Consider the following 126,343-nt stretch of genomic DNA (forward strand, 5'->3'; position numbering starts at 1 on the left):
ATCCTGATGATATGCATCCAAGGGTTCTGAAGGAAATGGCAGAAGTTATACTTGATGCATTGGTGGTCATATACCAAAATTCCTTGGATTCTGGGCAGGTCCTGGCAGACTGGAAGACAGCAAATGTCACGCCACTTTTTAAGAGGGGATGTAGGCAGAAGACTGGAAATGATCAGCCAATTAGCCTTGACGTCTGTAGTTGGAAAAATGCTTGAAGCCGTCATTAAAGATGAAATAGTGAAACTTTTGGAACGTAAGGGTTCAATCAGGCAGATGCAGCATGGTTTTAGAAAGGGAAGATCTTGTTTGACAAACTTGTTAGGATTCTTTGAGGATATAATGGGTGTGGTGGATAGAGGGGAACAGGTTGATGTATATTTGGATTTCCAGAAAGCGTTTGATAAGGGGCTGCACAAGAGGCTTATCAGTAAGTTACAGGAATGTGCAGTTCAGGGAAGTATATTGGCCTGGATTGAAAATTGGTTGTCTGACACGAGGCAGAGAGTCGGGATAAATGGGAGTTTTTCAGGTTGGCAGAGAGTGGTAAGTGGGGTGCCACAGGGGTCGGTGCTAGGCCCACAACTGTTCATCATTTACATTGATGACTTGGAGGAGGGGACCAAATGTGGTGTAGCCAAGTTTGCGGATGACACCAAATTGAGTGGAAGAGCAAATTGTAATGAGGATGTGGAGAGTCTGCAGAGGGATATAGTTAAGCTGGATGAGTGGGCAAAGGTCTGGCAGATGGAGTACAATGTTAGTAAGTGTGAGGTTATCCACTTTGGCAAGAAAAATAAAAGAGCTGAATATTATTTAAAGGATGAAAAACTACAGCATGCTGTTGTGCAGAGGGACTTGGGAGTGCTTGTGCATGAATCGCAAAAAGTTAGGTTGCAGGTGCAGCAGGTTATTAAGAAGGCAAATGGAATGTTGGCCTTCATCGCTAGAGGAATTGAATTCAGGAGTAGGGAGGTAATGTTGCAACTGTATAAGGTACTGGTGAGACCGCACCTGGAGTACTGTGTCCAGTTCTGGTCTCCATATTTGAGGAAGGATATACTGGCTTTGGAGACGGTCCAGAGGAGGTTTACTAGGTTGATCCCTGGGATGAAGGGGTTGACTTATGATGAAAGATTAAATCATCTAGGATTGTATTCGCTTGAGTTCAGAAGAATGAGAGGAGATCTTATAGAAGCATATAGGATTATAAAGGGTATGGATAGGATAGATGTAGGAAGGTTTTTTGAGCTGGCCAGGGAAAATAAAACAAGAGGACACAGTCTCAAGATTCGGGGGAGTAGATTTAGGACAGAGATGAGGAAAAATAGTTTTTCCCAGAGATTAGTGAATGTTTGGAATTCTCTAACCAGGGAAGTGGTTGAGGCTGCCTCATTAAACATATTTAAAATTCAGATAGATAAATTTTTACATGATAGAGAAATTAGGGGATATGGGGAGAAGGCAGGTAGGTGGAGTTAGGTCATAAATTAGATCAGCCACGATCATATTGAATGGTGGAGCAGGCTCGATGGGCCACTTTTGGCCTATTCCTGTTCCTACTTCCTATGTTCCTATGTTCCTAAAACCCATAGAGTGTACAACAGGCTTTAATTAGCTTGAACTTCTACACACCAATACCTTTGCTGGCACAATGTGTCTGGCTCTCTGAAGGGGCCGGCTCGAGTCTTTATATGGGCCAGTGATTGACAGCTGGTAGGAGGGGCCAACCTCCCAGGTTGCTACATGCAGGTACAGTGGTTTGCCCCTGCAGTCAGCTGGTAGGAGTGCGGCCAGTGCAGTGGTTGTAGCACCTCAATCAATTGATTAATCGGGTTGCAGATGGCAAAGTGAATAGAACACTGCCTCACAGGGCTGGTGACCCAGGTTCAATCCTCACCCCAGGCCTGTTTGTTAGTTCTCTTTCTGACTATATGGGTTTCCCTTGGGTATTTCTCGCATCTCCAGGTGGTGCATTTTGTATCATTTCCTGACAATGATGAGGCAAAGACCAACATGTCAGTGTGGGAATGGTGAAAGAAGCAAATTAGTTGGCTACAGGAAGTTCAAGCTTAGACCCACAGAGAGAGTTTTGTGAGGGAGTCACGCGATCTGCATTTCATGAAACCGATGTAGAGGAGAGCACACTGAGTCTACCAAATACCATAGATTAGGTTGGGCGATCTGCGTGTAAAGCTTTGCTTCACCTAGAAAGGTGAGGAAGAATGTGCAGGGACATGTTTTACAGTTTCTACGGTTACAGCAAGTGCCTGAGGGGATGGAAGGATGGGTGGCGGCAAGAAGAGCAGACCAGGGTGGTGCTCTGCTCCCACCCACCCCATTCACTCTTCACAGGGATCAGCCTCCCTGAGACTCTGGTATAAAGTTCATTTGCGGAATTGATCTACATCAGTACGTGGAGTGAGTATGGTAATAATGTTACATCTGACTTACTATTCGAAACTTCTCATTGAAAGAAGTAAAAATCTGAGGAAATAAGATTGATCTAAATTTATGTGGTGTTTGTATTATAAATAATCAGTTAATTCCATCATTTCATAGCATACTTTATATAACAGACATAATGAATGTATCATATAGACACATAATAATTAATACCATTTAAAGTTGACCACCCCCCCCCCATTTTTGTCCCCGGCTTCCTGCTCACCTATAGTCTTGATGCTCTGCCGTGGACGTTTGCAAAGGCCCTGGCTGCCCACCTATCCCAGGTCCCAACGCCCCCTACTTCCCACGATCAAAGGTAGAATGTTTGTAATAGTTGACCACCTAAATTTTACCCTAAAAATTGGTCCACAAAATTTGACTATTATGCAAGTATATATGGTACATAGATTTGTGATAATTTGCATAGATTAAATACATTTAAGGAAAATCAGTAAATAAGAGTGAGTAATCTCATCTGGGTAGCACTAAACGGCCAACTGCAGGAAGCGGACCAGTCAGGTGGCATGATGACATCACAGATGGGCTTCTGAGCCCTTTATTAGCAGAGTTGCTGGCACAATAAAGCAGTGTTGAATTCACTCCCATAGAGTGTGTCTCTTCTTTGAGCGTAACCTCTCCAGCAGTAACAGTCACTACAGTGGTGACCCCTGAATGGTCCAACTGGCATCATGGACCTGAAGAATGAGTGACCAGCCTGAAATCAACATGGTCTCATTGAAGCTGCCCAGCTCCTGGACATCACATCCACAGGTGTGGTTCCAACGAGCCGAGGCACAGTTTGCCGTACAGAACATTACACTCGGCGCCCTTGAGCAGGACATGGCAGCATGCATTACCGACTTCCTCCAGAAACCTCCGGAACAAGGGACTAACCCAAGCTTTTGGGTTTTCACGGCACGAGCATGCTGCCCATCTGCTACACATGGATGGTTTGGGGGACAGGGCCCCATCCGCCCTCATGAGCGACATGCTCGCCTTAAATGATGGCGGTACTCCTTGTGCTTTATTTGAGCAAATTTTCCTGGAGAGGTTACCCGAGGACATCAGGCTACTCGTAGCCGAAGAGGACTTCGCTCTGGGCAGCAAAAAGGGATGCCTGCATTTTGTTAGATCACGTGGCCTCTTCTCGTCAACATCAGCCGAGCAGGAGACCGCTCAACACACCAACCAGCAAGTCTTCCTCCAAGCCTGCAAACCCCGGTGATCCAAATTGCTTCTACTGTCAGCGATGGGGTGCTGAGGCCTGCTGTTGCCAATCACCCTGCTGTTCCTGGGAAACCCCAACGCCGGCCATCATTAGTGGCTGCGATGGCTGGCCTACGCAACATCCTTCTCCATATCTGAGATTTTTTTTGTATACCAGAAGGATTTTCTTAATTGTAATTGGTACATGAAATTACATGACCAACAACAAATCATTTCCCTGTCTTTAGGAAGAGGATATTCAAAATGTAAAACATAAGTTGTAGCAATACCTTCCAAGAAATGTTATTCAATTTGTATGCAGGAAAATGCTTTAAATATTGAACCTTGTGACTGAGACCAATGCGACCAAACCATCTTAATGAGGTGAACTTGTCTACCCAACACTACAGACTGCTCATTCCTGCTAGTGTTATTCAAAATAAAGTCTGTTTGAATTGTACTGCGTGGCTTGGTTGTATTTTTTGTATCTTGACAGGAGCTCGACTTTAACATTGGCATAGTTGGCAATCTCTCACTGGGAAGATGGCCACAAGGACATCGGAAGGAGCAGCAGTGTACCTTTGGGTCCCTTGAGCCCAAACTCCTTCACCGACCCAGGGTAACTTTGTGATCCCTCATACAAGATTGATCTGGTTCCCTGCCGAGAGAAAAAAGAACCACACATGTAGCCAAAGACACAGTGGTGAGTTAAGAAGAATTTTGATTTTGTGAGCAAACTGTTCTGTCGGATGCGAGTATATGTACAAGGCTATCACCCACACTCGGGCATCGTTTCTAAGCAATCAGTTGTAGCATCAACCGGTCTATTTAACCTATTTGAACTGGTTGAACAGGAGAGGTTCCTAAATTATGATACATGACCATTAACTACGGGGTTGACTACAGGGATAATCTAAAATCCTGTCCTGTAACTGCAAATGTCAGTACACAAATGAAAAAGATAAACCCACACAATACTGCAGGAGAAAGTTTGGGTCTTGTGAAACAAGTTGTATGATACTCAACCAAAGCATATACGCTCTTTAAATCCTTAGTCTGAAGCCTGCAAATTAAGGGGGACTGTTCGACCAGTTGAGGGTATAGTAAGAGAATCACCCAGACTTAGGTATCGGATTTAAGCAATTGGTGGTAGCATCAACTGGTCTATTTAACCTAGTTGAATTAGTTGAACATGAGAGGTTCCTAAATTACGATACCTGGCCATTGACTATGGGGTTGACTACAGGGATAGTCTATAATCTTGTCCTGCCAACTGCAAATGTCAGTATGCAGATGAAAAAAAACTTTTGCAAGGAAATAACGCTGGGGAAGATTTGGCCCTCAGAGGCTGGTAGTGGAAGATTATATTCTGACACAAGTATCATTTTGGGCAGCTGGTTGCCTAACCAACCTGGTCTATTTAACCTATTCAGAAATGGTGTTTCACCCCATTCAATTACGATACTTGTCAATAAATTTTTCCTGCCAAGTGAAAGGGTCAATTGACAGATGCTTTAGTCAGAACAATATACTTTGCCACAAGGAAATACTGTCTGGAATGGAAATAGATCAGGCTATCAATAAAAACTAGGATGGGTACCCAGGGCAAACAATGTGTCACATCAATCCTAACCATGGTAAACAATACTGTATCCTGTCAGCGGTATTAACTAAAAGACTAGGAAATGAAACATGGCCAGCAGGAGGGATGTGGAATACTGTTATAATTGCCAACGCTGAACAACTACTGTGGCAAAAAGATGCCTCTAAGAAATGAAAAACAGAATTAGAGAATAGAAGGAGGAGGCTCACAAAAAGTGGGATGAGGAAAGGAATAAGAATTGGAGGGATAACGCAAGTAGTAGAGGCAAAACAGTTAGTGCTCAAAATGGACAACAAAAAAGGTGGCCAGAATTGCAGTCAGAGAGCGACTGGCATGATCAACAACAGAAGAGGGAGAAGGAAAATAAACAAAAGCACTAATGATTAATAAAGTAATGAGAAAACAAGATGATGTATAGAAGAAAAAGAGGAGGGTGAGGTGGGGTACGGGGCAACAGCAAAAATAGTAAAATCTCGTCCAAAAAGACACACATTGAATTTTTCTCCAGCATATCAAGCTAGAAGATAGTAAGTGGAGGCTTCCAAGTGTCAAAACAGAAGCTCTGTAGCAGTCATTACACTAAATGGATATTTAAAGGCCACAGATTATCATTTCAGATTAAAAACCTAGTAGTTACGATAAAAATATTAACAAGCCTGAGCAAAAAAGCCCACAATTTATAGCGTGGGAAAATACAGACGTGAATGATTTATAAAAAAAAGAACGGGAGCAGATTGCAACAGTTAAAATATATAAAGTTTTGTCCACTTTTACTCAAACCAAGACCCCACCTTCGAGAGAAAGAGAGAGAGAGAGAGAGAGAGAGAGAGAGAGAGAGAGAGAGAGAAAGAGAGAGACATACACTTTTGTTGTCCCCCCAGACTAATTTCTCCTTTGTAGTTCTGCTAATGTATATGTACATACTTTTCTTCTTCTTTCTTTTCTTTGGCTTGGCTTCGCGGACGAATATTTATGGAGGGGGTAAAAGTCCATGTCAGCTGCAGGCTCGTTTGTGGCTGACAAGTCCGATGCGGGACAGGCAGACACGGTTGCAGCGGCTGCAGGGGAAAATTGGTTGGTTGGGGTTGGGTGTTGGGTTTTTCCTCCTTTGCCTTTTGTCAGTGAGGTGGGCTCTGCGGTCTTCTTCAAAGGAGGTTGCTGCCCGCCAAACTGTGAGGCGCCAAGATGCACAGTTTGAGGCGATATCAGCCCACTGGCGGTGGTCAATGTGGCAGGCACCAAGAGATTTCTTTAGGCAGTCCTTGTACCTTTTCTTTGGTGCACCTCTGTCACGGTGGCCAGTGGAGAGCTCGCCATATAACACGATCTTGGGAAGGCGATGGTCCTCCATTCTGGAGACGTGACCCATCCAGCGTAGCTGGATCTTCAGCAGCGTGGACTCGATGCTGTCGACCTTTGCCATGTCGAGTACTTCGACGTTAGGGATGAAAGCGCTCCAATGGATGTTGAGGATGGAGCGGAGACAACACTGGTGGAAGCGTTCTAGGAGCCGTAGGTGATGCCGGTAGAGGACCCATGATTCGGAGCCGAACAGGAGTGTGGGTATGACAACGGCTCTGTATACGCTTATCTTTGTCAGGTTGCTGTTTCAAGGAGCCCAGGTAAATTTTCTACTGACACTATTTGAAGATGAAGCATGTTATCAACAAAAGCAGGTTTGTAATTAGCAGTTCTTAAAATACATGGAGAAAAGTTAGGCATTAAAAATAAGTCATTTATCAGTGCACATTGTTCATATATCACTTCATGTTCGCAGGAAAGCACCATTGCTGATCATTTTTTTACCATTTACATAAGTCATTTATTTCTTTCAGAAGGTTGACCACTTTAGAACTCTTATCTCAGGAGGTTAAACTAATGCAGTACGTGGCCATGGTCAATAAATAATGTGTATGGAAAACAAACAAAATGGAAGACATTTTAAAGTAGACATAAGAAACAAATGATCATGAGTAAGAAATTCACTAAACCCATTTTCTGGATAAAGAGTTAAAATATGAAGTTGAGATGAGTTGCCAGATTGACATTTAAAGAGGTTGAAACAAATACAATAACTGTGGTGGTACACCACTGGCCTACTGCAGGGGTCAACCTCTGAACCTGCAGGAGTGTAAGGGGTACAGGACAAGGACAACACCTGGCCGGGTGTCAATCAGTCAACCTGAATGGATCAAGCCCCACCCGGTTGGGTGTCAATCACCCTCCAGGATATAAGCCTGCACCAGCCTCCCGAGTTGCTGCAGCCACAGCCAGCCTGGCTCTGTGGAAGCCTGTTGTACAGTCTTTATCTTTGTGTGTGTCTGATTCTGGCTAACAGTGCCCCACAATTTAATCCCCAAAATTTTCCCACAGCGGCTATGGAAAAACTCCTGTGAGCAGGGAGCCTCGAGGTCAACCCACGCCACCTGGAAGCACAGACATGCTTCGAGATCTGGCAGCACGTGGTTGAGACAATCATCAAGGCATACGAGAGCGACATCCTGGACTCCAATCGGAAGAGGTTGGTCCTACTCCGGTCAAAGCTGGGTCCCCGCGCCTTCCAGGTAACCAAAGGCTGCTCCACGTACAAGAGCGCAATGGACACTCTTGAAGACTTGTACAAGCCCCCCATCAATGCGATCTGTGCTAAGTACCTCCTCAACACCCGAGCCGAGCAACCCGGGGATACTGCTGAGTCTAACTTGGGACACTTGTGAGAGTTGCTCCGACCGAGTCTGGCCGAACCCGGGGTAGGTGCAAAGGAGGTTGAGAGGCTGATCCAGGATGCCTTCATCCGAGGGCTACGCTTGAAGGCCATCCAGCAGAAGCTGCTGGAAGTTAACATCTATTCCCTAACCAGGACTATGGAAGTGGTACAGCAGCCCTGCACGTCGAAGCCTTCGATTTCAGGTTCCCCCAGGCTCCCTCATGGCCATCTCACACGCCAGCTGCAGCCCCAGGCCGAGCTGGGAAGGAGAACGTCACTGTGGTAGGCGCCTGGTGCCCCTGTAAGTACTTTAAGCCCTGGTGTGGGTCTGATAGACGATTGCACCAAAACTGCCCAGCTATGAACCAGTATTCTTCCCGATGAGGCAAGAAAGGCCACTTTGCAAAAGTGTGCCTCTCTAAACCTGCTAGCAGCTCAGCGGCCCTCTATGACCTGCCCACCTCCCCCACGGACCCCCCACGTGCCTTTGTCCCAACAATGACTTCTGCCTTCCCCGAATTCGACCATGTAACATCCGGCCCTGCCAGCGACCATTGCAGCACGTGCGCCGAGCATTTGCACCAGCCTCCGCCCTCGCTGGCGCCGCTCGCTGAGAACTACAGTGACATCACCTCCAGCTGATGGTGTGACATCACTTCCGGCTGATGTAATGACGTCACTGCCGATGGCCGTGATGACGTCACTTCCCACGGCGCAGTGGACACAGCTGGGGAAGGACGCCAACCATGCAGCGGCCCCCCATGTGCCGCCACCATCTTGGGCCAGGCAGCACCTGACACAGAGGGCCCCCGACGACGTTGAGAACGACGTGGTCAACACGGGGAATGACCAGGCCGCCCTACCGACACTCCCCATGCCTCCAGGTGCCATCAGCTGCCGCACACCGCACCCAGCGACCGACGGCAACGTGGACAACATGAGTGATGACCAGGCCGCCCTACCGACGCTCCCCACAACCTCCAGAGGTCATCTCCGCACGTTGCACCTCACAACCGATGTCAACGTTGTCAACATGGGCGATAACCAGGCCACCCTATCAATGCTCCCCATCCCTCCACATAGCGACGACTCTGACTCCAAGACAGTCCTGGCTGCCACCACGTTGACCAGGGACATCCCCCATGACCTCGGGCACTTGATGATGGACGTGCGAGTCAACAGGCAGGTAACAAAGTGCCTGTTGGACAGTGGCAGCACCGAGAGCTTCATTCACCCGAGCATGGCCCACTCCCAAAGGTTAAAGGTCCACCCCACCACCTGCTTGATCGCCCTCACCGCCAAGGTTAAGACTGTTGGTACATCTGGCGCTGTTCAGTCGATATTAGGGTGGGAGGGGAGACTTACACAGGATTCAGGCTCCTGGTCATGCCCAAACTGCACACCAACTCCTCCTGGGCTTGGATTTCCAGTGCCACCTGCAGTGCGTCACCCTTGCCTTCGGGAGGCCCCAACCTCCACTCACTTTGCACAGCACACCAACCTACCAGCCCCGGCCAACCTGCGGCCTCTCCACACTATGCATCATCCCACCGGCGCTCTTCCCACATCTTGCACTAGGCTGCAAGCTGATCGCCGCCAGAAGTAGGCGCTATTGTGCCGCAGACAGGGACTTCATCAAAGCGGAGGTGCGGTGACTCCTGGCAGAAGGTGTTATAGAGCCCAGTAATGGCCCATGGAGAGCCCAAGTCCTGGTGGTCAAAGGGGGAAGTAAGCCGAGGATGGTCGTGGATTACAGCCAGACCATTAATTGGTACACCCAGCTGGATGCCTACCCCCTGCCAAGGATCGATGACATGGTCAATGAGATAGCCCGCTACTGGGTTTTCTCCATGATTGACCTGAAGTCAACGTATCACCAAATCCCTATCCACCCGGAGGACAAGCTCTACACCGCCTTTGGGCGTCTGTACCAGTTCCGCTGGGTTCATTTTGGGGTCACGAGCGGGATCTCCGTCTTCCAGCAGGAGATGGATTGCATGGTAGACCGGCACAAGCTGAAGGCAACGTTCCCATATATGAATAACGTCACTATCTGCGGCCATGACCAGCAGGACCACGATGCTAACCAGGAAAAATTCCTCCAGACGGCTGCAGAGCTGAACCTCACTTACAACAAGGTGAAGTGTGTGTTCAGCACCACCCACCTCGCCATCCTGGGGTACATCGTGCCCCATGGAGTCGTCAGCCCAGATCCAGAAAATTTAACCCCATTAAAGGAGTTACCCCTCCCCTCCATATTAAAGGCCCTCACAGGTGCCTGGGCCCGTTCTCTTTATTACTCGCAGTGGGTCCCTCGCTTCTCGGACAAGGACGGCCACTGGCCCAAGCGACAACTTTTCCCCTCCTACCTGAGACACAGGCAGCCTTCACCCGCATCAGGCAAGACATCACGGACACCATGATGCAGGCTGTGGATGAGGACTCCCCCTTCCAGGTAGAGAGCGATGCCTCCGTGGTGGCCCTCACTGCTACCCTCAACAAAGGGGGGCGCTCCTTCGACTTCTTTTCCAGGACCCTCCACGACTCCAAGCTAGGGCACTCCGCCATTGAAAAGGAGGCCCAGGCGATTCTGGAAGTGGTCCGCCACTGGCGCGACTACCTGGCCGGCAGGAGATTCATGCTCCTCACAGATCAGCGGGCCGTGGCATTCACGTTTAACCCTATTCTCAAGAGCAAGATCAAGAACGACAAGATCCTGCGCTGGAGAGTCGAGCTGGCAACCTACAGCTACGACATCCAGTATCGCCCCGGGAAGTTTAACGACTCCCCCGATGCCCTCTCTCACACCTGCGCATCTATGCATGACGACAGGTTGCAGGCATTGCATGAGTCCCTCTGCCATCTGGGCGTCACCCGGTTGTACCATTTTGTTAAGTCCCAAAATCTGGCATACACCATCAGGGACGTCAGGGACATGACCGAGGCTTGTCGGGTCTGTGCGGTGTGTAAACCCCGCTTCCACGACCCCCCCCCCCACCCCAGGCCCACGTTGTAAAGGCTACTCGCCTTTCGAGCGTCTCGGCATGGACTTCAAAGGGCCCCTGCCTTCCACAAACTGAAACGTCTACTTACTCATGGTAGTGGACGAGTACTCACGCTTCCCTTTCGCCATCCCTTGTCCAGACACCTCCACGGCCACTGTCATCAGGACTTTGGGGCAGATTTTCACCATGTTTGGCTACCCCGTCTTCATCCACAGCAACTGGGGAGTCTAGTTTCATGAGTGACGAGCTGCACCAGTACCTGACAGCGAAGGGGAATCACGACCAGTCGCACGACAAGCTATAACCTGATAGGCGATGGGCAAGTGGAATGCGAGAGTGGGGTGGTCTGGAAGGCAGTCCTCGTGGCTCCTCAGGTCAAAAGTGTGGGCCGTTGAATACTGGCAGGATGCCCTGCTCGAGGCGCTCCATGCCATTCGGTCACTGCTGTGCACAAGCTACCAATGGGACCCCTCACGAACATCTGTTCTCATTCCCTAGGAGGTCGGTGACCAGTGCTTCTGCGTAAGCATGTATGGACACACAAGGTCAAAGCCCTGGTGGAGAAGGTTTTCCTCCTTCATGCAAACCATAACTATGCTTACGTTAGGTTTGGTAGTGGCAGGGAGGACACCTTCTCAACCAGGGACCTGGCACCAGCAGGAGCACCCACCACACCACGCCACCATCCAACCCAGGATGAGGCTGTCCAGGCATACATCCCCATCCCCATGCAGCTATGGGGCACGCCGGTCCTCCTTGACCACCAGCGGCCCGCTTCAGCCTTAGTAGACGAACCCGCACCCCCCCCACCCGTCCAATATGACCCACATACGTCGACCCCGGCCACCCCTCTGCATGGCACCACACCAGCCACACACACCCCTGCCACCAGCCCCCCCACTTCCCTTTTGACCAGTGACCAGGAGCCAATCCTACAACCCCGGCGGCTGGCGGATCATCTCAACCTGTAAATATTGTATGTACATAGTGGGTGCGATTCCTTGTTACTGCCCCCCCTCCCCCCCATCGGGACAATTTTAAAGAAGGGAGTGAATGTGGTGGTACACCGCCGGGCTACTGCAGGGGGCAACCGCTGTTCCTGCAGGAGTGTAAGGGGACAGGACAACACCTGGCCAGTTGTCAATCAGTTGGCCTTAAGGGATCAAGCCCCACCCAGTCGGGTGTCAAACACCCTCTGGGACATAAGCCTGCGCCGGCCTCCCTGAGGCCTCACTCAGGGTTGCTGTAGCCACAGCGAGCTTGGCTCTGTGGAAGTCTTTGTGGATTAAAGCCTGTTGTACGGTTTTATCTTTGTGTGTCTGATTCTGGCTAACAGTGCTCCACAATAACAGCATTTAAGAGGCTTCCAGATTGCCAAAGGCATATGAAGAGGATGGAAGGATGTTTAAATGACAACTTTAGTTTGATTTCCACCTTGGGACTGGCACAGACATGTGGAGTTGGACTGTTCCTGGGCAGTTTTATTCCATGAATGATTTTAAGGCGGAGTGAGCTAAGCAGCAAAACTAGAAGGATGTGTAATGTGAAAACAAGCGTGATTGGAGGCTGCTCTAATGGACTATAAACAGCAGCATGGAGTAAATAACAACTTTGTGTCTTAAATTCTCTCTTTTTAAATGATTTTCAGAAGCTGAAAAAAGTCACCTGCAAATCAGAAAAACAACACCCCATCTTCCGACTGGCCACCACTGAGGACAACTTAAACTTGGTTCTTTTTTTCATTTCAGATCTAACTGAATGCTATGGCATTTGATGGTTCAAAAGCCTTGCAGGAAATACCTTAGAGGCAAATTACACCCCAAATAAGGACGTTAAGAAGTGGTTTAGAGTGAGTCTTTTATGTGTGACAACATTTGTTGAGAAAACAGGGCTTCAAAATGCTCTCTGCAGTGTCCATTTTTACAGCTACCTTTTTCACTCAGAATTTTTTTTTGTTTTTGGTAAAAAACACTCCAATTTTCTTTAAGGACTCTTTAATCTGAATCATAAATTAACCCAGTGGTCCTGCAAAGTGAAAGGAATGTCAATCAATTATTGGTTAAATAGAAAATTAATGGAGAATGCCTAAAAAATTCCATTCCATTGAAATGCAGCAACTCACTAACTGAGACACCCAAGTGAGCAGGCAGACAGCAAGTTTCTGAACACTGGAGCAGCGAGAACATTAAAAGCTGTTTTTTTTAACAGTAGAGGGATGCCTCTACCACTGGGACCCAACCATGGGAATAGGGGCAGCGCCCCCACATCCTGATACTCAGTTATAAATTATGCCGGCCAGCCAGACATGTGTACAGTTCCTGATATTTTTGTTACTTGCTTATGTGAACAATTACACCCACAATGGCAAGGAGGGAATTATAAATATTACTGTAAGTACCTCCCTACAGACATGGTGGCATCCACAATTTTAGTGAAGCAGACGGAAAAAAAGAATAACAAAAAATGCTGCATGCCAATAAAACAATGTGGGTAAAAGGACACTGTGCCTCTTTCCATGAGGCCATTTTTTCATGTTTATAATCTGTTTACTGAATTATTGCGAGTACATTGCTGTAAATATTACTGATTTAATTGTTAAAATGATAGTGCTTTCACAATTAGTTTAAAATTTATCAAAGGAAATAATTTCTTGTTATGGTCTACCTGAGGTACTGAACTCAGATAATGATCCTCACTTTGTAACTGGGACAAAAAAAGAATTGAATAAGGAATTGGGGAACCTGCAATATTTCTACTACTCCCATCAAACCCAGACAGCAGGAATAGTGGAATGTGCGAATGGATAATTAAAAAATTAAACTGGCAAAATTGACTAGAAAACAGGGCTAAAATTAGCTAAAAGTGCTACCCCCGACATTATTTAAAATGCGAGTGACACCTGTTACGAGCCCAAAGGACCCCAAAACCCAGCAGCAATAGACATTCGCCAAGACAAGTGGTTTTTAAAACAAAAGTTATTTTTAATCAACTTTAAACATGAAAATAGAATCAAACTTTAACTTAACTCTATACTTAACTAACCCAAATAATCTCCTTTTAATTCTCAATGCACGTGTATGTAATGTGTGTGTGTGGATTTAAGAAAAAGTTCTTTGGTTCACAGTTCAATCTCACTTCTCCTTCCAAGTTCACTGGTTGCAGGCAATCACCATACTGTGCACAGAATTTAACATGTATAAAGTTCACCAGGCTTGGTGCTTGAAAGGTAAATGTTTACTGCTCAGGAAGGTTCTTGTAGGGTTTGCAGAGAGAGATGTTTATTTCTCCAGGATTTCCACAACTGAGGTACCACCACTAGTCACCTCAGGGTCTCGCTGATGAAACGTGCCCCATCAGGGACTTCGAGATGGTAACCTCTTTCTTCAAGCTACCACAGAGTTCCATTCCTTCCTCTATTTCAAGAGAAACATCAGACAGATAGTACTTCCAGCCATCTACTGCTCTTGGAAAACCCCCACCTTCTCCAGCAAAACAACAAGAGTTCTTTCTTCTTCTCAAGTTGTTATCTTAAGGCACTTTCAGGTGGCCAATTGCCCCGCTTGTAAAGCTGCATATTTTGGCAATATGCAGCTGTCGGGAGGCCATGTGAATGCGCAGGATGCATCTGCAAGGCGAACTTTGTAACCCTCCTCCGAGAGGGATAATCGCCGCAGCACAGTGGCCTCCCCAGCCATCTGAATGCAGCCGTCTAAAAGTGGGGTCTCTGTGACAGGTCCTCTCCCAGCTGCCCCTTCCCCCGGCGCAGGACGTCGGAGCAGGGGCAGCTGGCTGGGCTGTCAGCGCAGGGACTGCAATGCTAGAGCGGCCGGTAGGGGAGAAGGAGGCTGGAGCAGCCGGCGGGGGAAAAGAGGCCTGGCTGAAACAATGCCGGTACCCGACTCGAATGCCTTACTCACTCCCCGGCCGCTCCAGCCTCCTTCTCCCCCGTCAGCTGCTCCAGCCCCATTCTCCCCCTCTGGCCGCTCCAGCCCCCCTTCTCCCTTGCCGGCCGCTCCAGCCCCCCTTCTCCCCCGCAGGGGTGGGGGGGTGAGTGCAGAGCAATCAGTGTGGGGACATTCCATGGGGGATGTCCCAACTGACAGCCAGCCAGCCATCCTAACTTGACAGCTCAAGGGACAGGAGCCGGAGTGCGCTCAGGTGCGCATCCCGGTGCAGCTGTCCCTTCAGGTGGTCACCGCTGTGCTTTTAGCGCTGCCACCTGAATGGCAAATCAAAGGGCCGCTTTCTCTTCTTCAGGCACATTCTTAGGAGAATCCACCGGAAGAAACTTTTAGGTAAACAATCCAGGATTGACCTTTCTGTAAGCACTTTGCAGAAAGGGTACTGATCAACAGCATGACTCCAGTAAGACAATGGCCAAGCAGTTTATGACTCAGTTCAATTAACACCTACTTGTGAAAGGTGCTTAAATTCTCCAGAGATCTTGCATTGTGAATTCTTCAGTCTTTCAAATAAGATCTGTTTTAAAATGTGTGTATGCATGTGACTTATAAGAAAACCAACAAGGTCGGGTCAGATACAGCAATGAGCTCTCTGAACCCTTCTCCATTAACAATGGCGTGAAGCAAGGCTGTGTTCTCGCACCAACCCTCTTTTCAATCTTCTTCAGCATGATGCTGAACCAAGCCATGAAAGACCCCAACAATGAAGACGCTGTTTACATCCGGTACCGCACGGATGGCAGTCTCTTCAATCTGAGGCGCCTGCAAGCTCACACCAAGACACAAGAGAAACTTGTCCGTGAACTACTCTTTGCAGATGATGCCGCTTTAGTTGCCCATTCAGAGCCAGCTCTTCAGCGCTTGACGTCCTGCTTTGCGGAAACTGCCAAAATGTTTGGCCTGGAAGTCAGCCTGAAGAAAACTGAGGTCCTCCATCAGCCAGCTCCCCACCATGACTACCAGCCCCCCCACATCTCCATCGGGCACACAAAACTCAAAACGGTCAACCAGTTTACCTATCTCGGCTGCACCATTTCATCAGATGCAAGGATCGACAATGAGATAGACAACAGACTCGCCAAGGCAAATAGCGCCTTTGGAAGACTACACAAAAGAGTCTGGAAAAACAACCAACTGAAAAACCTCACAAAGATAAGCGTATACAGAGCCGTTGTCATACCCACACTCCTGTTCGGCTCCGAATCATAGGTCCTCTACCGGCACCACCTACGGCTCCTAGAACGCTTCCACCAGCGTTGTCTCCGCTCCATCCTCAACATCCATTGGAGCGCTTTCATCCCTAACGTCGAAGTACTCGAGATGGCAGAGGTCGACAGCATCGAGTCCACGCTGCTGAAGATCCAGCTGCGCTGGGTGGGTCACGTCTCCAGAATGGAGGACCATCGCCTTCCCAAGATCGTGTTATATGGCGAGCTCTCCACTGGCCACCGTGACAGAGGTGCACCAAAGAAAAGGTACAAGGACTGCCTAAAGAAATCTCTTGGTGCCTGCCACATTGACCACCGCCAGTGGGCTGATAACGCCTCAAACCGTGCATCTTGGCGCCTCACAGTTTGGCGGGCAGCAACCTCCTTTGAAGAAGACCGCAGAGCCCACCTCACTGACAAAAGGCAAAGGAGGAAAAACCCAACACCCAACCCCAACCAACCAATTTTCCCTTGCAACCGCTGCAATCGTGTCTGCCTGTCCCGCATCGGACTTGTCAGCCACAAACGAGCCTGCAGCTGACGCAGACTTTTTACCCCCTCCATAAATCTTCGTCCGCGAAGCCAAGCCAAAGAAAAAGATAAGATTTAGAGTAGGTCACATACATACAAATTCTCCCCAAATATTAATATTGTTACACACCACAGGTTAAGTTGGGGCTATCTGCTGCAGGAGATGGTCCACGGACAGCCAATTTGGACACCTTGGGGAGCAAAGCCCGCACGACCAGTGGGGATGAAATTATTATCATGAGAAAAGATTTGAGTAATCTAACTTAGACTTCTTCAAGTGGTGCATTCACAGGTACTTCCAAATCCACCTAAAGGAGGGTAATCCAACAGAATCAAAGTGGTGAACATCCTAACATAGAATCTGAAAATTACATCCTCGTGAAGAAATGGGATCAGAGGAAATTGAGAACTCTGAAAAACGGCCATTCCAGGTGCTGTTAAACAACACTGACTGCAGTAAAGCTTGACGGACACTCTCAGGAACAGACAAGGAAAAAGGCCCCCCTAAAACCTAAAAACTTTTTATTCTAACATCTTGAAATATAAACTGAATACCAGAGTCGAGACTGAAAAGATGAATTTTGGATGACAGGTTAATATCTTACAGGGAGTGATAATGGATGTTTAAGACTAAACAGATCACAGACAAGTGGAGGACAGCAGGGTAACAGAACATTTTTTGAGACCCACAGATACATAACCATACCAAAGCTGGGAGAACCAGTTGATGTAAAATTTCACTGTATACAATGTTTTTTAACAGAGGAATATTCACGGCTGACGACCAATTTGACATGGTCCTGTTAATTGGGATATGTGGTTCCCCCTATGGGTCATACCCTGATTGGCCAGAGGTAACTGGGTTCAGGACGAAGAGAGTTATCTCTAGGATGGAACAGGTCTGTAATGGTATGGATTGTATATGCTAATTAGCTCAGGCTGGCCCACCCCCTGATGACACTCTTACTTGGACTCCTCCCCTGGGACCCAGGCCATAAAGGTCGGGCCACCTTTCCCTTCCCTACACTTCCCTAGTTTGGATCCGGGCCAGCTCAAGTCTTCTGTGCAATAAAGCCTATCGCTCCCCTCAAGTCTATTTCATTGCAATTATTGGGGCAACTGATAGTGCCCAAAAATTTATTGCACAGAACTTTTAACGTCTCTGGTAATGGAGAAATTGCTGTGCCCCAATCGGCTAGAAGTGGATCCCCAAGTCCTGCATGCATCAGAGCTCTTTGAGCAGTGGGTCATCTGCTTTAATAACTTCCTGGAGGCCGCTGCTGGAGTGGTCGATTTGGACGAAAAGAGGTTAAAGGTCCTACAGGCAAAAGTTGGCCAGTGGGCTTTCCAGGCTATCAGAAGCTGCACGACCTACACAGAGGCAATGGCTGAATTACAGGCGCTATATAAGCACAAGATCAATGAGGTCTTCTCCCATTACATCCTGGTGTCCAGAAAGGAGCAGCCTGGTGAGTTGGTGGAAGAGTTCGTTCGAGCCCTGATCACACTGGAAAAAGACTGTTTGGGGAACCCCATAATGTCAGTGCTGGGAGTGCAGTGCATAGAAGACCTGATCCGAGACGCTTGCATGTTAGGGTTGAGGTTGGACTGACAGCGTCTCCTTGAGGAGGATCAACTCCCACTGAAACGGGCGATCCAACTGCCCAGAAACTTAGACTCAGCCCAGCGCCACGCGGAGTCGATCACGGGCAGAAGCGGGCCTCCCCAATACACGCCACCATGAGGGCCGCCATCCTGGGAGTTGGCATCGGGGACAGCAGACCAGACTGTGGCTGCAGTAGCACCGGAATCGTCGAGGTGCAACTTCTGCGGGCAGGCAAGACATCCGCGACGTCTCTGTCCTGCGAAAGGAGCTACCTGCTCGGTCTGTGGGGAAAAAGGGCCACTGTCAACGTGCCTGCAGGTCCAGAGCCCCATCTCAGAGCAGTGTATGGCTGAGGAGCTTCCAGTGCCGGACGCGTGCACGGCAAGGCGAGCGCCATTTTACCTGCTCCAACCGCCATCCTCTGCGCAGCAGCAACCCTCACCAGCGACATCACTCCCGCCCCAATGACGTCACTTCAGCCTTCACCGGTGTTGACAGCGTGGTCAACATGGAGGCCACCATCTTGGGCAACAGGCCTCCCCACCGACAATGGAGACGATGCACCTATCCTGGCATTGATCACCTTGGACCAAGACAGCCCTCACCCGATCACGAACTCCATGATGCAGATCAAGGTGAATGCATACAAATCGAACTGCCTCTTTGATAGTGGCAGTACTGAAAGCTTTTTTCACCCCAAGATGGTCTGTAGATTCTTGATCCCCATTTGGCCGATGACCGGGTCCGTGTTGATGGCAGAGAAAGACTAGCGGACTTTTATCCGGGGGTACTGTGTGGCATCTCTGATGGTGTTGTGGGGGGGAGTGTTATAAGGACTTCTTATTGTTGGTCATTCCCCAGCTCTGTGCTCCGGTCCTCCTGGGCCTCGACTTCCAGAGTCAGTTCAGGAGTGTGACAATGGCGTTTGGGGGCCCCAACCTCTGCTCACCGTTTATAACCTGCAACTTAAGGACCCCCCCCACAAATTGAGCACCCAGCCTTCGGAACCGACCTGCAGCCTCACCACCCTGCAGGTGGCCCCTCTGTCACTATTCGCGAACCACACGCCCGACTGTAAACTGATCGCCACCAAGAGTAGGCACAACAGCACTGAGGATATGGCATTCATCCGGGGCGAGGTTCAGCAACTCTTAGGCAGAGAGGATCATAGCCCCTAGCTCCAGCCCCTGGAGGGCGCAGGTCCTCGTGGTCAGAGGGGTGGGCAAGCCCTGGCTGGTGATTGACTATAGCCAAATCATCAACCGCTTCACCCAGTTGGATGCATACCCCCTACCCCGGATAGCCGGCTTGGTCAATAAGGTCGCACAACACAGAGTCTTCTCGACCATTGACCTCAAGCTGGATTATCATCAACTCCCCCTTCACCTGAGCGACCAGCTCTACACGAGTTTTGAAGCCGATGGCAGACTTTTTCATTTCCTGTGGGTGCTTTTCGATGTTACTAACGGTCTCTGCTTTTCGAGGGTCATGGATCACAAGCTGACGGTGGCATTCCCATATCTCGACAATGTCACCATCTGCGACCACGACCAATGGGACCACAACGTGAATCTCGCTAAGTTCTTGTATACGGCCAAGTCTCTCAACTTGACATACAATAAGGACAAGTGCGTGTTCAACACAAACCATCTGGCCTTTCTCGGTTGTGTCGTGGCACATGGTGTCAAAGCCCTGGACTCTGACCGCATGCGACCTCTTATGGAGCTCCCTGTCCCAAACACCCTAAAGGCGCTGAAAAGATGCCTGGGGCTGTTTCCCTATTATTACTTTCCCATTATCGGTGGAAGCCCAAGCTGCATTCTTCCAGATCCAAGGAGACAACACAAAGGCCACGATGCATGCCGTCGACGAGTCCCTGCCATTTCAGGTGGAGAGCGATACCTCTGATTTCGCTCTGGCCGCCACACTTAACCAGGCAGGCAGGCCAGTAGCTTTTTTCTCCCGCACCCTGCATGGTCCTGAGGTACGGCACTCCTCAGTTGTGAAGGAGGCCCAAGTAATTGTTGAGGCGGTGCACCACTGGCGCCATTACCTGGCCAGTAAACATTTTACCTTGCTGACAGACCAGAGGGCTGTGGCCTTCATGTTTAATACTAAACAGTGAGGTAAAATCAAGAATGACAAGATTCTTAGGTGGAGGATCGAGCTCTCCACCTATAATTATGACATCTTGTACCGACCAGGTAAACTCAACAATCCCCCAGACACCCTATCCCGGGGAACATGCACCAGCGCGTATCTTGACCGTCTCCAGACCCTCCACAATAGTTTGTGCCACCTCAAATTCACAAGGTTGTACCACTTCATCAAGACTCGGAACCTTCCGTCCTGCATTGAGGACGTCCGGTTCACGACCAGACGCTGCCATATCTGCGCTGAATGTAAGCCCGAGAAGGCACACTTCATCAAGGCCACACGCCCTTTTGAACGGTTCAGTGTCGATTTCAAGGGCCCCCTACCCACTACAAATAGGAATGCCTACTTCCTGATGGTGGTGGACGAGTTCTCCAGGTTCCCTTTTGCTATTCCCTGCCCGGATATGACCTCGGCGACGGTCATCAAGGTGCTGCACAGTATCTTCACCCAGTTCAGGTATCCTGAGTACATCCACAACGATCGGGGGTCCTTGTTCATGAGTGAGGAGCTGCGGCAGCTCTTCCTGGCCAGAGGTATAGCCAACAGCAGGACCACCAGTTATAACCCCAGGGGTAATGGCCAGGTGGAAAGGGAGAATGCCACCGTCTGGAAGGCGGTGCTCCTAGCCCTTAGGTCCAAAAACATGCTGGTGTCCCGCTGGCATGACATTTTGCCCAAAGTGCTTCATGCCATCTGATCACTCCTGTGTACCGCGACTGACATCACACCGCATGACTGTTTGTTTGCTTTCCCGAATGGTGCCTCCATTCCTCCTTGTTTGGCAACCCCGGGGCAGGTCCTGCTAAGGAGACACATGAAGGGCCATAAGACGGATCCACCAGTGGAAGTGGTACATCTCATACATGCCAACCCACAATACATGTTTGTGAGGTTCCCCAATGGCCATGAGGAAACTGTGCCTATCCGAGATCTGGTGAGGACCAGGGATCCCGAAACCGCGCTGCCTGCCACAGCCCATCCCATGGAGCAGACCATCCCACATGGGAGCGCAATACTGGAGGCCAAGCCATCCAGCTCTCCTCTCCAGGAGTTGGTCCTCCAGGAGGCATCAGATCCCCCTTCCTCCCAGGACCCCTCAAGCATTACCCTGACCCAGACTGCTCCCTCCCCTGCCCTCCCCTGGGATCGCTTCCCGCAGAGCTCAGACACGACTGCCCTCCGGCAGTCCTGCAGAAGGATGAAGTTGCCGGTGTGGCTAAACCTCTAGCAATTTTTTTTCTCTCTCCTCCATCCCTCTCGTTGTGTAAAAAGGGGGGGGGGGGTAGATTCTGTTTAAAAAGAGGGGGTGAATGTAATGGTATGGATTGTGTATGCTAATTGGCTCGGGATGGCCCGCCTCCGATGACACTTTTACCTGGACGCCTCCCCTGGGACCCAGGCCATAAAGGTCGGGCCACCTTTCCCTTCCCTACACTTCCCTAGTTTGGATCCGTACCAGCTCAAGTCTTCTGTGCAATAAAACCTATTGTTCCCCTCAAGTCTTTGTCATTGCAATTATTGGGGCAACTGATAGTGCCCAACAAGATCTTTATGAATCTGTTCCCCTGGGACGGTACGAGAAAGGCATCGTAAGAGCTGATTCAGCGACTCATTGTTGGGGGGCTATTGGTTAATGAAATAGCTAAGGGACTCCCAAGTAGCGGGGAAGGTGGTTTCTCAGCTATGAGCGGAGATGATTGCCATCCATACTGTGACAATGGACGATTTTATTCCAGCTGGTCGTGGAGAGACCTGCTAAATTATAGGTCAATGCTGTTGTACATAGAGCTCTGACAACATCACTAAATGGATGAACAACATGCAAAAAGAGAGATACAGGACTTGCATAAAGTTGGTGTGAAATGCCTGACCGCTGCAAATATCCTTTTGCACAAAGCTTTGACACTGGATTTAAAAATAACTTCTTATGCTCCCAGCTCCCCTTGTAGATTTACTGTTTTAATGCTGTCCAAGTTTTCTCCACAGATTTTTTTTGTTATCATAGACATGATAAAAAGGAGGGAATGTAGAATATTAGCTATAGAATATCTAGTTATGGGAATTATGATGAAGAAACCATCACACAGACTTTGCCAGTAAGGTGGGAGAGAGAGGGATGGAGAGTAACAGACTGGAATCAATTCTCACCCCTTCTACTGGAGCCATATCCTAATGCCCACCTGATCTGTTAGATGTGATCTGAAGGCTGCAATACGCATCCAGCACCACTCAAGTCCCTGAATGGCATTGTTTCAGTGCTGAAGTTTTGACCACCATTCTCAACTTCAAGAATCTACGATTATACATAAACTAGTTATTTATATGTGTAAATTGAAATCCAGAAATCAGGCAGGGAGAGAATAGATACTGATGTGTACTGGGAGCAACCCTTCCAGACTTCCGTTGATTTTTTTGTATACCAGAAGAAAGTTCTTAATTATAACTGGTACATGAGATTAAATGACCAATAACAAATCTTTAGGAAGAGGATATTCAAAATGTAAAACATAAGCTGTAGCAATACCATCAAAGAAATGTTATCCAATTTGTATGCAGGAAAATGCCTTAAATATTGTACCTTGTGACTGTGTTCTTTTCATGAGACCTAACAGTCTTAGTGAGGTGACCTTGTCTACCCAACACTACAGACTGCTCATTCCCGCTAACGTTATTCGAATAAAATCTGTCTTAATTGTACTGTGTGGCTTGGTTGTACTTTTTGTATCTTGACAGGAGCTCAAATTTAACAATGACCCACATTACAGGCGGTTCACACCTCAACATCTAGTATTGACGATATGGCTCTGGCTAAAGCACAGGCAGCGGACAAGAGCATTAGAGCACTGTGATTACCAGCCTCTAGTTGGAGGACGAACAGCTTGGCCCTGGGAGCAGACTGTCCTGTGCAACATGTCTACAAGTCCATACCTCATCCCAACATTCCCCCTACCTGGAGGATGCACATTTTTGAGGCCATACACAACCTGTCACATCCCGCCATCAAAACAACCGTCAAAATGGTAGCTAGTCGATTAGTCTGGCATGGCTTCCGCAAAGAGGTCAGCCAATGGGCTAGGAATTGTACACGGTGCCAGACCTCGAAAATCCATACCCATAGTAAAGCCCCCCCCCCCCCCCCCACAGTCATTTCAACTGCCATGGTGCCGTTTCAGCTACATCCATGTGGATCTGGTGGGCCCCTATCAATATCCAGAGGTGCACACTACTTACTGACCCTAAAACCTAAAACCCTAAAACCTGATGGCTGAAAGCTATCCCTTTGCCAGAGATCTCTACAGAAACATACCATGGCCCTCCTGCAAAACTGGGTGGCTAGGTTCGGGGTTCCAGAGCATATAACCTCAGACAGGGGCACCCAATTTACCTGCGGCCACTGGTCTAATCTCACTAAAGCCCTGCATACTCAGCTCCACCATACCACTGCTTACCACCCTCATGCCAATGGTTTGGTGAACTGATGCCATCGACACCTTAAAACAGCTCTCATGGCCAGATTCAATGGCCCTAACTGGGTGGATGAGCTCCCATGGTTACTTCTGGGGGTCTGAGCCACTCCTAAAGAGGACCTAGAGGTTTTTTGCAGCTGAAATTGTGTATGGTGCACCATCAGTGATTCTGGGGGAATTCCTGACTGCCAAAGACACAGGGGAAGATCTCCCTGCAGCCACCTTGTCCCACCTTCGGGACTGCTTGGGCACACTCGCCCCAACACAGCCAAAGCAGCAGAGCTCATGGACAACATTCATACCTAAAGAACTTGAAACTTGTAAATATGTATTTGTCAGATGCAGGGCACACAGACCCCAATACAGAGACTTTACAAAGGCCAATACAGTGTTATATGACACAATGGGTCAACATGTCTTTTGGATATTGGGGGATGAAATTAGACTTTTACCCTTGACTGGCTTAAGCCAGCATTCCTTGACTGACCACTCAATCCATGACCCACTCCCATGCTGAAGGGACAGACCTCCCAAGCACAAGGCCCCGCCGAGCACCGATTCCAGGGCAGGGGGTTTGTGTAGCGGGCAGCTGAAAGCATCATGTCCAAAGTGGCGACCACACAGCTAGAGCTTATGGCCTACATAGCTGGCTGAGATGGGCTATGCGCTTCGAGGACGGTGCTCAACTCAGCAGTGCATGCTGCAATGCCCCACTCTGATGGTCTGGCCAGCAGCAGTCAATCGGGTGGAGCTAGAGAAACAGGCACAGGGGGGGGGGGTTGAGAGAGGCTAACTGATTGGCCACTCCCTGAGAAGCACTAAATGATCAATACCAGGGAGTGGATCATGATGCTACCAGTCGGGGGGGGGGGGGCATAATGACATCAGAGATGGGCTTCTGAGCCCTTTATAAGCAGAGCTTCCAGCACAATTAACCAGTGTTGAATTCACTCCTGTAGTGTGTGTCTCTTCCTTGAGCGTAACTGCTCCAGCAGTAGCAGCCACTACACTATTACTAAAATCTGTCTTTTACAAGAAACAAAAAGTTTTGATTTCTAATTTTATATTTATCATATTTACTTTTGTATCTGTAATAGTAATTATTATCTATTAGTCATTCATGTCTATTATAATAATTAGGGGCTGGAATGTAAAGGTTAAAACGTTGTGTTTTTGCTTCTTTGTAATTTTGTGCCTGTCTCTTTAAGGATTAAGCATATTGTTTGTAGTATTTCCATAGTTACTATGATGTCATACGTCATAATATCTGTGCAGACTTGGAACTTGCTTTATCATTCTTTGGAGAATCATGACAGAAATGTAAGTTCTTGAAATACTTTTTTTTAAATTCATCTTAACCATTCCTTATCATCTTAATCATCTCTTATTATTGTTTTATATCATTATGTTTTTTAATATAACCAAATGCTTTGTTTATTCATGTTACAAAAATCTTGATGTGAAGTTTTGCAAAATTTTTATCCATTTATGTCAAAGAATTAAAGCTATATAAGACTGCATCTACAATGTTTGGTTTATTGGAGTGATAAGATATTAATTTGGAATACTGTCCTTACATTTCTCTGAAGATGACATGACTTGAAATTGGAATATAATAGAACATGGAAAGTGTCGTCTATATTATTATTCAAAGAAATGTAAAATTGTGAACGCTGTTTGGAAGAAAAAAAAATCGCAGAAATTTGTCTAAGAGAATCTACAACCCGATTTAAAATCAAGAAGCATTCAAGCTTTAATGAGAAGTCCAGTTTCTGTGAGAATACATCAACCAGCCACGAATGACTGATTGCGTAGTTTAAAATTCAAACCAAGAATGTCTGATTGAAAGACACCTGTAACCTTGGAAAGTAGATAGAGCTCAGGTTCGCAGAACTGGCAGGAATGTTTTGAAAAGTTGTAAAAACAACCGATAAGCAAAGCTTATGTGAAGAAACACAGAGATAGAGCCAGCCAGAGAAATCCTCTTAAAGGGACCAAGCAAGATACAAATTTGTTTACAGTTCCCAGGAACCAGAAGAAGCGAGGAGAAGACAGGCTACAGTGTAAAGAATCCAAGATGGAGAAGAAAAAGTCTCATCAAGCTAGAGACTGTGAACATAAAATCACAAGGGTCCATATAGACAAGATTCTTTCTTGGCCAACAATAAAAGTATATGCACTTTTTCATTCAGGATATTGTAATGCAATGGGAAGTAGTGTATATTTGCAAATTTGCTTGCTAATTTGTTGATTATTGTCAACAAATTTCCTTATAAGCTGAAGGATTTATGGAGAACCAAAGTTGCAGAGCTTAAAATGATCCTTGGAAGGGACACTACCTTGAAGATGTTGTACAATTTTTGGAATGGAATGTGCATGTTAACACTGTACCAGTATTTGGAAATATTAAGGATACTTCAATAGTTCCTAAAGATGTAAAGAAGTCTAAATCATCGTTTCAACAGAAACCAAAGGGAAGTACTTTTGTAACTGCTGTGTCTGATACAAGCACAAGTAAGAACAAAGAAAATTCAAAAGAAGATCAGACTGTTTAGGAAAGCTGTTTATATTGCAAAGATAAGCATGCTTTAAAAAATGTTCATGATTGGAGAAAAAGTTGTATGAGGAGAAATTAACCTTTTTAATGAAGAATGGAATATGTTTCTGTTGCTTGTGTAAAGGACACATCAAAAAAATTTGTAACAAGCGACTCAGTTTATTCAGTTTAAAGCATCACAAGTTACTGCATACTCAATGAAGTAAAGTTGAGAAGGATGTTAAACAATCTGTATCCAAGTCTAAAGACACAGTCAAAGAGTTCAGTTCATAAAACAGTCTTACTGGGGCTGGTGACAAAGCCCTCTCAATAGTTTCTCTACAGGTTAAAGCTAAAAAAGGAAGCTTCATACTGAAGACCTACGAATTTCTTGATCCAGGAAGTACCATATCATTTTGTACTGTTGAGTTAATGAATAAACTTAATCTTCGTGATAAAAGATCACAGATTTTGTTGAAAATTATGAATGATGAAAAGAACATAGATAATATAGTTTCAGGTTTACAGATCGCTGGAATGAATAGCAATGAATATTGCAATCTCCCAAGTTTATATACTCAGAAGACTATGCCTGTGAAAGGGAATACTCTCCATCAGGATGATATCAAACTGTGGGATCATTTAAATGATGTTTGTTTACCCAAGATTGATGCCAAAAGAGAGATGTTAATTCGATTTGATGTACCAAAGGCTCTCGAACCTCTAGAAGTAATAAGGAGTCATAATGATGGACCTTATGCTGTGAGAATGTTGCTTGGATAGACTAGAATGGATCGCAAGGAGGAACAATGAATAATGATCAGGAGCTGTCGAAAGTAAATGTCAACAGAATTTCAGTTGTCAAACTTAATGATCTATGGGAACAACAGTTTAAAATTGATTTTCCTGAATGTCTCACAGATATTCAAGAACTTTTAAAGGTGCAAAAGCAGTTTCTGGATTTAGTTTCAAATTCTGTTAAACAAGTTGATGGTCATTAAGGTATAACATTAACTTTTAAGACAACAAAATAATTGCAGAACAGTGTATACTGAATTTGAAAAGAAAATTCAAGAGAAACTCTTCCTTTCATTTGGAATATACTAATGTCATGTTGGACATGATAACCAAGGGTTATGTGGAAAAGGTATCAGAAAATATCTTGGAACATAAAGAAGGTAAAAAATGGTATTTACCTCATCATGGAGTTGTATATCCACAAAAGGAGAAACTACATGATTTGATTTTATTTGATTGTGGACCATCATTTCAAGGAGTTTCATTGAATTCTCAACTTTTACAAGATCCAGACTTAACCAACACTTTAATATGTGTTTTGATCAGATTTTGTAAAGAGCCTATTGTAATTGCTGCAGATATTGAAGCGATGCTTCATCAAGTGAAAGTACCACCAGAAGATCATGATTTTCTATGATTATTATGGCGGCCTAATGGCGATTATAGTAAAGATATGACTGAATACAGAATGACAGTTCATCTATTTGGAGCAACTTCCTCACCGAGTTGAGCAAATTTTGCTCTCAGGAAATGTGCTGAAAATAATAAAGAGCAATTTAGTTCTCAAACTTTCAACATCATCAGAAATAATTTCTATGTTGATGATTGTCTTACTTCAGTGGTTTCAGAAAAAGAAGCGATGGATCTTTATCATGAGTTAAAAGAGATCTGTAATAAAGGAGGTTTCTTCCTTATGTAATGTATTATCAACAGTCGAGATGTGTTGGCTGTAATTCCTGAAGCAGAAAGAGCAAAGGAGATAAAAGATCTTGACTTGGATTGTCGAAAGATTTCTGGGAGTGCAATGGTGTGTTCAACCTGATTTTTTCAAATTTAAATTGTTTTGAAAGAATGGCCTTTAACAAGAAGAGTTATTCTTTTGATTGTAAACTCAATATACAATCCTATGGGCATTAATATCCAAGAAAATTCTGCAAGAATTGTGCAGAAGAAAATTTGGATGGGATGAAGCTATACCAGATTCCATCACACAAGATTGGATAAATTGGAATGAGAGTCTGAAAATGTTAGAAAGTTTTGAAGTCGACAGATGTTTTAAACCAACAGACTTTGGTATCGCCACATTGGCTCAGTTACACTATTATCCTGACGCAAGCGGAGGTGGTTTTGGTACTGTCAGTTATTTAGTATTGCAAACTAACCAAGAGTAAGTATATTGTGGATTTGTAATGGGAAAAGCCAGAGTAGCTCCATTAAAGCCAGTCACCAATCCTTGAATGGAATTGACTGCTGCTTCTATGGGGAGCAAAATGGACACTGTGTTAAGAAAAGAACTACAGAAAGAATTAGCAGATTCTAGGTTTGGTCTGACAGTACATCAGTGCTTAAATACATTAATAACAAAACCATGGGGTTTCATACCTTTGTGATTAACAGAATCACAAATAGAATAAATAGAATAATTACTAAATAGAATAATACCTAGTGTCGCCGAGAATATTCTCCCAGAATCACAGTGCGGCTTTCGCGCAAACAGAGGAACCACTGACATGGTCTTTGCCCTCAGACAGCTCCAAGAAAAGTGCAGAGAACAAAACAAAGGACTCTACATCACCTTTGTTGACCTCACCAAAGCCTTCGACACCGTGAGCAGGAAAGGGCTTTGGCAAATACTAGAGCGCATCGGATGTCCCCCAAAGTTCCTCAACATGATTATCCAACTGCACGAAAACCAACAAGGTCGGGTCAGATACAGCAATGAGCTCTCTGAACCCTTCTCCATTAACAATGGCGTGAAGCAAGGCTGTGTTCTCGCACCAACCCTCTTTTCAATCTTCTTCAGCATGATGCTGAACCAAGCCATGAAAGACCCCAACAATGAAGACGCTGTTTACATCCGGTACCGCACGGATGGCAGTCTCTTCAATCTGAGGCGCCTGCAAGCTCACACCAAGACACAAGAGAAACTTGTCCGTGAACTACTCTTTGCAGATGATGCCGCTTTAGTTGCCCATTCAGAGCCAGCTCTTCAGTGCTTGACGTCCTGCTTTGCGGAAACTGCCAAAATGTTTGACCTGGAAGTCAGCCTGAAGAAAACTGAGGTCCTCCATCAGCCAGCTCCCCACCATGACTACCAGCACCCCCACATCTCCATCGGGCACACAAAACTCAAAACGGTCAACCAGTTTACCTATCTCGGCTGCACCATTTCATCAGATGCAAGGATCGACAATGAGATAGACAACAGACTCGCCAAGGCAAATAGCGCCTTTGGAAGACTACACAAAAGAGTCTGGAAAAACAACCAACTGAAAAACCTCACAAAGATAAGCGTATACAGAGCCGTTGTCATACCCACACTCCTGTTCGGCTCCGAATCATGGGTCCTCTACCGGCACCACCTACGGCTCCTAGAACGCTTCCACCAGCGTTGTCTCCGCTCCATCCTCAACATCCATTGGAGCGCTCACACCCCTAACGTCGAGGTACTCGAGATGGCAGAGGTCGACAGCATCGAGGCCACGCTGCTGAAGATCCAGCTGCGCTGGATGGGTCACGTCTCCAGAATGGAGGACCATCGCCTTCCCAAGATCGTATTATATGGCGAGCTCTCCACTGGCCACCGTGACAGAGGTGCACCAAAGAAAAGGTACAAGGACTGCCTAAAGAAATCTCTTGGTGCCTGCCACATTGACCACCGCCAGTGGGCTGATAACGCCTCAAACCGTGCATCTTGGCGCCTCACAGTTTGGCGGGCAGCAGCCTCCTTTGAAGAAGACCGCAGAGCCCACCTCACTGACAAAAGGCAAAGGAGGAAAAACCCAACACCCAACCCCAACCAACCAATTTTCCCTTGCAACCGCTGCAATCGTGTCTGCCTGTCCCGCATCGGACTGGTCAGCCACAAACGAGCCTGCAGCTGACGTGGACTTTTTACCCCCTCCATAAATCTTCGTCCGCGAAGCCAAGCCAAAGTTAAGAAGATTAACAGAATTAATGAGATCGTAAAGGTATTGCTTGTTAATCGATGGAGACAAATGCAGTTTATTGCAGATTTATTTTGGAAAAGATGGATTAAAGAATATCTTTCATTATTACAAGAAACACAAAAATGGTCTAAAACTAAACACAATTTTGTATGCAGAGACATTGTAATTATCATGGACGATTCTGCACCAAGAAATTCTTGGTTACTGGGGAGAATCGTGGATACAGTTCCAGACAAAAAAGGTTTCATTCGGTAACTGCGGATTAAAACCAAAACTGATTACCGAAATCGATCTATTACTAAAATCTGTCTTTTACAAGAGCAGAAAGTTTTGATTTCTAATTTTAAACTTACCATGTTTACTTTTGATTCTGTAATAGTAATTATTATATATTAGTCATTAATGTCTATTATAATTAGGGGCTGGAATGTAAAGGTTAAAACCTTATGTTTTTGCTTCTTATTAATTTTGTGCCTGTCTCTTTAAGGATTAAGCATATTGTTTGTAGTGTTTCCATAGTTACTATGATGTCATACGTCATACGTTTGATGTCTGTGGTAGGTAAATTAATGGAGAAAATTCTTAGAGATAGTACTTATAAACATCTGGATAGACAGGGTCTGATCAGGAGCACTCAACATGGATTTGTGGGAGGAAGGTCATGTTTGACCAATCCGATTGAATTTTTTGAAGAGGTGACTAGGAATGTGGATGAGGGTAGCGCAATGGATGTTGTCTATATGGACTTCAGTAAGGCCTTCGATAAGGTACCACATGGAAGGTTAGTTAGGAAGGTGCAGTCTTTAGGTATAAATTTTAAGATAGTCAAATGGATTGAACATTGGCTGAGAGGGAGAGGCCAGAGAGTGGTAGTGGATAATTGTCTGTCAGTTTGGAGGCCGGTGACCAGTGTTGTGCCTCAAGGATCTGTATTGGGTCCATTGTTGTTCGTTATATACATTAATGATCTAGATGATGGGGTGGTGAATTGGATTAGTAAATATGCAGACGATACTAAGATAGGTGGAATAGTGGATAATGAAGAAGGTTTTCAAGGATTGCAGAGGGATTTGGGCTGCTTAGAAAAGTGGGCTGAAAAATGGCAGATGAATTTAATGCTGATAAGTGTGAGGTGCTTCATTTTGGTAAGAAGAATTCAGAATAGGACATACGTGGTAAATGGGAGAGCATTGAGGAATACAGAAGAGCAGAAAGATTTAGGAGTAACGGTACATCGTTCCCTGAAGGTAGAAACTCACGTGAATAGGGTGGTGAAGAAGGCTTTTAGTATGCTGGCCTTTATCAATCATTGCATGGAATATAGGAGTTGGGAGGTGATGTTGAGATTGTCTAAGACGTTGGTGCGGCCTAATTTGGAGTTCTGTGTGCAGTTCTGGTCGCCTAATTATAGGAAGGATATAAACAGAGTGGAGAGAGTGCAGAGAAGGTTTACCAGAATGTTACCTGGGTTTAAGCATCTAGAGTATAGGGAGAGATTGGACAGATTAGGTCTTTATTCTTTGGAGCGTAGAAGGTTGAGAGGGGATTTGATAGAAGCATTTAAGATTATGAAAGGGATAGACAGAGTGGATGTGGATAGACTATTTCCGTTAAGAGGAGGAAAGATTAAAACAAGAGGACATGAGTTAAGAATTAAGGGGCAGAGGTTTAGAGGTAACATGAGGGGGAACTTCTTTACTCAGAGAGTGGTAGCCGTGATCTTCCGGGAGAAATAGTGGCGGCAGAGTCAATTGTATTATTTAAGAAAAGGTTGGACAGGTATATGGATGAGAAGAAGATGGAGGGTTATGGGCATTGTGCAGGGAGGTGGGACTAGAAAGGGGTGTTTGGTTCGGTGCGGACTAGAAGGGCCTAATGGCCTGTTTCCGTGCTGTAATTGTTATATATTATATATGTTATATGTTATAATATCCATGCAGACTTGGAACTTGCTTTATCATTCTTTGGAGAATCATGACAGAAATGTAAGTTCTTGAAATACTTTTCTTTGAATTCATCTTAATCATTTCTTATGATCATGTTTTTGTAATATAGCCAAATGCTTTGTTCATTCATGTTACAAAAATCTTGATGCAAAGTTTTGCAAAATGCTTATCCATTTATATCAACAAATTAAAGCTACATATAACTGCATCTATAAAGTTCAGTTTTATTGGAGTGATAAGATATTAATTTTGAATATTGTCCTTATGTTTCTGTGAAGGTGACGTGCCTTGAAATCAGAAAATAATAGAACATGGAAAGTGTCGTCTATACTCAATACCCAGAAGACAAAAGAGATCATTATGGATTTTAGACGTGCGTGAAGCCACACATGCACATCCCGATTTTCATCGATGGAGCTCCACCATCTCATGAAGTCTTTCAATTCATCAATGTTGATTTAAAAGCAATAAAAGCGTCTTTATTTTTTGAGATTTTATTGTGCTTTTTTTTGATGTCCAAAATGAGTGGAGAATTCTTCAGAAAAGTTAAACCTTTATTTGCATGGGCTCTGAGATGTCTGTGGCTACGGGACACTGCCCTTTTTTTTATATTATAGTCCTGACTTAATCACATTTCTGCACCCAATCATTCATCACTTCATATCGTAACAGATGTCATCTCTTGGCTCACCACAATTTTTATTATTCTCCACCCATTAATCTAATGTTTAGAAACACGCATTTCATATATCCAGCTATCTTCTGTCTTCTATTCATTACTGTGTAGTAAATACTTTTGTGACATAGTGTGTGTAAATTGTTACCTAGTCATGGATTAATGGATGGTAGTTCATGTAATTTATTTTCCATAATGTATGAGGCAGTTACACCTCAGCCCCAGATTGCTGATGGATTTCTATAGGTGTACTATTGAGAGCGTGCTGACATACAGCCTTTTGGCGCAGTACAGGAATTGTTCTGCACGAGATAGGAAGGCACTCCAGTAGAGAACAAAAATTGCCCAGCGGATCGTTGGAACGCAATTGCCTACCCTTGAATCTATCTAAAGGGGATGATGTTTGGGCAGGGTGAGGAATATCATTAAAGACGCAACCCACCCTAACCATGAAATATTTACTATCCTGCCCTCAGGCAGATGCTATAGGAGCCTTCGCTCGAGAACTACCAGACTTAAAAAGATTTAAAAGCAATAACAACGTCTTTATTTTTTGAGATTTTATTGTGCTATATGTGACAATGTTAAATACCAATTTTAACAATTTATTTTAGATTATTGCCGTCTTATTGTACATGGTTTATTGTGTGTGTGGTGTTTATTGTATTGTATTTTATATTTTGGTCGATGCTAACCATGTTTCATTGGCTGCTAAACCAGCATTATGACACATAAAGACCATCATCATAAACCTTTGTGTAAGGTTGAACCACCAGTACTACTCACATCCACTCTGTCTATACTTCTCATAATCTTGTAAACCTCAATCAAATCTCCCGTCATTCTTCTTCGCTCCAAGGAATAAAGTCCTAACCTGCTTAATCTTCACAGTTTCCTTGTATCCACAATACATTTTTTTTTAAAAAGAGAACTTAAACAGTATTACTGAGAGAGATGGCATGTTCAGGGCTTTTCCTAGAATTGAAAAGCAGATCAAATTACATTTCTTGGAATTTAAGCATTTGTTAGGAAACTGAAAGTTTTTAAAATTGCTTATTCCAGACAATAGTTGGAGTAATCATAATGCCAATGGGTCAGAGAAATTTTGTGCTAAACAGTTTGAAAGATGACTCTTTGAAAGATTTTGGTTTATAATCATGGGCACGAAAGGCTAAGTCATCTAATTTATGTCATAAAGATATTTATTTCCACTTTTGACAGGTCTTCCTTTTCTGATTTATGACTAGCTAATGATTAATCATGGCAACTTCAGGATCATCAAAAGTTTGCACCATTAAGGCCATTCAGCCCATTTAATCTACGCTGGCTTTATGTAAGAATAATTTTACTCCCTGCACCTTCTCTTCATTGCTCTGCAAATTTTCTTCTCTTCATGTACTTATCCAGCACCCTTTTGAAGACTCAGATTAAACGTGCCCCCACAACCACGCCATCCAACCTGAATTAGTTACCTGAAAAAAATATTCAGACAAAGTGCATCGAACAGTTGATGACAATGATCGGGACTGAGTGATCCCGCACTATCTGTAAGGAATTGTTTAAGACAATGCTGAGGCCACATTTGGAGTAATTGTGTGCAGTTCTGGGAGCCTAAGGACATCAATAAGAATGAAAGAGCGTAGAGAAAATTTACTAGGATGTTTCCGGGTCTTCAGGACTTAAGTTACAGGGTAAGATTAAACAGGTAAGGACTTTATTCCTTGGAGCAAGGAAGAATGAGGGGAGATTTGATAGAGATTTAGAGAGGTATAGACAGAGTGGATGCGTGTAGGCTTTTTCTACTTAGATTGGGGTAAATAAATACCAGAAGTCATAGTTTAAAGCTGAAAGGGGAAACATTGGGGGAAAATTAGGGAGTTTAGGGGTAACATTAGGGGGAAATAGTTCTTCCCTCAGAGAGTGGTGGTAGTGTGGAATGAGCTACCATTTGATGTGGTGAATACGGCCTCGATCTTGTGTTTTAAGAATAAATTGGATAGGTTCATGGATGGGAGAGATCTGGAGGGTTATGGGAGCAGGTCAGTGAGACTAGCGAGATGATGGTAAGTACAGCCTATAGGGGCCAAATGGCCTGTTCTCTGTGCTGTAGTGTTCTATGGTTCTAGATGGTACAATCTTGCAGTGTCTGTGTGAGTTTCCCTGGGAGCTGCAGTTTCCTCTCACCGTTCAAAACGTACTGCGGCTTGCAATTAGGTGGCACAGGCTCATGGGCCAAATAGTGTCCTTCATTGCTGTAACCTTCCTCTGATCAAGTGATTCAGCTTATGAGTCTGTATTGAACAATGATCAGTTCATGCCTGATTTCGGACCCAACTCTCAGGAGTCCTTGTGACACAGTAAGTACACATTAATGATGCTCAAAGAGGGATGACAAGGTATACATGGCAGGAACTAAAGTTAAAGGAAAACATAACATTTAAAAGTAATTATGGTTACTTGATTGTTATCAGTGTTTAAATTGCAAACAAGTTTGATGAAATTTTTAAAGATTAAAGAACTTTGTCTTCTAGTCAACCAACTTTCTCTCCTTTGAGTTCCTAATGTTATTTTATGATTTAAATTTAGACATATAGCACAGTAATAGGCTTTTCTGGTCCACAAGCCTGTGCCTCTCAAATACACCAATTAACCTACAATTCCCCGAATATTTTTGAAAGGCGGAGAAAACCAGTGCGCCCAGAGCAAACCCATGAAGACACATGGAGGTTGTATGAGTTCCTTAAAGATGGCAGCAGATTCAAATCCATGTCACTGTCGCTGTAATAGCATTGTTTCAATGAGAGTATGAACTCTTGCCTTAAATCTTTTGCAGTTCCCACTCTGAAGTCTCAAGCATAATAATTTACTGTTATACTGAGCGTGTGATCAATTGTTGGAGGTACAAATCCAGAAATTCATCTGTTTGCATTAGTTGATTTAACCTGTGTTGCACAGGGGATGGAATACAATATTCAATCAGAAAAACAGAGCATGTGAACTTTGAGCCACTGAATACTTCATCGAATAAATAGTGCTAAACCATCCCTCAGTTGGCTATTCATTGCTCATTGGCATCAGGGCTTCTGGACTTAAAGGCATACATCCACCAAACTACACTCCTGCTGGAAGTATCTAAGGTGTTTGAAGACTAATGGATGCATGGGGTCAAAGTGTGATGCTGCAGTTTGATCATGGGGTCAAAGTGTGATGCTGCTGTTTGATCATGGGGTCAAAGTGTGATGCTGCAGTTTGATCATGGGGTCAAAGTGTGATGCTGCTGTTTGATCATGGGGTCAAAGTGTGATGCTGCTGTTTGATCATGGGGTCAAAGTGTGATGCTGCTGTTTGATCATGGGGTCAAAGTGTGATGCTGCTGTTTGATCATGGGGTCAAAGTGTGATGCTGCTGTTTGATCATGGGGTCAAAGTGTGATGCTGCTGTTTGATCATGGGGTCAAAGTGTGATGCTGCAGTTTGATCATGGGGTCAAAGTGTGATGCTGCTGTTTGATCATGGGGTCAAAGTGTGATGCTGCTGTTTGATCATGGGGTCAAAGTGTGATGCTGCTGTTTGATCATGGGGTCAAAGTGTGATGCTGCTGTTTGATCATGGGGTCAAAGCGTGATGGTGCTGTATGATCACGTTGTGCTCAAACATGTCAAAGTATCGTCTGAAAAGAGCTTCATCAGCATATGAGAAACCGTGAAGAAAAACCAAAACAACCAGATCTTGATTAAGGGTTTGGACTCAAAACCGGCTTTTTCTCCCACTGATGCAGCTTGGCCCATTGAGTTCTTCCAGCATATCGTGTTTGGCTTGAAGTTTCCTGAGCCTACATAACACTGGTATTTACCAGTATCAACCACCATGACGAGAGCACTGCACCAATTAGTCACAAGAAATCAGAAACTAATGGAAATATCAAAGCTGCCTGAAGTTAGGTTGACAGATGCATTCAGTTTATTAAAAAGTCAGTGAAAACTTGAGTGTTCGGAATCAGGTTTCAACTTGAATTCAGGAGGAATTAAAAGCATGGCTTGAAATTGCAGAGAGTAAAGTAAATATGGGATGTCAGAGCAATCCAGGCCCATCAGATATCATGTGGATTATTGATCAGTGACCATCAAAAAATATATTATAATTGGGCAGGCAGGATAATATGATGAAATTAGGTAGGATAATAGAATAGTTGGGTTAATTGTATTAGTGATCCTCTGGTTTATAAATCCTGTTGTCTTGATTTACAATGAACTGCATAGTCACAAGGTTCTGGTTAGCAACTGCTCCACAGAAAGGTTCCTGCAGTATACTAATAATGCTATTCCAAAGTTCAACATTCAGATTTATTTTCAGAGTTCATACATGACATCACATACAATTCTGAGACACTTTTAACTGCATTTCGGGCAGAATTTACGCATCGGTAACTGAAACTGTACTCAAGAAGAATGACGTGAATACAAAAGAGAGAAATGTAAGTAAAGTAAGAAATGTAAACAAATTGACTGAGCAAATATTGGGAACAAAAGAATATTCAGTAATAAATAATGTGTAAAGCAAGAGTCATAAAATGAGTCACTGATTGAGTCTGATGGTGGAGGGGTAGCAGCTGTTCCTGAATCTGGTGGTACAAATCTTGTGGCACCAACACCTCTTTCCTGATGGTAGCACCGAGAACAGAGCGTACGCTGGGTGGTGTGGGTCTTTGATGATCGCTGCAACTCCCTGACAGCAGCAATCATCTATATATTTAATATATTTAACATTCAGAAAGCATGCTAAGTTCCCTAACAGTTTCTTTGGCTTGGCTTCGTGGACAAAGATTTATGGAGGGGGTAAAAGTCCACGTCAGCTGCAGGCTCGATTGTGGCTGACAAGTCCGATGCAGGACAGGCAGACACAGTTGCAGCGGTTGCAGGGGAAAATTGGTTGGTTGGGGTTGGGTGTTGGGTTTTTCCTCCTTTGCCTTTTGTCAGTGAGGTGGGCTCTGCGGTCTTCTTCAAAGGAGGTTGCTGCCCGCCGAACTGTGAGGCGCCAAGACGCACGGTTTGAGGCGATATCAGCCCACTGGCGGTGGTCAATGTGGCAGGCACAAAGAGATTTCTTTAGGCAGTCCTTGTACCTCTTCTTTGGTGCACCTCTGTCACGGTGGCCAGTGGAGAGCTTGCCATATAACACGATCTTGGGGAGGCGATGGTCCTCTATTCTGGAGATGTGACCCACCCAGCGCAGCTGGATCTTCAGCAGCGTGGACTCGATGCTGTCGGCCTCTGCCATCTCGAGTACTTCGATGTTAGGGATGAAGTCGCTCCAATGAATGTTGAGGATGGAGCGGAGACAACGCTGGTGGAAGCGTTCTAGGAGCCGTAGGTGATGCCGGTAGAGGACCCATGATTCGGAGCCGAACAGGAGTGTGGGTATGACAACGGCTCTGTATACGCTTATCTTTGTGAGGTTTTTCAGTTGGTTGTTTTTCCAGACTCTTTTGTGTAGTCTTCCAAAGGCGCTATTTGCCTTGGCGAGTCTGTTATCTATCTCATTGTCGATCCTTGCATCTGATGAAATGGTGCAGCCGAGGTAGGTAAACTGGTTGACCGTTTTGAATTTTGTGTGCCCGATGGAGATGTGGGGGGGCTGGTAGTCATGGTGGGGAGCTGGCTGATGGAGGACCTCACTTTTCTTCAGGCTGACTTCCAGGCCAAACATTTTGGCAGTTTCCGCAAAACAGGACGTCAAGCACTGAAGAGCTGGCTCTGAATGGGCAACTAAAGCGGCATCATCTGCAAAGAGTAGTTCACGGACAAGTTTCTCTTGTGTCTTGGTGTGAGCTTGCAGGCGCCTCAGATTGAAGAGACTGCCATCTGTGCGGTACCGGATGTAAACAGCGTCTTCATTGTTGAGGTCTTTCATGGCTTGGTTCAGCATCATGCTGAAGAAGATTGAAAAGAGGGTTGGTGCGAGAACACAGCCTTGCCTCACGCCATTGTTAATGGAGAAGGGTTCAGAGAGCTCATTGCTGTATCTGACCCGACCTTGTTGGTTTTCGTGCAGTTGGATAACCATGTTGAGGAACTTTGGGGGGCATCCGATGCGCTCTAGTATTTGGCAAAGCCCTTTCCTGCTCACGGTGTCGAAGGCTTTGGTGAGGTCAACAAAGGTGATGTAGAGTCCTTTGTTTTGTTCTCTGCACTTTTCTTGGAGCTGTCTGAGGGCAAAGACCATGTCAGTAGTTCCTCTGTTTGCGCGAAAGCCGCACTGTGATTCTGGGAGAATATTCTCGGCGACACTAGGTATTATTCTATTTAGGAGAATCCTAGTGAAGATTTTGCCTGCAACGGAGAGCAGCGTGATTCCTCTGTAGTTTGAGCAGTCTGATTTCTCACCTTTGTTTTTGTACAGGGTGATGATGATGGCATCACGAAGGTCCTGAGGCAGTTTTCCTTGGTCCCAACAAAGCTTGAAAAACTCATGCAGTTTGACATGCAGAATTTTGCCGCCAGCCTTCCAGACCTCTGGGGGGGATTCCATCCATACCTGCTGCTTTGCCACTTTTCAGTTGTTCAATTGCCTTATATGTCTCATCCTGGGTGAGGACCTCATCCAGCTCTAGCCTTAGGGGCTGTTGAGGGAGCTGGAGCAGGGCGGAATCTTGGACTGAGTGGTTGGCACTGAAAAGAGATTGGAAATGTTCTGACCATCGGTTAAGGATGGAGATCTTGTCGCTGAGGAGGACTTTGCCGTCTGAGCTGTGCAGCGGACTTTGGACTTGGGGTGAGGGGCCGTACACAGCCTTTAGAGCCTCGTAGAAACCCCTGAAGTCGCCAATGTCCGCGCTGAGCCGGGTTCGCTTGGCGAGGCTAGTCCACCACTCATTTTGGATCTCCCGGAGTTTGCGCTGAAGATGGCTGCACGCGACGGAAGGCTTGTTTCTTCTCTGGACAGGACAGCTTTGTAAGGTGAGCCTGGTGGGTAGCTTGCTTCTTTGCCAGCAGCTCCTGGATTTCCTGGCTGTTATCGTCGAACCAGTCCTTGTTTTTCCTGGAAGAGAAGCCCAGTACCTCTTCAGTGGATTGCAGTATGGTAGTCTTCAGCTGATCCCAGAGGGTTTCAGGGGACGAGTCTGTGAGGTGGATTGCATCCTCAATCTTTGCTTTGAGGTTTGCCTGGAAGTTTCCTCTCACTTCGTCTGACTGTAGGTTTCCAACATTGAACCTCTTTCTGGGGGCTTTACTGTTCCTGGACTTTGGCTTGAAGTGAAGGTTGAGCTTGCAGCGAACCAGCCGGTGGTCAGTGTGGCATTCCGCGCTAGGCATGACCCTGGTGTGGAGCACATCTCGTTTGTCTCTTTCTCGCACCTGGACGTAGTCCAGGAGGTGCCAGTGTTTGGATCGGGGATGCATCTAGGTAGTCTTCAGGCTGTCCCTCTGCTGAAAAAGGGTGTTTGTAATGACAAGCCACTGTTCTGCGCAGAGCTCCAACAGGAGGCGCCCATTGTCATTGCACTTGCCGACACCATGCTTGCCCAGGATTCCTGGCCAGGTTTCTGAGTCTTTGCCGACGCGAGCGTGTTTAGAGATCTCATTCACCTGGTTCCAGTTTTATGTTCTTGGAGGAATGGGAATTCTTTTCTCCACTCCAGACCCAGACTTGTTGACCCTCTGCCAACTGCTCATTAATCGTGCATCCAAAGCTGGTGATACGTGGGGCTCGGAATGTGGCCTAATGCTGGAAATATGTGATTTGCCTTGCATGAACAGTTGACTTTTTAAAAAAAAGTTTCATATTATTTTGAAAAATTGAGCATTCCCAGGATTTAATCCAGGAAATTGCTGTTGCAGTGCCAATGACTGGGATTAGAATCCATTGTTGTCTTTAAGGAGGCGGCGGCCCCGGCCTCGGCGAGTGAGGCAGGCGGAGGCCCCGGTCCGGGCAGAAAGTTGGAGGCGGCGGCCCCGGTCCGGGCACAGGGAGAGCAGCGGCGGCCCCGGCCCCGGTCCGGGCAGAGGGTAGGCGGCGGCGACCCCGATCCAGGCAGGAGCAAGGGGGAGGCGGCGGCCCCGGCCTCGGTCGAGTGAGGCAGGCGGAGGCCCCGGTCCGGGCAGAAAGTTGGAGGTGGCGGCCCCGGTCCGGGCACAGGGAGAGCAGCGGCGGCCCCGGCCCCGGTCCGGGTAGAGGGTAGGCGGCGGCGGCCCCAATCCAGGCAGGAGCAAGGGGGAGGCGGCGGCCCCGGCCTCGGTCGAGTGAGGCAGGCGGGGGCCCCGATCCGGTCCCTAACAGTAATGTTTATAATATCCACAACTCTGTCAAGCAGAGCAAACCAAAAACATTCTGCAAAGGCAGAACTGACAAACTTTCCGGAGCTCTTTGAGCATATAACAAGTGAGGTAGATAGAGGGGAGCAGATGGATGTTTACCTGGATTTCCAGAAGGCGTTTGATAAGGTGCTGCATAAAGATGTACATAAGATAAAGATGCATGGAGATGGAGGTGATTAGCATGGATAGAGGATTGATTAACCAATAAAAAGCAGAGAGTTCTGATACAGGGGAGTCTTTCTGGTTGGCAATTGGTGGTGAGTGGGGTGCTGCAAGGGTCAGTGATGGCCCACAAGTGTTCACGATACACATAAGCGATTTGGAAGGGATAGAGTGTTGTGTATCTAAGTTTGGCGATGACACTAAATTGAGTGGAAAAATAACTTGTGAAGAGTATACGGAAAGCCTTCAAAGAGAGATATAGACAGGTTAAGTGAGTGGGCAAGGATATGGCAGATGGAGTACAATGTGGGTAAATGTGAGGTTATTCACTTTGGAAGGAAAAATGGAAGATCAGATTATTATTTAAATGACAAGCGATTGCAACTCGCTGTTGTGCAGAAGGACTTGGGAGGGCTTGTGCATGAATCACAGAAGGTTGGTTTGCTGGTGCAGTAGGTGACCAAGAAGGCAAATGGAATGCTGGCCCTCATTGCTAGAGGAAATGGATTTAGGAGCAGGGAGGTGATACTGCAACTGCACAGGTTACTGGTGAGGCTGCCTATGGAGTACTGCGTACAGTTCTCATCTCCTTACTTGAGCTTTGGAGACAGTGCAGAGGAGGTTCACCTGGTTAATTCGAGAGATGAGTGGATTAGCCTATGAGGAGAGATTGAGTCGTCTGGGACTGAACTCGCTGGAATTTAGAAAAATAAAAGGCGATCGATCTTATGGAAATGTAAGGTATTATGAAAGGCACAGATAAGATAAAGAGAGATAAGTTGTTTCCATTGGTGGGGGAGATTAGAACAAGGGGACATGGTCTCAAAATCCAGGGTAGCAGATTTAGGACGGAGATGAGGAGGAACTGCTTTTCCCAGAGGGTGGTGAATGTGTGGAATTCGTTCCTCATTGAAGCAGTGGAGGCGACCTCAATAAATATAAGCCAGAGTTGGATAGATTTTTACATAGATGGAGAATCAATGGATATGGGGAAAAGATAGGTAGGTGGATATGGGGAAAAGATAGGTAGCCGTGATCTCATTGAATGATGGAGCAGGCTCGATGAGCCGGTTGGCTGACTCCTGCTCCTATGTTCTTCTATTGTGGTCAAAAAGAGCTTAGAGCTTAAGGAATCTGATACTGGCCATGACAAGAGGTAGACATGTCTGCATAACAGTACTGAACGAGGTCTGGGGAGCCATGGTGAAGGGTTGTAATTGATCTGGGAAATCCACCAATGAACTGAAATTTATCTTGCGTAGGTTCGCTGACTGGAATTGCAGGCATTGTGAAGTAAGGCCAAACGGAGGTTAACAATGATTCTACGGACACTGAGGAGCAGGCCCAGGACACCAAAGTGCTCAGCAAGGCCTTGGATGCTGCGTAACCTGCTGAGTTCCTCCAGCATTTCTGTGTACTGTAAGATAAAGGCCACTGAGAATAAGAAGCCAGAAGAGACGAGTGGAATAACTTGCGAACTGAACCATAAATTAATTTAGGAATTGGTTGAAAGGGGACGCGATCTGGATGGTGCTACTACTGAGCAGAAAGCTTGATGGAAGGCAGACAAAAATAAATATGAGAGTGGGGTTGTTGTTCTAAATGTGTAACTGTCACAGAGTAGTGATCTCCCAGAGTAAGAGGCTCATGCCACGGGCAAGAGGCGAGCAGCATAAAGCCCAAGCACACCTTCGGTTAGGGCAACTTTGTTGCAAAAGCCTCTGAGAATGAAACCCTGAAGTTCTACAACCTCCACTCTATTGGGAGACAGCCAGCACCTCTTCCAATTGTCCAGAAAACCAAAGGGAATAAAACAATGCATATTTGGAATTGCTGGCTATATCATCATGTCATCCGCACCGTCCATAAGGAGTTTGTACGTTCTCCCCGTATCTGTGCAGGTTTTCTCTGTGGGCTCCAGTTTCCTCCCACCCTTCAATACCATAGCAAGGTGTAGGTTAATAGGGTGTAGTTTGGGGGGCACGGACTTGTAGGGCCAAATTGACCTGTTACAGCGCTTAATTTTTTTTAATTATTTTTTTTTAAAAAAGGTGCTGGTCAAACATTGCACCTTTGTCCAGAATGTATTATGATGGCAGTGGACGAATGCGTGGAATGAAGATGCAGGGAGACTGCTGTATATTCCAATAAATGTCATGGGTCACCTGGAGTACATGCTCCCCATCCTGATTCAGGAGAGGCATAGCATGTCCAAGGCAACCCTAACATGGTCCGGTACCGCAGGCGGTCTACATGTGAACCTTGGAGTCCACACGGCGATAGCATTACAGTAACACCCATTGCTTGTTGCTAATAGGGTGAGCTCAAGATCCCCATCACCTTGCTGATGGCACAGGCATGTGGCCAAGCAGATAAACCATTGGTTGTCACCTCAACACAACGGTACACATAAACAACCACTCCAACACCTGTTACCGCCAAGTGCACTGCAATGTAATGAGGAGGAAAAGGGTACCTGTGGGAATGTGTCTTGTATTGTTGAAATCAAGAATATATATGATAGTTTACTGTGTGTCAGGATAAGGAAGCTGCCATTCAATGATGTGACAAACTCAAAGCAGCATCACTTTAACCTGGCAGCTTCGTATATCATAGAAGGTTACATATGTGGGAGATATTTAGAACAAAGGTTAGGTGAGACGATTATTGATTCTAGTGTTGTGTTAAGGAATCCATCACAATGAACATAGAGTTTTCCTGAATAGAGCACTGTGGGACTAATTTGTGTGCCGCTTAACAGAAGGGCAAATTTCTTCTCAGTAACTGAATGCAGAAGACTCAAATTAGACCTACAGCATGGTGAACAGGCCTGTTAGAAATTAAAGTACCTTTAAAGAAATTGCTCGAGACAAAAATTGAGAACAAAGAACATTTATTACAACAACAATGCAAAGTTGGGTGCTTCCCCTTACCCTGGGAATACACACCTATACTGGGGCTCACCCAACTTTTATACAGTCAATTTCAGTATCAGAGTGCCCTCCCCCTTACATTCTTCTGCCCCCTGGGTGGGTTTGGCATAGGTAATCCTTCCTGCCTACGTGCAGTTTCAGTACACTTGGAGGACCAGGGGGTATCCTGTGGGTGTCCCATCATGTCATTGTCCTTATTCACACCTTCCTGATTCTCGGGGCTACAATCTCTTGGTATGCAGAGTTGACTCATTCTATCTAGGGTTGGCTAATTTCATATGTATAAATCTGTGTATGTTTAGCTAATTAGATATGTAGGACTTGGTACTTCTGTCCAGGGCTAGGAGACCTTTATCTGATCCAGACTACCTCAACTTCCTACATTCTATTGTACCTTACCATTCCTTTTCTTAGTCTTATGGTGGCTCTTGTCACACAGAAGATTCTTATGTTAATCGTGCTGACTCTGCTTTCCTGCATCCTAACCCCCAAGCTTATCCTGTTTGTACTGGTTACAGCCATTAACTGATGAATTTTAGTTTCTTCCATGTTCATAATTTTAGATCAATTTTCCCATCTCTCACAGGCCCTTTCAGCCCACAAGCCCATGCCGCCCAATTACATCCAATTTACCTACAACTCACCCCCTCACCCCCCGCGGTACATTTTTAACGGTTGGATCAAACCAGAGCCCCCCGGGGAAAACCCATGCAGGCACAGTGATAACGTGCAAACTTTTTAAAGAGAGCACGGAATTAGAATCCCCAACCCGATTGCTGGCATTGAGGAAGCGTTGCACTAACTGCTACACCAACCAGGCTGCCCACAATGTTCAAGCATGCATGCAAAACATTCACATGCTTACATATGGTTTCCCAAAGTATGGAAGAAGTTCAGCCATTGTATCATGTCATTTTATTCCGTGAATCGGCAGATAATAATAGGAACAGCAAGGGTCCCTTTATGAAGCACAAGTCAACCAAGGTTATTGGGAAAAGCTGTTGCTGTTACCTAGCACACACCTTGGCATCGATTTTTCTGCATCAGTTCTGGCGCATGACCTGGAATGGAGCTCGATATCATTCCTCAGGGAAAAAAGACTCAGCTGCACCCTGTGTTGGGCTTTATACCCCCCTGTGGGTCCAGCCCATGTATGCTCAAAATAGGGCAGTGTGGCAGCCTGCAGTTGTGGAGATCGGGCTGGCATATTGCATGGCTGCAGACGCAGGCAGAGATCGCTAAAGCAACTCCCAGGACAACGAATCGCCAGGGGTAGAAGCTGGGGCAGCATCAGAACAACAGCCCTAAAATGACATTGGTCAAACTGCCCAGCCAACTCAGCAGAAACAGGCTGGGGAAGAAGGATATTCATATGCATGGATGTTCCCACCCGCTATTGTTATTCATAGGGCTGAGTCAGTCAATCAACAAAAAAAAATGGTGGGTACTTGAACAGTATGAAAGCATCCTTTCCAGCCCTAATAAATGAGTGAACTTAACCTGCTACACTGTGTGTGTGTGTGTGTGTGTGTGTGTGTGTGTGTGTGTGTTGCTTTGTAGCGGTTGGCTACAGCAGGTGATTAACAGAGCTAGTTTTTTTGAAGAGACCAATTGCAAAGTGAAAGCTCTACAGGCTAGTAGATTAATTAGTCACATGGGTGTATCTGGACAGCACAGGCCTGTGGACAGCGTGGGCCTGTTACTGTGTTGTATCTCCAAATTAAAATTAAATTAATGTGCATCTGTGCCCATCTTCAAATTCAATTTATAATTACAGTACAACTCCATTGGGACAGGGCACATTTCAGATAAAGTTTTTTTTTAAGAACTGGTCATTTTTTTTTAAAACAGCCCAGTAGCAACAGCAAATCACTTGTAACAGTGTTTCTTTCTTTGGCTTGGCTTCGCGGATGAAGATTTATGGAGGGGGTAAAAGTCCATGTTAGCTGCAGGCTCGATTGTGGCTGACAAGTCCGATGCGGGACAGGCAGACACGGTTGCAGAGGTTGCAGGGGAAAATTGGTTGGTTGGGGTTGGGTGTTGGGTTTTTCCTCCTTTGTCTTTTGTCAGTGAGGTGAGCTCTGCAGTCTTCTTCAAAGGAGGTTGCTGCCTGCCAAACTGTTAGGCGCCAAGATGCACGGTTTGAGGCGAGATCAGCCCACTGGCAGTGGTCAATGTGGCAGGCACCAAGAGATTTCTTTAGGCAGTCCTTGTACCTTTTCTTTGGTGCACCTCTGTCACGGTGGCCAGTGGAGAGCTCGCCATATAACACGATCTTGGGAAGGCAATGGTCCTCCATTCTAGAGACGTGACCCACCCAGCGCAGCTGGATCTTCAGCAACGTTTAAACAACAGCAAACAACAAGGGAAGGCTTTTTAAGCATTAAAATAAAGTTCAATACTCATCAAAAAAGTGCTGGCCACTGCCGATCACCGACACCTCTCCACTGAGGCCCCGCTCACGTCAGGAGCCAGATGGTCCCGTTCCTGCCCAGGAGCTTGAGGTCCCTGCCGCTGCCGAGAGCCCGAGGTCCATTGCTGACAGCACTGGGAGCCTGAGGTCCCCGGTCAGTTCGGCTCCAAAAACATTTTGGATATGAGGATTTTGGAGAATCTGATTTCAGATAATCAGAGTTGTGCTGTACTTCAGAATTTTTTTTTAACCTTTTGCATCCAAATAAACACAAACCACAAAGGAGCTTTTATAAATGTATTATACGGCAGACAAGATAACTGTTACAACTCACTAAAATACTGAAGAAATAGATTTGAATGGCAGCACGTTATATTGAATTTTATATTAGAAAAAAGCAATTTTACAATGTCTTTTAATATTTCTATTATTTTCAACAATTATTCATAGAACACTTAAACATTTTCAAAGGCTTAGATGGGGCGTTGGTCAGTAGGCCCATCCTGCTTGTTTGGTTTGGCATTACCTGAGCAGCAAAATGTGCTTTAGAATATTTCTCCATCAAGCTGTTTACAGAAACTTTGCAGAGCTTAAATTGGCTTCTGGATTGGAGAGTGGAAGAACAAACCTCACTTCATGTGCAATGACACAAATGGTTTCAATTTTGCTCTCTTAAAACTTTTAGAACACGGATATCAGTGCAGTTTGATAAAAGTGTGAAAACACCTCACTGATTTCACAAGAGCCAATAATTCTCCTGGAAGTTTTGGTTGTTAGCCGATTAAACACAAATATCCAGTAACTAGATTTTTCAGTGCTGCCATCTCAGTACTGGAGTTAACTATGTACATATATTTTATACACAAACTATTCAATAGTGGATATAAAATAGAAACAGAAGAGTTTAGCTTTAAAAAAAATGTCCTCGCAGCATCAGAACATTGAAACAAGGAAAATAATACCATACAGGTCATTTAGTTCATTGACCCTGTACCAACAGGAAATACAATCATGGGAGATCCTTAATCTTGGTACCACCTTCTCCCACCCTCTTTACAGTTAAAGCCACCTGAACTATAAGTAACATTTTAAGTTTAAATTTAAGTTTTAAATTTAGGCACACTGCACAGTAACAGGTCCTTCCGCCCCGTGATCCCTGTGAGAGATGAGAAAAACTGACATTGCAATATGAACATGAAGAAATGAAGAAAATAAAATTGATACATAAGTAAATGAATGAAGCCAGTGCAAACAACATGAGACATGGATATTAGAAGGCAGGAAGCTGACACTGTCTGAGTAAGATAAGAATCTCCTACACCAGCAAGTTCACTGAATGAAGGAGAGAAGGACAGACAATTGAGAATAGAAGTAGAGATTGTCTGAACGAGATAAGGGTCGCCAAGCCCCAGATAGAATTAGCAAGGCTTGCATAAATAATTAGAAGACCTTAGACAGTATTAGCAAGTTATACATATATAATTAGTAAGCCATACAACAGATTTTTCAAGTATGCATATTTAACTAGTAAACCCTAGACAAGATTAACGAACCCTGCAGATGAAGGGACTGTAGCCCTGAGAGTCGGGAAGGTGTGAATGGGGACAAGGGCTAGGATGTGAATAAGGACAATGGGAATAATGGCATAAGAAGACACCGACAGGATACCCCCTGGTCCTCCAAGTATACTGAAACTGCACATAGGCAGGAAGGATTGCCTCTGCCAAACCCATCCAGGGGGCAGAAGAATGTAAGGGGGAGGGTATTCTGATACTGAAATTTTCTGTATAAAAGTTGTATGTGTGTATTCCCAGGGTAAGGGGAAGCACCCAACTTTGCATTGTTGCTGTAATAAATGTTCTTTGTTCTCAATATTTGTCTCGAGCAATTTCTTTAAAGGTACTTCTATTTCTAACATCCCCATACCAAACATTGGAGGATGTTGTAAAGAACATTCCTTCGTAGTTGACTGTATAACACACCCAAAAGTTCATGAGTGAACATGTTTCTCAGAAAACAGACACTCATTCATTCATATTTTTATCCTGAAATTGTTCACCTCCAAATACCAGAGCCAAGTTTCCTATACTCTGGGTGGATTGAAAGAGCCATAAAGGCAGGTGATGCATTACTGACGGAAAGTGTGTGTGTGTGTGTGTGTGTGTGTGTGTGTGTGTGTGTGTGTGTGTGTGTGTGTGTGTGTGTGTGTGTGTGTGTGTGTGTGTGTGTGGGTCAGAATCTGAAATATTGCATTGTTGTTCTGGAACCAAGCTTTGAGATTTCAGAAACATTGCAAAGCAGGGCAATCAGTCATTTATTGTGCCCCTGCAGTGAACTAGAATTCACTGTCTGTGTCTGGAGTAGACAGCTGACCCCTCCTCTTGGTTCCACCTCCATAGGTCCCGATATAAACCCTGTTTTCCTGACAGCCCAAATTTACCTGAGGAGCTCTGTAAATACTGGCTGTTAGTTGCAAGCTAATAAAGTGTGCTTGTGTCCCCACAAGTCTCCAAGTACTACTGATTGCATTACAATTTTATTAGCTTACTTTTAAGACGGGATGGAAGCCCTATTGAATCAGGCATGCTCTGTCCCCAAAGACCCCAGAAGAATTTACCTACTGGTTGGAGTGCTTCCAGTCCTACATAGCGTCCACCCAAGAAGTCTTCCTCTCCGACGGCCTCCGGAGATCGGCTCTCCTCTCTCTCGTCAGCCCCAAGGGATATGGGGTCATCAGGGACTGCGCGACGTATGAGACAGCCATTGAAGGTCTGAGGTCCCACTACATGAGACCCCAGAATGACATGCTGGCAAGACACCAACTCTCATAACGTCAGCATTGCTAGAGGACTACGTCCTGGAACTATGGATGCTGACAAGAAAATGCCTCTTTGAAGTGGTCTCAGCCTGAGTGAGGGAAGAAGAACAAGTCCAGGATATGCTCGTGGCTGGAGTGGAGGCAAATGAAGCAGCGACTGTTGGAGTTGGGGAAGAAGGACCTTGCCAGAACCTTCGACCTGGAAAAATCCCTCAAACAGGCCCAACTGAGAGCAGACCACCTCGTTAATGAAAGCGGCACCTTCTCGGCAAGCCAGGCCTGCAGAGCAGAGCTATCCCAGGTACTGACTACCGCCGCAACATGCGACCGGGAGTGCTACTTCTGTGAACAGGCCAAACACCCCCACGCCAGATGCCCCATAAAAGATTCTGTATGTTCAGGATGTGGTAAGAGGGGACACTGGGAGAAAGTCTGTCGGATAAAGGGGAACCCCAGGAAGGTTACCACGTTCGTGGCCCCCAAATAGTCATACACCCCATGCCCAAGCCCCCGCCTCTCCATGCTGCCCACCACCACCATCTTGCTGCACCTCATGGCGGGAACCACTACCAGAAGAGAAGCAATGGTGGGAACGGTGGCCATCTTGCCACTCCTTGTGATCGATGCCACCTCTCCAGCCTCTGGATCAAGACGAAATCAGCAGGGGGAGTGATGCAGCCTCCAGAGCGCTGTCATCAGTTGTCCTCGACCAAGCGAAACCCCACCAGCTGAGCAACTCGACGGTGGAGGTGAAGGTGGACAGACTTCTGACGAATTGTTTAAGGGACACTGACTCGACAGAGAGCTTTATAAACTCTAATGACCACTCAGCGTTACAACTTAAAGATTTACCTCACAGACTACCGTATCTACCTAGTTTTGCAATCTTATTTGGCAACTATTCAGGGGTATTGCACTTATCTGTAAAAGGAGGTGGGGGGGGGGGGTATTTTGCAAGTTCAGACTGTATGTATTCAAAGGTTTGAGTGCTTCTGTGTCGCTGGGCCTAGATCTCCTGTGTCACCTTAAAAGCGTGAGCATGGAGTATTCAGGGCCACTCCCCCCAATCACAGTGTGGAATGGAAGGTCCCAAAACCCAGCCATTACATATAGTCTCTCCACACAGAATATTGACACCCCCGCCCCCTCCCCCACCCTTGCTTCAGAACCTAACCACCGACTGAAAGCCGATAGTCACAAAGAGCAGACGATACAGTGCAGGGGACAGAGAATTTATTAAAGTTAAAACACAGCAGTTGCTTAAGGGAAAAAAATCATTGAACCCAGCAACAGCCCGTGGAGAGCCCAGGCAGTAGTCGTGCAAGGGGGAGAAAAGCCCAGGCTAGTGACTGACTGTAGCCAAACTATTAATCGCTTCACACTCCTGGATGCATACTCCCTCCCCCGAATCTCGGACATGGTGAATTAAATTGCGCAGTACTGGGTCTATTCAACCATCGACCTGAAAGCTGCATATCACCAGTCACCAATCTGTTCCAAGGACTGTCCTTACACCGCATTTGAGGCAGATGGACGGTTTTATCAGTTTCTGAGGGTCCCTTTCGGTATTATGAACAGGGTCTCGGTCTTACAGAGGCTGATGGATGAAATGGTAGATAATTACAGGCTAAGGACCCCTTTCCCCTATCTCGACAACATCACCATTTGCAGACACAACCTGGAGGACCACAATGCCAATCTCCAGAAGTTTCTCCACACAGCCAAATCCCTGAACCTCATGTTCAATGCCAGTAAGTGCATGTTCAGGAACAAATGTCTAGCTATCCTGGATTATGTGGTGGAGAACAGCTTAATTTGCCCAGTCTCTGACTGTATGTGCCCCCCCCCACTTTCTTAGACCTCCCTATCTCATGGACCATGAAGGCACTAAGGAGGTGCCTTGGCTTCTTCTCACACTACATCCAGTGGGTACCTCATTACACTAACAAAGTCCACCCCCTCTTAAAATCCACCTCTTTCTGGAGTCCAGGCAACTTTTAACTACGTCAGGAGCTACATCGCGAAAGCCACCATGCATGCAGTGCATGAAAACGCCATTACAGGTGGAAAGCGATGCCTCTGACATAGCTCTGGCCACAACCCTTAACCAGGTAGGCAGGCTTTTTTCCTGTACCCTGAAAGACCATGAGCTCTGAAACCTGTCTGTGGAGAAGGAGGCGCAAGCCATTGTAGAGGCCATCAGGCACTGGAGACACCACCTGGCCAGCAGGGAATTCACTCTGCTCACTGATCAGTGATCTGTAGCATTCATGTTCAATAATACAAACGGGCAAAATAAAAAATGTCAGAATGGCGAGGTGGAGGATCAAGCTCTCCATCTATAACTGAGAGAGTGTAGAGGCCGGGTACGCTCAGTGAACCCCCAGATGCCCTGTCCCGAGGACATTATACTGCTGCACACACCAGCCAGTTGCAGTCACTTCACATAGAGCTCTGCCACCTGGGCATCATCCGCACTTCATCAAGGCACTCAACCTGGCATTCTCTATTAAAGGCTTAAGGGGGGATGATCAGGTCACGCCAGGTCTGTGCTGAGTGCAAACCACAGTTCTACCGCCCCGACAAAGTGCACCTGATTAAAGCTTCCTGCCGCTTTGAATGACTCGATCTCGATTTCAAGGGGCCCCCTACCTTCTACCAATGGAAACATGTACTTTCTTAATGTTGCAGATGAGTGCTCGCATCTTCTGTTCATTATCCCCTGTCCAGACACCTCTCCCACCCCACTCATCAGAGTTCTGCACTCCATTTTCACCATGTTCAGGTATCCCAGCTGTATTCATAGCAACCAGGGCTCATTGTTTATGAGTGAAGAGCTACACCAATTCCTGCTCGCAGGAGGCATCGATTCCAGCAGGACGACTAGCTACAACCCCTGGGAGAAACAGACAAGTTGAAAAGGAGAATGCAATGGTTTGGAAGGCTGTAAAACTGGCCCTCCAGTCGAAAGGCCTTTCAGACTCTTGTTGGCAAGAGGTTCTTCCCACTGCACTCCACTCCATAAGGGTGCTTCTTTGTTCAACAACCAATGTGGTTCCTCACAAACTAATGTTGCATTCCTGAGGAAATCCATGTTGGGGATCACACTTCCATCATGGTTAACGACACCAGGAATGGTTCTGCTGAAAAAGCACGTGAGGAGATGCCAAATGGACCCGCTGGTCGAGAAGGTGCACCTACTGCACGCAAAGCCAATGTACGCCATGTGGCATACCCGGATGGCAGGAAGGGCACTGTCTCCATCAGAGATCTGGCACCTTCACGAAGTGGGGTCCTGACACCCACAGTAGGCCTGGAACCTCCAAATACCCCATGCAGGGTTCTGGACAACATAGTTCGAATGGAGCTACCATTGGATCCGGGACCCCAGAGTCCCCCTTCTACCCAAAAACCATAGGAGGCACAAGAAGTTCTGAAAGAGCAAAGCCCACCAGTACTAAGGTACTCGACCAGAATAACCAGGGCCTCTGACAGACTCAGCTTGTAAATAATTGTAAAAAATCATGTTGCTGACGTGGTCTCTGTTTTCGTCTACTGGTTCTTTTCTGAATGAAGGGGTGAATGGAGTGAACTGGAATTGACTGTGTAGATTCGATGGCTGACCCCTCCTCTTGGCTCAGCCCCGTCGGTCCCGATATAAACCCTGTTTTCCTGCCATACCCCAGATTCACCTGAAGACCTCTGTAGATACCAGTAGTTTGTGTGCTCCTCACAAGTCTCCGTGTACCATCGATCACATTGGATAAAAAGGGAGTGAGCTACAAGTCTCCGAGTACCATCGATCACATTACAGCCTCACATTGGATAAAAAGGGCAGATTAAGGATCAAGAATTCAAAGGCTGTAATATCTGAATTTTTTCCTTGCAGAGTATACGAATTGGAGGATAGGTCAGATAAATGTGTGGCTGAAGAGATGGTACAGGAGGATTCTAGATCACTGCCAAAATATGGGGGGGAAATACCACCAGTAAAAGCTAAGCAGATTGCATCTCAACTGGAAAATGCCCAGCATCCTTGAAGGTGACATTGAGGCTACTTTAGAGGGGAGAGTGGGGCAGGGAGTCCGGGAAGGGCTGAGCATTTGAAAAACATTCACGGAAAACTATGTGTCCAGGTGCATGGAGGAGTGCAAGTAAGGCAGATGAGGCAGGGTGGCACAGTTATCATTGGGGCAGAACAGTTAGGGTAGGGGGCAGAATGGTTAGTGCAGGGGTGGCACGATTAGCATAGGGTGCGGCACGGATAATGTAGAAGGGGCCATAGTTAGTGTAGGGGAAGCAGGGTTGGCGTAGAGGAACACGGTTAGTGTAGAGGGACACGGTTAGTGTAGAGGGACACGGTTAGTATAGAGGGACACGGTTAGTGTAGAGGGATACGGTTAGTGTAGAGGAACACGGTTAGTGTAGAGGGACACGGTTAGTGTAGGGGAACACGGTTTGTGTAGGGGAACATGGTTAGTATAGGGATATGGTTAGTGTAGAGGGAGGGCAAGGTTAGAGTACAGGACATGGTTAGTGTAAAGTGGGCACAGTGTAGGGGGACACAGTTAGTGTAGGGGGCACGGTTAGTGTAGAGGGGAGCACAGTTAGAGTAGGGGGGTATGGTTAGTGTAAGGGGACATGGTTAGTGTAGGGGACAAGGTTAGTGTAGAGGGGAGCACAGTTAGAGTAGAGGGGCATGGTTAGTGTAAGGGGACATGGTTAGTGTAGGGGACACAGTGTCGGGGACACTGTTAGTTTAGGGGGGCATGGTTAATGTAGGGGTACAGTTAGCATAGGGGACATGGTTAGTGAAGGGGGCACGGATAGTGTAGGGGACTTAGTATAGGGGACATGGTTAGTGTAGAGGGGGGTTAGAGTAGAGGGGCCATGGTTACTGTAGGAGGACACGCTTAGTGTAGGGGACATGGGTAGTGTAGGGATGGCATGGTTAGTGTAGGGGACACGATTAGGGGAAGGGGATACGGTTAGTGTAGGGGGTATGGTTAGCGTAGGGGTACAGTTAGCATAGGCACACATGGTTAATATGGGGGGCAGCACAGTTAGTTTTGGGATGGCACGGTTAGTGTAGAGAATGACACAGTTAGTGTAGGGGACACAGTTAGCATAGGGGACATGGTTAGCATAGGGGACACAATGAGTGTAGGGGAGACATGGTAATTGTAGGGGACATGGTTAGTGTAGGGGAGATATGGTTAGTGTAGGGAGACATGGTTAATGTAGGGGGCAGTATGGTTAGTGTAGGGAGACATGGTTAATGTAGGGGGCAGTATGGTTAGTGCAGGGAGACATGGTTAATGTAGGGGGCAGTATGGTTAGTATAGGTGCAGCACTGTTGACGCAATGATAAGATCAATGCCGTGATAGCACCAGCGATCGGGGCCGGGGTTCGAATCCCATGCTGTCTATAAGGAATTGGTACGTTCTCCCCATGTCTGTGTGGGTTTTCCCCGGGTGCTCTGGTTTCTTCTGTGACAGAGTATTTAGAGATGACTTGGGAGCAATTGTTAGATCAGCTCGCGCACACACTCATTTCAAAACAAAGGACTTTTGCAGAGAGAGCAATGAAGTTGCAGAATCCAACTGGCCTGGGAGACGTGATCTTTGCAGGGAGAGGGGAGAACAGTTTTGCTCTCAGAGAGGGAGGGAGTGAAACAGAGACGAGACACACAGAAATCAGTTCCAGGACAAAGCTGGCAAACCTTTGGAAGGCTGTCTGGTCAAAGGAGAAGACTAGCTATGGGAGGTGACCCGAAAGAAAGAGGATCATCTGGAGAACCCTGAAGGGGGCCAGTTTCATCACCAAGATTGATTGGAAAGGAATCAAGTGTGGATGTCCTGGAACAAAAGGAATCTCTCTCTGAAAACCAGCAAAAATCCTCCTGAGTGGTAACCATTTGCCTGTTAAGCACCAAAGCCTGGTGAACTTTGTTAATGCTAACTTCTGTGCACAGAACAAGAATTGTCTGCAACCACTGAGATTGGATTGTGATCCAAAGAACTTTTCTAATTTTAAATATACATTAACACACACCTCTGCTTTGTATTAGAGGAGAGATTAAGTAGGTTAGGTAGGTTAAGTAAGTAGGTTAAGTAATAAGTTAAAGTTGAATTCTGTTTTTTTGTTCAAATATAATTAAAAATTACTTTCGTTTAAATAACCCTGTGTTGTAGTGCATATCTATTGCTACTGGTTTTTGGGGTCCTCTGGACTCCATAACACATCCCACAGTCCAAAAAACAAATATACCAGGGTTGCAGGTCAATTGGGTGTATTTGGGTATCACGGACTCGTGGTCCAAAAGGGCCTGTCACCGCAACATATGCCTAAATTTTAAAAAATATAAAAGAGGGTAGCGATTAAAGATTTGTTGAAAATTGACAATACATCATTCCAAAATATTCAATGTTTTGAAAGGGTGGGGTGTGGGGTGTTGGGAAGAAGGTTAAAGAAGGTAGAGAGTGTAAAATAAGTGACATTGAATCCATGAGTGCAATAAGGAGGGGAAATATCCTGCAAGATTCTTAAAATGAGCCTTTATAGATGGACCTTAGGAACAGAGCAAAGGCTGGGGAGGGAGCGTAGGTGAATCTTTTGTTGGGATGTAATATAGGCCTCCAAGTAGCAAGCAGGAGATATAGACCACATAAAATCAAAGTATTGAGTGCAGGGGTTGGGATGTTATGTTTAGGCCTAATTTGGAATATTGTGTGCAGTTCTCGTCGCCGAGTAACAGGAAGGATATTAGGAAGATTGAAAGAGGGCAGAAAAGATTTACTAGGATGTTCCCGGGTCTTCCGGAGTTAAGTTACAGGGAAAGATTAAACAGGTTAGGACTTTATTAATTGGAGCATAGAAGAATGGGGGAGATTTGAGTTTACAAAATTATGAGGGGTATAGACAGAGTAAATGTGAGTAAGCTCTTTCCACTAACTACAAGAGGTCATGGCTTTAGGGAGAAAGGGAAAAAATTCAGGGGGACATTAGGGGGAACCTTTTCAGTCAGAGAGTGGTGGGAGGGTGGAACGAGCTGCCATCTGATGTGGTAAATGTGGGCTCGCTCTTAAATTTTAAGAATAAATTGGATGGATGCATGGATGGGAGAGGTCTGGAGGGTTATGGATTGGGTATAAATGATTGGGACTAGTGGAATGATATTTTCAGACAGACTTGAAGGGCCGAATGGCTGTTTTCTGTGCTGTAGTGTTCTTTGGTTCTAAATGTACAAGTTAAAGAGTGATAAGTAGTCGGGAATTTCAGCTCCCCAATATTAACTGGAACTACTTTAGTGTGATAGGCATAGAGGGGGCAGAATTTGTAAAAGACATCTAGGAGGTATTACTGAGCCACTGCTCTAATCATTCCACAAGAGAAGGGACAATAGCAGATCAATGGTTTGGGAATGGACCAAGTGAAGAGAGTGGAACAACATTTTGGAGATGGGAATGGTAATGGTAGGAAGAAGCGAGACTGGAAATTAAACACAAGTGACTGCTCCAAGAGATTAGAGTTCGAAGCAAGTGGCAAATTTAGGTCCAAAACTGGCTTAATAATATGAGGTAGAGGAGGATGGTGGGTGGTTGTTTTTGTAAGTGGAAGCTTATGAGTGGAAATCTAGCCCAGAGTTTGATTTTACACCACAGAAATTAGTCATTTAGCCCAGGTTATTCGGGTACTCCAGTTTTCTCCCACCATCGAAAACATACAGGTTGAAAGATTAATTTGGGTGTAATTGGGCAACAAGGGTTAAAATTGGCTTCTACCATGATATATATATTATGAGGGACAATAAAGTCAGCATACAGGGTGGAGACTGAAAACTTGAATGATGTACTAACAACAACCTCGCACTCAATGTCACCAAAACCAAAGAGTTGATTGTGGACTTTAGGAGGGGGAAAACTAGAGCTATGCAATCCCATGGTCAATGGGGGATCAGAAGAGAAGAGGGTGAGCAAATATAAATTACTAGAAGTCACTATCTTGGAGGACTTAGCTGGAACCAACATAATTATGTTATCATGAAAAAAGCCTGTCAGTGCCTCTACTTCCTCAGGAGTTTGTGGAGGTTTGGTATGAGATTGAACACCCTACCAAATTTCTACAGGTGCATGGTGGAAAGTGTGCTGACCGGCTGCATCACGGTCTGGTATGGGGACACCGATGCATCTGAGCAGAAATTCCTACAAAAGGTAGTGGACCCAGACCAGGACATCACAGGCAAAACTCTCCTCAACGTCAAGAACATCTACAGGGAGAGCTGCCATCGGAGAGCAGCAGCAATCATCAAGGATTCACATCACCCAGCACATGCTCTGCTCTCATTGCTGTCATCAGGAAAGAGGTATAGGTGCTGCATGACTCACACCACCAGGTTCAGGAACAGGGAGAAGGATTCAAATCAATATGGCAGCAATCCGACCCTCAGCACTTGGACATTCCAGCACACGTAGTGAACCCCTAAGCATTTATTAAATGTGACAATGGATCCCATCTCTTCTAGAGGGGTATGGACTGGGTGCTGGTCAGTGGGACTAGGATTTGCTACGGCATGGACTAGTAGGGCCGAACTGGCCTGTTCTGTGCTGTAAGTGGTTATATGGTTAACCTTTCAGACAATCGGTTTTCCATCCCACCTCGATCTGATCTGCAAATAAATTCTTAATTCCACCTTATTCGATTAATTACTTTGAAAAAATTGCATCCCGTTTATTGAAGGAAGCAGGACATTCTTTCCCACCATCTTTTGGCTCAAGATTTGTACATTCCGAATTAAATCTCCTCCCAGTATCTTCCATTCCAAAGAAAGCAACTTTAAGCATGTCAGCAACAGCTGACGTCTCTAGTCCAGCCAATGGCCTCACACAGATTCTTCTTTGTCATGTTCATCCTGCCACATGATGGCCAGAACTGCAGACAATCTTTGACCTTGCATTCAATGCCTCTTAAACCAAAATATCTCCCATCAGCCTTTGGAGTGATCATGGAAAACAGTAACATTTCAAGCTGCTTCACAAGTTCCCTATCAACAGCATCAACTACTATAATTTCCACACACTTTTAACCAAGACCTTAAAGAATGCCTTGAAGTAGAATGGAGGCTTGGCAACATCTGTTCATGTACTTTGTTTGCTGTCCAATAATCAATTCTCCATCTATGTCATTGCTCCAAACTTTGTGTTCTAACTTTGTGAGCCTGTGTAGAACTTGATGAATGTCTTTCGAAAATCCAAATGCACCATATGCACTAGAGTCCCATACCTCTTCTATGGGGCAAATCCCAAAACAAATCTTCTATCATATGAGCAAAAAAATTATTTTCCCTTAAAAAAAAATCCTTGTTGAATTAATTCAATCATATTATTATTTTCAAGGTGTGTTCTGTTTTGACATTTTTCATTATAGCCTCCAACAGTTGCTCTCGAACAGGCTCGCATTTTGCAGATTGCTCTCTTCCTCTTTCATTGAATAATGGGGTCACATTGGCTACTCTCCAATCAACACTAACAATTCTAAAATCTACAGAAAAGAGACATGCATTTTCTCCAAAGCAGACTGAAAAACATGGAAGAGCAAAGCCTTGGTGTATTTTAAACAGTTGGAGCAGTATTTTGAAGCTGAGGCTCTCCTTAATTTTCTATCCATTTTGATCTATTGACAGTCACTCCGAAGTTCACCTCCTCCTTCATACATCTATAACCATTCAGCCTGTACTTCTTGCACATTTCCATTCTCCAAAGCCCTTCTTCTGACTTTTCAATTTGTCATTTTCATGCGCCTGACTTGTTTATTGATCAACAGGTGTCTTCTTCCCTTTGAATTGCATGGCCAGTTTTCGTTTTATCTGCAAACTAATCAATTGATCACCTGGATATCAATAAGTTGGAAGTGGCACACAGGAGATCCACCAGGATGTTGCTGGGACTGGAGGTTTTGAATTATAGGGAGAGGGAGGAAAGGCTGAGTCTTTCATCCCTAGAGCAGCCATTCTCAACCTTTTTTAGGCTATGGCTCCCTTAGGACTCTGCTCAAAGTTTATAGGCTCTCCTTCCCTGTGAAGTAGTCAAGTTTATTTGGCTTATTCCATACTTCTCTTCTACCGACTGCATACAAAACATTTTAAATATTTTATGATTTCATTCTGTGACCACCCCTCCCCCCTTCAACGTGCTGTGGCCCTTCTGGGAGGTCATAGAGCTCCATTGAAAATGGCTGCCCGAGAGTGCAAGAAGCCAAAAGGTGACCTGAAAGAGATAAAGTGAATGCTCACCATCTACTTCCAGTGGTAGATTATTCTTAAACCAGATGGCATAGGTTTAAGGAGAGAGGGGAGAGATTTAAGAGAGACCTGAGGAACAATGTTTTCCCTCTGAATCGAGAAGCAGCTGCAAGGGGGACCCAGAGAAATGGGTACATTTACAACATTCAAAAGACATTTGGACAGATATATAGATAAAAGGGGCGAAAAAGGATATGGGCCAAAGGCAGGCAAATAGGACAAGTCTAGAATGCCATCTTGGTTGGCTTGGATTATTTGGGCTGAAGGATCTGTTCTGTGCTATGACTAAATTTAAGTAATTGATACTGACAGTAAAAAAAAAAGAAAAACTAAATACTGGGTCCTACAACAAACAATAAAAACAGTTTACTAGTTTCCAAAACAATGACTGAGCAGGAACCTTTCTAACCAGTCACTGAACTCGTTTTTGGGGCTAACTTACAACCTTCCTTTGGATCCGACAGACTTTGATTTACTCACCAACCAGGCATGTTAGAACTTATCAAAGGGCTTTCTAAAAACAAAAGAGGCAATGTTAAGCATATGACTCTCAACAATCCTCCCTGTTCCCCCTTTTAGAAAGATTACATATTTAACCTGACACCACCTGTCCATAATAAACTCACAATTTTCCAGATAGCAATTAATGCTGCACACCATATTTTTTCCCCCAGTAACATCTCACCATTGAGGTTGAGCAGATTGTCCTGTGAAATTCTATTGAGAAAAACAAAGTGTGACATGTAGTATTAATTGTCATCTGTAAAATCATGAGTTTGTTGTAGGGTCATATTGTTCTGCCCTGTTCAAGATTCTCGTAATGTTCTATCACCACACAGAAAGAATTGGAAATTAAGGTCAGAGTCTCCATTGTGTCCTATTTTACTTTCTATGACATCACAAAAATGTTTTCCCTGAATCCTTGTCACAAATATTTCATGAGAAATGTCTTGAGAGTTTCTGATTGAGTGAATTTAAAAATACTGTTGCATTGTGGTCTCATTGCATCTTTACCATAGATCTTGCAAAATATGACTGCGAAAATTACATTTGAGAAGGACTTACATTTATACATTTTAACTGCTGAATACATAAAAACATTTTTACGGGTAAAATTTCAAATGTAATTAATGAGAATTATTAACATATCATAATCCTCTATTAGAACATTTGACCAATATTTCCATAGCTAAGGCATTTTCTTTTTTTGATGCTCCTGGTTTGTTCAGTAAGTAACATGTTAAGCTTTCTCTTTGCAAATGATCTGAAAAACAAAAAAGGAAACATGTTGAAGATGCACATTGGTGATATAACACCAGTATGTTCATGGCAATGAGATGTGCCACAGTTATGCTCATGACATGAAATTGAATTTCATCAGAATTGAATTGGCTCAAGGACACTGCTCTACACCTCCATGATTCTATGGAGCTTTGATTACAACTTCCAATCTTTTAGTTCTTCAGCTCTGCGTCCAGTAACTGGCAGAAATTTGGTTACATGTAATACATAATCACAGAAAGTATATATTTAAATGACATTTATGTTTAATTTAAAATCGAGTGCAGTGAGACCACAAGAGGGAAGTTAAGGGAAGCATAGTTAGAACGCTGTTACAACGCCAGCGATCAGGACCTGGGGTTCGAATCCTGTGCTATCTGTAAGGGGTTGGTACATTCTCCCCATGTCTGTGTGGGTTTTCTCTGGGGGGTCCAGTTTCCTCCCACCATTCGAAACGTACCAAGGTTGTAGGTTAATAGGGTGTAATTGGGTAGCACGGGCTTGTGGCTGAAAGGGCCTATTATCGTCCTGTATGTCTAAATTTAAAATTTAAATTTTCAAATTTCAAAATTTATGGCATTACTAGTTTGTGAGATTATTGTGATTAATTAATATTTATATAATATTTAGTTATTAATGCCATTTGATAATATCTTTAAAGTTGAATTTTAATTAGTTATAATTACTCTTGTATTAAATTCCTTACTGTTTCCAACTGATCCAGCAACCAAGAATAGCGACGAGAAGGACCAAAGTGATTGATGCTAAAGCAGTGAGCAAAATCAGTTCTCCCAACAAGTTGGATTTCACGACAGCATTTCCCTCTTCATCTGAATAGTCTGCAAGTTAACAATCAGTTCATTGACAAAGCTCACAGAAAGCAGTCTATGATTGTATTACTGGTCTGCATTAATTATCAAATCAGTCTTCAGTATGAAAAACAGTTCCATAAATGTTATCAGCATCAATATAATTTCCCTCCTTAATATGAAACCTGCTGGTCAAAAAAACAACAAATAGCTCCGTTACAGTTCCTTTGTACACCCTTCAGTCCTCAACAATTTGAATCAACATCAGCAAAGATATACTTTCGCTCACAGACTTTTCCCCAAAGCAAATGATTCTAAAACCAGAGGGCATAGGTTTAAGGAGAGAGGGGAGAAAAGTAAGGATCTAAGGAGTAACTTCTTCACTCAGAGAGTGAGTACAATTGCAGAGTTCAAAAGACATTCCAGGACAGTCTAGGATAGGTTCATTATGAAATGGATCCAACGAAGGCAAATGTGACTAGCCCAGAATAACAAACTTGGCTGAAGGACTTGTTCTATGCTGTATGCCTATATTTAGTTCATTCTATTTTCCTATATTTAAAAATAACAAAGGTGAGAGATTATCAATTTCCAACAGATTTGATGCATCGCCTGGTGAACATGAAGTAAGTTTGGGTATGACTCATACAAATGGGGACATTGAACATGCATCTCATGCTCACATGAACCATTTAAGCCTCTCGTATGTACTATTACAAGTTCCCATTTTTATTTCAGTGGGACTGTCACTTTTAGAGTTAAGAAATCAAGCTGAAAACCTACACTGCGTAGAAGAGACTGGGGTGGCAACAATCAGGTCCGGACTGTGCCCAAAGTTGATGCTTTGAAGAGGAAAGAGGAAGTGTTCCAAGGACACAGGTGGAGAGAGTCATGTGACCAACACATCTCATAAGCTGTGTTGGAGTGACTCTGTGTGGTTATGAAGAACCTGTTTGATTGTCCATGTCAAAGGGATTACTGGAGCACACTATGACCAAAGGAAAGGTCACTTTGATTGACCAGTATTTGGTTTCTTGAAAGCAGGAGAATTACTGCATTTGGTTTGTGACCATTGTAATGGTCATTTCGTCTGATCCGTGCCTGGGTTCTGGAAGCACAGTGAAAGTTTTTCATTTCATTTTCCCTATGAAAGGAAAAGGGGAGTTGTGACCACCACCTGTCTGAAAGCCACACAACAAGGATTCATGAGTTTTCAACAGTCTGACCACTCAGTTTCTCCCACCTCCTTTTGTGAATACTTCTTTCCCTCACTTTAAGAATCTTCATGTCAACACTAGATTTCTAAAACTTTCCAGAATTGTGCCTAAGCTGTAATGGTTTTGGGCATCTCTCTCTCTCTCTCTCTCTCACACACACACACAAGTTGGAGGTTAAATTTAGATAAGTCACTAAAGGTGTTATATTATTAGTAGTTAGTACATGAATTTGTGTTTTAAAAATAGCATTCTCTTTGAAAATTTCTATTGCTGCTGGTCTGTGACATAATAAATTGGGGGATCATCTGAGATATCACCAAAATTGGAGCTTAATGACAGATTAATTTTCAATTTGATTGATTAATTAAAAAATAATTTAATCAATTTCACTTCTTTTTGAAAGCCAATTAAAAGGCTATTGTCCTTGGAAAAACAGCAGGAATGCATCTTGATGAGTTTTTGGAATCGTCATCCTTTGCAGATTTTCAGAGGGCAAAAAAGAATGAGTTGGTGACTATTGCCCAAAATTTGGAACTTGCACTGGTAAAACCATCAATGAAAAAGGCAGAGATCTAGGGAGTTATAGTTAACTACTATATAACTGCCGAAAGTTCGTAGAGGATGAGTTAAAACAATTTCCTGAGAGTAAATCCCTTGAGCAGCACTTAAAGTTGGAACAGATTGAGCTAAAAAAAAACATAGATTTGAGTTCGAGCTATGTGCTCTTGAGAACAGTGGTTCTCAACCTTTTTCTTTCCACTCACATACTCCTTTAAGTAATCCCTATGCCATCGGTGCTCTGTGATTAGTAAGGGGTTGCTTAAGGTGGGATGTGAATGGGGAGGGAAGGTTGAGAATCACTGCTCTAGTCCCAATTGCTATTGAAATATCTTGCTTGAGAAAAATGGTCATTAGCACATTTCCTTTGGAGTTATGAAACCATGCACATAATGAGTGAATGAGGTATGATTAAAACCATGGTTTTCAAACTTTTTCTTTCCACCCACATACCACCTTAGCAATCCCTTACTAATCACAGAGCACCTATGGCATAGGGAATACTTAAAGTTGTATGTGAGTGGAAAGAAAAAGGTTGAGAATGACTGGGTTATATTAAAAAAAGTAAATTTGAGCCGAAGGAAGCAGAGAAGCAAAGGCAGTTTGAGCTAGAGTTAGAAAAACATAGATTGGAGGAAGCTGAGAGCAAAGGGAGTTTGAGAGAGAAATGAAAACTTGGCAGGAATCTTCTAAATTAGTGGATGAGAATGCTTTAATCCACAAGGTTAAATTTGTGCCAAATAGAACCTTCCAAAAGGGTAATGTGGTATATCCATATAAGTTAGAAAATAAATTGGGAAGTAATAGTGGGCTAAAGAGGCAATAAAAGGAAAAACCTTCAGGCCCCCTTTGCCATTATTGTACGAAATCTGGTCATGTGATAGCAAAATGTTTCAGGCTAAGGAAAAAGAGAGAAAAATTGGCATTGCCAGATGCCTGTATTCGAAAAGATGAAACATATCGACATTTTTTGAAAGTTTCAGACCTGCTGATAACATTAGGGATGAATTCAAATATTTTGTCTCAGAGGGTTTAGATTCATTAAAGGAAGGGTCAGCACAAGTGACAGTGAGAATCCTTTGAGTTACTGGGACCGCCCAGTCACTTGTGTTGGACAGGGTTTTGGAGTTTGGCGATGAGACTGCCACAGGTGAAATAAATTTGATTCAAGGCTTTGGGGGTGAGCTGGAGTCAATACCTCTACACAGGATAATGTTGAGGTCAGAATTAATTCAGGGACCTGTTACGATAGGGATCTGATCATTTACCAGTGGAGGGGGTCTTGTTATTATTGGGAAATGACTTTGCGGAGGGTAAAGTTGTCTCTGTGGTGAGGATGACAACTAAACTACTCAGATTCTGATTAATATGCAGCCTGCGAAGTGAATTGAGCTACGGCTAAAAAGATTGCCAGTGCAGATGATACTGTGCAGACTGATTTAAAGGGGAAAAGAATCTGTGAAAGTCCGAAACAGCACTCAGGTTGTAATCACCTGCCAAAGGCTTTATATCCTTCTTCAATGGATCAGAGTTCTGGCATTAAATTTGAGTAAGGATTTGTCATTATCCGGAAAAAAGTTTATAATGGGGCAGAATAGAGATTCTGGTCTTACTGAAGTGAGAGATAAGGTTCTCTCTGATGATAAAATTAAGAAAATCCCAGTTGGATATTATTTTAAGGAGTCTGTTAATAATGACCACCTGATATCTCGCCTATGAAGAATGGGCAGTTGTTCACCAGGTTGTAGTGCCTAAAGCCCATAAGGATGAAATTTTAATCTTGGCCCATACTACACCTTTGGGTGGTAATCTTGATGTAAGGAAAACATAAGGTTATGAAACAATTATGTTGGCCTAGTTTAAGAAAATATGTTGTTACATTTTGTCAGACCTGCCACATTGGTCAGGTTGTAGGTAATCCCAATCGGGACCCCCCAATGGATCCATTGCAACCCATTCCTGCTTTTGACAAACCCTTTTCTAAAGTTATTGTGGATTGTGTTTGCCCATTGCCCAGGACAAAAGCTGGGAATCAGTATTTGTTAACCTTCAGGTTTCCAGAAGCAACACCACTTAGAAATATTAAACTACAACTGTGTCCAGAGATCTTATAAAATGTTTTATTTTAGTTGGTTTTCCTAAAGAGATCCAATCAGATCAGGGAAGTGATTTTATGTTGGAGCTGTTTCAGCCAATAGATTAAAAATCAGGAGCTAATCAAATCACGTTATCTGCATATCATCCAGAATCTCAAGGGGCCTTGGAGAGGTTATATTTGACCCGAAAAACCATGAAGAGGACCTATTATCTTGAGAATGAGAAGAACTGGGATGATAGTGTCCATTTGCTTTTGTTTGAAGTAAGAGAGTCTGTGTGAGAATCATTAGGCTTTAGCCCTTTAGAGCTGGTGTTTGGACACCAAGTTAGAGGAGCTTTCATGTTGTTGAATGGGTTAATGAGGATGTGCAGTTGAATTTCTTAGATTATGTCTAAAGTTTAAAGTTAATTTGCAGATAGTCAGTGAACTAGCTCAAGAGAATTTGAAAAAAATTGAGGGAAAATGAAGATCTGGTATGATTAAAATAGAGCTTTTAAATCGGGGATAAAGTGTTAATCCTGTTCGCAAATTCTAATTTCCTCAGGGCAAAATGCTCATGCCTGTATGAGATAAATTTAAAAGTAGTTAAAACACCTGATCGAAAATGTAAAACGCAGAGCTGCCATGCCAACATGTTAAATGCTTATTTTGAGAACTTGGCTTTTAGCAAGGAACAGCCTTCAGCAGAAGTGTTCATTGTTGATAAAACTGAGGAGTTTCGGAACCCTGAGACAGCGTAAGCTGACTGTTGTGAGGGTCACTTAAAAAAAAACATTGTCCCAGTTCGTCTGCCTAACTAGATTGTTTTGCAGAATTTGGATGCTAAATTGGCTTATCTTCAGCCCCAGGAAAAAGAACAAATGAAACAGCTACTTAAAAAAATTAGGAACTTGCTTCCAGACGTGCCTAAGGGAACTTCAATAGCTTGTTATAACGTTGATGTTGCTGAACCTATCAAAAACACCCATATCAAATGAATGCTGAAAACTGGTAGATCAAGAGATTAAATATATGCTAAAGAATGATATTTTTCGATGTTCTACCTCAGATTGGAGTTCACCTTGTGTCCTAGTGCCTAAGTCAGATGGGACGATTAGATGCACTGCTTATAGGGAAGTTAATGTGGTAACAAAGACAGGTGCTTATCCTATCCTTAGGGTAGATGATTGTATGGACAAGGTTGGAAAGATTAAGTTTCTGACGAAGATGGACTTATTCAAAGGTTACTGGTATGTTTCCTTAACAGACAGAGGCAGGAAAATTTCTGCATTGGTGACCTTGTCAGAATTATATAGATACAATTTTTTTACCATTTGGAATGAAAAATGCTCCAGGGACATTCCAAAGAATGATCAATTCTGTGATTCAAGCTTTAGAGCATATGGATGTTTATATTGACGATTTGGTTATGGGGAATGACACCTGGGAAGCACACATCTCTGAGCTAGAGAAATAGTTGACAAATTTCCAAAAGTCAATTTTACTGTTAATTTAGCTAAAAGTGAATTTGGCCATGCTGCTCAACCTTTCTCAGTAACTCAAACCCTAAAATCTGTCAGCATTCTCATGAACCTTCTCTGCACTCTCTCTATTTTGTTTATATCCTTCCTATAATTTGGTGACCAAAATTGCACACAATATTCCAAATTTGGTCTCACCAATGCTTTGTACAATTTCATCATAACATTCCAACTCTTGAATTCAATACTCCGATTTATGAAGGCCAACATTCCAAATGCCTTCTTCACCACACCATCTACCTGAGTATCAGCCTTGAAGGTACTATTTACCACAACTCCTAAATCCCTTTGTTGCTCTGCACTCCTCAATTGTCTACCATTCAATGTATATGGCCTATTTAGAGTTGTCTTTCCAAAATGCAGCACTTCACACTTACCCGTGTTAAATTCCATCAGCCATTTCTCAGCCCACTCCTCTAGTTTTCCTATATCTCTTTTTAAGCTACGGTAATCTTCCTCACTGTCCACAATACCACCAATCTTTGTATCATCTGCAAACTTACTTATCCAATTCACCACCGCTTATTCCAGATCATTAATATATATATAACAAACAATAGTGGACCCACGACCGATGCCTGAGGAACTCCACTAGTCACCGGCCTCCAATTTGACAAACAATTTTCTACCACTACATTCCGACACCTCCCATCCAACCATTGCTGAATCCATTTCACTACCTCCTTTTTATTTATACCTAATGCCTCCACCTTTTTTCCTAATCTCCTGTGGGGAACTTTGTCAAAAGCTTTACTAAAGTCTAAATAGACAACATCCACACCCTTCCCTTCATCAATCTTTTTTGTAACCCCCTTGAAAAACTCTATATGGTTTGTTAAGCATGATCTACCCCTGACAAAACCATGCTGACTACTACCTATCAATCCCTATTCTTCCAAATATTTGTAAATGCCATCTCTCAGAACACTTTCCATCAACTTACCCACCACAGATGTCAGACTCACAGGTCTATAATTTCCAGGCTTACATTTGGACCCTTTCTTAAACAATGGAACAACATGAGTCACCCTCCAATCCTCTGGCACTACCAACCGTGACCAGTGACATCCTAAATATCTCTGTTAATGACCCCACTATCTGTACACTGGTCTCCCTGAGTGTCCTTGGGAATAGTTTGTCCAGACCCGGAGATTTGTCCACCTTTATCTTTTTTAACACTGCCATCACTACCTCCTCAGTTATCCTTATATGATTCATGACCTCCCCACTATTTTTCTTTACTTCAACTGGTACAATATTTTTTTCCCTAGTGAATACCGAGGAAAATAAATCATTTAAAATTTCCCACATCTCTCTGACTTCTCACATAATCTACCCTCCCTATCTACAAGGGGTCCAATTCTATCCCTCACTAATCTTACTCTGTCTGCCAAAGCCTCTTTGTGCCTCTTTTTGACCTTTCTAATTTCTTTCTTAAGATTTTTTTCTACACTCCTTGTAGTCCTCTTTCAATTTCTCAGCACCCTGCTCTTGTACACCTCCCTCTTTCTCCTAACTAAATTACTAATATTCTTCGAAAACCAAGGCTCCCTATGACTTCCAGCCTTTCCTTTGATCCTCACTGGGACATATCTACTCTGTACCCTCAAAATTTCTTCTTTTAATATTCTGCATTTTTCATTTGCATCCTTTCCTGAAAAAAATCACGTCCCACTCAATACTCCCCAAATCCATTCTTATTCCTTCGAAATTTGCTTTTATCCAATCCAGAACCTCAACTTTAGGCCCTTCTTTGCTCTTCCCTAAAACTACCCTAAAACTAATAGAGTTGTGATCACTAGATCCAGTTTGTTCTCCAACATTAACCTCAGACACCTGACCTATCTCGTTCCCTAACAGGAGATCCAGTATTACACCGTCCTGTGTCAGTTCCTCTACGTATTGATTAAGAAAACTATCTTGTACACATTTGACAAACTTTAGCCCATCCAGCCCTCTTACTGTATGGGTATCCCAATCAATGTGAGAAAAGTTAAAATCTCCCATGATCACTAACTTATGTTTATTACACATATATGCTATATCCTTGCAAATTTGTTCTTCCAATTTTCTTGGCCCATTTGGCGGATTATAATACATTCTTATCAGTGCCCTATTGCCTCCTCCACCCCTCAATTCCACCCATTTGGAAAAAATGGCCCATTTGATGAACTGAAAGCCATTTTATGACACCAGCATTGTGCTTAAGTCACCTGAGTTTGAGAAACCATTTTCTATAGCAGTAGATGCTAGAGATGAAAATGCAGGAGCAGTGCTAGTACAAAAGAATGGTTGTGATGATATTGATCACCTGTGGATGACTTATCCAAGAAGTTCAATAAACATCAAAATAATTCTTCTATTATAAAGAAAGAATTATTGTCCCTTTATATTGGCTTTGCAGCATTTCAATGTTTACGCCTGCATAGCTCAGGGACCACTAGTATATACTGATCAAAATCACTTAATATTCTTGAATAAAATAGGTGACTGTTAAACTGGAGTTTAATTCTACAGGAATATGATTTAATGATAACTCATATTAAAGGCAAGGATAATGTAATTGCTGATTGCCTTTCAAGATGTTATGTTTGCAATGTTACTGAAAAGTTTTCTCTTTGTCTGTATTATATTATGTAAATAATCATTGCATTACTTCAAAGATTGTAGGTTGCAGTTAAAATGTGGTCTTACAGCTTAAACTTTTCAGTCGATGAGAGGTATTATGAGCTCGTATTTTTTTTTACTTTTGTGGGACTGTCACTTTAAGAGTTAACAAATCAAGCTGCAAACCTGCACAGCTTTGGAGAGACTGGGGTGGCAACAATCAGGTACTTTGAAGAGGAGAGAGGAAGTGTTCCAGGGACACAGATGGAGAAAGTCATATGCCCAACACTTAAAAGCTTTGTGAGCAGCAGCCATCTCATAAGCTGTGATGGAGTGACTCTGTATGGTTATGGACAATTTGTTTGATTCTCCCTGTCAGGGGGATTATTGGACCAAAAGAAAGATCACTTTGATTGACCAGTATTTGGATTTTTGAAAGCAGGAGAATTACTGCATTTGGATTGTGACCATTGTAATGGTCATTTTGCCTGACCCATACCTGGGTTCTGGAATCACAGTGAAAGTCACTTGTTTCATTTCCCCTACAAAAGGAAAAAGGGAGTTGTGACAACCACTTGTCTGAAAGGACATTAGCTCAAGAAGCAATGCAACAAGGATTCATAAGTTTTCAACAGTCTGGTCATTCAGTCTCTCCCACCTACTTGGTGTCAACACTGGATTTCTAAGACTAAGCTTTGAAATAACTTTCCAGAATTGTGCGTAAGCTCTAATGGTTTTGGGTATCACACACACACACACACACACACACACACACACACACACACACACACACACACACACACACACACACACACACACACACACACAGACAGTTGGGGGTCACATTTACATAAGTTACTTAAGGTGTTATAGTGTTAGTAGTAATAAAAATAGTGCTTTAGATGATCTGTCTTAGTGAATTTCTATTGCTGCTGGTCTGCGTTGTAACAGTACAAAAGAATATTTATTTATATATTTGTGTTGATGAAATACTTGTCCTGCATGTGCATTGTTAGTTTGTAGGTGTGTTACGTCTGGTTGTATGTCTGTGTGTTTTGCTGGACAACCGGAGAACATTGTTTTGTCTGGTTGTACTTGTACAATTAGATGACAATAAACTTGACTTGGTATTCTCGTCATTCCCTATCGGTAACTACGTAATCCAACACTGCCTGTTGGATCAGATGACCCAAGCAGCACATCTCTGAACTCACCCCCCCATCAAAAAAAAGACTGATGCTGCGAATCAGAACTAGAAAGACAAAGTACTGGATAGGTCAGGCTGCACATGTGGAGAGTAACATGTTTCATACCTTTGTATCTTTCGCCTGAAAAATAATCATTTCCTTCTCCACAGAATGTGAGTAGGCTGAGTTTGTATCTTAGTAATTCTAATGGTCACACACACAAACATCCAAAGACTTATCTTGGCTAGTTGCGGATCGGCTCTGCTTTGGTATAACTTTCCAATACAGATGTCATTGAAATATTGGAGAAAATGGCCCATTTCACACTTTGCTTTCTTCTACTGCACTACTATATTGCTATGTCATGATAGTTCCCTTAATAGCTCATAGCAAACTGTCAGAATGTCAGGATTCTGCCATTGCCAATTATTTGAGCTCTCCTACAGTATGCTTTATTCTAAGGGTTGGAATATCTTGAAGAATTCTCAGCAATATCCAAATGCATTGGAGAAGTAATATTAAATTAAGCATGTTTTACTGGTATTGTTATGAAGATTTGACATAAAGCAAATATTCAAAAATATGAAGAGATTTACAAAGATTTGCATTAGTCTTTGTGAAAAACTGTTCCTCATGTAGGGCACAGATTTATTTCCACTCTGAGTTACAGACATACCTGTCAGGCAATGAGTTGAGCTCCAGTCACTCCAAAAGGCATCATCTGCACAGAACATGTTGACAGTTGCTCTCAAACGGACACAGAACTTTGATTTAGCAGTCATATTCAGAAGTGTAATTGTGGTTTCCTCAAGAACTATTTTAGACTGGAAACAAAATGGTAAAAAATAAACTTCTTAGAAAAATGGCCATCAATTTCATAATGTAGGGAAGTTTAGGGCAAGAGATCCTAACGACAAGGTGACGGGATGGGATTTAAAAGGAATGTGATGGGTAGTTCTTCACTCAGAGGGTGGTGGGCACATGGAACAAACAGCCAGACAAAGTGGCGTTGGCAGGTACATTTAGCTTAAAGAAACATCCAATTTCGTGGGTGGGAGGGTCTCAGAGGGGCATGGGCCCAATGCTGAGAAGAGGAACTAAAGTTGGAATGTACATTGTTCACTGTAAAACAAGCTGGACCTTGAAGGCCTATTTCTCTGGTAAAAATTGTACCAAATAATTTACATTTTTAGTTTTACTTGCATCCTTAATGTGGAGATTGTGAAGCAGAATAGGGCAATGTTGCTTGACTGATTTTACAAAGGATTTTGCAAACATTCGCCCATTTTTTTGCCATTTGCATAATGTCCCCCAACTAGTGAAAACCAGCAGACCATAAGCCGTCTCATGTACGCTATCAACATGCACAGCAACCCCAGATCCCACTGTTCTTCTACACTGTTAAGAATCCTGCTATTAACAATGAACTCTGCCTTCAGCTTTGATCTTCCAAAATGCATCACGTCACACTGATCCTGGTTGAACTCTTTCAGTCACTTTTCCACCCAAATCAACACACTGCCGATATCCTGTCGTAACCTATGACAACCTTCTACACCAGTGAATCTCAACCTTTTTCTTTCCATTCACATACTACTTTAAGTATTCCCTATGCCATCAGTGCTCTGCGATTAGTAAGGGATTGCTTAAGGTGGGATGTGGGTGGAAAGAAAAAGTTTGAAACCCACAGTTTTAATTGACTCGTTATGTGCATGGTTTCATAACTCCAAAGGAAATGGGCCAATGACAACTTTTTCTCAAGCAAAATATTTCAGTAACAATTGAGTATAGAGCAGTTATTTATAAAAATCACAAGAGGTCCGAGAACAGATCCCTATTCTAGGACTCTGTTCTAGGATTCCATTAGTCACTGACCACCAGACAGAATATGTTCTATCTACTACTGTAGGCAAGTCAACTCTGAATCCACAGAGCTAAAAGTCCATGGATCGCATGCCTTATGACTTTCTGAATGAATCCTCTCCAATAGTTTGCAAGACACACCAGTTTATAATACCTAGGATCCTCCCTATTACTTCTTAAACAAGGGAACCACATTTGCCATTCTCCAATCCTCTGGTACTTCTTCTGTGGTTAAGGAGGAGACAAAAGTAATTGCCAGCACCCCAGTAATCTCTTCCCTCACTTCCTGTATTAACCTAGAGTATATCTCAGCTAGTTCCATGGGCTTATCAATCCTAATTTTTTTTTAAGAAGATCCAGCATTTCCTCTTTCTTACCTTCAACATCTCTAACACTGGTTCTATACTGACCTCACATTGACCAAGTTTCCTCTCTCTGGTGAATATGGAAACAAATTATTCATTTAGGAGGTCCCTAGCCTCCTCTACCTCCAGGCCCATGCTGTCTCCTTTCTCCTTAAGCAGCCTTACCTTCACTTTTGTTATCCTTCTGCTCTTCATGCATGCTTAGAACACTTTAGGGGTTTCCATAAGAGCAAGAAGACCGAGGCAAGTAAGTCCTTTCTCATGTTCCTTCCTGACTACCATAGAATTCCCATGAGCTCTTCCTAAATTTTGCTTCCTAAACCTTCTTTCTCTTGACAATCTACCTAACCTCTTTTGTCAACCTCAGTTTTAACTTTTTAAATTTTTTAAAAAATTTAGATATACAGCACGATAACAGGCCCTTTCAGCCCACAAGCCAGTGTTGCCAATTGCATCCAAATGACCTACAACCCCAGTACGTTATTGAATGGTGAGAGGAAACAGGAGTACCGGAGGAAACCCATGCCGGCAAACTCATCACAGACCGCACCGGATTCGAACCCCAGTTGCCGGAGCTGTAACGGCGTTGGTGCTAACCCCTACAACAACCATGCCACCCTACCTTGTCCCCCTGTCTCAGTGGGACAAACCTATCTAGAACCCCAAGCAAAAGATCCCTAAACATTCTCCACATTTTTTCTGTTCTTTTCCCCAAGAACATCTGCTCCCAATTTACTCTTCCCAGTTCCCATCTAATCCCATCACAAATAACCCTTCCTCAATTAAATACTTCCATTTTGTCTACCATCCTTGTCCATAGCTATGCTAAAGGTCAGGGAGTTGTGATCATTATCACTGAACTACTCCCTCACCTTGAGGTCTGTAACTTGATCAGGTTCATTACACAGTACTAGATCTAGTCTGGCCTCTCCTCTCATTGGCTTGTCAACATATTTTATTAGGAATTGTTCTTGGATACACATGACAAATTCTGCCCCATCTATCTTTCTTGCAGTAAGGAGATACCTATCAATATTTGGGAGGTTGAAGTCTCCCATCACAACAACCCTGCTTTTTCTGTACCTTTCCAAAATCAGCCTACTTATCTGCTCTTCGGTGTCCTAAGGGTAACTTGGGGGCTATAGACTATACCCAGTACAGTGATTGTTCCCTTCCCATTTGACTTCCACCCACAATGACTTATAATTTCACACTCAAGGAGACCAAAAAAGAAGAAGCTGGTTGTTGACTTCAGGAAGAGAAAACCAGGAGTTTACGATCCAATGATCATGGGGTGGGGGGTTTGGAGGTGGAGAGGCTGAGCAAATTTAAGGTTTTGGTTGTCTCTGTCTTGGAGGATCTTTCTGGATGGTATCGTGAAGAAAGCACGTCAGCGCCTCTACTTCCTCAGGAGTTTGCGGTCATTTGGTATGACATCAGAAACCCTGGCAAATTTCTATAGAGGTGTGATGGGAAGTGAGCTGACCAATGCATCATGATCTGGCATGGGGGACACCAATACCCCCAAGGGTAAAGCCCTGCAAAAATGTAGTGGACACAGACCAGGACATCACACGCAAAACCCTCCCAACATTGTGAGCATCTATGGGAAACGCTGCCGTCGGAGAGCAGCAGCAATCATCAAGGATCTATTCTACCCAGCACACATTTTGTTCTTGCTGCTGCCATCAGGAAAGATGTAGAGGTGCCAGAAGATTCGCACCACCAGGTGCAGGAACAGCTGCTCCCCCTCCACCATCAGACTCCTCAACCATCAGACTCCTCAACAACAAACTCAATCAGGGACTCATTTAAGAACTCTGACTTGTGCACTTTATTGATTTTTTCTTCTCTGTATTGCACAGTTTACTTACATTTCTTTATTTGTTTACTTGTGTACTTTGAATACAGTTGTTTTTCGTACTGCCAATGTGATCATTCTGCCTGGCCCACAGGAAAAAGAATCTCAGGGTTGTATGTGATGTCTTGTATGTACCCTGGCAATAAACTTATTTTTTTTAAATTTAGACATACAGCACAGTAACAGGTCATTTTGGCTTACAAGCATGTGCCGCCCAATTTACACCCAATTAACCCCTGGTATGTTGAACAGTGGGAGGAAACTGGAGCCCCTGGGGGAGAACCACACAGACTTGGGGAGAACGTACAAACTCTTTACAGACAGCGTGGTATTCTAACCTCGGTCCCAATCAGTGGTGCTGTGAAGATGTTTCGCTAACCACTATGGCAATCATGCTGCTCATAAATCTGAAATCTTAATCTGCCCACATCTTCCTCCCTTTCAGCATTTGTGATACTATCCTTGATTAGAAAGGTTATCCTCCTCCCCTTTTACCTCCCATCCTATTCCTTCTCAACCCCGGTACTTGCATCAGTCATCAGTCAATCCTCTCCTTGCGTCAGCCAAGTCTTTGTAATAGCCAGAACATCATATTTCCACATTCTGATCCATGCTTTATGTTCATGTAAGTTTCTTACTTGTTGGCTTTCTAGATAGAACTCTATTTATCCAGCAGCGACACAGTGAAATTACCATTTTTCCTGATTTTGCCACAGTAACCAAGCAGTTGAAGATTCTACGTATGAACCCCCTCTACTCAAATATTCAGAAGAACCATAAATAGAGACTTAAACTTATTCCCTCCCCATAAACCGGGACATAGTTGTCAAATTTGTGACACTTTGTATCACAGCAACTCATAACACAAACTTTACATTAAATGAGGGTCCCAAACACCGTCTAAAACAGAAAAGAAGCCCTCATCCCCCCACCAAAAAAAAAACAAAGGCCAACCCTAACATGGATCATAGAAGATAAATCATTACAGAGCATAATAAATTTAAGAGGTAGCTTTGGTTAGCAAATAGACTTGCAGAATTTGGAGAACTGGGGAGTAGCAATGGCATTGAATTAGAATGGTTTACATCATTCAGGATGTCAAATGTGTTGGTATTTTGTTTCAGAACTATGTTACAAAAACCAATTCCAGAATTAGATCTACTGAGAGGGTTGTAGCGTAATCAATGACCACTCGCAGACACAAAGCAAGTAGTCCAAGGCTTTATTCATCAGAAGACCCAGACAAGCCTCATGCTGCTGGCTCTCAGCCAAGGTAGGTATGAGGGAGGAGACTAGGGCTCTCAGCCTTTATTAGGGGATCTTATGGGGAGGGGGGCTACAGGTACAGAAGGTGGGCCAGGCTGCCCAGCCCAGTGAAGACATAACTGGACATGCCTGCAGTACCGTGTTCCACCACAAGGGTAAGAAGCGGAAATAGATAATTCAGAAGACGTTAAGATAAGTGGAGGCTGCTGAGTGTGGAAACTGGATTGCATTTTTAGGTTCATAGAGTTTGAGGCTTTTTTTAATGAGAGTCTAAACTCAAAACTAATCCATAATTGAGATAAATGGGAAATTGGAACAATGGATGAACATAGAACTTGCCCTTTGTCCCTCATTGTCTGCACCAAACATGATGACATATTATCTAAATCACTGTTGTTTACACATGATACAAATTCCTTTATTCCCTTCATCGTCATGTGTCTACCTAAAATTCTCTTAAACTCTACTATCAAAACTATTTCCCCATTGACATTGATGGCTCATTCCAGGCACTTATCACTCTGTATATTTTTATTTTATATTATTTTTGACCTTCTCATCTCATTAAACATTCTAGCCCTCACTTTATACATATATCCTCTAGATCAGTGGTTTTCAAACTGCTCCCAAACTCACATTCCACTTAAAGTAATCCCTATGTTATCGGTGTTCTGCGATTAGTAAGGGATTGCTTAAGGTGGTGAGTGAGTGGGAAGGGAAGGGAAGGTTGAGAACCACTGCTCCAGACCCAGTTGTTACTGAAATATTTTGCTTGAGAAAAATTGTCATTGGCCCATTTCCTTTGGAGTTATGAAACCGTGCACATAACGAGTCAACGAGGTACGATTAAAACAGTGGGTTTCAATCGTATGATTGCTTTTCTTACACTAATGGCTAGAAGATCTATACTATTGAATTGGAAAGAGGTTAATCCTCCCACTGTTTTCCAATGGTTTACCCAAACTATACTATGTTTAAATTTAGAGAAAATTAGAAACTCTGTCTATGAATCCACTTCTAAGTTTGAGTTAACCTGGCGACCATTTATTCAATATTTTCATTTGTGGTGAGTTGATCTGGCTCTGTTTTCTTTCTATGATTATGTATGATAATTGGGCTGTAAGATGAGATCGGAGTGATTGGCGTGGTTTAGCTATATCTGTAGGTTTTTTTTAAAGTTTTTTTAATTCAGATTTGTTTCTTCTTTTTTGGGGTTTTTTTTTCTCTTTTTTCATATATTGTTATTAATTATATCTTTTTTTTTAGAGATAGTTCACACCCTAAACTGATCTAAATTTTTTTTTATGATATATTTTTATTCTGTAATATTATTGTTTAATATCTCTGTATTAATTCATTACTTACTATGTATTTTTTATATCTCTTTCAACTGTATGTGTTTATAAATTATAATAATAATAAAAAGATTGAAAAAGAAAGAAAACTTTTTCTTTCCACCCACATACCACCTTAAGCAACCCCTTACTAATCACAGAGCACTGATGGCATAGGGAATAAATAAAGTGGAATGCAAGTTTAGGGAAGAAATTTGAAAACTTGTGCTCTAAGAAAATTATATTTTCACTCTGGGGAAAAGAGATTTTGACTGTTTATGCTTCTAATAATTTTATAAATATTTATCAGGTCTCCCTTCAGCATCTGTTGCTCTGGAGAAAGCAACAGATTTTTGTCCATCCTCTCCTTGTATCTCCTTCCCTATAATTTAGGCACCACCTTGACAAATCTCTTCTGTGTCTTTCCCACACCCTGTCATCCTTCCTTTAACAGGGTGGCCAGAATTGCACAGTATATTCTTAACTGCTCTCTAACCAACTTTTTATACAGGTACATAGTAAGGAATGACTTTCTGACTCAAACACTCAATAGACTGCCCGTTGAAGGCATACTTCAAAGAATACTTCATTTTTTGGATTCATGCATCTATCGAGTGAGAATTTATCGTTTAAAAACAAAACCTCATCTCAGATTGTGACCTGGAGTAAAATGAGCAGCAAAGATCGAGTTTGACATTATTTGCCCAAGCGAAGAGTTCACCAACCTCCCAGTCAGAGTCTTTTCCGGAGAAATTAACTTCATATTCCAGACAGTGAGGTTTGACTTCACCAGCTGGAGGCTCCCACTGGAGATAAATGATCCCGTTTTTTGAAGCCGTCATATTGATTTTGTGGGGAGCCGCTGGCTTAACTGAAAATGCAACAGTATTTCATGAGAACAATTCCAAGATAATAGTTTTGGTGTATTAGACAGTTCTAATGCTCCTTAACGTGAAGGAATAAAATCTAATTGTTAAATTACATTTCATTTGCAGTCAGTTGCAGAAATCTTCACCAAATCCCCCTTCTTGCAGAAGAATGTAAAGACACAGAATAACATTTTGATAGCCCAGTGAACAATAAAAAGCACAAGGGGGCGTTGCATTTCCTTCAGGAGCCTGTTGTAAACCTGCCAGACAAAAATAATAAAAAACTGCAAATGGTGGAAACCTGAAAACGAATGTGGAAAAGATTGAAAATGCTCAACAGATCAGGCAGCATCTGCGTAGGGAGAACTGGAGTTAATGTCCATTGTATTTCCCTTTCCACAAAGGCTGACAAGTCTGCTGAGTGTTTCCAGTATTTTCTGCTTTTGTGACAGGGTGAATTTCCTGCATTTTCCTTATCTGCAGTCAATGACACTGTCCAGGACAAGATGTGATAGAGTATATAGATAGGTTTTTAGGAGATAAATAGGGAAAGGTTTGTTAGTGTAGGTCAAATACAAACACTTTAAAACAGATCTTATTAGAAATACTGGAGCTCTGCATATCAGCCCCACAGCCTTTGCAAGAGCTTTGGAGAGTGCCCACAAGACTTCACTAATGGATTGTCATTTACAAAGAGGCAAAAGGTTAAAGAGATTGTCGGAGCCACCTTCTGTCTGGAAGGGAACATGTTGTTCTAAGAGGATCATGTGGTTTTGCAAGCAGAGAGAGTCAGACAGGCTCTCTCTCAGAGAGAGACAGAGATCACTTCTGCAGTGTTACAGTCAGCAACTGCAGCTGGGACTGGAACAGGACAAGCTGGCAAGCTTGTGGAAAACTCCATTTGGAAGACGGGTTGTGAGTTCTTAGTTCAGCCTGGTCAAAGCCCTTGTGGTTCATGCAATAGAAGAGGACTGGCTGTCTAATGTTTCACTTGAAATAAGGGAAATAAAAAGGAACTCTGTGGTGACCTGAAAGAGGTTATCATCTAGAGACCCCTGAGGGGGCAAGTTTCTTCAGCAAGACACTCAAGTGACAGATGGAAGTAAATCAGTTACGGATGTCCTGGAACAATATCTCTCTCTCTCTCTCTCTCTCTCTCACTCTCTCAAAACAGACAAGAACCTTCCAGAGTGGTAACCATTTACCTTTCAAGCAGCAAAATCTGGTGAACTTCATAAATGTTAGATTCTGTGCACAGTATAAGAATTGCCTGCAACCAGTGAACTTGGAGGAATGAGAAGGGAGATTGGACTATGAATCAAAGAACTTTTCTGAACTTACACACACACATTACATATACGTGCGCTTGGAATTAGAAAGGGGTTATGTCAGGTCAATAGTGACAAGTTAAAGTGTGATTCTGTTTTCATGTTTAAAGATTATTAAAAGCAACTTTTGTTTAAGTAACCATTTGTCTTGGTGAATATCTATGGTTGCTGGGTTTATGGGTCCTCTGACCTCAAAACAAAGGCATCTTTCCAAACTCCCTGTATGTTAACCAGTCAGCACTCTACCCATGCATTAAACTGGTAGCTGAGTAAATATTGCCATTTACTGTGAATAAAAAAGCCATGTTTGAAATACACTACAGTCCAAGTTCACTCAAGCTCAGGACCTCTCTGCCTGCACCAATGTCATCCTTTGCATCATCAACCATTATATCAGCTTGAATTCAATTATTATGTTACTGTGTGGTCCTGCTTTTATTTCAGCTGCCACAACGTTTCTAGCCTGTGCATAATATCCATTTTATGCATCTAAACTTGGCTCCTTTCTTCTGAATGCCTAGCGTCTAAGCAAATCCTATTCTTGGGAGGAGCCTGCAGCATTCTCACTGGACGACTCTGATTGTCTCTGCAGCAGTCATAGAGATCTGAGGAGAGTCATGTAAAAAAGTTTGGAAACACTCATTTTGCCCAGTCTCTTCCCCATCTGATTTATTTGAATAGCACAAATAGAGGAGGCAGCTCAAATGCTCATTTTAGATCAAGCCCTGACAGCAAAATATCCTTCAAATTCTCCGAACAGCCAGAACAGAGAATGCTGACAGATTATTTCTGCCCATGGATGTTGCCTGACCTGCTGAGCTTCTCCAGTTATTCTTTATCTGCTCAGAACAAGCAGTTACTTTATTTTCTATAAATAAAATTAACCTCCTATCCTGAGAAATAATCATAGGTTTTAGATGCAACACAAATACCCTTTGCAACTGGAAGAGAAAGGGATGAGTCATTGGCCTACACACCTAGACAGCAGCTAAGGCAACAAATACTAATCCTGCTGCTTCCCTATTCTGCAAACTTGGGTCAATCCTATCTTCTTTTGTTGTCTTTGTGGAGTTTGGATGTTCTCCCTGTGTTTTCTCTGGGAGCTTTCCGCACCCCACATGGGCAATTCAGTGACTCAGCATCAGGTTCGCTGACCTCGGAAAAATTTGCACGTTATCCCTGTGGGTTTCCTCTGGGTGCTCTGGTCTTTTGCCGCATTCCAAAGACAATGCGGGGTTGCGAGGTTAATTGGTGTAATTGGGTGGCGTGCACTCATGGGCTCGCAGGGCCTGTTACTGTGCTGTATCTCTAAACTAAATGTTAAAAATGAAAATCCCAAAGAACATGCAGATTGGTAGGAGAAGTGGCCACTGTAAATTGCTCCTTGCAAGTGGTAGAATCGAGGAGAAACTGATGGGAACATAGGGGTCTAAGCTGAGGAGAAAATTGGATGGGGCTATTGCTCAGCAAGTCGGCATTGACTTAATAGGCTGAGTCATAAATATGGAAATATGCAAAGCACTCACATGCGTCGCTGCATCTTACCGAGATTCTGAAGCTGAAGGACATAATACACTGGCCTCACTGGCCCCAGTCCTGAGGTACCATTTATGCATATGTTGAAATCACTGAACTCGATGAGCTCCTCACTGTGAAAATGGCAGCCAACCTTATCACCTTGATTTTTAAGGTATTTGTTGCATTCCATAACTCGCTCCATCTCTTCGTGCCTGTTAATAGCCATTAGGTCATTACTTGCACAGCAGACCTGATCAAGTGTAAGACGTCACATTTAACAACATCCCTATTTTGTATAAATCAGATGGTTCCATAACAGTTTCAAGTGGCAATTTAAATTCTGCTTAATTTGAAAATATGTTTCTGGGATCACAAACCTTCCAGGAGCTTTTGACATTTAGAACCTCAACTAAAACAAAAATGAACAATAAGAGGTAGCTCTGCCACGTCTGCAGATAAAAGATTCTCAGGATTGTATGTGATGTCGTGTATGTACTCTGACAATAAACCTGAACGTTGAAATTAAAAATAGACATGTCCTCAAAACAGCATCTCTTTCTAAAAAAAAATTAATAATATTTAAGTGAATGAAGAACGTAAACATTCAAGATTAATAGCCTTCTGTGTGCTCTAATACAGGCTTGTTCAAAATACTATATTTTTGGACATATAACCATATAACCACTTACAGCACAGAACAGGCCAGTTCGGCCCTACTAGTCCATGCCGTAACAAATCCTCACCCTCCTAGTCCCACTGACCAGCACCCGGTCCATACCCCTACAGTCCTCTCCTCTCCATAACTATCTAGTCTTTCCTTAAATGTAACCAATGATCCCGCCTCGACCACATCTGCCGGAAGCTCATTCCACATCCCCACCACCCTTTGCGTAAAGAAATTTCCCCTCATGTTCCCTTTATAATTTTTCCCCTTCAATCTTAAACCATGCCCTCTAGTTTGAATCTCCCCCACTCTTAACTGAAAAAGCCTATCCACATTTACTCTGTCTGTCCCTTTTAAAATCTTAAACACCTCTATCAAGTCCCCCCTCAATTTTCTACACTCCAGAGAAAAAAGCCCTAGTCTGCACAACCTTTCCCTGTAACTCAAACCTTGAAATCCTGTCAACATTCTCGTGAACCTTCTCTGTACTCCAAACTTGGCCTCACCAATGCCTTGTACAATTTCATCATAACCTCCCTACTCTTGAATTCAATACTCCGATTTATGAAGGCCAACATTCCAAATGCCTTCTTCACCACACCATCTACCTGAGTATCAGCCTTGAGGGTACTATTTACCATCACTCCTAAATCCCTTTGTTGCTCTGCACATCTCAATAGCCTACCATTTAATGCATATGACCTATTTAGATTTGCCTTTCCAAAATGTAACACCTCACACTTATCCGTGTTAAATTCCATCAGCCATTTCTCATCCCACACCTCCAGCCTTCCTAAATCACCTTTTAATCTACGGTAATCTTTCTCACTGTCCACAACACCACCAATCTTTGTATCATCCGCAAACTTGCTTATCCAATTCTCCACCCCTACTTCCAGATTGTTAATATATATAACAAACAATAGTGGACCCACGACCGATGCCTGAGGAACTCCACTAGTCACCGGCCTCCAATTTGACAAACAATTTTCTACCACTACATTCCGACACCTCCCATCCAACCATTGCTGAATCCATTGCACTACCTCCTTATTTATACCTAATGCCTCCACCTTTTTTCCTAACCTCCTGTGGGGAACTTTGTCAAAATCTTTACTAAAGTCTAAATAGACAACATCCACAGCTTTCCCTTCATCAACCTTTTTTGTAACCCCCTCAAAATACTCAATCAGGTTTGTCAAGCATGATCTACCCCTGACAAAACCATGCTGATTACTCCTGTACCTCCAAATATTTGTAAATACCATCCCTCAAAACACTTTCCATCAACTTACCCACCACAGACGTCAGACTCACGGGCCTATAATTCGCAGGTTTATATTTGGACCCTTTCTTAAACAGCGGAACCACATGCACCACCCTCCAATTCTTTGGCACTACCCCCGTGACCAGTGACATCCTAGATATCTCTGTTAATGACCCCACTATCTGTCCAAAAGCCTCCCTGAGTGTCCTTGGGAATATTTTGCCCGGACCCGGAGATTTATCCACCTTTATCTTTTTCAACACAGCCATCACTACCTCCTCGGTTATCCTTATATACTTCATGACCTCCCCACTATTTTTCTTTACTTCAACTGGTTCAATATTTTTTTCCCTAGTGAATACCGAGGCAAAGAAATCATTCAAAATTTCCCCCATTTCCTCTGACTTCTCACTCAGCCTACTCTCGCTATCTACAAGGGGTCCAATTTTATCCCTCACTAATCTTTTACTTTTAATGTACCTATAGAAACCCTTTGGATTTATTTTTACTCTGTCTGCCAAAGCCTCTTCATGCCTTTTTTTGGCCTTTCTAATTTCTTTTTTAAGATTCCTCCTACACTCCTTGTAGTCCTCCTTCAAACTCTCAGCTCCCTGCTCTTTATACCTCTTGCACACCTCCCTTTTCCTCCTAACCAAATTTACAATATAATTTTTACAAAGTAATTACCTGGTCTTGACAAATTACATGAATAGACATGCTATCATATTTCCCAATAAAACTTTCAAGAATTCAGTGAGATATGCAGATGTCTGACAAGCTATGGTGTAATGTGTCAGCTGCAGGGCAGCGTGGTAGACATAATGGATAGCGCAACGCCCTTTACAGCACCCGCAACTGGGACCGGGGTTCGAATCCTGCGCTGGCTGAAAGAAGATTGTACGTTCTCCCCATGTCTGCGTGGGTTTTCCCCCCGGGGGCTCCAGTTTCCTCCTACCATTCAAAAACAGGGCTGTAGGTTAATGGGGTGTAAATTGGGTGCCGCACACTTGTAGGGCCGAATTGGCCTGTTATAGTGGTGTATGTATATCTAAGTTTTAAAATGTCTAAATGTCAGCATGGATTATTAGTCACTGGATGGTTTAATAATGAGATTAATTGTGCATTTCATATTAATACCTTTGATAACTTATAAGACATTGTCAGTGATCTTTGAAGTGGATTTACAGTTTTGTTGCACTGTTCACATATCATACATACCAGTAGTAGAGTCTGTAATTGACATCAGGAGGAGCATTAGCTCCTTTCTGCCATAAACAGTCCATGTATTTCAGGTTGTAAACAATGCATTGCAAGTTCTTAACTTTGGAGTCCACATGCCCTTTTAGAAAAGAAAACTATTTACCACAATTGCAATGCAAAGTGTAAACACTGAGAGGTTCGATAAAAAGGAAATCATTTTTAAAACCTACTTATTTCCAGGAACACACATGGGGGTAAACAGAGCTGCCAAAGGTTGTCCAGAGAAATTCCAATCGTTCTGCAGAGAACTACCAGCATTGGTCTCCATAGCTGTCAGGTTCCTCAAACACAGATTCCAGGTGGATTTCACCAATGAAGAATTTTCCAACAATTACACTGAGGAATGTGCCTTCAAATTGTACACCAATAAGCTCCTCATTCATTTTAGAGTTTGGCTGTGAATGTAATCAGCCTTATGGATGTAAATAATGAGTCACTATTCTCCATACTATTATCCAAGATTTTAATCACACACACCAAGAAGATAGAATCATTATTTCAAGGAAAAGGAGGGACAGGCATGAACTGGCTGGAAACCGTGCTATTTACATGAAAGAATCAAACAAAGGCTGCGATAGACAGCTTCCTATTAGATCAGTGGTTCTCAACCTTTTTCATTTCTACTCAAATTCCACCTTAGGTAATTCCTATTACATAAGTGTTCTGTGATAGTAAGGGATCACTTAAAGTGGAAAGAAAAAGTTTTAATCGTACCTAATTAACTCGTTATGTGCATGGTTTCATAACTCCAAAGGAAATGGGTCAATGACAATTTTTCTCAAGCAAAATATTTCAGTAGCAATTGGTTCTAGAGCAGTGATTCTCATCCTTCCCTTCCCACTTAGATACCACCTTAAGCAATCCCTTACTTAATCACAGAACATCAATGGCATAGGGATTATTTAAAGTGGTATGTGAGTGGAAAGAAAAAGGTTGAGAACCATTGCATTTGATAGAATCTTTCAAGGAACAAAATACCCCAAATAATGACCTGTTCATCATAATGGCCTTCAGAACTAACTGGCCTAAAACCCTATTTCGATCTGTGCCTATAATTGGGAACATCAGATGACACTACGCATGAGAATGGTGCTAACTGCAGGAATATATTCACATCTTATCATTTGAAATGTTGATGCTGATTTTTCAAGTTTATAAAGTCGACTTTCGTAAAAATCAATCATTGGATGAATTAGTTTGGACCCAGTGAGCAGATTTTGATGAACATTAATTAAACATCTGAACACAGATCTACCATCTGTGTTGGGCTCAATAATTATTACTTTGCTAGAACAGATAAACAGGTGATATATAACTCATTTTCTGACCGGATGACTATTTGATAGAACTAGAACTTGACAAGCATTTTCTTGGAATGCAGGCAAGCCGCTAAGAAGTATTGCCTTTTTGCCCTTGCGAAGATGATCGTGACTAACACTCCTGAAACATTGGATACACTTGTAAAATCTATACACTATGCTCAAGATGGCATGATTCTAAGTGGCAATGTTCCCATGGGCCTGCTAACCTCATTTTTCAAAGAAGAATCTGTACTTTGGGAGATACTGCTAAAAGACTCTGAGGGTGCGGATATGAATACTTGGAGTGACAGACTAGGTGTCTGTTGAGCCTTAAATGGTGTTCACAGGATCACAAGATAAAGGAACAGAAGTAGGCAATTCAGCCCATTGAGTCTGCTCTGCAATTCTACCCTTTAAACCGTTCTCACATCTAGTTCCAAGTTCCAGCCTTTTCCCCATATCCCTCGATACTTTGATTAATTAGATACCGATCAATCTCCCCTTTAAACTCCCCCAGTGATCGGGCCTCTACAGTTGTATGTGCCAATGAATTCCACAAATCCACGACCCTCTGGCTGAAGAAATTTCTTCTCACCTCTGTTTTAAATGGTTACCTTCTAATTCTAAAGGCCCTCTTGTCCTGGATTCACCCACCAAGAGCAACAACTTATTCATATCTGCTCTGAACAGTCCTTTCAAAATTCAAAATGTTTCTATGAGATCCCCTCTCATCGATACTCCAGTGTTGAGATTTTTTTCAAGCATTTTATTTTCAAAACTCGTACAAATCCAAGCAAACAATATCCTACATTTTCCTTCTGTGCAATATAATTCACATATTCCAGCATTTTCTCCTCTCCCTTTCCTTATTCCCTTTCCTCCCTTTTCCCTTAACATAAATTATCTGCCCTTACTCTGGAAGATTGAGGAGGACTTGATTAGATGGAGAACTCTGCCCATAACATTAGTGAAGAGAGTGAATTGTATAAGAATGAAGGTGATGCCAAGGATACAATAAGTTTTTCAAACGTTGCCCGTCCCATTGCATCAGTGTTTCCTTAAGAGGCTTAACCAGTGTGTCAGAAACATTTTGTGGAATGGCAAAATGGTTAGGGTCTCCATGGAAAAGTTGAAAAATTAGGGGCACTAAAACTGCCAGATTTTAAGAAATATTATTGGGCAACCCAGGTGAGGTATATCACCTCATTTTTTGAGGGAGGGTCCCCTTCCTGGGCACACAAAATTAATATCTACAAAGACAGTGCTGAGATTCTTGAATGTTGTTGGAGAACCATTTCCCCAAATGCAGGCTTGTGATTCACACCTTGTAAACAAAAGAAAGGTTCTGGGGACACAAGATGATTCGGCTTGATCTCCAACCTGTTCTTGCAACCTGACATTCAGACATTTGATCCTGTCAAATGGCCATCCCAATATGTTGTTAGTGGTGGCAATGGTTATGTCACAGGAAGTCAAGGGGCTCCCCAAGGGGCTTGTCTTCCGACACAAATAATAATGCCAAATGGAGGCTGTATCTTGTTCATCTTTGAATGCTCTACCTAGGTCAATGACAAGTGTCCCACATTTTGATTTGTGGTTGCCTGATTGCCCTATATAGACACAAATAAAGTTCTTTTCTTGCAAGTAAACGGCTACTCTTTTAACATTTATATACTCTGCTTCAATGCATTTATAAGGAGACGACAAATTGCAAATGGGATCACAGTTGCTTTTCATTGACAGTGCTGCATTTGAGGTTAGTTTGGAACATTCCTACATTGAATCTTATTTGCAGAAGGTGTTAGTGTATTTTGCTGTATTCTCTATAAGCTCATCACTTAGAATCATTGCATATTAGTAGCCTTGTCACGAATGGCTGAACTCGAGACCCACTCAGTTTTCATCTCGGACAAATGAACATATGGCTTAAAGCAAATATTAGAGTAGAGGTTGAAGTTGAAGTGATATTTAGAGAGAGCAAAGCGACATGCCACGAGTGAGTAAGAGAACAATATTGGAGAAGGAGAAAGGAGCACTCTGGCAAGGTTTTTGTGACATACAAAATTTAATTTTTTTTCATTTAAATTGTAAAATTTAAACATGCAGTAGAGTAACATAGAACATAGAAGATAGGAGTAGGCCATTCGACCCTTCGAGCCTGATCCGCCATTCAATGAGATCATGGCTGATCTTAAAGTTCAGTACCCTGTCCCTGCCTTCTCTCCGTAACCTTTAATACCCTTATACTGAAGAAATAGATCTAATTCCCTCTTAAATAGATTTAATGAACCTGCCTCTACTGCCCTCTGTGGCAATGAATTCCACAGATTCACCACCCTCTGGGTAAAGAAATTCCTCCTCATCTCGGTCCTAAATGGTTTGCCTATTATCCTCAAACCATGGCCCCGGGTTCTGGATTTTCCCATCATTGGAACCATCCCATCTGCATCCATTCTGTCCAGTCCTGCCAGAATTTTATGTTTCTATGAGATCCCCTCTCAATCTTCTAAACTCCAGTGAGTACAATCCCAATTTGTGCAATCTTTCCTCATAAGTCATTCCTGCCATTCCAGGTATCAGCCTGGTGAATCGCCTCTGCACTCCCTCCATTGCAAGAACATCCTTCCTTAGATAAGGTGACCAAAACTGCACACAATACTCCAGGTGGGGTCTCACCAAGGCCCTGTACAGCTGCAGTAAGGTATCCTTGTTCCTATACTCAAACCCTCTTGATATGAAGGCCAACATACCATTTGCCTTTTTAACCACCTGCTGTACCTGCATGCTCGTCTTCAGTGACTGGTGCACAAGAACCCTTAGGTCTCTCTGCACTTCCCCATCTCCCAATCTATTGCCATTCAAATAGTAATCTGCCCTCCAGTTTGTATTACCAAAGTGGATAACCTCACATTTATCCACATTGTAGTGCATTTGCCAAGTATCTGCCCAGTCCCACAGTTTATCCAAATCACACTGGAGCTTCCTGACCCCCTCTTCAGTGCACACAACCCCTCCTAGCTTAGTGTCGCCTGCAAATTTGGAGATATTACATCCAATCCCCTCATCTAGATCATTAATGTAAATTGTGAACAGCTGGGGTCCCAGTACAGATCCCTGTGGCACCCCACTGGTCACCGCCTGCCACTCAGAAAATGAGCCGTTTATCCCAACTCTCTGTCTATCTGCCAGCCAGTTCTCAATCCACATCAATACCTTGCCCCCAATCCCATGAGCCTTGATTTTGCATGCCAGTCATTTATGTGGGACCTTATCGAAGGCCTTTTGGATGTTCAGGTACACCACATCCACTGGCTCTCCTCCATCTATTTTACCTTTCACCATCTCAAAGAATTCCAATAGATTTGTCAAGCACGATTTACCATTTGTAAATCCATGTTGACTCCGTCCGATCCCTTCTCTGCTAGTCATATGCTCCGCTATTACATCCTTAATAATGGATTCCATCATTTTGCCCACTATTGATGTAAGTCTCACCGGCCTATAATTCCCCGCTTTTTCTCTACCCCCCTTTTTGGGGTAACATTAGCTACCATCCAATCCATGGGTACTGATCCTGAGTCTATTGAGTTCTGGAAAATAATTCTTAAAGCATCTGCTATCTGAATGTCCATTTCCTTAAGTACCCTAGGATGTAGATTATCAGGCCCTTGGGATTTATCGGCCTTCAGTCCCTTCAATTTTCCCAAGACCATGTCCTAAGAGACATTAATTTCTTTCAGCTCCTCCCTTGCATTAGTCTCTATGTTTCACAACATCCTTTGGAGGTTATTTGTATCCTCTCTTGTGAAAACAGAACTAAAGTAAGAATTTAATTGGTCTGCCATTTCCTTATTCCCCATTATATATTCCCCTGATTCTGACTGCAAGGGACCTACTCTGGATTTCACCAATCTTTTCGTCTTGACATATCTATAAAAGCTTTTGCAGTTGGTTTGCATGTTTGCCACAAGCTTAATTTCGTAATTTATTTTTGTACTCTTGATTAATCCCTTTGTCCTCCTTTGCTGCATGTTGAACTGTTCCCAGTCTTTGGATTTGGTACTTTTTTTGGCCAATTGATATGCTCTCTCTAATTTAACAGGCCCTTCCAGCCCACGCTTAGGGGTATTAGTGTCCTCATACCAGACTGTGAGGGTGTCGGTCAGCACATTTTCCACCACAAATCAGTCGAAATTTTCCAGGTTTTCTGATGTCTTACCAAACCTCCACAAACTCATGGGAAGTAGAGATGCTGACGTGCTTTTTTCACAATGTCATTAGTGTGTTGGTTCCAAGAAAGATCCTCTGAGATAGTAACTCCCAAAAACTTAAATTTGCTCACTCTCTCCACCTCTGATCCCCCAATGTTCACTGGATTGTACACCTCTGGATTTCCTTTCCTGAAGTCACAATCAGCTCTCTGGTTTTGATGACATTAAGTGCAAGGTTGTTGTTGTTGCACCGTTCAGCCATGTTTTCAATCTCCCTCCTGCATGTTGACTCATCCCCTTCCTTTATACCACCCACAACCAGGGGATCGGGGGATCATCAGCAAATTTATAGATAGCGATATTATCGTACTGAGCTACACAGTCGTGGATGTAAAATGAGTAGAGCAGGAGGCTCCGGTACTGATGGAGATTGTAAAGATGTTCTTATCAATTATTAGTGATCTGGAGGTGAGGATATCCAGGATCCAATTACACAGTGGGGTGCTGAGTCAAAGTCTTGGAGTTTGCTAACCAGTTTTGATGGGATGATAGCTAAATTCCACACTGTAGTCGATAAAGAGCATCCTGATGAAGGCATTTTTGCTTTCCAGATATTTCAGGGCTTTGTGTAGAGCCAATGAGATGGCATCCGCCATAGACCTGTTGCTATGAAGGGTGAGCTGGAACAGTTCCATGTTACTGCTCAGACAGGAGCAGATACGTTTGATGCCTGTTTGAAATAGATGGGTACCATGCCCTGCCGGAGATGTTGAAGATATCCGTGAATACATTGGTAAGTTGGTCAGCAGAGAATTTTAATTGTTGGCCGAGTACTCCATCTAGACTGGATGATTTTCTCAGATTCAGTCTCCTGAAAGCACCCCACACTCATACTCTGATAATGTGCATGGTAGATAGAAGGAAGCAGATGGACATGTTTACCTGGATTTCTAGAAGGTGTTTGATAAGATGCCGCAAAAAAAACTTATACAGAAGATAAGGATGCATAAATTTGGGAATGATGTATTAGCATGGATAGAGGATTGGTTAACCAATAGAAAGCAGAGAGTTGAGGGACAGGAGTGTTTTTCGGGTTGGCAATCAGTGATGAGAGGGATGTCACAGGGGTCGGTGCTGGGCCCGCAACTGTTCACGATATACATAAATGATCTAGAAGAGGGGACAGAGGAGAGTATATTTAAGTTTGCTGTTGACACTAAATTGAGTGGAAAAGCAAATTGTATGAAAGAATATGCAGAGAAATGTAGATAGGTTAGGTGAGTGGGCAAGGGTCTGGCAGATGACAAACGATGTTGGAAAATGTGAGGTTATCCACTTTGGAAGGAAGAATTGAAGATAGGAATATTATTTAAATGGCATGTGATTGCAGCTTGCTGCCACGCGGCAGGATTTGGGAGTGCTTGTGCATGGATCGCCGAAGGCTGGTTTGCAGGTGCAGCAGGCGATCAAGAAACAAATGGAATATTGTCCTTCATTGCTAGAGGGATGGAATTTAGGACCAGGGAGGTTCTGCTCCCACTGTACAATCTGGAGAATTGCATTCAGTTCTGGTCTCCTTACTTGAGGAAGGATGTACTGGCTTTGGAGTTGGTGCAGAGGAGATTCACCAGCTTGATTCCAGGGATGAGGGGGTGAGCCTTTGAGGAGAGATTGAGTCATCTGGGACTGTACACTGGAATTCAGAAGAACGAGAGGAGATCCTATAGAAACGTACAAAATTACAGTGCTCTCTGTAATGTTTGGGACAAATTTTTTTTTTCCTTTATTTTCCCTCACTCCAAGTTTTAAATTTGTAATCAAGCAATTCACATGTAATTGAAGTACAGGTTCCAGTTTTTATCAAGGTTATTTGTATACATTTTGGTTTGACCATGTAGAAATTACTGCATATTTTATACATAGTCTCTTAATTTCTGGGCACCATAATTTTGGCGACATTTGGCTTCACAGGAGTAAAAAGTAAAAGTCTGTAGACTCCGTAAGAACCAAATGCTGGAGAAACTCAACAGGCCCATCTGTCCTTTGTATAGCAAAGATATCGATACGTAACTGACATTTTGGGTTTGAGCCCTTCATCAAGGTATGGAAAAGTGTCAGCAAAAAGGTAAATGGGGAGGGGTGGGGGGAGGAGCACGGTCTCAAAGGCAGGAGGTAATAGGTGCAGAAGGGAGGGAGGGCACAGCAGCAAGCAAGGGGAGGAGGGATGGTTGGATGAATAGAGAGGGAAGGGGTGGAGAGCTGAGGGAAAGAAGACAGGGGGAAGGGAGGAAGGGCAGCAGGTTAGCAGATACCAGAGAATCCAATGTTAATGCCATCTTGCTGAAGAGTGCCCAGACGCAAAATCAGGTGTTGTTCTTTCCAATTATGGGTGGTTTTGGTGGGATAGTACATGATGCCATGGACAGATATGTGAGTGTGGGAGTGGTAAACAGAACTGAAATGGTTGGCCACTGGGAGATCTCTGTCACTGGGGCGGATGGAGTGAAGGAGCTCAGCGAAGAGATCTTCAAATCTGCGCCCAGTCTCTCCGATGTAGAGCAGGCCACACTGGATACAATAAATCAGTCCTGTGGATACAAAAGCGAAGTGTTGCTTCGCTTGAAAAGCCTGTTTGGGGCCCTAGACTATAGTAAGGGAGGAGATGTGGACGTAAGGGTGGCACCTCCTGCAGCCACACAGGAAGATGCAGGGGGGCACGATTGGTAGAGTGGAATGAGATCATGAGGGAATCACAGATGTAGCAGTCCCTACGGAAGGCAGAGAAGGGAGGACAGGGGAAGATGTGTCCGGTGGTGGGATCCTGTTGTAGGTGGTCGAAATTCCAGAGCATAATTTGTTGGATGCAGAGGCTGGTGGTAGGTGGGGCAAGTGGAATCCTGTTTGTTGTGTCTGGACTGAGGTGGGGGGGGTGGGGTGTGATAGTACAGATTCTATCACCAATGTGTATATGTACATATGTACAGATGGTCATGTAGGATGACTGTGATTGGCTCAGAGTGTAGCCACACCTACTAGCAGGTCTTAAAGGATTGTTCCTAGCCAGACCAGGTCATTCTGGACTGGTTGACCTACTAGTGATATGCTCCAGTCTTTTAGTTAATAAAAGCCTTGGTTTGGATCAACAATTCTTTGGTTCTTTCGATGTGCATTACAGGGGGGGCAAGGCAGACAAGTGGGAAATGGAGGAGATGCGGGTGAGATACCAGGGACTGGATACCAGTCCCTTTGCGATTACTGAACTCACCAGTAATTGCTCTTTCTTATTAATGATGTTCTAATCTGTTGATGGTGGTGGAGAGGAGGCCATGTGGAAGAAAGTGGACATTTCAGAAGATCTGGACTGGAAGACATCATGTTGGGAACAGATACAACAGAGATGGATGAACAGAGGTATCGAGGCTATACTGCAAGATGCAATCTATGGCAAAGGCGGTTTGCTTGGGATCTTGGGCAGTTCATTTATACCTCCACATTTTGCTTTTGCCATCACTCTGAAATAGGTTAACCACAGTCTCATCTGTCCACAAGACCTTTTTTCCAAAATTCTGCAAGTCCTTTAAAATGCATCTTGGCAAACTGTAATCTGGTCATCATTTCTGTGGTGAACTAATGGTTTCCATCTTGCAGTGTAGCCTCTGTATTTCAGTTCATGAAGTCTTCTGTAGACAGTAGTCATTGACATATCCCACCTGCCTCCTGAAGAATGTTTCTGATCAATCGGACACACGTTTGGGGAGTTTTCTTCATTCAGAGAAGAATTCTTCTGTCATCAGCAGTGGAGTCTTCCTTGGATACCAGTCCCTTTGCGATTACTGAACTCACCAGTAATTGCTCTTTCTTATTAATGATGTTCTAATCTGTTGATTTTGTTAATTCTAAGGTTGGGACGATGATTCTCATTGTTTTATTCTTTTTTTTCAGACTCATAATGGCTTCTTTGATTTTCATTGGCCCAACTCCTGGTGATCAAAAGTCTAGCGCTCTTAAACCTGTAACAATGAAGCAATTAAACATACCTGAGTTCTCACAAACACCTGTGAAACCAAATGTCCTAAACATTTTGTGCCCTGAAATGAGGGGACTATGTATTAAAAGTGCAGTGATTTCAACATGGTCAAACCGAAATGTACACAAATAACCTTGAATAAAAACTAGAATGCGCACTTTAATTACATGTGCATTGTTTGATAACAAATTTAAAACTGAGGAGCAGAGGGGCAAATAAAGGAAAAAAGTATCATATCTATGCCTTTCAACTTCCTTATCAGATACTGAGGTATGATTGTGTTGTATGCTTGAACTAAAGTTGATAAAGAGAATCAGAATCAGAATTTATTGTCATGAACAAGTCATGAAATTTGGTGTTTTGCAGCAACGTCGTAGTGCAAACATTTATATTATCACCATCTTATGACGTTACTATAATAAAATAAATAATAACAAGAATAAGAGTGAACAGAAAGACAGGCCGGGTCTTTGGTTCATTGGGGAAGAACCTGTCCTTGTGCCGCTGGGTACTGATCTTTAGGCTCCTGTACCTTTTCCCTGATGGTAGCAGAGTGGAGAGGGTGTGGCCTGGGTAGTGGGGTCCTTGAGGATAGAGGCTGCTTTTTTAAGACACTGCCTCATGTAGATGTCCTCGATGGACTGAAGTCTGGTGCCTGTGATGTCGCAGGCCGAGTTAACAACCCTCTGGAGTTTATTCTTGTCCTGACAGTTGGTGCCAGGCAGTGATGCAACCAGCCAGAATGCTCTCCACAGTCCACAGGTGGGTGAGGGCTAGATGGCGCCGACAGCATTGGTTGTAGAGCGGTTGGGTCTGTGTGCGAACTGCAAGGGGTCCAGTGACGGGGACAGCAGGGGTTTGATGTGGCCCCTTGATGAGCATCTCAAAACACTTGATGATGATGGACAAGAAGTGCCTGATGCTCAGTTAGTGAGGGAGTGTGATCTTCAACTTTTAAGCAGGGTTTCTTTCTGTTCCGGATGGTTCTCAATACCATTCCCAATATTTTCTATGATGGATAGCTGTGGGCTAAAGATTCACAGAGTCATTCCACAGTTATACTTCATTGTTGAGGGTTAGGCCACAAATAAATGTCCATATTGTACTTGCTTCGCATGACAAAATTCAAGAGTTGAGTGATTGCTTTAGGAATCTGTTGCCAGGCCTGTGAATGACGTGATCTTCAATAGTGACTGATCCAAGACCTTAATGCGGGAACATTGGCCTGGGAAAGGATGTGGATGCTAGTTCTCATGTCCTCCCAGTTAATTTGTTGGATATTGCAGAAGCACCATTAGTGGTGCCTTTCCAGTGCCTTGAGGGGCTTACCATAATGTTTCAAGACTGAGAAGCATGCAGAAGGGTAAGGATCACTGTTAGCCAGACAACTACAAGTCTTGTTCTGATACTAAGGTCTTGATCTTGAATGATCCTTTTCCTCAGATGGCCAAGGGCTGCGCTGAAGGCATTTTGTCATTGATGTCTGCCTTTGCTGAGAGACAACTCCCGAGAGGTTGCTACAGAGTATTAAGGAAGGCCAATGATGTTTTCTTGTTACAGCACAGGTACTTACTGTGATGAGGGCAGCAAATAAAACAGTTGCTAATCAACAATCTTGTTGTACGAGGCCCTTTGGGTAGGAGCAATCACAATATGATAGAATTCTCACTCGACATGGAGAGTGATGAAATTAAAACCGAGACTAAGGTCCTGAATTTAAATAAAGGGAATTATGATGGTATGAGACAGGAGTTGAGTAAGATTGATTGGGTGGTGTTTATGGGGGGGGTTGATGGTGGATAGACAATGGAAAGCATTCAAAGATCTAATGGAAGAATTGCAGAAATCGTTTATACTGGTTTGGCATAAAAATAAACCCAAAAAGGTGACTCAACTGTGGATAACAAGGGAATTAGAGACAGCATTAGGTCCAAAGAGAGAGCATATCAATTGGCCAAAAAAAGTACCACAACCGAAGACTGGGAGCAGTTCAAGATGCACCAAAGGAGGACAAAGGGATTAATCAAGAGAGCAAAAATAAATTACGAAAATTAGCTTGCGGCAAATATAAAAACTGACTGCAAAAGCTTTTATAAATATGTCAAGAGGAAAAGATTGGTGAAATCCAGAGTAGGTCCTTTGCAGTCAGAATCAGGGGAATATATAATGTGGAATAAGGAAATGGCAGACCAATTAAATTCTTACTTTAGTTCTGTTTTTACAAGAGAGGATATAAATAACCTCCCAAGGATGTTGGGAAACATAGAGACTAATGCAAGGGAGGAACTGAAAGAAATCAGTATCTCTAAGGACATGGTTTTGGGGAAATTGATGGGATTGAAGGCAGATAAATCCCAAGGGCCTGATAATCTACATCCTAGGGTACTTAAGGAAGTGGCCATTCAGATAGCAGATGCTTTAAGAATTATTTTCCAGAACTCGATAGACTCAGGATCAGTACCCATGGATTGGAGGGTAGCTAATGTTACCCCACTATTTAAAAAGGGGGGTAGAGAAAAAGCGGGGAATTATAGGCCGGTGAGCCTTACATCAGTAGTGGGCAAAATGATGGAATCCATTATTAAGGGTGTAATAGCGGAGCATATGACTAGCAGAGAAGGGATTGGACGGAGTCAACATGGATTTACAAAAAGTAAACCGTGCTTGACAAATCTATTGGAATTTTTTGAGATGGTCACAGGTAAAATAGATGGGGGAGAGCCAGTGGATGTGGTGTACCTGGACTTCCAAAAGGCCTTTGATAAGGTCCCTCATAAATGACTGGCTTCCAAAATCAAGGCTCATGGGATTGGGGGCAAAGTATTGATATGGATTGAGAACTGGCTGGCAGGTAGTTGGGATAAATGGCTCATTTTCTGAGTGGCAGGCGGTGACCAGTGGGGTGCCACAGGGATCTGTACTGGGACCCCAGCTGTTCACAATTTACATTAATGATCTGGATGAGTGGATTGGATGTAATATCTCCAAATTTGCAGATGACACTAAGCTAGGAGGAGTTGTGTGCACGGAAGAGGGGGTCAGGAAGCTCCAGTGTGATTTGGATAAATTGAGGGACTGGGCAGATACATGGCAAATGCACTACAATGTGGATAAATGTGAGGTTATCCACTTTGGTAATACAAACCGGAGGGCAGATTACTATTTGAATGGCAATAGATTAACAGATGGGGAAGTGCAGAGAGACCTAGGGGTACTTGTACACCAGTCTCTGAAGGCGAGCATGCAGATACAGCAGGCGGTTAAAAAGGCAAATGGTATGTTGGCCTTCATATCAAGAAGGTTTGAGTATAGGAACAAGGATACCTTACTGCAGCTGTACAGGGCCTTGGTGAGACCCCACCTGGAGTATTGTGTGCAGTTTTGGCCACCTTATCTAAGGAAGGATGTTCTTGCAATGGAGGGAGTGCAGAGGCGATTCACCAGGCTGATACCTGGAATGGCAGGAATAACTTATGAGGAAAGATTGCACAAATTGGGATTGTATTCGCTGGAGTTTAGAAGATTGAGAGGGGATCTCATAGAGACATATAAAATTCTGGCAGGAATGGACAGAATGGATGCAGATGGGATGTTTCCAATGATGGGAAAATCCAGAACCCGGGGCCATGGTTTGAGGATAATAGGCAAACCATTTAGGACCGAGATGAGGAGGAATTTCTTTACCCAGAGGGTGGTGAATCTGTGGGATTCATTGCCACAGAGGATAGTAGAGGCAGGTTCATTAAATATATTTAAGAGGGAATTAGATATATTTCTTCAGTATAAGGGTATTAAAAGTTACGGAGAGAAGGCGGGGACGGGGTACTGAACTTTAAGATCAGCCATAATCTCGTTGAATGGCGGAGCAGGCTCGAAGGATCGAATGACCTACTCCTGCTCCTATCTTCTATGTTTCTATGTTTCTAATGTTATTATTAATCTTTAGTTTATAAATATATTATTTTTAGTAAAGACTTTGTGAGTTGGATACAGGGATCCTTACACATCACATATTCATTTTAGTAGATAAGAAAGGTCTTCCAGAGACAAAGTTTCTACCAGAAACCATCAAAGCCTTATCATTGTAGGGATTGTTCCATAGAAATATTGAAGTCATGGGTGTTGGCACAGAGAAGCACCTGTGTAAATAGGTCATCTGCCATGACTTATGTTTTTGGAGAAATGAAACTGAACCAGTGGTTGATCATTGCAGTCATGTGATTAAAGACAATTAAAGAAGGCATCTTTAATATTGAACCAGCTTCATCTGAAGTTAGAGATGCAGTAATCTTCAATGAGAACTGTTGGTACTGTTGTGCATTCTCCCTTTCACAGGGAAGAGATACAGAATCAATGTGGCTTTGGGAAAAGATGGCCACTAGACTGCTTCTCTTGGTCAAGAGAGAGCAGGGCCATTGTAATCATTTTTAATGGTACTTCATTTGCCTGGGATGGTAAAATCATTGTGTGAATAAACGAGTTCTGAAATCTCCACACAAGAGAGGGGAATTTGTGAAAAAAGTCATTTGTAAGAAGAAATATTCCTCTGAAAGCAAATCTACAAGAATTTGTGAGTTTGAGAGCTTTCGAACACCAGTTTAAAGACTCTGAGTTTCAACATTCAAGATTTCTAAGACTGAACTTTAAAATCATCTCTTCAGAATTGTGCCCAAACTGTAATGGTTTGGGTTTTGCTACACACACACACACACACACACACACACACACACACACACACACACACACACACACACACACACACACACACACACAACACGCATACATATATATATATATATATATATACATTTACGCATTATGGGGTTAAATAAGATTTTATATTATTAATAGTTATTAATAAAAATTATTGTTTTGAAGATACCATTGTCTTGGTGCTGCTGCTGGTCTAATTCATAACAATCTCATCCTCAAAACTCTGCTCCTGCTCATGCAAGTTTTCATCTAAATCATTGAAATAGATGACTAACTGCAATGGGCCCAGGTTGTGTACAGATGTGGTGGTCACACTGAAAAAGCATGATTAGTCTGGAGAGGGGGTGGAGGAGATGGCACCAGGATGTTCCTTGGAAAGGATTAATTCCATTTGGAGGAGAGGCTGGATCAATTGAGAAGAGGCAGGGAGATCCCTATACAAAATGATACAAGGTGGAGACAAGATAGAGTGTAATGTTTGCCCATGGCTGCAGTCATAGGCTTCAGGCAAGGAGGGGATGAGAAGACGATTGAGGGAAACTATGAGAGTGGACTCTTTCAGAGGTCTCATCATCCAAGGGGCCATCGTGCAAGGACTCTCACGGAATTTCAGGTACTTCACTTGAATCCTAAAGCACAGTTGGCATAGCAGTTAGCGCAGTCCCAGCAATCTGAACCGGACTTGGATTTGAATCTTGCGTTGTCTGTAGGGAGTTTGTATGTTCTCCCTGTATCTGTGTGGGTTTTCCCCGGGGACTCCGGTTTCCTCCCACCATTCAAAAAATTAGATTTACCACAAGCCGGTGACCATAGAAACGGACCAACAGCCCCTGGTCACTATACTGAAGAAACCCATACATGCAGCACCAGGAAGACTGCAAAGGATGATGTTACGACTTTGAAAATACAGCATCATGCTCATGTATAAAAGCAGAAAACAAATGCACCTGGCTGACACTCTAAGTGCTTTGTAAGTGCTGAAGTTTAACGAGGTAATTTTGTCGTGGTGTGGAGCATGAGCTAAAGAAAGGGGATGTAGATCAGTCAATGTGCCCACATCTTCTTCCAGGGAATTCTTTATGCTGATGCACTCCAATGGCCATGTTCTGATGAGGAAGAAACTTTGACATGATGACAGGCAACTACATATCCTCTTCTCGCTTGGAGGAGTTATGGAGATACCCGGCAGATGACACAACCCTGCAGACACTCAGCACCATCATCAGACAGGACATTTTCCTTTCAGAGACGAACTCACTTTTGAAGATGGGGTCACCATAAAAGGCGAGAAAGCCATCGTTCCTGGGTCACTACAGAAGGGGTACATCAGCATTAGGCACAGAGGTGAAGAAGCTGCTAAACGAAGAGCAAGAGGCATAGCTTACTGGCCTTCAACAAGGAGATACAGTCATGCTCTGTCTGTAACAGCACAAAACCACACCAGCCAAAGGAACCACTCCTCCTCCATCCAGTTCCAGACCTACCTTGGTCGACCGTGGTAACAGATATCTCTGAATGGCGCTGTCAGCAATATTTGGTGCGAGTGGACTCATATTCAGGCTGGTATGAGATTGACCTGCTTCGTGATGTTTCCTCAGCGACGGTCATCACAAAACTCAGACAGTTTTCAGTTCCTGGAGCACCACACGTCCTCATATCAGACAATGCCAGACAGTTTACAAGCCAGCGATTCAAGGACATTGCCTTTTCAGTTGGACTTCACTGATGTCACCAACGACCCAGATTATCCCCAATCTAATGGGTCAGCTGAAAGAGCTGTCCGCAGCAACAAACAAGTCACGGAGAAATCTCAGAGAGATAGAAATGATGCTTTCCTCAATCTCCTAAATCTCAGAAACATGCATGAGACACAACGCTAGGGTCTCCTGCACAAAGACTAATGTCAAGGCAAACACTCTCCACTCTCCCAGTCTCAGGGAAGCTGCCTGAACCTTATATGCGTAAACAACAAGAGGTAAAATCCCAGCTTCTCACAAAAGTTGTGCTGTGACAGATCAAGTCGACCACTTCAGCCTTTAATAGAAGGACAGGTTGTCAGGTTGCAGACCCCACAAGGTTAGAACTGGACAGGCACGGTAAAGGAGAGTTGCATGGAGCCCAGATCTTATCTTGTTCACTCAGAAGGAAAGGTATACAGGAGGAATCACCGAGACATTCTACCTGTAGCTGAACCTACACCAGCCCAGCCCAGTCTGAGTGACACTGACTATCAGGATCCTGGCCCTGGGTCAAAAGACTACAACACTCCCACGTGAGTAGGACTGGAGAGGATGGACACTGAGCGGTTTCAGGTTGAGGTGCCTCCAGCTGAGCCACCCTCAAGCACAACTGAAAATCTGTATAGAACACGTTCAGGTTGTGATAGTAAGCCAATTCTCAAATACAGAGTATCTATTTGTATGGCTATAGTAATTATATTCATATTGTTTACATGTAGCAGAGTGTTTTCCTATGTTTCTACCTAATATGGTTGTCATTTCACTTACTGAATGTGTCTGCTAAATATTGGTCATTCTGTGACATTTCGTAAGTGCTGAAGTTTAACGAGGTAATTTTATTGTGGTGTGGAGCATGAGCTAAAGAAAGGGGATGTAGATCAGTCACTGTGTCCACATCCTCTTCCAGGGGATTCTTTATGCTGGTGCACTCCAATGGCCATGTTCTGATACTTTACACCTTCAATGTATATAGTTAATAAACTAGGAATTAAGTTAATCCACTTGCTTTCATTTATATAAACTTGCAACAGGTGCCAGAAGATTTATGCCACTTATAACAAGATTCAGGAACAGCTGCTACCCCTCCGCCAGCACACTCAATCGGATATTCATTATTTATTACTGAATATTTATTATTTTATGTATTTGCAGTCAGCTTGTTTATATATCTTTCTTTGTTTACATTTCCCTCTTTTGTATACCTTTCTTTTTTCTGAGTATATTTTGTACTCTGTACTGTGGAGAAATAGAAATTCTGCCTTGCCCACAGAAAAAAAATCTTAGGGTTATACCTGATGTTATGCATGTACACTGAAAATAAATTTGAACTTGAACCTAAGTGAGTGTATCAGATGGCACATAAACATCTGGCTACCTAGACGTGACCTCTGATGCCTACGCAGCAAAGCCTGTTCTCTCTCATCCTGCTGTCCCTATATCCCAGTCTGCCCCATCCCAGTTTCACACCATCCTGGTCTCCCGCCATCTTAGTCTGCTGCTGTCCTAGTCTCCCGCCGTCCCTGTCTGCTGCCATCCTGGTATACTTTGATTAGTACAATTCACAACCACTTGGTGACCATTGCCATACAGTCAAAGAGGTATTATAATGATCATGTTTATTGAAATGAGAACTAAAAGGGATGAAAATGCATACATGGTTTCATATTATTTATCTATATAACGCAAATATATTACTAACAAATTAATTAACTTGTCAATTTTCAAACCAAAGGTGAAAACAGAATCGCGATTTTTGGTGGTTATCTAAGTTTACCTTCCAAGGATGGCCAGTACACCATATCGATCCAGTCACTGTGACGCTCAGATCCCCTTTTGCAATGTTCTTTTACTCTAGTCTGGATTGTCACATTTACTCCTTTGTTGAGGTTAAACCCATCGGTATGCTGCAGCTGCCTGGTGATTACACGCTGACGAAATAAACATATCGTAAGTGGAAACCTCAAAAATGTCTTTGACCCTCCTCCAAAGTGGTGGACTGGTCAGCTGAAGGTTGCACCTCACAAAACTCTGGTTCCTTAAATCAGAATGTTTGTGGAGTTATTCCCGCAAATGAGGAGACCATTCAGCTCAGCTTGTCAGGTCTCTACAGAGGAATGCAATCCTTTTCTCCTGCTTTGTCCCTGTAGTTCTATTTTCCTCCAAAGCTGATGTATTGATTGCACTTAGATTACATATCCCATCGAATGTTGAGAAGGTCTTTATTCATCTACCATGAACTACTTGCGGAAAGGACATTAATTCACTCTACAATCTGGTTCAAAATGTTTTCTTCCGTATCTCTCATTGGACTCAAAGAGTTGTGAATTAGGCTTTTAATGAAAAAAAACTGTAGGGAGAGTAAAAGAGCCAAAGCAGGTGTTGAAAAAGAGCCAAACAGAAACATTATTTTTTTGAAATAATTTATGACCGCCCTCTGAGATCTGGGTTCCGGTCATTACAATGTATAATAAAGTTCCTTCTAACTTTAGGGTGACATGGTTGGTGTAGCAGTTAACTCAATGCTATCACAGCGGCAGTGACCGGAATTTGAACCTGGCTCTGTCTGTAAGGAGTTTATTCTCCCCGTGCCTGCATGCTCTAGCCTGAGTGTTCTAGTTTCCTCCCACTGTACAAAATGTACTGGGGTTGTAGGTTAATTGGGTGTAAATGGGCAGCACGGGCTCTGGGCCAGTAGGGCCAGTTACTGTGCTGTATGTCTAAGTGTTTTTTAAAAATTAAAATGAACTTCTCCCACCCCTATCTAGGGCCGGAACAACATTCAATTCATCTCTTATTTGTGCCAGATGGATAATACTGAGCAGTCTGCTAACATTGTCCGCAGACTGCCTCTTCTATATGAAACCCATCTGATCTACTTTTATTGATTTAGGCAAATATACTGCCAATCTATTTGCCAGAGCTTTAGTAATGATCTTATGGTCCATATTCAATAATGATATGGACCTATAAGATGACGGTTTCAATGGGAATCACTGTGGAGGAGTACATGTTGCCATTGTTTGGTCTAGTACCTCCAGAAATAAAAGTATCAATAAATCTTTAAATTCTTTATAAAATTCAGGTGGGAACCCATTTTCTCCTGGGGATTTATTAACTTGTAAGGATAGCAATCCTTCCCCTATCTCAAGTTGATTAAAGGGAGTGATTAAACCACCCCACCCTCCCCCTATTCTTCTAGATTCAAATTTGGAAGGTCCAATTATGATAGGAAACTCTCCATTTTATTCAAATTCCCCACTGATTGAGATTCGTATGAGTTCATATAAAATTGTTTAAAAGTTTATGTCCATGTTTGACTTAATTGCATTTATTGATCTCCAGGCTTGCTCTGATTTCAACTGCCAGGAGAGGACCTTGTGGGCTCTTTCCCCCTAGCTTAGACCTTGTGATTATTTTTTCCATTCTATTCAAATTTATTGGATTGTACTTGAGCTTCTTACTAATTAGTCCTATATTTTTCCATAGAATCTCTCTGTTGAAGGTCCTTTTTTAAAATTGTGATCTCTTTTTCCAAATCGTCCACCTCCCTCGTATATTCTCCCAGTGGCTAATGAATCTAACCAATCTACATATGTTGGGAAAGGAGCACCCAGGGGAAACATGCAACCTGCAAGTAGACAGCATCCAAGATCAGGATTGAATCCAGGTCCCTGGAGCTCGAAGCAGCAGCACCACCTGCTGAACTTCCATGTTGTCCTCATGGCACTGTACTGCTCTCAGTGTTGAAAATGGCAACTGCAGTTTTTTTTAAAATATAGCGATGCAAGACTTATGGCATATCAATAACTTAATTTACCTTACAATTAGTTGAATCCACATTGCAGTAGATCAACTGGTAACGCACCACACATAACTTCTTGTTGGTCAAACTGAGTGGAGCTTTCCAGCGTATGTGAAGTGGCCCCAGGTGGCCGAGATCAATAATCTGGAGGTCAGTTGGTGGGTCAACTAAAACAAAATAAATTATTTTTTTTAGAAAAAGACAAAATAAGAAACAAAAAAAAATTAAATCGCGTGGGTTAGCAATTGTATGTCAACTCAGTCTTACCTGGTGTCAATATCTCAGATGTAACACTTGGCCATAAAATTATAGAAATAAGAAAAAAAACTATAATGTACAGATCCATACTCGCAAGCTGTCTGATATCCACAGTATGACTAAATTACCTGGAAAAGAAAAAAAAACCAATAATTAAATATGACATAAGCCAATTAAGTGCTCACTGTACCACCACAATTAGGTATGGCTAGCCCAAACAATTTCCTATTTATATTTTTATGTTAACCAAAGGTATCTTATTTTCTTAAAATGACAGTAGGCAGAGAAATTAATTTACTCAGAATCAAGCAAATGGTGTTTTGTGGTGGGAAGTCATATTCATGCAGTGCAAAGTAATTCACTGCAGGTTTCTAAGTGGTTGGTGAAATCCCCGTGCTCATTTCTGGGGATGGTGGGGGGGGAAGCATTTTCCATCTAAGGGCTCAACAGTAAAAGTCAATACTCAGAAACCAGTGTCATATTGACAAAAATGAACAGCACTGCTCCTTCCCCAAAGGGTCAGCTTCGACTTGCGTTGACAGCTCAGAAACGACGTTACTTAACACTTCTGTCCTGCAGTATAGACTGCTGCTCCACTGACTGCATACTGGATGCACTGAAGTCTGACTCTCCCATGTATATTCAAATATATTGATGCAAACAGAGTTATCTTCCAGAGTACATTTGTATAAATATACTGCTTGTCTTGGTGAAATATATGTTTGCCAAAAGGACAACCTCAGCATCATGCCTCCCACAACTGACAAGTTTCACTGGAATTTAACTCCTTAATTTGCAATACCCAGAAGAGAAAAAAAGTAACAATGAAGTGAGGTTAAAATGATTGTACACTAATCTATGTTCACAACAGCCTCAGCACTTCATTATGAGGTGCCTGCTTCCAAAATAAAGTATTCATCAGAAACGGATACAGCGCCCTATTGCTTCAATCATTAAAACTGAGAATACTGGCTTCAAAGAGACCTCACTCAGAGCATTGAGACCAGTTTTGGGTTCCTCATTTAAGAAAGGATGTACTGATACTAGAGAAGGTTTAGGGGCAGTTCACAAGAATGGGGCCTGCATGCAAGGGTTGATGCGTGCACGACGGCAGGTTGGGGTTTGGAGAGTGCTGAGAGATTGCACAGAGGGGTTTAGCATGGGTGGGAGCGCATGGGAGAGAGAGAACGCGAGTAGGGGGGAATAGCACAGGTGGGAGACCACGAGGAAGAGAGTGCGAGTGGGGAGAGGGCAGGGGCTCGCAAAGGGAGGGGCTCGCATGGATCTGGGGAGGCCCGCAAGTATGGGGAGCCCGTGACGGTGGGTTCACAGAGGTTGGGGGGGGCTGGCGCAGGTGGGGAGACTCATGTGGGTTGGGAGGACGCATGGTGGGTGTGGGTGAAAGGGAGCCCATGAGTGGGGTGGGGCGCAAGAGAGGGAGAGTGCAAGGGCATGAATATGGGAGGGTGTTAAGGGGGAGGGTGCAAGAGGGGGGATGGCGTAAGGGAGGAAGAAGAGCCTGAGGCAGGGGAGAAAGAGCTCAAGGAGGTGAGAGAGCTAAGGGAGGTTGGGGGGGTTAGGGTAAGCAGTTCCTTTGGTCATTCAGCAGTCTCTCTGCCTGTGGAAAGAAGCTGTTTTTCAGCCTGGTGGTGCTGGCTCTGATCCTTCTGGATCTCTTTCATGACATAAGCAGTAGAAAGATGCTGTGTGCAGGGTTGAAGAGGCCCTCAATTATTTTGTGCACCCTCTTCAGTCAATGATCCTGATAGATCATGTCGATGGCATGGAGGGAGACTCCAATGATCTTGTCTGTCTCCTTTATTGTCCTGTGGGTTGACCTCCAATCCATTTCTCTGCAGCAACCATGACCCACTGTGATGTAGCCGACCAAAATGCATGCTTCATTTGGAAGATTGACATAATGTTGGCTGGTAGGCTTGCCATCTTGCAGTGAACTGGAATTCACTGTCTGTGTGTAGAGTAGACAACCGACCCCTCCTTCGCCCCATCGGTCCCGATATAAACCCTGTTTTCCTGTCTTACCCCAAATTCACCTGAAGACCTCTGTAAATACTGGCCATTAGTTGTAAGTGAATAAAAGAGCGTTTGTTCTCCCCACGAGTCTCCAAATACTATCGATCACATTATACAACTTCAGTCCTATCAGGAAGCGCAGTGTCTGTTGTGCCTTCTTGACAAATGAGGAGATCTTTTGTGTCTACAATAGAGGTGGTTTGTGGTTACCTGCTTAAATGACAAGTGTTAACAGTAATGAAAGTCTAGTGTTGAAGCATATCAGCTCCTGTTTGAATAGAGACATGGATCCATTCCAATTCACCTATTGCAGCAACAAATCTATAGCAAGTGCCATTTCACTGGCTCTGGAACAACTGGACAGCAAAGATGTACACATAAGGATGCTCTTTTCGACTACAGTTCAACATTTAATATGATCATCCCCTCAAAACTGATCAACAAACTCCAAGACCTGGGACTCAACATCCCACTGTGTAATTGGACCTTGGATTTCTTCACCTCCACAACCCAATCAGTTAGGATTCTTAAAGAATGTCTCCTCCACAATCTCCAGCAGTTCCTGAACACCACAGGGTCACATTCTAAGCCCCCTGCTCTCTTCACTTTACACCTATGACTGTGTCACTCAGTACGAATATAACACCATCTAAAAATTTACTGGCAATACCATCGTAGTAGGTTATATAAAAAGGGGCGATAATTCAGTGAACAGGAGGGAGATTAAAAACTTGGCAGAATGGTGCACCAACAACAACTTCATTTCCTCTGCAGTTTGAGGAGGTTTGGTATGACAGCAGAAACCCTGGCAAATTTCAACGGAGCTGTGGTGGAAAATGTGCTGCATCATGGTCTAATATGGGGACACCAATATCCCTGAGTGTAAAGCCCTGCACAATGTAATGGACACAGACCAGGACAACACAGGCAAACTCCTTCCCACCATCAAGAACATCTGTAGGGAACACTACCATCGGAGAGCAGCAGCAATCATCAAGGATCCACCCCACCCAGCACCCGCTCTGTTCTCACTGCTGCCATCAGGAAAGAGGTATCGATGTCACAATATTCACACCACCAGGTTCAGGAACAGCTGCTCCCCCTCCACCATCAGACTCCTCAACGACAAACCCAATCAGGGACTCATCTAAGGATTCTTACTTTTGCACTTTAATTTTTTTACTTTTCTGTATTCCCCAGTTGGTTCACATTTCTTTATTTGTTTGCATGTGTACATGGAGTCAGTTTTTTTTTGCAATACCAGTAAGTGGCAATTCTGCTTCACACACAGGAATAAAAGAATCTCAAGGTGGCATGTGATACCATGTATGTACTCTGACAATAGATCTCAAATCTAAACTCGGTGCTCTCTAATCTCCCAGTACCGAGTTATTGATGAGTAGTGGAGGGTGGTCGTTGCTTGTCCTCCTGAAGTCCACGATCATCTCCTTTATCTTGAGCACTTGGAGACTCAGGTTGTTATTCTTGCACCATTTCATGAGATTTTCCACCTCTTCTCTGTAGGGCGACTCACCATTGTTGCTGATGAGGCCAACTGCTGCTGTGTCATCTGCAAACTTGATGACACTGTTGGAGCTGGATCTGGTGATTCAGTCATGGGTCAGTAGCGTGAACAGGAGTGGGCTGAGCACATAGCCCTGAGCACACAGTTCTCCTGCCAACCTGGATAGACTGTGGTCTTTTCATTAGGAAGTCTAGCAACCAGCTCCTGAAAAGGGTGCTGAGTCCCAGCGAGGACAGCTTCTCCACCAGCCTCTGGGGAATGATTGCATTAAATGCCAAGCTGAAGTTAATGAACAGCAGCCTGGGGTAAGAGGCATCACTCTCCAGGGGCAGTCAGGACAGAGTGAAGGAACAAGACTACAGCATCGTCTGTGGCACGGTTCCTTTTTGGCAAATTGAAATGAATCCAGCTTCTCTGGGAAGGGTGCTTTAATGTGTTCGATCAGCAGGCACTCAAAGCATTTCAAAATGATGGAGGTCATAAGGAGAAGACTAAGGAACGAGGCTGTGGAAGAATGGACGAGCTCATGATTGAATGATGGGGCAGACTCGATGGGTTGAATAGGCAATTTTTTATGATCTTATAATATTATCGTCTCTTAGCAGGTCAGGCAGACTTGGAGGAAGAAGAGCAGGGAAGGCAGAGAAAGAATAGCGAAATATTAAACTGAATACAAGTTGGCCAAAAAGCTCTTGGAGTTCGTGCTGTCAAGATCACAGCTGTTCTTCCACCTCAATTCCAAGCTTCCCATCACTGTTATTACCTTGCTCCTTAATCCCTTCATATCCTGAAATCTAACAATTTTGGATTGGAATGAAGACAATAACAGAGCCTCCATAGAATTCTGGGCAGAAAATTCTGAAGATTCACTCTCCTTCGTGTGAAGATTTTAGTCTCCTCTCTCCTCTTATTCTAAATCCACTCTTTTGGATTTCAGTCAGGGAGAGCACTACTCCTGTCTGCCCATCTGCAGGCCTGTCATGTCCTGTAAACGCTTTGTGTTTGAATGAAATCCCCTCGATTTCTTCAACCCTTTCCTCTGGAACTAGCCCAGTGAATCTGCTCTGTGAGAAACTCTACAGCAAATACGGTAAAACCCCTGTTATCTGGAATTCAAGCAATGGGCAGCCTCAAGCAACCAGCAAAAAAAATCACGGAACATAATAGGTAAAAAGACCCCAGAAGTTTAAAATTGGTGCATCTCACCATTGGTTCACCAATCACACAACACACAATCAGATAATACGCATCCAATCCCCATAGATGCCAGATACCAAGGCCTTTACTGCATATCCTTTCTTAAAGAAGTGAAATTGGTACAGCATTGTTTTGGAGTTGGCAATCCTCCTGACCACTAGAGGGCATCAGAGATGAAGGTTCAACCTTGGGTTAGATGCAAAATGGATATCCCATGAGGTCATGAGTTGTTAATAAAATATAGTTAATACAAAAGAATCCAAGTTTCTTTATTACAAATAAAAGAAACATCACATGGTACTAGGAGTTGGTAACAGCAGGAGACATGAAAGTATGAAGTCTCCTGAAACAGTGAATTGGACTGGGAATGTCAACCATGAGTGGCAGTTGTTCAAACAATGATTCATGCTGTACCTGCAACCCATTTGACTTGATAGCAAACCAGATGCATGGAAGATTGCACTGCTACTTACTGTGATGGGACCTCAAACACTAGAGGTTTACAACATATTTACTTTTGCCAAGGCAGATGACCAAGGTAGTTCAACAAGGTTATCAAGATGTTCAATAGACACTGCTCACCAAAGACCTGCGCATGTAGCTGATACCTTTTTTTAAACAGACTTGGATCACTGCAAGATTCAATGATCTGTGATCAAATTATGTTTGGAATTATTGACAAGGCAGTGAGAGAAATTGCTACAAGAGACAGAGCTTTCCTTAGCTGGAGCTGTGAAGATATACCATGCCAGTGAATTAGCTCTGCAGCACATTAAAAATTTCAGTGAGAGTGCAAGGCCTGGTGAAAATGAGGGGACAGCCATAGCCACAGTGTCTGGATGCACACATAAACAGAGAACTAGACACAGGAAACAACAAAAAGATGGAGAGACATTCAATACTCTGTTTGGCCAATACTCCTGTCTGAAGGTGCCTTTTGGAATTTTCTCAGCTCCGGAAGTGTTCCACAAGACAATGGAGCACATCATAGAAGGCATAAATGGGGAATATGTGAACATGGATGACATGATTCTATGGGGATCCACACAAGAACAAACAATGAGAGACTCATCAAAGTGCTACAATGCATCCAGAAATGTGGATTAAAGTTAAACAGAGAAAAATGTCAGTTTGGTGTGAAGCAAATCACCTTTCTGGGTGATAAGGTGTTGGGGGCAGGTGTGGAGCTAGACAAGAGCAAGGTGAAAGCAATTCTAGAGATGCCCAGACCCACAAATAAAAAGGGTGTATTGAGAGTGCTGGGAATTATCAATTTCATTGGTAAATTCATACTAAACCTGTCTTCCAAAACAACGTACCCTGAGGAAGTCGTTACAGGACAAATATGAATTCATGTAGCCCAGGGTCTGCGACAAAACAAATCTAATCGGGAGCATTAGGGTAACTGGGGGACGGGAGTGGGGGGCACAGTCAGACATTCAAAAACTTGCTTAGTGAGGGGGGTGGTGGTGATGCCTACCAGAAACCTCCTCTGTGCACCACCACCATCGCACTTCTCCTTCCCTCTGACATAACAGACAAATGTGCTGCATATATCGTGTGCAGACGAGTGATGCTAGCAAAGCAAGTGGTTCAGGTGGAGGGGAGGGGGTTGCAATACTTCATGGGGGGGGGTGGCGATGTCTGCAAATGACCTCCCCCTCTTGGCAGCAGCCTTCCCTGCTCTTCTTCCTCCAAGTCTGCCTGACCTGCTAAGAGACGATAATATTATAAGATCATAAAAAATTGCCTATTCAACCCATCGAGTCTGCCCCATCATTCAATCATGAGCTCGTCCATTCTTCCACTCACGAGGAAGAATGGGGATAATTGAAGGCAGTTTTAACTACTGAATCGGTGCTTTTGGCGTTCTTTGACCCATCCAGAAGGACAAAAATATCTACAAGCACTTCTTAAGATGGAATAAGTGCCAAACTGGAGGTCAGTTGCATACGTATCAAAGATGATGACCAATCTTAAAATCAATATGAGCAGATTGAGAAAGAGTGTCTAGGTCTGGTCTATGGACTGGAGAAATTCCACAGCTATGTGTATGGTCGACCAACATTCGTGGCAGAGACAGACCACAAGCCATTAATAGCGATAATCAAGAAAAATCTGAGAGTTGTCACTGCAAATCTAAAGATTGATAATGAAGCTACAACGTAATGACTTTGAATTGGTGAACACACCAGGGAAACTTATTGTGCTGGCAGATGTGTGTTCCAGGGCAACGACACAGAGTAATGTACAAAATGAGAGTTCCACAGGGTCAGACGTGAATCTCCACGTGAACCTGATCACTGAATGACTTTTCGTATCTGACATGAAATTCAAGCAGATCTCAGCTGAAACAGAAAAGGACATAGTTCTACAGAAGGTCATCAAGAGTCTGAATGAAGGATGGCCTAAAGGCAAATGTCCGAAATACTACAACATCGGAGCTGAGATGAGTGTTGTCAATGGGCCTCGACTTAAAGACAGAGCAGAATTATCATTCCCCAATCACTGTGACAAGAGATGCTGAAAAGGATTCATGAGGGGAGTCTTGGAATGGAAAAATGCATGAGGGCCAGAACTGCTGTTGATTGGCCAGGGATAAAAGCTGACATCGTTAAAATGGTCTCAAATTGGTGAGACTTGTTTGAAGCATCATGTATAACAGACAAAGATACCCATGACCATAATTGACTTACCAGAGGATCCATGGCAGAAAGTTAGGACTAATGTGTTCCACCTGAATGGAAATAATTTCTTGCTGGTTATTGACTATCTATCGAACTATCTGGACATTGCGCTGTTTCCCAATATTTCTGCTGCCTGCATAATCAAATATATAAAATCGATCTTTGCAAGACATAGAATTCCTTAAATTGTCTTCAGTGACAATGGGCTATGCTATAGTTGTAGAGAATTTCAGAACCTTGTAGAAGAGTGATTTTCAACATGTGACTTCAAGTCCTCTGCATCCACAGTCAAACGGTAAAGCAGAGAAAAGAGTTCACATAGTTACGGGCCCAGAGGACCCCAAAACCCAGCAGCAATAGAAATTCACCAAGACAAATGGTTACTTAAACAAAAGTTACTTTTAATTTTCTTTAAACATAAAAACAGGATCAAACTTTAACTTATTACTATTAACCTAACTTAACTCCCTTCCAATTCTAACTATACATGTATGTAATGTGTGTGTAAGTTCAGAAAAGTTATTTGATTCACAGTCCAATCTCACATCTCACTCCTCCAAGTTCACCAGTATCAGGCAATTCTTATACCATGCGCAGAATTTAACATTTTATGAATTTTCACCAAGCTCTGGTGCTTAAAGATAATTGGTTACTGCTCAGGAAGGTTCTTGTTGTTTCAGAGAAAGAGATTTGTTGCTCGTTGGAAACACACAAACTGATTTCCTCTGATCAGCCACTTCAGTGTCTTGCCAAAGAAACCTGCCCCATCAGGGTTTTCCAGATGATAACCTCTTTCTTTCAGGTCACCACAGAGTTCCTTTCTGTTCCCCTTATTTCAGGTGAAACACTTTAGCCAGCCATTTCTTCTTGTATGGACCACAAAAATTTTCAACAGGCTGAACTCAGAACTCACAACTGTCTTCAAAATGAGGTTTCAACAAGCTACCAGCTTGCCATGACTTCAGAAACCAGTTTTCTCTCTCTCTCTCTCTCTCTCTCTCTCTGAGAGAAACCCCATTTTGTCTCCTCTCTCTCTCTTTCTGTTTGCAAAACCACATGACCTTCTTAGAACAGCAAACTGCAACCAGACAAATTGCGGCACCAGACCCAGTCTTGACCCAGTTCATCTGTTGCTTTCAAAACAATAATCCATTTACACCTGCTTTTGAAGTTTCTTGAGCTCAGGTTCATCTGTTGGCACCTCCTTGTGAAAACATTCAGCAAAGCAGTTTCCATTGTCTTTACAAAGGGACTGGGCCCAAAGTGTCTGGTTTGAACAGAGCTCTTGCATTTTAAATGAGATCTGTTTTGTGAAGTGTTTTGATCTACACAATCTATCTCCTTCAAAAAAATTATCGATATACAATATAAAATATCATATAATCTGTCACAACAAACAGTTGTTCAGGAAAGTACTAGACTGTGGCTCCGATCTGTATCTAGCTCTGTTGAGTTACCGAGCTTCACCACCTGAACATGGCATGTCACCCACTGGTGAGACATAGATTATGCACCACATTTCCATACTCTGCAAGCCCAAACAAGAATAGAGATGTCAAAGGGGTCAAATGGAAACAAAGCCATCTACAATGGAGTCAAAAAGCAAACTAGGACAAGTCAGCAAGAAGCTTAGGGTATCTGGTGCAACATGACAAGACATTCCAACACCTGGGACAAGTAGGCAATGGTTCTAGAGGAAGTAAATCCAATATCCTACACTTTCAGAACAAAGGAGGGTCAAATACTGAGGTGGAATCAAAAAAGCCTGCTGAAAATGCAAGTGATGCTGCAAGATCCAGCCTGTACAGCAACAGATTAAAAGATGAAAACACCACCAGTGCTAGACAGCAGGGGACCAGTGGAGCTGAAAACATGCACTTGTGCTGAGAAAATCCACACATGTTATCAAAGCACCCAACAGGCTGAATCTCTAAAAGAAAAAGGTTGTGCTGTTGATGTTTGTGTTTATGTTTCTGTTTAACTTTAAATTGAAATGGATACTGTATTGCCATGTAATATTGCTAGATTGAACATCTTAAGGAAAGGGGATATGGTGATTGGGAGTTGACCTGACCACTAGAGGGCATCAGAAATGAATGTTCCCTCTCAAATTAGATGCAAAATGTTAATAAAATATAATTAATACAAAAGAATCCATTTTTTTTATTACAATAAAAGAAATATCACGGGTACAGGTACTATTATTACAATCATACTTGCCACCCTCAGGAAACATTGCAGAACCATAGAATTTCAGAAAATGGTAATCAGGGCATTCACTCAATAGTCACTACCTGGAAAACTTTAGGGTGTTTTTAGAGCCCTTGAATTTATCAGTTTTGAGCCTCGTCTACTTCTCTAATGGATTTTTTTTCTTTTCCACTAATAGTTCCTCATTCTTACTGACCCCATGATACTTTGGATTTCTATAGAATTTTGTGTCTGTTCCTGTGATGCTAATGAACCCTTTCTCACTGCATGAGATCTAAACATTGGCTGCTCAGCACACTGATCAAGAAGGTGATCTCACAAGTGGTCCATGCATTTGTCCTCCACCTAATTCCGACTAATTTGGGGCATCACATTTAACACAATGCTGTTACAGCACCAGCTATCAGGACTGGGGTTCAAATTCCACACTGTCTGTAAGGAGTTGGTGTCTGCGTGGGTTTTCCCTGGGGGCGCCAGTTTCCTCTCACCATTCAAAAGTGTACAGGGGGTTCTAGGATAATTGGGTGTAATTGAATGGCAGGAATTCATGGGTTGGAAGGGCCTGTAACTGTGTGGCATGTCAAAATTTTTAAAAAATGTAAAAAGTAATTTAATTTTACGGGTCCTGGAACAGCATGCAGATTCAAGTTCCTGTACCACTCCAGCAGTATGGTCTTCAATTTCCTCCCTTATGTCATGTGCATAAGTGACACTAAGGTTTTGATAGCCTTTAAGTAGCTGCTACAAATGCATTCTGATCTCTGTTCTTTCTTTACTCGGCTTAACTGGTTCGACTTCTGCATCATGATCAGGCCAAACCATCACTGCACTGATCCCATCCGCTTGATGATCTGGCAACTACACTTCCTTTTTCCTGTTCATTCTTGAATATCCTTAAACATTCAGATCAAAGCATCAGCTACTCTATACCCATGTTTCCATGGCCACTTGATCACTTCTGTTTGCAACATTCTTTTTGTCTATTTATTTGAGGGCTCAATTTTAATATTTCCAAATAATTTGGACAGGTACATGGATGGGAGGGGTGTGACCTGGCAGAATGCTAATCTGGCATTAGTCTCTGGTTCTCCTTTGAATGCTGTGAATATTCACACAAAGAACATAATTATTATTTCAATAGTTTTATTATCTTTGATTCCAGTTGCTCTTTGTCTTTGCAAACTTATTTTGCTTATTAATTTTCTAGTGTCCATTTCTTGTTCTCTTTTGCCTCTTCCGGAATTCCCTTTAAAGTTCTCATTCTTCCGCCAGACTCATTTGAACTTACCGTTAGCACTGTGATACCCTACTCTGAGGACACTGGGCTTGGGCCCACAAATGTGAAGCCCACGTGATGTTTACTGGTCTCACCTGTGCACCTCTGCATCAAAACAATAGGTCGGAGGAAGAAGGAGCAGCCATAGAAAATGGGGAGCAAACTTTGAGAGGGCAAGGCTGAGAGAACAGATGAAAGAGTTGGGGAGAGAAGAGATGGGAGAGAGTGAATGAAGAAAGAGAGCATGGAAGAAGTGGAAGACAACAGTGGGAAAATAGAAGAGAGATCAGAAGAAGTTGGGGGTGTACAAGGAGAAGGATATTTTGGTCACATAATGGCAGGGAAGGGAGTATGAGAAAGGGATAGGTGAAGGCAGGCAAAGAGGAAGGAAGCCATGGAGTGGGAGGAGGAGGGGAGAAGGGATGGGGGTGAAGGCAGGAGAGTGAAGCTGGAGAAACAACAGGGAGTGGAACAAAAGAGGGAGGAGAGTGAAAAGAAGGCAGGGAACTAGTGACGGATAAAGAGGGCAAGAGTATAGTGCAATGGGGAGAGTTTCATGCATCTAGTCGTGGTGTATTGGGTATGGAGTGTGGGTAGATGAAAGGTGGTGAGGTAAAGAAAATGAGAGGGAATGAGTAAAGGGGAACATGGGAAGAGATTTCAATGGCAGGAAGTGAGAGGGATTGTGGTGTGGGCAAGAGAAATAGGAGCAGGAATAAGTGAGAAGGAATGGATTCATACAGGGGGATACAGCTACAAGGGAGGGGTGAGAGGAAGGTGAGTTGGGATGGGTGAGTGAGGAAGGATGTGGAGGGGGAGAGTGACACACAGTGAGGAGGAAGTTAAATGGTGTGGGGCAAGGATGGAGAGAGTGTGTAATGGGGAAGAGCAGTGATACAAAGTGGAAGAGGGAGAGCGAAGGAAAGAGCAGAATGTGGAAAGGGAGGAAACTGAGGAGGGGACAATGCACAAAAGCCACAGAGAAATTCAGCAGGTTGTGCAGCACCATTGGAAAGTAAAAGATGATCAACATTAAAGTGTGTTAGAAGAGCTAGAAGCGGTGGGAGGAGAATGAACGGGAAAAAGCAAGAAGGGGAGGGGTGAAGGGAGGATGAATGGGCAAATGGGGGAAGGAGGGGCGAGAAAAGGCGATCAGGGAGGAATTCGAAGGTAAAAGAAAGAGTGGGGTAATAGATGAGGTGGGGGAGAGGAGAGAGATTGAGATGCAGAGGAAGGAAGTAGTAGGTGTGGTGAGGAATGGGCAGAGGTGGAGAAGAGGGTTGATCTGGAGAGTGAGAATGGGCCACGATATAGAGGAGGAGGGGTTGATCAACATGGAGAAAATAAGGGAATGCAGAGAGTGAAAACAGGAAATAAATGCCATCCGAAGATTGGTGGTAGTTTAAACCTCGCTGTCAGAAACCGTTGTCACGTTTTAAGCAGGCAGATCAAGCCGGGGCTTGGGATCGTTAACCTTTTCTGGCAGTGGGCAGATGGGTGCTCGTAAGACATACACATAGAAAAAAGAATGATTGGGTTACACCCAGAAGTTGCACACATGGAAAATCCCCATTGAGGTTTCTGTCCTGCTTTGGTTTTGCACGCAATTGAGGATTCAGCTTCGAAAATTAGCAACCTCAGAACAAATTCGCGGACGCTTTAACGTTGTTGCATCAGTGGACCCAGACCCTTGAACAGAATTACGCCAGTTTAGTTTTGAGCATTGAAGCAAACATCATTAGGCAACTTGCAATTCGCTTGCAAAGTAAAAACCCAAACGGTTCCACGTCCCAGCTCGTTTCCACCGCGAGCTCCATCCATATTTCGGGCTCGAATGTCCCTGGTTTTGCGCGATTGCATGGCCATGCCGACAGACCCCTTTGCCAAATTATCAGAGCGGCAACTTATGCCCAAACTTTAAGCGCAAGTGTTGCAAATACCTGCCTGGAAGTGGCGGGGGGGGGGGGGGGTCCGATTTGAGAATCCTTCGGGTTGATCAATGACCCACACTTACCGGACGGCCAGTCGGTTCACTCATTGGCGTTGATCCAGATACTCCTTGGGATGGATCGGCCAACGTTCCGACTTGATCCGGAACAAAATGCGCTCCTGAACATCTAATGATGGTCCGTTCCGTTAATTCCTTGGTTGGGACCCGCATGATCAAGACGACCCATACACCAGGGATTTGAAACGTCCCCACGACTCCGCAGAGTTCACTGAACGACGCTGCCCGCACGATTCACTGCGTCCCCTCGCGGGTCGCTTGGAAGGGATTTGCCGCCGGCGCGTTCCCTCCCCTGCCGGGTCCGCTGCCTCCGTGCGCTCTGCCCTGGGCTTGCCGCTTGATCTGATTCGAGTCCGCACCCAGGAGGATGCGCTCCCTCGGCTTCACACTTTGCCCGTTGGCTGGACTGGGGCGCGATTCGATCCCAACGAGGCAGCGGATGAGAGAGAGAGAAAAGACCCCCCACCGCCGTTCCTGTAAACGCTGAACCTGCAGTAGTTCGCGCGGCGACTGCGAAGAGGGAAAAGCGGACTTGTCGCAGTTGGACGGTCTTTCCACCCCACCCCAGACTGTTCGTGTCCGCGCCCTTCCGGACCCTTCCCCGACCCCCTTCTCAGGCCAAGCCACTGATGCGGCCACTTCTCTTTGGTTCCCCAATCTCACACAGTCTAGAATCCAACCCCATCATTGTCTTCAAAGAAAAAAAGAGTGTCTCACATTTCCATTCCTGATGAAGGGTCCTTGAGTCTCAACCAACAGATATTGTCCAGGAATTTGGCGAAGTTGTTTTATATCATTCACCACGCCTTTTCCTATTAATTAACCATGAATTATCAACAAAGCAGCCCAACTCTCCTTCCCCGCCCTCTAACCCTTTCCTTCTCAAAAACACACACATGTCTCAACATACGATACCACTGCAAACCTCTTACTGCTGGAGTAATTTAAAGGCAATTAGTGTCCTGCCTTTAAAATGTGAGCTCTCTGAGGAGATTCACTATGTCACTGAAGACTCTCAGAAACCTCTGCAGGTGAACCACGGAGAGCATTCTGGCTGGTTGCATTACTGCCTGGTACAGAAGTGCCATCTCTCAGGACAAGAATAAACTCCAGAGGGTTGCAGCATCACCAAGCACAGGCATATCTAGCTGTGGCATCTGAGGGGGGGGGGGGGCAGCATTATCCTCACCTGGCCACCCTATATCGAACTCCCGAGCCTGACATGCCCCACATCTAAATCCCAAGCTTGCTCCTAGCCCCATCCGTCGACCCCCCATCTAACTCCTGAGCTCATCTGCCTGCCTCCTAGCCCCATCCAACGCCCCTACATCTAACTCCCAAGCCCGACCACCACACTCCGAGCCCCGTCCAATGCCCCCATCTAACTCCCAAGCCCAACTGCCTCGCTCCTTGCCCTGTCCATTGAAGTTGAGAATAGGAAATTAGATATCTGAACAAAAAGATGTGAATTAAGTACTGCAGTACAAGGCTTGCTAAGTGAACAATGTTCAGAGAGGCTGGGAATTACATACTACTTCATCACACTGTTTTTTTCCAGCATAACCTATTGGATAATATAAAATCAAATATAGATGAAAAGGAAGTATGCAACGTTAAATGTAATATCTCAATCAATGATGCCAAAATGGAAAGCAGTGAAAGAGATTGTGAAATTCTTTTCAAAGAGATGTTCAGAAATGTAAGCACATTTTCCAAAATAAAAATAATCAAGCAATTTATCCCGTGGAAATGCTGGGATTTATATGTGAATGAATTGTTTAAAATTATAATTATCCACTGAATATGGAACTCTGTTTTAAAAGGACATTAATCTCACAAAAGAATAACCATCACCAAAATGCCCCCAAATAATTCTAACACTGCAGAGATGTGCAGCCAGTAATATTCTGATCCCAAATAACTCTGCATAGCAAATTCAGCTCGAAAGGCTTTAAGGAAAGATGCTTTTTTATTGAGCGGGGCAAGTAAATGGCTCAATTCTTGTATCAGTCTCATATAGTGAAATTTGTCACAAGATCACAAGAAAAAGGAACAGAAGCAGGCCATTTACCCCATCACATCTGCTCTGTGAAACCTCCTAACTGTCCTTGCACCTAGTTCCAAGTTCTGACCTTATCCCCATATCCCATGATACCCTGACTAATTAGATACCTATCAATTTCCCCTTTAAACTCCCCAAATGATCCGGCCTCCACAGCTACATGTAGCAATGAATTCCACAAATCCACCACCCTCCAGCTAAATAAATTTCTCCTCATCTCTGTTGTAAATGGTACTTTTTAATTCTAAGATGGTGCCCTCTTGTCCTGGAATCATCCAACAATTTGTGGCAGTGTTGGTGCTTTTGTTTTGGTTTTGAACGGGTCGGACTTCAAGACCTCGTGGATGAATGAATCCCATGCAAATTGAAATACTGTATGTGCATCTGATAGCTCTCTGCCGTAACCACCTTTCAGACAAGTGAAACTTTGGTCAGATCATATGTCCCCTATCTTCTTTGGCTTGGCTTCGCGGACAAAGATTTATGGAGGGGTAATGTCCACGTCAGCTGCAGGCTCATTTGTGGCTGACAAGTCCGATGCGGGACAGGCAGACACGGTTGCAGCGGTTGCAAGGGAAAATTGTACCGCACGGATGGCAGTCTCTTCAATCTGAGGCGCCTGCAAGCTCACACCGAGACACAAGAGCAACTTGTCCGTGAACTACGCTTTGCAGACGATGCCGGTTTAGTTGTCCATTCAGAGCCAGCTCTTCAGCGCTTGATGTCCTGTTTTGCGGAAACTGCCAAAATGTTTGGCCTGGAAGTCAGCCTGAAGAAAAATGAGGTCCTCCATCAGCCAGCTCCCCACCAAGACTACCAGCCCTCCCCCCCCCAACATCTCCATCGGGCACACAAAACTCAAAATGGCGCCTATATTCACCTGTGATTGGCATGTGATTGTATTTTTGTCCAGTCTGGGATTTTAAAAATTATTATTACCAGTAAGTTTATTTCCCTATTTGAATTGATCTTGTTACCAAGAATCAACCATTATGTGGCAGTGAGGGATGGTTGCGGGGTGAAGGGCTGAACAAAGTTTGTGGAGAGCCAACAAGAGTGGCCCACCGCCCCGAGGAAACGTGTCACTGTTTGCATGGTGGCAGATTTTCGCTTGAAAATAATTTGTATTGTAATTTTTTTTAAACAGGGGGTGGGGGAAGCACAATTTCAGTGCTCGCCATAGGTGCTATTTCCCTGAGGTACGCCACTGGGCACCAGACTTCATACTATCATACTATGAGGCGGTGTCTTAAGAAATCAACCTCTAACCTCACTGCCCACGCCGTGCCCTCTTCACTCTGCTTCCATCAGGAAAAAGGTACAGGAGCCTAAAGACAAGCACTCAATAGTACAAGGGCAGATTCTTCCCAGCTACCACCAGATTCCTGAATGATCAATAAACCATAGATACTGCCTTATTTTGACTTTTCATGCAGTATTTTGATTTATTGTTGTAAGGCGACTTATACGGATATTTGCACTGCTTTGCTGCTGCAAAACAACAAATTTTGTGGCTTGTTAATGACAATAAATCTTGATTCTGAATTGAACCAAGAATTAAAGTCTCCAGCAGCAGTCACTAAATTGGAACACATTGATGCAAGTGTTTGGTTGGAAGGTAATTGCCCATTCTTCGTGGCCCTTGATATGGCAGTGGTGGTGAGATACCTTCTCTAATTTATTGACATATATATCAAAAATGCAGTGGCACATCAACAATATCTTACCCCACAAAAATTAAATAGATTGAAGTCAGATCTTTCAGATCAATGAGATTGGCACCTTTTTGTTTACATTCTACATGGTCATGTCCAAAATTGAGACCATTCTGGATAGAGTCGGGAACTTTTTTTTAATAAGTCACACGAGTTAAATTTCCACAGGATCCAATGATATTTTACTGGGTAATATTTCAGGGATGAGACCAAAATTGAAACTAAATTTATATCAAAAAGAATTTGTAAAAATTGCATTCACAGTTGCAAAAAAATGTACCACAGTGACATGGAAATCAGATTCTCATTTAGGTTTGGAAAGATGGCACATGGAAATTCATAGTTGTATACTATACCTCTTGAGAAGATTACACATGACTTAAGGAATAAATATGATACTTTTTCAAAAATTTGGTGCCTCATAGGTATAAATTTATAAATGGCTTTCCCTAAACCTTGTGAAACCTCGTTAACGCATTGGAATAAATAAACAAATAAAATTGATAAAGGTTAGAATCGAGTGAAAGGCAGTGATCCCTTGACAACCAGGTCTGCTTCCTTATTCTTTCTTTACTAATTGTATTCCTTTTCTTATTTCCTTCCTTCCTTCTTTCTTTTCTATCCTTATTGGGGTTATTATATGGGGTGGGATTAATTTTTATTTTCTCCCTTTTAGGGAGTTTTATAAAACCATCATGTACAATGGATTTGATATGATTACATGATTATTATCATTTGTTTTTTGATGTCAAAATGTAAATAAAATATTCAAAACAATGCAAGTGGCAGGTTTAACACATAAATGTGGTGGAGAAACTCATCAGGTCCTGCAGCAGTTAGAGGAAAGAAAGGTAGAAAACCCACATTTTGCGCCTTAGTTACGGAATGAGCAGAAAAACGGACAGACACCTGGATAAAATGGTGGGAGGAGAAAAAGGATGAAGGGTCATAGGTAGAAATGGGTGGATAGGCAGGAGAAACAAAGCTGGAAAGGATAGGGAATGGGGTGGGAGGTGGAGGAAAGAAGTCAGAGGGTCAGGGATCTAACAGAAACTGAAACAGATGGTGTTAATATCATCTGGTTGGAGGTCAGATGCTAATGACATGCAGTGGTAGAGGTTGTTTTGCCAGAAGACCAGTCGACAATAAGCAAGAAACAGTGCTCATGTACAAAGTAACAGAGAGGGATCAGTTGGGAGAGGCAGAAGCAACATCATTGTACTATTTCACTGTTCTTTTGTGGGTCTGTTAATAGCAGGAAATAAACTGTCATTGAAACTGATGGTACCCGACTTTTCTTCCTGATGGGGAGGGGATGGGTGAAGAAAAGGAGTCTTTTAACATGTTTGTTGATTTTCCATGGCAGCGGAAGTTACAGATGGAGTCGAGCGGGTGTACATGAAGAACTGAACCATGATTTCATCTGTCGTGTCCCTTTTGTAATTGGGAGGATAAACTAAAGCATTCGGGAGATGTGATTTACAGCTAACTTTCTTGTTGTAATGACGCCATGTTTACTACCATGCGTAAGCATCCACGAATGCGTCTGTGCGCAAGCGTCACTCCTGAGTGTAATAGTCATGGGTATCTTAAGTGTACAACATCCTTCCTTTTCAAAAAAATAGTTGGTGCTTCTTCACCTCTTTTACTTAAAGTGTGAATTAAACATTTTAACTATAAAAATAAAATGTCCTAATTTCACATATTTTCAGTCAAATCGCACTGGTGGCGGGAAGCTGCTTCTCCACTGTTGAACTCTGCGATGCTGGTACGCATGTAGGTGGAGGTGCGGCATGCCAAGTTCTACCTGCTGCTTGCTGTGCTGATGTTGCGGTGCTCGTGGTTGAGGTTTCTCCATGTGTTGCCACGCTAGTTGTTGATGCTGCAGGAGTTGCTGGTGTGTCCGGTGTTGTTGCCGTGCTGTTGGCATTGCAGCTCTTTGCTTTGCCAGATCTAGTGTCGGGTGGGCCCTGTTCCATCTCAGCTGTCCGCCAGATTCTGCCTCAATGATGTCGGACCTCGATGTCTCAGCTTTACTGACAACCCTTGCCAGGCTCCAGGTTTTCATCACTGGCTCTTGAACGTGCATATGCTGCCCTCCAAAGAGGTCTGGTAAGGATTGTCCATGTCTGTGCAGTATTGATGTCCTGCCTCCTGTACGTCACTCAGCTTTCCTCTGGTTTCGCCCTGATCGTCTGGAGGAGGCATTTTGCTAGACAGGGCTCTTTTGTATTTTCTACCATTCAAAATCTCTGCTGGGGATTTCATGTCGGCCCTTGAGGGTGTTGCCAATACTGACAGAAGACCAAGGTAATGGTCCTTCTTCGTCTCTTGACACTTGGAGACTGTCTGCACATGCCTCTCAATGAACCCATAGGTAGTATGCACATGATGTTGTGATAGTGAACCCATATTCTGCAGCCAGGTCTCTGATTTCATGCGATGTGAATTGGATCCCATTATCACATATCACTTACCCAGGTATCCCCTGTTCTGCAAAGAGTGATGCTCTCAGGTACTTCACTCTACCAATGAGTGGAACTTAGAGTAGTAATAGGGCCACAATCAGATACCACTCTTGGTTCTCAGTGAAACAGTCTGCTCCCACTGTGTGCTGTGGCCTAGTGGGTATTTCAGCCGGAATCATCTCCCCCTTCTGTTGTGTGTTCCTGTACTTCTGGCCTCTCTGACAAGCAGTCACCATCTTTTCTGTCTTTGGAGATGCCTATCTAGTAAACTGCTGACTTTGTTCTAAGTTTGCATTTCCCCATCCCCATGTGGCCTTGATGTATTTTCTGGAGAATTTCTCTTTGCCTTGCCTCAGGTATAATCAGTCATGACCCTGCCAGCAGAACATCATTCTTCAGCGATATGTCATCTCTGACAGACCAATGCTGAAGTATCGCAGGCTGCACCTCTTGATCTCTTCTCCAGCCATCCCTGTATCACCTGTTGGGAGAGCGGCTGCAGCACATCGTCCTTAGTGGTTTCTTCCCTGATCAGCTTAGTTTGCTGCTGGTCGTACCTTAATCCCCCTGTCCTTCATCCCGCACTTTTCATTTGAGGATAGGCTTGACAAGGCATCAGCAAGCACCATTTCCTTTCCTGGTTTGAAGTCATGGCATTGAAGTCAGAGGAGTAGCGTTTGCAGTCTCGCTGGTGTCTTGCTTAGTTCTTTTCCGAGATGTGTTCCAACTGGCGATGATCACTGTCTATCACAAACTATCTCCCATGAAGGAATTTGTGGAATTTTTCACTTTAGTATACAAATCTGGGTCTCTGCTGTTGTCAGGGCTTTTTAGATAAAAGCTATTGTTTTCCTTCTTGTATCAATGCTGTCCAAGCCCTCTGTAGGAGTGAATATTTGTAGTATTGATGGGGGTTTTTCCCTCTGTCATAATAGGTCAGTTCACTATGTTCTTTTTTGTGGTCAAAACTTCTCTGATGCGATGGTGACCACTGAAACTCCACATCATCGTTCAGCAGTTCTCTGAGGTTGGCTGTGTGGTCTGACAAGTGTGGGATGAAGGAGCTCATGTATTTGACCAAACCAAGGAAACTTGGTCACTGGAGCACCGTGAGATTAAATCTTAATACCAAGATTTTTAAAATATGGGCTCCATACTTTTACAAAAAAATGATATTTATCCCTCAAATTTTCTAGAGGAATACAGGATTTCATTTCAGTATGTCACCTTTGCATTCCTAAAATAAAATCAGATTTCCAAGTAAAAGTCTAACATTTTTAGAAACAGCCAGAGCCAAACGTAAAAATTCAATTTGATACATAGTCAGTCTTAACCATAAACCAATCGACTTAATGTCCCCAAATAAAAATAACATTGGATCAAACAGAAAACTTACTTTTAATACTCACTCCAAAAACGATATAACTTGTTAACTTGTTAAATTAGGTCATAGTTTAAAATTGCCAAAACAATCTGCTTTAGAATTATTGCTCACTGAGGAAGAACCAAATAAATTTATTTCTGAGATGTAGTATTACAAGATAAAATGCCTAAGTTGAATGTTAATAAATCAACAATGAAATGGGAACTTGATTTAAATCGAAAGATAGATGAAAATGTTTGGAGAAACTTGTGTAAGGATAGTATTACTAAGGTTATAAATGTAAGATATAGACAAATACAATATAATTTTTTACATAAATTGTATTTAACTCCTCCGAAACTAAAAAAAAAATCAAATTAATTTCTTCAGATTTATGTTTTAGGTTTGGATAAGAAATAGGTACTTTTTTTCCATTCAACTTGGACTTGTTCTAAGGTTAAGAATTTTTGGTTACATTAAATTGTTTTTGAACCAAGGAAACGTCTTAGCTCTTTTTTGTCCTTTGGGTGTCCCATTTCAGCACTGGCTGTTACCTTCCCTGGGCTTGGCCTGACCCCATCAGGTGTCAATTCCAAAGAATTGACACTCTGAAGATCACAATTTTTCTCATCCCTACTATAGACCTGAATGTCGTCTGCGATGTCAACAGCACCCTTGCATCCATTGTAGGTCTCATCGATCTTCTGCTGAAACATGACCTGACTCACCTTGAGGCCAAAAGGTGTAGCCGCAGGAATTCGTAACAACCAACATAGTGAGCAGTGTTGATTCGTCTTCCAGCTTCACGTTCCAATATCCATTCTTAGCATCTAACTTGCTGAAGATTTTGGACCCTGCTAGTTCTGCTGTGATGTCTTCCAGTGCTGGTGTTGGGTAGTGACCCTTCTTG

At 43.5% G+C, this 126,343-nt stretch overlaps 1 protein-coding gene across 2 annotated transcripts; it reads right to left on the minus strand.

Moving 5' to 3' along the window:
* Positions 1-60,955: 60,955 nt before the first annotated feature.
* On the minus strand, positions 60,956-118,646 carry LOC138740701 (interleukin-13 receptor subunit alpha-2-like). 2 transcript variants are annotated; one of them, XM_069893744.1, is made up of 10 exons: positions 118,543-118,646; positions 104,897-105,015; positions 104,645-104,796; positions 102,602-102,755; positions 84,795-84,915; positions 81,673-81,857; positions 78,656-78,801; positions 71,918-72,065; positions 61,952-62,084; positions 60,956-61,228 (listed from the first exon to the last, which is right to left on the minus strand). In XM_069893744.1, exons 2-10 carry the CDS (start codon positions 104,973-104,975, stop codon positions 61,126-61,128), a joined length of 1,221 nt encoding a protein of 406 aa, XP_069749845.1. In that variant the 5' UTR covers positions 104,976-105,015; positions 118,543-118,646; the 3' UTR covers positions 60,956-61,125. The 2 variants fall into 2 exon arrangements, with proteins under 2 accessions (XP_069749845.1, XP_069749844.1); XM_069893743.1 differs by lacking the exon at positions 118,543-118,646 and adding an exon at positions 117,832-118,400.
* Between the last annotated feature and the right edge of the window lie 7,697 nt (positions 118,647-126,343).

This window comes from Narcine bancroftii, chromosome 8 (assembly GCF_036971445.1).
Source record: "Narcine bancroftii isolate sNarBan1 chromosome 8, sNarBan1.hap1, whole genome shotgun sequence".
NCBI lineage: Eukaryota > Metazoa > Chordata > Chondrichthyes > Torpediniformes > Narcinidae > Narcine > Narcine bancroftii.

Coding starts and splice junctions, on each gene's coding strand:
- LOC138740701 (XM_069893744.1), bottom strand. CDS start 104,975: ATGGATCTGTACATTATAGTTTTTTTTCTTATTTCTATAATTTTATGG. Junction 102,756..104,644: donor TGGATTCAACTAATTGTAAG/GTAAATTAAGTT, acceptor TTATTTCGTCAG/CGTGTAATCACCAGGCAGCT. Junction 62,085..71,917: donor CTCAACTCATTGCCTGACAG/GTATGTCTGTAA, acceptor GTTAACTTGCAG/ACTATTCAGATGAAGAGGGA.